Source organism: Selaginella moellendorffii, unplaced genomic scaffold (assembly GCF_000143415.4).
Source record: "Selaginella moellendorffii unplaced genomic scaffold, v1.0 SELMOscaffold_7, whole genome shotgun sequence".
Lineage (NCBI taxonomy): Eukaryota > Viridiplantae > Streptophyta > Lycopodiopsida > Selaginellales > Selaginellaceae > Selaginella > Selaginella moellendorffii.
The window spans coordinates 3,086,256-3,206,150 of NW_003314268.1; the positions used below are offsets into that span (position 1 = coordinate 3,086,256).

General features: G+C 44.3%; 21 protein-coding genes and 1 pseudogene across 26 annotated transcripts; 12 read left to right on the top strand and 10 right to left on the bottom strand.

Moving 5' to 3' along the window:
* Nucleotides 1-8,455: 8,455 nt before the first annotated feature.
* LOC9634079 lies at nucleotides 8,456-12,367 on the top strand. The gene is made up of 10 exons (XM_002966324.2): nucleotides 8,456-8,604; nucleotides 8,654-8,783; nucleotides 8,849-9,008; nucleotides 9,065-9,176; nucleotides 9,241-9,536; nucleotides 9,625-10,880; nucleotides 10,935-11,146; nucleotides 11,198-11,231; nucleotides 11,288-11,982; nucleotides 12,040-12,367. The coding sequence occupies exons 6-10, from the start codon at nucleotides 10,607-10,609 to the stop codon at nucleotides 12,319-12,321; spliced, it is 1,497 nt and encodes a 498-aa protein (XP_002966370.2). The 5' UTR covers nucleotides 8,456-8,604; nucleotides 8,654-8,783; nucleotides 8,849-9,008; nucleotides 9,065-9,176; nucleotides 9,241-9,536; nucleotides 9,625-10,606; the 3' UTR covers nucleotides 12,322-12,367.
* Nucleotides 12,368-19,934: 7,567 nt separating this feature from the next.
* Nucleotides 19,935-21,467, bottom strand: LOC112345219. The gene has a single exon (XM_024671551.1). The coding sequence runs from the start codon at nucleotides 21,465-21,467 to the stop codon at nucleotides 19,935-19,937; it is 1,533 nt and encodes a 510-aa protein (XP_024527319.1).
* An 8,560-nt stretch (nucleotides 21,468-30,027) lies between these two features.
* On the top strand, nucleotides 30,028-31,233 carry LOC112345220. The gene has a single exon (XM_024671552.1). The coding sequence runs from the start codon at nucleotides 30,028-30,030 to the stop codon at nucleotides 31,231-31,233; it is 1,206 nt and encodes a 401-aa protein (XP_024527320.1).
* A 2,340-nt stretch (nucleotides 31,234-33,573) lies between these two features.
* On the top strand, nucleotides 33,574-34,932 carry LOC9634081 (peptide deformylase 1B, chloroplastic/mitochondrial). Its single transcript, XM_024671553.1, has 6 exons — nucleotides 33,574-33,754; nucleotides 33,796-33,925; nucleotides 33,995-34,052; nucleotides 34,529-34,606; nucleotides 34,671-34,733; nucleotides 34,783-34,932. The coding sequence occupies exons 1-6, from the start codon at nucleotides 33,574-33,576 to the stop codon at nucleotides 34,930-34,932; spliced, it is 660 nt and encodes a 219-aa protein (XP_024527321.1).
* Nucleotides 34,933-35,991: 1,059 nt separating this feature from the next.
* On the top strand, nucleotides 35,992-37,836 carry LOC9652580. Of its 2 annotated transcripts, none has more exons than XM_024671447.1 (5): nucleotides 35,992-36,312; nucleotides 36,367-36,578; nucleotides 36,630-36,663; nucleotides 36,720-37,435; nucleotides 37,493-37,836. In XM_024671447.1, the coding sequence occupies exons 1-5, from the start codon at nucleotides 36,039-36,041 to the stop codon at nucleotides 37,772-37,774; spliced, it is 1,518 nt and encodes a 505-aa protein (XP_024527215.1). In that variant the 5' UTR covers nucleotides 35,992-36,038; the 3' UTR covers nucleotides 37,775-37,836. The 2 variants fall into 2 exon arrangements, with proteins under 2 accessions (XP_024527215.1, XP_024527216.1); XM_024671448.1 differs by having other exon boundaries at nucleotides 37,503-37,707.
* Nucleotides 37,837-52,104: 14,268 nt separating this feature from the next.
* On the top strand, nucleotides 52,105-53,360 carry LOC9652581. The gene is made up of 4 exons (XM_024671327.1): nucleotides 52,105-52,140; nucleotides 52,184-52,217; nucleotides 52,283-52,998; nucleotides 53,056-53,360. The coding sequence occupies exons 2-4, from the start codon at nucleotides 52,184-52,186 to the stop codon at nucleotides 53,341-53,343; spliced, it is 1,038 nt and encodes a 345-aa protein (XP_024527095.1). The 5' UTR covers nucleotides 52,105-52,140; the 3' UTR covers nucleotides 53,344-53,360.
* Nucleotides 53,361-55,053: 1,693 nt separating this feature from the next.
* LOC9652582 (zinc finger transcription factor YY1) lies at nucleotides 55,054-56,698 on the bottom strand. Its single transcript, XM_002966681.2, has 6 exons — nucleotides 56,561-56,698; nucleotides 56,420-56,478; nucleotides 56,144-56,328; nucleotides 55,988-56,071; nucleotides 55,785-55,928; nucleotides 55,054-55,731 (listed from the first exon to the last, which is right to left on the bottom strand). The coding sequence occupies exons 1-6, from the start codon at nucleotides 56,683-56,685 to the stop codon at nucleotides 55,156-55,158; spliced, it is 1,173 nt and encodes a 390-aa protein (XP_002966727.2). The 5' UTR covers nucleotides 56,686-56,698; the 3' UTR covers nucleotides 55,054-55,155.
* A 1-nt stretch (nucleotide 56,699) lies between these two features.
* Nucleotides 56,700-58,255, bottom strand: LOC9634082 (cyclin-dependent kinase B1-1). Its single transcript, XM_002966682.2, has 8 exons — nucleotides 57,887-58,255; nucleotides 57,681-57,825; nucleotides 57,566-57,627; nucleotides 57,404-57,515; nucleotides 57,252-57,345; nucleotides 57,124-57,193; nucleotides 56,933-57,071; nucleotides 56,700-56,869 (listed from the first exon to the last, which is right to left on the bottom strand). Exons 1-8 carry the CDS (start codon nucleotides 58,081-58,083, stop codon nucleotides 56,777-56,779), a joined length of 912 nt encoding a protein of 303 aa, XP_002966728.1. The 5' UTR covers nucleotides 58,084-58,255; the 3' UTR covers nucleotides 56,700-56,776.
* Nucleotides 58,256-58,364: 109 nt separating this feature from the next.
* LOC9634083 lies at nucleotides 58,365-59,455 on the top strand. The gene is made up of 6 exons (XM_002966328.2): nucleotides 58,365-58,585; nucleotides 58,641-58,751; nucleotides 58,810-58,905; nucleotides 58,968-59,140; nucleotides 59,188-59,293; nucleotides 59,341-59,455. Exons 1-6 carry the CDS (start codon nucleotides 58,415-58,417, stop codon nucleotides 59,368-59,370), a joined length of 687 nt encoding a protein of 228 aa, XP_002966374.2. The 5' UTR covers nucleotides 58,365-58,414; the 3' UTR covers nucleotides 59,371-59,455.
* Nucleotides 59,077-60,964, bottom strand: LOC9652583 (protein MOS2). Its single transcript, XM_024670951.1, has 2 exons — nucleotides 59,468-60,964; nucleotides 59,077-59,396 (listed from the first exon to the last, which is right to left on the bottom strand). Exon 1 carries the CDS (start codon nucleotides 60,918-60,920, stop codon nucleotides 59,484-59,486), a length of 1,437 nt encoding a protein of 478 aa, XP_024526719.1. The 5' UTR covers nucleotides 60,921-60,964; the 3' UTR covers nucleotides 59,077-59,396; nucleotides 59,468-59,483.
* On the bottom strand, nucleotides 60,947-62,049 carry LOC112345062. Of its 3 annotated transcripts, XM_024670956.1 has the most exons (7): nucleotides 61,912-62,049; nucleotides 61,764-61,845; nucleotides 61,655-61,714; nucleotides 61,438-61,602; nucleotides 61,251-61,379; nucleotides 61,112-61,200; nucleotides 60,947-61,043 (listed from the first exon to the last, which is right to left on the bottom strand). In XM_024670956.1, exons 3-7 carry the CDS (start codon nucleotides 61,709-61,711, stop codon nucleotides 60,974-60,976), a joined length of 510 nt encoding a protein of 169 aa, XP_024526724.1. In that variant the 5' UTR covers nucleotides 61,712-61,714; nucleotides 61,764-61,845; nucleotides 61,912-62,049; the 3' UTR covers nucleotides 60,947-60,973. The 3 variants fall into 3 exon arrangements, with proteins under 3 accessions (XP_024526724.1, XP_024526722.1, XP_024526723.1); XM_024670954.1 differs by having other exon boundaries at nucleotides 61,112-61,379; XM_024670955.1 differs by lacking the exons at nucleotides 61,764-61,845; nucleotides 61,912-62,049 and having other exon boundaries at nucleotides 61,112-61,379; nucleotides 61,655-61,760.
* Nucleotides 62,050-62,855: 806 nt separating this feature from the next.
* Nucleotides 62,856-64,349, top strand: LOC9634084. 2 transcript variants are annotated; one of them, XM_024670953.1, is made up of 5 exons: nucleotides 62,856-62,998; nucleotides 63,056-63,117; nucleotides 63,193-63,280; nucleotides 63,344-63,533; nucleotides 63,584-64,349. In XM_024670953.1, exons 1-5 carry the CDS (start codon nucleotides 62,901-62,903, stop codon nucleotides 64,304-64,306), a joined length of 1,161 nt encoding a protein of 386 aa, XP_024526721.1. In that variant the 5' UTR covers nucleotides 62,856-62,900; the 3' UTR covers nucleotides 64,307-64,349. The 2 variants fall into 2 exon arrangements, with proteins under 2 accessions (XP_024526721.1, XP_024526720.1); XM_024670952.1 differs by having other exon boundaries at nucleotides 62,856-62,994; nucleotides 63,040-63,117.
* A 974-nt stretch (nucleotides 64,350-65,323) lies between these two features.
* Nucleotides 65,324-67,009, top strand: LOC112345221 (pentatricopeptide repeat-containing protein At4g02750-like). Its single transcript, XM_024671554.1, has one exon. The coding sequence runs from the start codon at nucleotides 65,324-65,326 to the stop codon at nucleotides 67,007-67,009; it is 1,686 nt and encodes a 561-aa protein (XP_024527322.1).
* Nucleotides 67,010-67,035: 26 nt separating this feature from the next.
* LOC9652584 (putative tRNA 2'-phosphotransferase) lies at nucleotides 67,036-68,307 on the bottom strand. Its single transcript, XM_002966684.2, has one exon. The coding sequence runs from the start codon at nucleotides 68,305-68,307 to the stop codon at nucleotides 67,036-67,038; it is 1,272 nt and encodes a 423-aa protein (XP_002966730.2).
* A 13,373-nt stretch (nucleotides 68,308-81,680) lies between these two features.
* Nucleotides 81,681-82,848, bottom strand: LOC9634086. The gene is made up of 4 exons (XM_002966686.2): nucleotides 82,736-82,848; nucleotides 82,580-82,640; nucleotides 82,323-82,526; nucleotides 81,681-82,252 (listed from the first exon to the last, which is right to left on the bottom strand). The coding sequence occupies exons 2-4, from the start codon at nucleotides 82,592-82,594 to the stop codon at nucleotides 81,761-81,763; spliced, it is 711 nt and encodes a 236-aa protein (XP_002966732.1). The 5' UTR covers nucleotides 82,595-82,640; nucleotides 82,736-82,848; the 3' UTR covers nucleotides 81,681-81,760.
* A 6,013-nt stretch (nucleotides 82,849-88,861) lies between these two features.
* Nucleotides 88,862-90,867, top strand: LOC112345182 (annotated as a pseudogene).
* A 167-nt stretch (nucleotides 90,868-91,034) lies between these two features.
* On the top strand, nucleotides 91,035-91,941 carry LOC9634087 (chlorophyllase-1). Its single transcript, XM_024671471.1, has 2 exons — nucleotides 91,035-91,229; nucleotides 91,288-91,941. Exons 1-2 carry the CDS (start codon nucleotides 91,147-91,149, stop codon nucleotides 91,922-91,924), a joined length of 720 nt encoding a protein of 239 aa, XP_024527239.1. The 5' UTR covers nucleotides 91,035-91,146; the 3' UTR covers nucleotides 91,925-91,941.
* Nucleotides 91,942-97,170: 5,229 nt separating this feature from the next.
* Nucleotides 97,171-99,133, top strand: LOC9652585 (EH domain-containing protein 1). Of its 2 annotated transcripts, XM_024671436.1 has the most exons (11): nucleotides 97,171-97,206; nucleotides 97,256-97,369; nucleotides 97,414-97,516; nucleotides 97,682-97,731; nucleotides 97,788-97,916; nucleotides 97,971-98,210; nucleotides 98,260-98,339; nucleotides 98,393-98,507; nucleotides 98,562-98,705; nucleotides 98,751-98,968; nucleotides 99,033-99,133. In XM_024671436.1, the coding sequence occupies exons 1-10, from the start codon at nucleotides 97,171-97,173 to the stop codon at nucleotides 98,928-98,930; spliced, it is 1,191 nt and encodes a 396-aa protein (XP_024527204.1). In that variant the 3' UTR covers nucleotides 98,931-98,968; nucleotides 99,033-99,133. The 2 variants fall into 2 exon arrangements, with proteins under 2 accessions (XP_024527204.1, XP_002966377.2); XM_002966331.2 differs by lacking the exon at nucleotides 99,033-99,133 and having other exon boundaries at nucleotides 98,751-99,020.
* Nucleotides 99,129-100,259, top strand: LOC9652586 (chlorophyllase-1, chloroplastic). Its single transcript, XM_002966332.2, has 3 exons — nucleotides 99,129-99,200; nucleotides 99,257-99,517; nucleotides 99,565-100,259. Exons 1-3 carry the CDS (start codon nucleotides 99,162-99,164, stop codon nucleotides 100,213-100,215), a joined length of 951 nt encoding a protein of 316 aa, XP_002966378.2. The 5' UTR covers nucleotides 99,129-99,161; the 3' UTR covers nucleotides 100,216-100,259.
* Nucleotides 100,260-100,499: 240 nt separating this feature from the next.
* Nucleotides 100,500-100,988, bottom strand: LOC112345222 (pentatricopeptide repeat-containing protein At3g26782, mitochondrial-like). Its single transcript, XM_024671555.1, has one exon. It carries the CDS (start codon nucleotides 100,986-100,988, stop codon nucleotides 100,500-100,502), a length of 489 nt encoding a protein of 162 aa, XP_024527323.1.
* Nucleotides 100,989-101,020: 32 nt separating this feature from the next.
* On the bottom strand, nucleotides 101,021-102,175 carry LOC112345223 (pentatricopeptide repeat-containing protein At2g33680-like). The gene has a single exon (XM_024671556.1). The coding sequence runs from the start codon at nucleotides 102,173-102,175 to the stop codon at nucleotides 101,021-101,023; it is 1,155 nt and encodes a 384-aa protein (XP_024527324.1).
* A 42-nt stretch (nucleotides 102,176-102,217) lies between these two features.
* On the bottom strand, nucleotides 102,218-103,762 carry LOC9652587 (cytochrome P450 71A1). Its single transcript, XM_002966687.1, has 2 exons — nucleotides 102,899-103,762; nucleotides 102,218-102,841 (listed from the first exon to the last, which is right to left on the bottom strand). The coding sequence occupies exons 1-2, from the start codon at nucleotides 103,760-103,762 to the stop codon at nucleotides 102,218-102,220; spliced, it is 1,488 nt and encodes a 495-aa protein (XP_002966733.1).
* Between the last annotated feature and the right edge of the window lie 16,133 nt (nucleotides 103,763-119,895).

Here is a 119,895-nt window from a genome sequence, read left to right on the forward strand (position 1 = left end):
TTTGATTTGTGCTTGTTTATGAACTTTTATCTCGTACCTGGGGTATTATGTTCATGTTGGACAAGTATGTAACTCGATGACAAGCATTGGTGTTTGGGTCTTGTGTAAGCAAGTTGAGGAGTGATTGTTAGTTGCTTTGCGACTAGTGATTACTTGTAGACTTCATCAAGGACTGTTGACACTTTCTTTGCTCGATGATAATTTAGCAGTGATGGGCTTGCTTTACCAGGTGGTGTTGCGGAGGATCGTGTCGTTAGACATACATGAGTTTTCCATGTTGACATGTCAACTCTACCTCTGTCGATATCATTTGGTTACATTTAGTCTGTGGTGTTGGATTTTATTTAGTCTTGGATGTGGTGATTCACTCCTTGAGGAAGTGTTATCTGTACCTGAGTATTGCTGAAGAAATTGGTCTTGGATACTGAGTAAAGTATCTCCGACTTTGGTTAGCTTGGTTGCTAGAGAGTTTTGAGTGGTGATCACTCTTGCTTTCTGCTAGCTTTGTTCTGTTGTTGATGGCATTGAAGTGATGCCTTGTCGTTGACATTATTGAGGTTGAGATTCAAAGTGAAATGAGATGTCTCTCCTTAGGATTGATATTGAGTTTCATTAATCTTAATGAAGATAGTGTTGATGATTTGGTTATGGCTTTATGTTATTAGCATTCGTACATTTGCTAGTTAGCAACTATGTTGACGTTCAAATGAACTGAGTGGCAAGTTTGAGTTAGTTGTGTTCTAAACGAGATTATTTAGTAGGGGTTGAACTTTGAGCTTTTCCTTGAAAAGTGATTTAGTCATGGACTATGCTAACTCTACAAGTGGGAGAGTTAGTGATCGATGTTGGAATATTTTGAATCCTTATGGGATTTTAGTTGAAATATATCAATCATTGATGATTCTTCTTGTGCTTGCTATAAAGTGAGTTACGTTTTCTATAGATGGATTCATGGAGGATCGTTTGGTGATCACTTGTTGAGCATAACTTTGCTATGCTTAGCTTTTGGATTGATGCAGAAATGCTCTTCATTAGCTTTGCATTATAAAGTTTGGCTTATGGATATGTTGAGGAGGATATTGTGGGTTGCACCATGATTTCTTCTTTAACATTGAAGTTGGTTCATGCAAGACTTGTGATCATTGTTAGACAAGATATGGCTATAGGCTTCTTCGAGCTTTTGGTTCTTTGAGTTTTGTGCTCATTATTCCATTTGTTAGAAGTTGTTGGGGGAAGGCATTTTTGGCTTTTTAGCTTTGATGTACAAGTTAGTATTTGCATTTAGCAATCATTGGTGATGGTTGACTATCATCTAGGATAATTGATTATCCTTGTATGAGGTTTTTCTTGATTATCGTTGATCTAGATTGATTTGCTATTCTTCGGGATGGTGGATTCCTTCTAAGACGATAATTCTGCATATCTCTTATTGATGGGATGATTAATGATCTTTCATGATGGTTAGTTGTTCTCTTTGATAGCTTATGGCTTTTTGCAATACCACAAGTTGTTTGTGGTTTGCTCTGGATTGGTCTCTTGGGTTTGAGACATTAGTAGGATGTTGCTGACACTTGCTTAGGCAACTTGAGTTCTTCCTTAGTGTTGTTGGCTGGGATCTATTCGGATTGGCTAGTGCAATGGTTAATATGAACAAGCGTTTGTTTGCTTTCCAACATTCATTTTGTTCTGTTGATTATTGCTCGAGTTAGTTCTCATAGATTAGGATGTTATTTCCTTCGGGTGATACATTCGCGAGCATTGTACTTGTTAGTCAATGATACTTTGTGTTCTTTGAGTTGTGTTTTGTGAGTTGTTTGGCATGCTATCTACCATCTTCGGTAGTTAAGTTTCATCATTGAGTTTCTTTGGTGCTATACTTGCTATTGAATTTTGTTGGATGGTGAATCCTATGTTTTCCAACATTAGTGATCTTGGTGGTTCCTATAATCAACTATTGGTTTATCGGATGATAACTTACTTGGAATACTTTTGTGTTCTAATCTAAGATATATTCATTGATAATTAATCTCTAAGATATCATTGTTTATGACTTTGATATAGTCCCTATATATTGATCTTTGAGTTTGGGCCAGTATAGGCAGACTGGCTTCAACACTTCGTGTGCATGTTGAAATCTCTAGTCATGGGGTAGCTACTGTCGACTGGTCACTTAACCCGCCTCTCTGTCGATGTTCCTTATTCCGTTGAAAGGGCGTGACCGTGTAAACAACTCTAACTGCCTGTTTACAGTAATCTATCTAAACCTTACCGACGGGTTTGGTTTCTTTGCTCAGGAGGGTTGGGGCCTTTGGCTTCTCTCTCTATGTCTCTGCGGGCAGGGCATATCACACTTTTGTAGCTGGGTGACTCCCAGAGCAGCAAGGGTGGCTGACTCCGTTGGTCATTTCCTTGTCGGTGACGGCCGGAAGGTGTCTGAGCTGGTAGCGCATCCGCGTTAGACAAAGAGGTTGCTCCCTAACTCATTTAAGTTGGTGCATTTCTCACATAGTGTGAGTACCGTGAACTTTTTTGAGAGTTGTTTCCTTGGCGGTATTCTAGACTGGAGTATGCATCGACGAGGACGTCGATCTTCCCAAGGGGGGGAGAGTGTCGCGAATGTGACTTCAGGTATAGAAAGTTACCTGTCGGCCAGTCCTTACGGACACTCTTACCTTACTGCCACGATGGCAGGAGGTCGGTATTGCTGGACCCTTTATTAGTCCCTCTTGTTCAAGTGTTAGTAAACTGGACTTTGCATCTGTACTTGGCCGGATGAGCATAAGGAAGGAATTCCTAAGTGTCTATTTAGCTGAGCATACTCGGCCCGGCTTGTTAGTTCTCTTTTGCTCTGTCTTGCACTGGCTTGACAAGAACCCTCGCGTATTGAGATTGGTCCCTCAATATCGCTACATGATAGCTTACCGTGTCTGCCAAACACCCTCGCTATCATGCCCTTAGCGTTAGTCTCAATTCGGTCCCAAATGCTATTTATGGAAAGTGTCCAGATTTGCTCATTTGGCATATCTACGGAATGTAGAGATCATCCTGAACACAATGGTGTTCGTCCCATGTCCAAATTCGCAATCTAGAGACATTCCATATTTAGTAAGTTTCGAGTTTGTCCCAGAGACTAACTCCTGATACTAAGGGAGGCTTGGGGTGAAAGCCCAAAGCGTGTGTTCCTCAAGGGGGGGGGGGGCTATGGGGGGTTCCAAATGTATAGTAGGGATAATGGGTAGGTTGGGCATGGCCAACCAACCTGAGGCATAGTCTAGCTCCTGCTTGCGTGCCTGTCCTTGTTCTGCGTCCGGCTTGGGTCTAAGCCCAATTTCCATTCCATGCTAGCTGGTGGAGTACCCGTATCCTCACGTTAAGCCACCGGTATGCCGAAATAGCGCCAGACTCCGTTTGGCTCCGTTTTGCGTGTTGGTCCTGGCATTGGGATGCTGGTTGCTCCAGGACTGTTCCAAGTCACTCCGGGCTCCTGTCCCTTCGCTCCTTGGGCTATATGCTCGGGAGTTGCTCTGTGGTCCGGTTCCATCACTCCTTGGCGTCATGCTTGGGAGTTTGGCACTGTTCCTTCGTTCAGTGGCCCAAGGCCCTGAACCTCGGGTTCCTATGGACACGTGGCACGGACACGTGGTATGTGACACGTGGCATCTGTCACGTGGCACAAAGAGGGTTTAGGTTCCGCTTCGTGGTGTTATCCTATGGTAAATCACCATAGGATAAAGGGTCAAAACCACGTGCGCTACATACATTAAGACGATTTTAACTTTGCACGAAGTAAGATCCTAGCTGCAGGGATGACTTTTCTTTAGCTGTTTCTATAAGAGTTAGAGCTTCTCTTCAAAGGTGTAGAAGTCATATATAGTTTTCCAGGAGGTTTTGAGTTTTGCCAATTATGCTAAATCAAAGAGTTATTTATGTGATTTTTGAATTCAATGATTTTGCATAATGCAAGATTCTCAAGATGTCAAATAGTGATAAAATTAGATATAGGAGTTGCTATTAGGAGACAACTAATGTTAGTATTTTATTTAAATTCATAAAGCTACATAAAAGGATTGAAAGAATGGTGTTTGAAAATTAAAACTATAGAGCTTGATGGTTTACGAGTCCATCTAAGAGAAGTACAATAAAATAAAGGGATTCAAGGAAAGTCATTACTATTGAAACTAAAAACACATATTTATAACTAGATATTTTTCTTACTATTTTTGTAACTTGTTTTTGCAGGTATATATTTTTCAGGCTATATTTTAGAAGCATGCATCATGGAACCAATACATACTCTTGCAATTAACAACTACAAGAAAATCAATAAAGAGATTTTAAAGTCATGATTAAAATTAAAATAAAGGTAAGGATGATGACTATTCACTCACCATTTTAACAAGATGATATAATGTTAACCACCATAAAATCTTTTTCTTGGCTCATGCAAATGAATAAGGTTTTCTTTCAATGGTATACTTTATATGTGATAGCTATATTGGTTGGAGATGCCTTGATAGAATAGTTGAGGCTCATTAGATATTATGACCGTCTTCTATAAACCAGAGATTGACATTTGAGACCATATGGACAATTAAATCTATTGAATGGCAATTCATATATGTCTTATTTGGGACAAAATCTCACTGAAAACATATTTATTTATGAAGAGCATATAGTGCTAAAAGTGAGTTCCAGGTTTTGTATGAAATCCCCACTAATTAAAAATAACATGGTTGAAACATCATAAGAGGTGTGAACTAATTTTTGGTATGATTTTTACTTAACTTTTTTTTTTTTACAGATCATTCTTCAAAAGTATGAATTTGCTAAAGATCAAAGAAACTAATAGGCTACTACCACTAGAAAGACTGAAGAAGATCTTAGGATCTTACTTTGTTACACTATAAATAATATAAAAATTGTGCCCTTACAATTTATAGCCTTGTTGTGGAAAAAAAAGGGATCCTTAGCTTATGTTTACAAAAAACTAAAATCATTGTTAGCCATGTAATACCAATGAGTACAAAATGTAGAGTTATTTTTGGTTTGGAGGGGAACTCATAGAAAACAAAAATGGCCCCATCTTCGATGCCAACACAAATACAATTTGAATAATTTAAATATGTTAAAATTTATAGTTTTTATTATGGTTTTGATTTGCTTAGAGTAGTGTAGAATATACTTGGATATTCTAGGATATTCTACTATCTAATGATTGTTATTCACTTAGATTAATCTCGTATTGTAATTTTAATAGATATAATTATAATTTATAAGCTTTCCTAAATACTTCCTTGTATATTCTAGTTTATTTAATGGTTGATATGTAATAAGATTAGTCTTTATTAACTTCCAGTTAATCAATTATATTATTAAATAATAAGCAATACTATTAAGAAAACCAAATGCTGCTGCATGCAGTATGCAGAAAATTATTATAATTTTACTTATCAGAAAATTTTTATTATTGAGACTTATTTAATAGCAAAGTAGTATAAGAATTCTAATTACAATATTTAAGGCACTTTTTTCTTCTTTTTTTCTTAAATATCACATTTTTAGAGGTAGGCTAGAGGTAGATAAATACACTAGATGGCATATTTTAACTCTTGATTTTATGTGTTCCGATCATATATGGAGTTTGCTAAGGGAAGTTTATTCTCCCTCACTATAACACTTTTTGGTGGTGTTTTTATATAGTTTTAGATATGGTTTCACATCAATTTTCCGAAGTATTTTCCAATAACAGCAATATAAATTTTAATTGAGGACATAATAGAACTTTAAGGAAGGCTTGCCCATATTGTGGAGGTTACGTTAATGCAAACTATATAGATCAAATTGTTGGAGAGCATCAATAATGTTCCAAAAAATTCATATTTGAAAGATCCATCTTGGAATTCTTAGTGAATAATATTGAGTTTTTTGTTTACTTACATAGGCAAGTAAACACTTTCAAGGATGGATGAGTTAAAGACATTGCTGTTTGATATTGGATAATATAGGCTTATAATAAACTGGGTAGATTAGATGGTCGGCTGTGACATGAATAATTTGATCAAACTATAATCTATATGAATAATTATATAGCATATAAACTCTAGAAAACTATTTTGATAACAATGTTTCAGTGAAAAGTAATTTATTTGAAAAACTATACACTATCTAGGCTATAAGAAAATTATGTAAAAAATCCATATGAAAATGAAAATTTATACATAATACTAAAATTATATTAAAAAAACAATACCAAAAGGATAACCGCACACCAAATTTGCAGGTGTGTTTGATCGCTTCGTGGAGTCTGGACAGTGGCTCCAGTGACTTGGCTTGTGACATGCTCATGGTCAAGCTCTATTGCAGTGCAGGCCTGTGGAAGGGTCAATCCCTCGCTTTGCAGCCAAGTTTGGCATTTCCTGGATTGTCAATGGACAAGCAAACAGGTGGCATTGTAGTGGCTACACTCGGCAGTGCAGCGTGGGAGTAGAGAGAAGATCGAGGTATAGTTTCAAGAGGTCGCGAAAAGATCTTTACATATACTTCCAGCACAGCTATCAAAAATTGGAAAACCTGAAAACACCGACATTTCTCAAGTGTTTATCGTTGGCTGAGCGCCTAAGTGATCTCTAGGAGGCACTTGCGTGCGTTCCACGCATTGAGCGCATCCTGGGGACTCCAGTTGGTGACTTGACGACCAACAAGAGTCTTGAGCATGCCATCGTAGAACCTCTTTTGCCCCCTGGCAAGCTCCGCTTCACTGCCAAGGGTAGGCATCTTGTTATACCCTTGTACCGTCCTGCAAGTCTGTCAATACCAAAGCGTTTGGAAACGCAGCTCTTACCTGGTGAAGAAGCGGCCACCGGGTGAAGACCATTGGGGATTCTCATCTTGATCTTAGCGAAGTCCTTCTTCCAAGTTGTTCGAAGTTGTTCTGTAATTCGGTGCGGGTGAAGCTTGGAGTGAATTTCTTCGGATTCAGCTAGACGGGCAGCCGTTTTTGCAGTCATTTACCTTGCAAGCTGGCCTGATCAACCTGATGGTTCTCCACCCAAACGAAACCATCTATTTCCAGGATTCCGTAATACCAGTCATCTTTGTCACCGGCCTAGAAGACGATATGTCAGCGCTCATGATCCAAGTGACTAACTATTCTTACCATGATGGTAACTGGCGGTCTGTAGCTCTTCGGATGCGCTGCTGTCTCCAGGAGTTCCTGTATGGCGAACATAGCGGGCTGGTAAAGATTCTCGACTCCCGCGTTGCTTTTGAAATCCAACGTCACCTTGAGCCGCAGGCCACGAAGCGTGTAGCGTTTAGTGTACACGTACATCTTCCAATCCGAATGGTGCCTCGGAGAAGAATTGCTCGCAGACTGAGGTTTTATCAGCAGGTCATCTGTTGAAGAGTCCCAAGACTCTCAGAGTTGGGAAGGTTTTCCGCGTCAACCTGGGTCGCCTGTCTTCCTTGTCAGCCTCATACTGGAGCACAAAGTCCGCTTTTTTGTCAGATGGCGATGACGGGGGCTCCTTTTCAAGTTCGCGGGGCCTTGTAAAGCGGCCAAGGTTCCGTAGCATCCTGTCCAGTATCGGTGCGACCTGCATCTCTTCTTTGCAATCACCTTGGAACGCAGTCGAGTAGGCCACATCGTTGGCGATGAGCTTCTATGCAAGCATCAGATGCCCTCATACGATAGGTTTGCTGCCGTGGAGATGTCAGGCTCTTCATTGCGTCAACAAGAGAAGAAATGATTTTAACTTTTTTACCGTGATCTTTCATGAGTTTTGTTTCCTAATGGAGGGGAATATAAACGTGTTCGACAAGATGAAATTCCGGGGCTCTTTTGGACTGTGCTCAGTATATGTGGAGAGCAGAAGAGACAGGTAGTGCTAGAGGTCCTACCTGAATTGGAGAACCATATTGAAGTGGCCGATGCTCCAATGCTTGCTACTTGCTTGAGTAGCAGCTGGAGAATATGCTTCCGGACTTTCCAAGCTGGAAGTTCTGGAGAGAAGCATGGCTACACTCATTTAAGTTTTTATAAAGTGTCCAAATTATTAATTTTTTCCTTGGGGGGAGTGTATCACATAATTGTTTACCTGAAATCACATTCAAATACTTATCAATCAGTTCTTTCAAACATTCTCTTCTGCTAATGTCAAGATACAGTAATACTCTGTTGATATTGAAATCCAAGTAATTCACAAACCTATATCTTGAAATCGAAGTGTTCGGTTTTGAGATATAGATAAGCTCTATAACACATTTGTATAAGTCAGCTCAATTAGAATGCCTTTGAGCTGCTATCTTAGAGCTGAGAGAAGTTCCACTTTATTTTCAGTCTTGTCTTGGCAAATTTCACCATGGAGAAATCTCAAGCAGCCAATATGAAACCTTGCAAGAACCCTAATTTCTGGTGGTTATTTGGGCAATGGCGGCAACTGGCGGTGATGTGCCGTCGCGTGGCGGGAATCCGTGGCGCCATGGAATGCTCGGAATGGATTCCTGGAAGCTGAATGCGGGCACATTCCGGCAACAGCAGCAGCAGCGAGGATTTCAAGTGATAACGGCAGCTACACGACTGTTCACAGAGCGTGGAAGCCGATGGTGAAATTGCGTGGTATAGGGTTCTTGCCTCCTGATTTTCTTGTCGCAGCTGGCCCTGTGGAATTCAATTCCAATCTCAGCATTGTCTTGTATCCCGATCCCAAGCTCCGCGGGAGGAACATCCGCATCAATTCCTTCGATGATAATGTCAAGAAGCTTATGCTGGACGTGACGTACAGGTATGTTCCTTGCGAATTTCATCACTGTCCAACGTATGCCTTGTCTTTCTTTTCGTTTTTGCCAGGAGAGATGGAGTAGGCTTGTCCGCTCCACAAGTATGCGTCAATGCCAGGCTCATGGTGTACGTTTTCGTGAATCCAATGATTGCCAAGTTTGGGAAAGAGCGAGAAGCTGATACTTTAGAAGGATGCCTACCTTTTTACAGCACTCAAGCCGATGTTTAGGTACTATTCCTTTGTACATAGAGATTCTCTTTTATACCTTGCGTCTTTGTTTCCAGAGACTGATATCGATCCGAGTTGAAAGCTCAAGACATCAACGGGAAGAAATTTGGTACCGCCTTCAGGGGCTGGACTGCTCGAATTTTCCGACATGAGTATGATCACCTGGAGGTAATGTCTCGTTAGTTTTTTTTCTGTGCATACATCAAGGTGGCCGTGGTATTTGTTCGCACAGGGTGTCCTTTACATCGACCAGATGACTCCAAAATCACTGAACTCAATTGGACAAGAACTTTTGATAAGAGATTCCATAATTGTATGTGCCCTCATGTCGGCTTTGTTTGCAGAATCTGGAAAATTTGAGAAGAGGTCTGGGACGCCTCGTCCCGATGCGGTTAAAGACAAACTGTTAAGTTTGATTCCGCTCGTCTCGTGCGAAGATGCTCGGTTCGATTACGCGCTCCGTTTTCAACTTACCGGAAACTCCAGCTGGCGAAGAACAATAAGCCTAAAAGCGAATCCAACCGAGCGGTGAGTGCCTTGCTTTTATTTCCATCGTAGAAGATGGCTAGAAGCTGAACCTTTTCTCCTTTTCTTTTCTTGTGTGATATTTTTTCAGAGTTTCAGAGTTGACGATCCCGCGCCACACGAACTACCATCTGAAAGCGATATGGCCGACCTTCATATCATCCTGGTTAACGCTGAGAAGAGAATCAGAGCACTGACTGCCTCCAAAACTACATCGGTGAAAAAGGCCAGAAGAAGTGTGAAGAAGAAACATGGCCAGCTATGTGAAGCTCCATTGGGCGGGCCTTTTGTGTTGCCTCTCTCGAGGAGCCCAAGGAGGAGCTCTTGTTTTCCTGAAGTTCTTTCATACCCGACAACGGTTTATAGCAGCAAGGCTGACGCAATGCAGTTCCGAGGAAGAGTTGTGGCCATCACGGGTTGATAGATGGAGGTTTAGCAGTCCAGATGAAGACCTTTCTATTGGCTCGAGCACTTCAGCAGATTTCGGTCAGATTACCGGTCAGAATTCGGTCTTAAGGAGAGAGAGTTTGGAATCGGACCTTTGGGACGACTTCGTTATTCTCCAGTGCTTTAATTCAAGCAAGATACTCGAGCAACGTTGCGGCAGAAAGAAAGTGCAGCGCTCCGGGCGAGGAAGTGGTCTGAGTCTTCCGGACGGAGGCGCGAAAATGAGGATATGTCCGGGAAACCAGGTGTATCAACACAGGGAAGGCCGAGTCGCGACTCAGGAATTCAAACGCAACAACAGAGGTGGCAGCGAAAGTTCCGAAAGATCAGCGTCCGGAATCGGGAGAAGCAACTAGACGACGGCCAGGATGTTGAGATCGGCGTGGAAGGCTAGCAGGCAAAGTACACAGTGTGGGCGCTAACCTCGTGTTTTTGCAAACACTTGCAGGAGGATACGAGCGGGATTGAAGTTTCCGCGGTTGCCGAGTTGTTTCCAGAAGACTTAGCACTCTATAAAATCCTCTTTTTGATGAGGAGTTGTGGTAAGTCGGAATTTCATGTTTTAAAGCTATCCTCTTATTCTTCTCTTCGCTCTTGAACTTCGACATTGTGAGGCTTTTTCCAGTATGGGCACTCGTGTCGCAGATGATAGATGCTATCTCGTAGCACACTATACGAGCGTGTGGTCGTACCTGTGGCCTCACATCTCGCATTCTTTGGACGTCGGGAGTGTGAACTTGGATTGGAGGGCGAGATTTTCTCTGTTTATGCTCTGGAGCGTGAGGTCTGTCTCTCAACCGCTGAAGCACTTTGGAAGATGGGTGGAGAAGGCAATTAACCTTTGTGCATCCAATGGAGGAATTCTCAGGACCTTGTATACTCTTTCGATGGATCCACAAGGTAACTAGAATTGATTTCACGGTTTTGACTTTTGTTTGTGTGCTGTTCTTCCAGCGCTTGTTGATCCTTCCGAGGATTCGGAGAGCTACCTAACTTTCAACGGCCACATGGAACCAAGAATCAGCCTCCTCCAAGCCCCTTCGTCTCAGCGTCTGTGTCTTTCATGTCCAGACTCCAAAGCGGTAGCAGATGTTTGTGCTATGGCGTCTAAGGTTGCGTATGAGAACCCGAAGTTCATCGAATTTGTCGTGAATCAGAATTGGAAGGTAAGTCCAAGCCTTGCACAACCTCTGGCTCCATCAGCTTCTCCTTCGCAGATGCATCTACTAGGAACTTACAACTGTTGGAACGGTAAGAGGTCGCTATCCAGTTTCATCTGACGTTGCCCTCACCCTTTCATGCTACAGAGTTTCAGAAAAAAAACTCGACTCAAGCATTCATCTTCGCGGACCGGGAAACTGACGCCGGAGCCATCGTTCTTGCCTTCCGGGGAACGGAAGCCTTCAATGCATACGACTGGTGCACAGACTTGGATTTCTCCTGGTACGAGCTCCCGCAGCTCGGCCGTGTCCATCTCGGATTCCTCGAAGCACTGGGGCTGGGCGACAGGAACAGGATGCAAAGCTTCCAGAGGTTGAAGCAGAACATCTACGAGAACTCGAGGACTCCGTTGCCACAGAGTCCAACATCTGTATTACCCGACTTTGTCCTCAGCGATGAGACGAAGCTGCTCGCATACGACCACATCAGTGCGGAGCTCGTCACCATCCTCCGGAAACACAGCACCGGTCACAGCCGCGGCGCTCTGGCGACTCTCTTCACCGCCATGCTCTTCTACAACCGGGAAGAGAATCGAGTTTTTTACAACACCGAGGACGACGTTGCCAGGAGGCTCGCGGCGCTCTATACGTTTGGCCAGCCCCGCGTTGGGGACAAGAGCTTTGCGTCCGTCATGGACACCAGCTTAAACAAGCCAACCATGAGGTACTTTAGAGTTGTCTACAATAACGATATGGTAGCTCGAGTTCCCTTCGACAACTCTCTGTTTGGCTTCAAGCATTTCGGGAATTGCTGCTACTTCACTTACAACTACACCCTCCAGGTACTTTACTTCGAGACACTGCTCTCTCTGTAGGATCCATATTAACGTTCTGCACAGATCCTTCCAGACGAGCCATTTCGCAATTTCTTCTCCCCGGTTTACATGGTGCTGTCCCGGCTTTACGCGCTGTTCGAGCTCGTCCAGAGCTTCTTCATGAGCTATAGATATGGCGGGGAGTTTAGCGAGACGAGGTTGTCCACTGTGGCAAGGATTGCAGGCTTGCTCGTGCCTGGGATCGCCGGCCACAGCTTGGTGAATTACATCAACTGCGTCAGGCTGGGGCCCGACCATCTCGATCCGGCGTGCCTGCAAAACACGCAGTGGGATAAATCCCAGTAAGCATCGCAACTTCGTACATGTCAAATAAAACTTACACATGGTGTCACTCAGAAAATATATAAAATGAACACAATTACATTGCCTTCAAAACCGAATGCACAATGGAATTCTCTGTATGGAGACAGGGCTATTACTGGTGAAAGTGCAAGCATGGAATGAAACAATGCAATTTATCCTTACCACCCAGAAAGGAACCATAGACAAAGCACTGATGATCGAATCTATCCACCTCGACTATGAGTTCCACAAAAGATGGTGGCATGACTGTGTGGCTTGTTGCAATCAGATGTCCTCTATTTCTTAACTACAGCTCTAACTCTACAATATCTTTCTACTCCAAATTGCCACATGTGCATGGAGATCTTTCTAGATATATATGTATATGTATATATATGTACATCTATGTTTCTATCTATCTATATCTATATATACATATATATAGATAGATATGTATACATATATATATATATATATATATATATATATATATATATATATATATATATATATATATATATATATATATATATATATATATATATATATATATATATATATATATATATATATATATATATAAAAAGATAAACTAATCTCTCATAGAGCTAGTGATTAAAAAATTTAAATATTTTTTATTTTCTTCTATATACAAAAAATCTCTAAATTTTATTTAAAATTCATTTTAATGTCTATACTTTTAGTTCTTTTTATTTTAGTTATACATTGTAGAATTGTATTTGGTAAAATAGATATATATTGGGGTAAAAATAATTCACTTACTGAGGAAGATATTAATATAATTTTACACAATATAAAAAGACTTGCACTAAAATTACATGAATCTCATCTTTATCCAAAAAATTATATTGATAATGATTTAATAGATATTGATGGAAGAGGTGTTGTTATAAGAATTGAACATTTAACGAGAAGTACTCCATATTGTTCTACAACTGGAAAACCGGTTTTAAATGATTCTCTCCAAAAATTAATAAATGAAATAATTAGAAAAGTAATAAATGGTTTATTGCAAGCACTTTCTAGTGAATGTAGAATTGTGTCTAATAATTATCTTATTTGATATATATTAGTAACTCATTGGAAACCCTTAAATTATTTAGAAAATATAAATATTGTGTTCAAATATTTTTAAAATTGTGATATTACTTTGACTACTTTAAGTGCTGGTTTCTTTGATCATATTTTATATAAATTTTTATATAAAAATTTTTATTTTTATATAAATTTTTACAATCCCCAATTCGTATGAATATACTATATATCAAAATGAATTGTAAACTTGCATTTTTCTGGAAAAACTAATTTATGGGAATCTCAAAATAATGAATATTTTGGAGAGTGTTTTTTAGATCTGCAAAATGATGGAAATTTAGTGTTTTACACTTATAAATTAAATGTATTATGGTCTCCCAATATTGTTATGAGAAACCAAACTGTTTACTTTTAACTTATATTACAGTTGAAGATAATTGTAAACTGGTGAGTTACTTGACAACATATCCAAGCAGAGTGGACATTAGATTATTCTAAACATATTGGCTGCTTAAGCTAGAATTGTCTTACTGAATAGAAAATAATTTGCTCTTCAAAATGCAATAATATTTACAAGAATTGAAGAATCGTCCTCTTCATTCCTCTTTACCTTCAGAACTAGCAGCCAAGGGGGACATAACTAGAAATCATGTGGGCTTGCCTGCGCTGGTTTGAATCCAACCTTGATTTTCTTCATTTTCTTTTAATCACCTTACTTTGTTTATGCATTTTGTGCAAGTAAAACACACAAAAGTAAAGAGACCAAAGTAACTAGTCCACATCGTCCTTAATTTCTTCATCATCTTCAAACACTTTGTCATTCCCCCTGGCGTCGTCCATCAAATCATCCCGCGTCTCCTCGCTATCTTCCTGGATCTTGTGCTTGATTATCACTTTCCTCCCCACCAAGTTTGTCTCCACCACCGCCACCTCTTGTATCCTCATCATGCCACTCGATGTTCGTCCTCCTCCTCCTGCTGCCACTGTCTTCTTTCTCTTGGCTTGCAGCACTGCTGTGGATGCCGGCCTTGAATTTCCTCCTCCTCCTCCCAGCCTCATCTTTCCCTTCCTGGGCCCCTGGACCAAATGCTCTGGATCACTGCCATCGCTAAACTCATCACTGCCATTGTGCTCCACCATCTCCTTCTTGACATGCCCCCTCTTGAGATGGAGGTTGAGCTTGTAATTGTAGAAGTAGTGCTTGTCACAACCTTTGTAAGGGCACGTGAATGGTTGACTGCTGCCGGTTGCTGCTGCTGGTTAGAGAAAATCCAGGAAGGGACTTGATGTATGCTCATTCTCTTCTGAACAATGGATACAATCTAAGCAGCATCTGAAGAATTTCGGGATGTACAAATGGTGAGACACAAGTGATGGGACAACGACGATGATGGTGACAATGGCTTACCTTCTTCTCTAAAGGAAACAGAAGGGAGGAAAAAATCCACCAACATCAAGTCTTCGTTGTTTTTGCAAGTGCAGTGCAAGTTCTAGTGGCATTTTGCTCAACCAATGTGACGATCTAACTTGCTTAAGGTGCTTGATTCATATTCTCTTTAATGGGTTTAATGAAAACTAAACCAAATAAAGGGAGAGAACCACCATAAATGGTTTAAAATGTCTCTAAGTTGGAGAGACTATGCTCTTTAGAAGATGGACAAGGTATAGTGAGCCTTTAGTGTGAAACTATTGACAAATATTGGTTAGGTATTAAGAATGAAAAAAATTGGTAATCCATGATGAGTTTACTTTATAAAATGTTTTATCATTCAATAAGAACATCAAACTTTGTATATAGGTGGTGGAGTTGTGAGACACAAATCTCTAATCCCCAAAGTTAGACAGAAAGGGTGCCATATGGTAGTGGTTGAAGCAATATGTAAGCGACTAAATTTTCCATTCTACTTTAGTCACTTAACCACACCTTTGACCACTTGGGGGAGTCTCATTCACAACCTCCTTAAGTCCAATTCAGGACTTGGGACTTGCTAGTCCCGAGGATGGCATCTATGCCACTCATCCTTTGCACTTAGTCCAAGTGCTCCACGTGTCCAGTCCCAAGACTGACACCCAAAGGTACCACTGACATATCGGCCCGTTACGCTAAGGCCATACCCATTCATCTTTGCCGCACTAGTGGTCTAATACCACTTGCATCACAATCCTGTCTCTCCAAGAGTGGGCCATTCGTTCACAAGTGGTCAACCCAGATCCACTCCTTAGCATCTTTAGGATGCCCACCGACATGGGGAATAGCCTTCCCCAATATCCCTTTGTCAATTCCTACCAAGTCCCTTTTCTGTCCATGGCCATGTTCACCGACACTGCCACTAGATCAAGGCCCACAGGCCCGACCACTAGGTCCCATGGTCCTCTGGGACTTCCTCACCATGTGACTGTATCCTTAGTCACTACACTAGAGGACTGCTCTTCCTCCTTTCCCCCATTTGGGACTCCGGGGCAACGTTTCGGAACACCGTGGGCCTACGCGAGCCCCGTGGGTACTCTCCCCACCTTCCTCCTTTAGGTGCTCTAGCCATGGGCTTAGAGGAGGTTCCGTTGAGCCACGCCTGGTATCTAAGTAGGTAGTGCCACCCACACTTGGACTGGGAGCATCGGCCAGTCGATCTCCCGGGGGAACTAGAGCCAGCTCTTGAACACTTGACCAAGCTACCCCGCTTGTCGGTCTGTATTCACTCTAGTCTTGGACTTCCCAGTGGTCAGTTCATCACCCAACACTGAGTCCGGCCTTTCTGGGCCAAACTGGACTTTCTTGGCCAAACTGGCTCCACTACAGTCCTCCCCCTTACTATACTTTTGGAGCTCACCAAACCCCCCAGGGTCTGGGAGACGAACGCTTTGGGCTTTCACCCTCTCAGACTTGAACTCAGACTTGGACTTGAACTTGGACTCAGACTCGGACTCGGACTCGGACTCAAACTCGGACTTGGGCTCGGGCTGGGTCTCGGCCTCGGTCTCGGTCTTGGTCTCGGTCCCAGTCTCGGTTTCGGTCTCAGTCTCAATCCCGGTCTCGGTCTCGACCTTAGACTCCATCTCGGGTCCTTCTCGGACTCCATCTCAGATTCCATCTCGGGTCCATCTCGGACTCCATCTCAGTCCATCTCGGACTCCATCTCGGACTCCGTCTCGGTCCATCTCGGACTCCATCTTGGACTCTGTCTCGGTCCATCTCGGACTCCATCTCGGACTCCACCTCGGACTCCATCTCGGACTCCACCTCGGACTCCATCTCGGACTCCGTCTTGGTCCATCTCGGACTCCATCTCGGACTCCAACTCAGGTCCATCTCGGACACTTCCATGTGTCATGTGTTGGTCCTTTTGGGTCCCTTTTTGGAGCCTCGCTTATTGCTCGCTTCGTGCTTGTTCCTCGAGCACTTTGTTGGGAGTTCCACTCCCGCTCTCGACCTTTTAAGTCGGAGCTTTTAGTCCAAACGTGTCACGCTCGTTTGGCTTTCGCTTCGACCACTACCACGTGGCACCCTTCCGGCTCCACTTTAGGGCCTAGGGATTTTGTGTCTCACAACTCCACCACCCATAGACGAAGTTCGATGTCCTCATCGAATGGTAAACCCTTTTATAAAGTAACACCCGTAGGTATTACCATTTCCATCTTTGGCACCCAACCAATATTTGTCTATGGTTTGACCCCGAAGGCTCACCATGCCTTGTCCATCCTCTAAGGAGCATAGTCTCTCCAACCTAGAGACTCATTTGACCACCTAGGGTGGTTTGCTCCCTTTTATTGGTTCAGTTCTCACTAAACTTGTTAGAGACACCCTCTCTAACTCAATTCCACTACTCATTCTCGAGTAGTCTCAGATTCCATGAACATAACCTTGGCACTTGGAACTTTTAATTTTGACTTCTCAGAGTTAATTTCCTAGGTGTCTCCGACACCTTACGTTGCACATGGTGCAACTCCACTTCCTTATCCTAGGAAGTTCTTTACTTGAGGGTACCATCATCCTCTCTTCGATATCGTGCCACCTTTGGCACTAAGTTCCAGTTATCATAATTGGTGCTAGGGCTACCCACGGCCCTATTATTTGGCTACTTTACCGCTCCCCCCTTTGAAGCATCCACTTTTGCCAAATCGGAGCAATTGGGAATCCACCCTTGGGGAAACATTGCCTTTCCCACAATCCGTTAGCACCCAACACATTAGTGTTCTTGGCCTAACTTTGCCATTTGGATTCTTTCTCATGATTCCTATGGCTCTTTTCTTAGCCACTAGTCTTTTGCTAGGTCCAGAGTGTGTTCACCCCTAGTACGTCTCTTTAACATTTTCTACTGTAGGCTCTATCCACGGCCCAGCTTTTGAGACCCTCCCTTGGATCTCTTATAGAGACTACTATCCTCGGAGTTGCTATGCCATAGCATTGACATGGCTCATTTCCCTTAGGTGTTCTTCCCACTTGGTCCCTTTGACCAAGCCACACCATTACTAATAGTTCAAATCAACACTTTGAACTAGGAATCATATTCCTTAACCCAAACAAAGACCTTGTCCTTGTTTAGCCACAAGATCATCTAGTGATCTCATCTTGACCCCTTAATAGATCTACCAATAGGAACTAAGTCTTCCAGACCCTTCTAAGTTGTTGACTATGACCCCGGGGGCATCCCCCACACTTGGCGGTGCACCCAAGCCAGCCCTTCTGGCCAGGGATCCATAGCAACTAAGACTTGAGTGTCCCCATCTCATTCACCACGTCCTTGGTGCCCTTTGCACCAAAGTGTTCAAGTTAGATATGCCGGGCTTTCACTCTAAGCAATCTAACCATGCATCACGACTCCGAGGCATCCCTTGCTTGGCGGTATGCCCAAACCAGTCTCCTCACTGAGAGTCCATGACCACCGAAATATGAGTGTCCTCATATTCCAAACCATCACCACGCCCTAGTGATTTGGCCCAAGCATTAGAGGGTTGGGACTCGAACCCAACCTTTGTATATGCATCTACGGACGGCATCACCCTAGATGCCTGGTGTAACTCCCTATACCGGTGCACCAACTTATACTTAAAGCGCGTTATAGATCACAGATTAGGAATCTAGTTCCTCCACACTGTCAAGTCCTCTCACTTGACATGTCTGTGATCATGCATAGACTCCTCCATGCTTGGCCCCATGGCCCACCCTTTTGAAGTTATCACCTTCAACTAGGGTATTTGTTCCCCCGTCTTACCAATCTCGCTTGGCAAGTCCTCCGACCACCGTAACATAGTTCCTGCATAAACGTGAAAGTCTTTGACCATCGACTTTCGTTCAACCTTGGACAACCTGTCTTCGCAACCTTGGACATTTGGATAGGACCTTCTATCCATCATTCGCTAGGGACTTAGTCCCTTGGGCTTTATTTATTGCCCTCGCGACATCAAACACCACCTCCTGGTGTCCTAGAGTGTTTTCGTGTCCCAAATGATAGCCTGTTTGACAATGAGTATTCCCTTTTATGACATTGATTTACTATATCGCAACATAAGAAATTTATCCCTCGTAAGGGTATATCTAACTTCCTTATGCCATTAAAAAGTCTTGGGTAGCTACCTTTTACTAGTTTAACCAATTATCTTGCACCTTTTGCTTAGTTGCCTTATAATTGTCAAGTCCTACAACTCATTGTTGGTGCTTCCACACCTCCATCATTGTTTTGGTCACCACACTCTACCATATGCCTTCCAGCTTAGGCTATGCCATTCCCATTTCCGTTGGGATTCCCTTAGCAAAGGGTTTTTATAAACCCACCAACATAACCTCAAAGTATCACACCTTGGCACATTTGGTGTCTCCACACCATTGGCCCCATAAGCCTATCTTTATGACACTACTTATTAGTGTCTAGGTCTTTGCCAAGACCAATATAGTTTTGCCTCATGCTAACTATCCGTTAGCACCGCACCATAATGTTTGTCCCCAACTCTGGGCCAAAGTTGCTTTCTTCTGGGAATATCTTTCCCACAACTTTAGTATGGCACATTCTGCCATCAATGAGATATCTCCTGTTCTCATACTTGGATCTTATGATCCTCCCCATACCTCATGGGGCGCCATACACCTCAATTTAAATGCTTCAACCAATCCTTTAGGAGCGTTCCCTGACCCCACTTGAGTCATCCAGCATTTTTGGACTTCGCTAAACTAACGACCCATAAGGTCTTATTTTTGAGGTGCCAGCTCACTCGAATACAATTTCATGTATTCATGTCCTACTCATAAGGACCATCTTGCAAATGTTACTCCAACACTTCATTATTTCCCGTTCTCTATGGGTTGCCTTTTGCCCCTTAGGACTATCCGCATAGTTACGAACACGAACACGGAACACGAACACAAGCCTCAGATTTCAGGAACCCGAACATGGAACACGATCACGGCCCACGATGGCTCACGAATATTCTACTGAATATTCTAAGATTATGTTATTTAAAAATTATATTCTATTTCTTATTATATTATTATAGGAATATGCTATATTTTATTATATTATTCTTAATATTTTTATTTGCACATAAACTACTTCACACTTTTAAACTACTCAAATATCCTGCATCTCATCGTCATCTTCAACCTCATGATCTTCGACCTCACGATCTTCGACATCATCTCCATCTTCCTCTTCCTGTCCTGACTCAAGCTCGTCTTCAGGATGAGGAACTGTCTCCAGGACTTTGTAGCTTACAAACTTGTCGTAATCACGATCATTTTTGCAGGTTAACAACCTGGTGTTGCAAGCCACAAAAACCAGATCCGCTGTCCTGTCCATGGTAAGTCTGTTCCTCTTTTTTGAAGAAACATGCTCGAAAGTACTGAACAATCTCTCCACCGAGGACGACGAGCATGCCTGACTTAGAACTCGAATGGCCAACTTCTGAAGAGCTGGAGTTTCATAACCATAGTCCTCCCACCAACGTACAACTCCCCTCTTAGTGCGATCAGCCTTAGCATCATATGAGTTGAAAATGCCTCCTATCCTCCGGTAAGTTAAAAGCTCATCACGTATCACATCCCTCTCATTGGATGTAAACATGGCCAGCAGATAAGCATTCCAGTCCTTCATGACCTCTCTGTTAGCATGCTTTTCATACTCCTGAAACTCAGGGTCCAACATGTACGCCACCGAGTGCATGAGCAAGTGATACTCATGCCACCTATTAGACATGATCTGATGAAGTTCCCTGTACCTGCCATAATCCGACTGTCCTTCCTCTAAACTTGCATCCAACCTGTTCATGCACTCATATATCTTTCCAATCGCAGGTATATCACCGTCCACAACACGAAGAAGCAGCATAACATCCTTGGACACCTCTAGCATGTCCTTAACCTGTTGCCAGAAACTGTCATCAAAAACCGTTGCATAACTATCCCTTCCTGCTCTCGACTTCGACTCAGGCCTTGCTCTGTACGCAGGGCATATGAACATCTGTTGTAAAGCTTCTCGGAGCTCCACCAGCCTCTCCATCATAATGAAGTTGTAGCCGAACCTGGTATCACAATAACGCAGCAATCGCTTGTGAGTAAACTCCGCCAGCAGTGCCACTATATGAGAGTGGTTTCTAACGAAGATCACCAAAGACTTTCCATGCTCCAGAAGTGTTGCCATCCATGGAAGTACACCGAAGTCTTTCAAGGCATTGTTCAAGCAATGGGCAAAACATGCTGCCCATTGAATTTTCGGGTACCTCTGTTGCAAAAGTGCTGCTGCTGCTCTGTTTGCATTTTCCCCATCGGTCACAACCATGACAACGTTCTCTGCACCTACAATGTTAATGCCTTCTTCCCAGCAGCGCAGGGTATTTTCAGCTGTTTTTCCTGTTAAGGAAATGTCGATAGCCTTCAAAAAAGCTCCTCGTCCTTGACTATATGCCACAAGCCCCATGATATGCCGATTCGTCCTATCTGCCCACCCGTCTGCGCATATGGTTGCACCCCTCTGCTCCCACTGCTTCCTCAAGGATGCCATCTCAATGTCAATGAATCGTTTCTCTTTCACCAAAAGCTTATCCCGGAGATCATCATATTTTGGTGGTGCATAAGGCACACCATGCCTGGCAACTTCCTGTATCATGTTGAGGAAGTAAGGTGACCGAGCCTTGACAAATGGAATGTGTTCATTCCAGAAAAATCTTCCAATAGCCACATCAACTCAGTTCTTCCGCTCAGGATCCATCGAATCAACAATATGGACTTGACTCTGTTTGCTAAAAAACAGGGAACTGCAGCCACTTCCACTTGACTGGGATGATACCACCAGTGGAAATCCTTGGACATTGCCATCCATTCTCATAGAAGCACCACCAGATTCATTCGGCCGTTTCTTCCCCCTTGCCCCTTTCTCGGAATCAATAACCTTTTGCATATTGAGTAGATCCGCTTTCTTGTTACCTGGGATGAGAGGACAACTCACAATATCCTTGCTGCCTGGGCCTTCTCCTAACAGATGAGCTCACACACGATCAACACCACTCAGTTTGTTCACCATTGGGCAGTATTTGCATGACCATAATTTGTGGCCATGCCCCCTGCTCTCAAGAACACTTACCTCATCCCACCATCGCGAAGAAGGATGCTTTCGCAGTATGCTGGATTGCTGCACCATGCTTGTTTGCCTTGGATTGCTGCTGCTGTGCCCTAAAATGGTGTGCCCTAAAATGGTGTGCCCTGGCTGCCGTGCGCCCTAAAACCAGAATATTCCGCGCGAGAATATTTTGAACAGTGGTCCGTGTTACTAACACGGACCACTGTTCATGAACACGGCCGTGGGAACACGACCCATGGCCGTGTTTGTGAAACACGGTGAACACGGCCGGGATCCCGGCCGTGTTCGTAACACGGACTATCCGTCCCTATGATGAGAATGCCGACTCATCCTTTGAGCACACCCTCAACTCCTTGGGTTCGTTCCAGCATTTATAAAAGGTAGGCTGCCCCAGCTACCATTTCGAGGGCTCTTGCCCTCATCCGTACTTGACCTCTCATGGTTATTATTTCCGGTCTCAAATTCATGAGCACCAGCCTCAACTATGTGCGGATTATCTTGTGACTTCTTTATTATTTTGGAGTCTGCATTTTTCCCGTGATCCCAACTATAGTTGTTTACCACAACTACCTTAGCTAGTTTGCTGAGTCAAACGCTCATCCAGATCACATCCTCAACTCTTTGAGGGAAATCTTATACCGTTCCCAAGATCCCGAAGTCATTCCCTTACTAGCCCTTTTCTATCCACCATATCGCTCACAAGTTCACACATGAACTTGAGTGGAGAGCCATGTCCTCTCGACGTGCTACTCCTCGAGGATAGGTCCATATCTAGGACCTTCCAATTCCAATACAAGTGGTGATATACTTGGCCACCAATAAGAGTTGGACTAAGGAACAACTCCGATACCAAGTTGTAAGCGACTAAATTTTCCATTCTACTTTAGTCACTTAACCACACCTTTGACCACTTGGGGGAGTCTCATTCACAACCTCCTTAAGTCCAATTCAGGACTTGGGACTTGCTAGCCTCGAGGATGGCATCTATGCCACTCATCCCTTGCACTTAGTCCAAGTGCTCCACATGTCCAGTCCCAAGATCGACACCCAAAGGTACCACTGACATATCGGCCCGTTACGCTAAGGCCATACCCATTCATCTTTGCCGCACTAGTGGTCCAATACCACTTGCATCACAATCCCATCTCTCCAAGATTGGGCCATTCGTCCACAAGTGGTCAACCCAGATCCACTCCTTAGCATCTTAATAGCCTTCCCCAATATCCCTTTGTCAGTTCCTACCAAGTCCCTTTTCTGTCCATGGCCATGTTTGCCGACACTGCCACTAGATCAAGGCCCACAGGCTCGACCACTAGGTCCTATGGTCCTCTGGGACTTCCTCACCATGTGACTGTATCCTTAGTCACTACACTAGAGGACTGCTCCTCCTCCTTTCCCCCATTTGGGACTCTGGGGCAACGTTTCGGAACACCATGGGCCTACGCGAGCCCCGTGGGTACTCTCCCCACCTTCCGCCTTTAGGTGCTCTAGCCATGGGCTTAGAGCGAGGTTCCATTGAGCCACGCCTGGTATCCAAGTAGGTAGTGCCACCCACACTTGGACTGGGAGCATCGGCCAGTCGATCTCCCGGGGGAACTAGAGCCAGCTCTTGAACACTTGACCAAGCTACCCCACTTGTCGGTCTGTATTCACTCTAGTCTTGGACTTCCTAATGGTCAGTTCATCACCCAACACTGGGTCCGGCCTTTCTGGGCCAAACTGGACTTTCCTGGCCAAATTGGCTCCACTGCAGTCCTCCCCCTTACTATACTTTTGGAGCTCACCAAACCCCCCAGGGTCTGGGAGACGAACGATTTGGGCTTTCACCCTCTCAGACTCAAACTCGGACTCAGACTCGGACTTGGACTCGGACTCAGACTCGGACTTGGACTCGGACTCAGACTCAGACTTGGGCTCGGGCTGGGTCTCGGCCTCAGTCTCGTCTTGGTCTCAGTCCCGGTCTCGGTTTCGGTCTCGGTCCCGGTCTCGGTCTCGACCTTAGACTCCATCTCGGGTCCTTCTCGGACTCCATCTCAGATTCCATCTCGGGTCCATCTCGGACTCCATCTCGGTCCATCTCGGACTCCGTCTCGGTCCATCTCGGACTCCGTCTCGGTCCATCTCGGACTCCATCTCAAACTCCGTCTCGGTCCATCTCGGACTCCATCTCGGACTCCACCTCGGACTCCATCTCGGACTCCGTCTTGGTCCATCTTGGACTCCAACTCAAGTCCATCTCGGACACTTCCACGTGTCATGTGTTGGTCCTTTTGGGTCCCTTTTTGGAGCCTCGCTTATTGCTCGCTTCGTGCTTGTTCCTCGAGCACTTTGTTGGGAGTTCCACTCCCGCTCTCGACCTTTCAAGTCGGAGCTTTTAGTCCAAATGTGTTACGCTCGTTTGGCTTTTGTTTCGGCCATTACCACATGGCACCCTTCCAGCTCCACTTTGGGGCCAAGGGATTTTGTGTCTCACATAATAATCTAACAAGCATAACATGTATGGACTAAAGGTTCTGAATTAGAAAGTCAAAAGTGGGAGTGGAATTCCAAACGAAGTGCTCAAGGGATGAGTACAAAGTAATCGATGAATGAGTTTTTTAAAAGGGATATAAAAAAAGACTGATATATGGCAAGTGTTGTGATGCATGGAAGTGTCAGAAACGAGTCTAAAAAGGAGTTTGAGAAAGACCCGAGAAGGATTCTAAGATGGAGTCCAAGATAGACCCGAAATGGAATCTGAGATGGACCCGAGGTGAAGTCCGAGATGGACCCCAGATGGAGTCTGAGATGGACCCAAGATGGAGTTTAAAATGGACTTGAGATTGAATTCAAGATAGACCCTAGATTGAGTCATAGATTGTAGCGCATGTGATCATGAGATGAGATTTGAATATACTGTCACTGTGGATCCTTAAAACCTTGGGGGATACATAGGGATAAAATAAACACTAAGGGCTCTCTCATCAAGCAATTGCCCCTTTTCTAATTAACGTGTGGTATCGGAGCAAATGGGGGTGAGTGTAGCGCATGTGATCATAGGATGAGATTTAGATATACTGTCACTGTGAATCCTTGGAATCTTAGGGGATAAATAAGGAGAGAGATAAGGTGCACTACATAAATGGACCCGAGATGGAGTTTGAGGTCGAGTCTGAGATGGACTTGAGATGGAGTACAAGGTCAAGGCTAAGAAAGATATTGAGACCAAGTTTGAGTTCAAGTTTTAGTTCGAATCCAAGTCCGAGTCTGATAGTGAAAGCCCAAAGCATTTGTCTCCCAAACCCTAGGGGGTTTGATGAGCTGTGAAAGTATAGTAAGGGGGAGGACTCCAATGGAGCCAATTTGGCCAAGAAAGACCAATATGATCAAGGAAGGTTATACTTATGTGTTGGGTGATGATATAATCACTAAGGAGTCCAAGGCTAAAATAAATACAAATAGATAAGTAAGGTAACTTGATGAAGTGTTCAAGAGCCAGCATTAACTCCCCTAAGAGATTAAATGGTCGATGCTTCCAATTCAAATGTGGGTAGCACTACCTACTTGGATACTTGGCATGGCTCATTAGAACCTCGCTCTAACCACATGGCTAGAGCACTCAAAGGCGGAAGGTGTGGGAGAGTACCCACGAGACTCACATAGGACCACAGTGTTTTGAAATGTCATTCCAAAGTACTAGATTGTGGAAAGGAAAAGAAGTAGTCCAAGTGGAAGGTGGGGAGAGTACCCATAAGATTTACATATGACCATAGTGTTTCAAAATGTCATTCCAAAGTCCTAGATTATAAAAAGGAAAAGAAATAGTCCTTTTGTGCTACAGTCATATGGTGAGGAAGTCCTAAAGGTCGGTGGGACTTAATAGCTAGGCTTTTAAACCTTGACTCAATGGTAGTGTCGGCAAGTATGGTAATGGATAAAGACTTGGTGGGAACTGAAAAAGGGACATTGGGGAAGGGTGTTCCCTATGTCTTCTAGCATTTTAAAGATGCTAAAATGTGGTTATGGGATGATCACTCATAGATAAATGGCCTACTCTTTGAAAAATATAGATGGTCTTTGACCACCAATGTAATATAAATGAATGGGCATGGCTTTAGCATAATGGGTTGATATCAGTCAAGAATAGGACATATGGAGGTGGCAAGCGAAACTCCTCCAAGTGGTCAAAAGTATTGTTAAGTGACTAAAGTAGAATGGAAAATTTAATTGCTTACATGATAAAGTGTAAATCAATCAAATACCTTTGTCTAACAGACTTAAAATTCAAGCAAAAGTAAGAAACATATGCTAGAAAAACCTAAAAGTATTGAAACAATTGAGCTTTATAACAAAAAAAAATGATTCAAAAATCTCTAGAATTGTTCAAAAACTTTGGGAGTGATTTATATAATAATAGCATTAGAAGTTTGTTGATCCAAGCCAACACTTCAAATTGCCATTATAATGCCTAGTTATCTTTGAACTATCATATGTTAACCAAAACCAAATGAAAACATATATATGGATGAGTATGGTTTACACAATATAGTATAATTATGCATGATATTTCTTTTACATTAGGACAGTTTTAACGTTGCACGAAGTAAGATCCTAGCTGCAGGGACGACTTTTCTTCAATCATTTCTGTAAGAGTTAGAGCTTCTCATCAAAGAAGGTGTAGGAGTGATATATAGTTTTCCAGGAGGTTTTGAGTCAAATAGTGATAAAATTAGATGTAGGAGATGCCATTAGGAGATAACCAATGCTAGTATTTTATCTAAATTCATAAAGCTACATAAAAGGATTGAAAGAATGGTGTTTGAAAAACTAAAACTATAGAGTTGATGGTTTACAAGTCCATCTAAGAGAAGTACAATAAAATAAAGGGATTCAAGGAAAGTCATTACTATTGAAACTAAAAACACATATTTATAACTAGATATTTTTCTTACTATTTTTGTAACTTGTTTTTGCAGACTCTATATTTTAGAAGCATGCATCATGGAATCAATACATACTCTTGCAATTAACAACTGCAAGAAAATTAATAAAGAGATTTTTAGAGTCATGATTAAAATTAAAACAAAGGTAAGGATGATGACTATTCACTCACCATTTTAACAAAATGATATAATGTTAACCACCATAAAATCTTTTTCTTGGCTCATGCAAATGAATAAGGTTTTCTTTCAATGGTATACTTTATATGTGATAGCTATATTGGTTGGAGATGCCTTGATAGAATAGTTGAGGCTCATTAGATATTATGACCATATTCTATATGCCAGAGATTGACATTTGAGACCATATGGACAATTAAATCTATTGAATGGAAATTCATATATGTCTATATTAGAGTAATATTTGGGACAAAATCTCACTGAAAACATCTTTATTTATGAAGAGCATATAGTGCTAAAAGTGAGTTCCAGGTTTTGTATGAAATCCCCAAATTGAAAATAATATGGTTGAAACATCATAAGAATTGTGAACTAAGTTTTGGTATGATTTTTACTTAACTTTTTTTTTTCTACAGATCATTCTTCAAAAGTATGAATTTGCTAAAGGTCAAAGAAACTAATAGGCTACTACCACTAGAAAGTCTGAAGAAGATCTTAGGATCTTACTTTGTTACACTATAAATAACATAAAAATTGTGCCCTTACAATTTATAGCCTTGTTGTGGAAAAAAAACAGGGATCCTTAGCTTATGTTTACAAAAAACTAAAATCATTGTTAGCCATTTAATACCAATGATTACAAAATGTAGAGTTATGTTCAGTTTGGAGAAACTCATAGAAAACAAAAATGGCCCCATCTTTGATGCCAACACAAATGCAATTTGAATATCTAAGTATGTTAAACTATATAGTTTTTATTATGTTTTTGGTTTGCTTAGAGTAGTGTAGAATATACTTGGATATTCTAGGATATTCCACTATCTAATGATTGTTATTCACTTGAATTAATCTCGTATTTGTAATTTTATAGATATAATTATAATTTATAAACTTTCCCAAATATTTCCTTGTATATTCTAGTTTATTTAATGGTTGATATGTAATAAGATTAGTCTTTATAAACTTTCAGTTAATCAATTATATTATTAAATAATAATAAGAAATACTATTAAGCAAACCAAATGTTGCTGCATGCAACATGCAGCAAATTATTATTATTTTACTTATCAGAAAATTTATATTATTGAGACTTATTTCATAGCAAATTAGTATAAGAATTCTAATTACAATGTTTAAGGCACTTTGTTTCTGTTTTTTTTTCTTAAATAACACATTTTTAGGGTAGATAAATACACTTGATGGCATATTTTAACTCTTGATTTTATGCATTCTGATCATATATACAATCTTAATTTCCAAAAGTATTTTCCAACAACAGCAATATAAATTTTAGTTGAGGACATAGTAGAACTTTAAGGAAGGCTCGCCCATATTGTGGAGGTTACATTAATGCAAACTATATAAATCAAGTTGTTGGAGAGCATTGATAATGTTCCTAAAACTTTATACTTGAAAGATCCATCTTGTAATTCTTAGTGAATAATATTAATTTTTTTGTTTACTTACATAGGGAAGTAAACACTTTCAAGGATGGATGAGTTAAAGACATTGCCATTTGATATTGGATAATATAGGCTTATAATAAACTGGGTAGATTAGATGGTCGGCTATGACATGAATAATTTGATCAAACTATAATCTATATGAATAATTATATAGCATATAAACTCTAGAAAACTAATTGGATAACAATGTTTCAGAAAAACTATACACTATCTAGGCTATAAGAAAATTATGTGAAAAATCCATATGAAAATGAAAATTTATACATAATGCTAAAAATATATTTAAAAAACAATACCAAAAGGATAGCCGCACACCAAATTTGCAGGTGGGAAAAGCCGTGTTTGATCGCTTCGTGGAGTCTGGACAGTGGCTCCAGTCCGTGTTACGAACACGGCCGGGATCCCGGCCGTGTTCACCGTGTTTCACGAACACGGCCATGGGTCGTGTTCCCACAGCCGTGTTCGTGAACAGTGGTCCGTGTTACTAACACGGACTGTGATCCCGGCGACCACGGCCGGGATCACGGTCCGTGTTAGTAACACGGACCACTGTTCAGAATATTCTCGTGCAGAATATTCTGGTTTTAGGGCGCACGGCATCACACGACAATCCAGCCAGGGCGCACCATTTCAGGGCACAGCAGCAGCAATCCAAGGCAAACAAGCATGGCGTAGCAATCCAGCATATTGCGAAAGCATCCTTCTTCGCAATGGTGGGATGAGGTAAGTGTTCTTGAGAGCAGGGGGCATGGCCACAAATTATGGTCATGCAAATATTGCCCAATGGTGAACAAACTGAGTGGTGTTGATCGTGTGCAAGCTCATCTGTTAGGAGAAGGCCCAGGCAGCAAGGATATTGTGAGTTGTCCTCTCATCCCAGGTAACAAGAAAGCGGATTTGCTCAATATGCAAAAGGTTATTGATTCCGAGAAAGGGGCAAGGGGGAAGAAACGGCTGAATGAATCTGGTGGTGCTTCTATGAGAATGGATGGCAATGTCCAAGGATTTCCACCGGTGGTATCATCCCAGTCAAGTGGAAGTGGCTGCAGTTCCCTGTTTTTTAGCAAACAGAGTCAAGTCCATATTGTTGATTCGATGGATCCTGAGCGGAAGAACCGAGTTGATGTGGCTATCGGAAGATTTTTCTGGAATGAACACATTCCATTTGTCAAGGCTCGGTCACCTTACTTCCTCAACATGATACAGGAAGTTGCCAGGCATGGTGTGCCTTATGCACCACCAAAATATGATGATCTCCGGGATAAGCTTTTGGTGAAAGAGAAACGATTCATTGACATTGAGATGGTGTCCTTGAGGAAGAAGTGGGAGCAGAGGGGTGTAACCATATGCACAAATGGGTGGGCAGATAGGAGGAATCGGCATATCATGGGGCTTGTGGCATATAGTCAAGGATGAGGAGCTTTTTTGAAGGCTATCGACATTTCCTTAACAGGAAAAACAGCTGAAAATACTCTGCACTGCTGGGAAGAAGGCATTAACATTGTAGGTGCAGAGAACGTTGTTATGGTTGTGACCGATGGGGAAAATGCAAACAGAGCAGCAGCAGCACTTTTGCAACAGAGGTACCCGAAAATTCAATGGGCAGCATGTTTTGCCCATTGCTTGAACAATGCCTTGAAAGACTTTGGTGTACTTCGATGGATGGCAACACTTCTGGAGCGTGGAAAGTCTTTGGTGATCTTCGTTAGAAACCACTCTCATATAGTGGCACTGCTGGCGGAGTTTACTCACAAGCGATTGCTGTGTTATTGTGATACCAGGTTCGGCTACAACTTCATTATGATGGAGAGGCTGGTGGAGCTCCGAGAAGCTTTACAACAGATGTTCGTATGCCCTGCGTACAGAGCAAGGCTTGAGTTGAAGTCGAGAGCAGGAAGGGACAGTTATGCAACGGTTTTTGATGACAGTTTCTGGCAACAGGTTAAGGACATGCTAGAGGTGTCCAAGGATGTTATGCTGCTTCTTCGTGTTGTGGACGGTGATATATCTGCGATTGGAAAGATATATGAGTGCATGAACAGGTTGGATGCAAGTTTAGAGGAAGGACAGTCGGATTATGGCAGGTACAGGGAACTTCATCAGATCATGTCTAATAGGTGGCATGAGTATCACTCGCTCATGCACTCGGTGGCGTACATGTTGGACCCCAAGTTTCAGGAGTATGAAAAGCATGCTAACAGAGAGGTCATGAAGGACTGGAATGCTTATCTGCTGGCCATGTTTACATCCAGTGAGAGGGATGTGATACGTGATGAGCTTTTAACTTACCGGAGGATAGGAGGCATTTTCAACTCATATGATGCTAAGGCTGATCGCACTAAGAGGGGAGCTGTACGTTGGTGGGAGGACTATGGTTATGAAACTCCAGCTCTTCAGAAGTTGGCCATTCGAGTTCTAAGTCAGGCATGCTCGTCATCCTCGGTGGAGAGATTGTTCAGTACTTTCGAGCATGTTTCTTCAAAAAAGAGGAACAGACTTACCATGGACAGAACAGCGGATCTGGTTTTTGTGGCTTGCAACACCAGGTTGTTAACCTGCAAAAATGATTGTGATTACGACAAGTTTGTAAGCTACAAAGTCCTGGAGACAGTTCCTCATCCTGAAGACGAGCTTGAGTCAGGACAGGAAGAGGAAGATGGAGATGATGTCGAAGATCGTGAGATCGAAGATCATGAGGTTGAAGATGACGATGAGATGCAGGATATTTGAGTAGTTTAAAAGTGTGAAGTAGTTTATGTGCAAATAAAAATATTAAGAATAATATAATAAAATATAGCATATTCCTATAATAATATAATAAGAAATAGAATATAATTTTTAAATAACATATTCTTAGAATATTCAGTAGAATATTCGTGAGCCACCGTGTGCCGTGATCGTGTTCCATGTTCGGGTTCCTGAAATCTGAGGCTCGTGTTCGTGTTCCGTGTTCGTGTTCGTAACCATGGCTCCAGTGACTTGGCTTGTGACATGCTCATGGTCAAGCTCTATTGCCTGTGGAAGGAGCAATCGCTCATTTTGCAAACCATGGCAGCCAAGTTTGGCATTTCCTGGATTGTCAATGGACAAGCAAACAGGTGGCATTGTAGTGGCTACACTCGGCAGTGCAGCGTGGGAGTAGAGAGAAGATCGAGGTATATTTTCATATCAAAAATTGGAAAACCTGAAAACACCGACATTTCTCAAGTGTTTATTGTTGGCTGAGCGCCTAAGTGATCTCTAGGAGGCACTTGCGTGCGTTCCACGCATTGAGCGCATCCTGAGGACTCCAGTTGGTGACTTGACGACCAACAAGAGTCTTGAGCATGCTATCGTAGAACCTCTTTTGCCCCCTGGCAAGCTCCGCTTCACCGCCAAGGGTAGGCATCTTGTTATACTCTTGTACCGTCCTGCAAGTCTGTCAATACCAAAGCGCTTGGAAACGCGGCTCTTACCTGATGAAGAAGCGGCGAACCGGGTGAAGACCATTGTGGATTCTCATCTTGATCTTAGCGAAGTCCTTCCACGTTTCGAAGTTGTTCTGTAATTCGGTGCGGGTGAAGCTTGGAGTGAATTTCTTCGGATTCGCCTCCATCTTTTCTTCCGGGAACTCTGCGCACACGACCACAAATAGCTAGACGGGCAGCCGTTTTTGCAGTCATTTACCTTGCAAGCTGGCCTGATCAACCTGATTGTTCTCCACCCAAACGAAACCATCTATTTCCAGGATTCCGTAATACCAGTCATCCCAGTTATCCTTGTCACCGGCCTAGAAGACGATATGCTCATGATCCAAGTGACTAACTATTCTTACCATGGTGGTAACTGGCGGTCTGTAGCTCTTCGGATGCGCTGCTGTCTCCAGAAGTTCCTGTATGGCGTACATAGCTGGCCGGTAGAGATTCTCGACGCCCGCGTTGCGTTTGAAATCCAACGTCACCTTGAGCCGCAGGCCACGAAGCGTGTAGCGTTTAGTGTACACGTACATCTTCCAATCCGAATGGTGCCTCGGAGAAGAATTGCTCGCAGACTGAGGTTTATCAGCAGGTCATCTGTTGAAGAGTCCAAAGACTCTCAGAGTTGGGAAGGTTTTGCGCGTCAACCTGGGTCGCCTGTCTTCCTTGTCAACCTCATACTGGAGCACAAAGTCCGCAGATGGCGATGACGGGGGCTCCTTTCCAAGTTCGCGGGGCCTTGTAAAGCGGCCAAGGTTCCGTAGCATCCTGTCCAGTATCGGTGCGACCTGCATCTCTTCTTTGCAATCACCTTGGAACGAAGTCGAGTAGGCCACATCGTTGGCGATGAGCTTGTTGACGCAATGAAGAGCCTGACATCTCCACGGCAGCAAACCTATCGTATGAGGGCGCTTGCATAGAGAAGAAATGATTTTAACTTTTTTACCGTGATCTTTCATGACTAGCAAGTAGCATGCATTGGAGCATCGGCCACTTCAATATGGTTCTCCAATTCAGGTAGGACCTCTAGCACTACCTGTCTTTTCTGCTCTCCACATATCCTGACCACAGTCCAAAAGAGCCCCGGAATTTCATCTTGTCGAACACTTTTATATTCCCCTCCATTTGAGTAGCAGCTGGAGAATAGGCTTCCGGACTTTCCAAGCTGGAAGTTCTGGAGAGAAGCATGGCTATCCACCCACTCTTATAAAGTGTGCAAATTTTTAATTTTTTCCTTGTCAGTTTACTAGGGGGGAGTGTATCACATAATTGTTTACCTGAAATCACATTCAAATACTTATCAATCAGTTCTTTCAAACATTCTCTTCTGCTAATGTCAAGATACAGTAATATTCTGTTGATATTGAAATCCAAGTAATTCACAAACCTATATCTTGAAATCGAAGTGTTCGGTTTTGAAATATAGATAAGTTCTATAGCTCAACTCAATTAAAATGCCTTTGAGCTGCTATCTTAGAGCCGAGAGAAGTTCCACTTTATTTTCAGTCTTGTCTTGGCAAATTTTACCATAGAGAAATCTCAAGCAGCCAATATAAAACCTTGCAAGAACCCTAATTTCTGGTGGTTATTTGGGCAATGGCCGCAACTGGCGGTGATGTGCCGTCGCGTGGCGGAAATCCGTGGCGCCATCGAATGCTCGGAATGGATTCCTGGAAGCACGATCGAGATTGAATGCGGGCACATTCCGGCAACAGCAGCAGCAGCGAGGATTTCAAGTGATAACGGCAGCTACACGACTGTTCACAGAGAGTGGAAGCCGATGGTGAAATTGCGTGGTATAGGGTTCTTGCCTCCTGATTTTCTTGTTTCCTCGCAGCTGGTCCTGTGGATATCAATTCCAATCTTAGCTTTGTCTTGTATCCCGATCCCAAGCTCCGCGCGAGGAACATCCGCATCAATTCCTTCGATGATAATGTCAAGAAGCTTATGCTGGACGTGACGTACAGGTATGTTCCTCGCGAATTTCATTACGTTGGCATGCCTTGTTTTCTTGTCTTTCTTTTCATTTTTGCCAGGAGAGATGGAGTAGGCTTGTCGACTCCACGATTAGGCAAAGGCAAAGGGTATGTTTTCGTGAATCCAATGATTGTCAAGTTTGGGAAAGAGCGAGAAGCTGATACTCTAGAAGGATGCCTACCTTTTTACGGCGCTCAAGCCGATGCCTAGGTACTATTCCTTTTGTACATAGAGATTCTCTTTTATAACTTGCGTCTTTGTTTCCAGAGACCGATATCGATCTGAGTTGAAAGCTCAAGATATCAATGATGCTTTATTTCGTTAAAGTGGGATTTTTCATTATCCCACTTATAGTGTGTGGCCACATGCCATTTTTATAACAACAATAAAAAATTGAAGTTTTAACTTTATAATTTATAAATTAAAAACTTTTCATATGATTTTGTGTTATAATATTGTGAAATATAAAAAAATAAATTAAAAAACTGATAGAAATATTAATAAATATTAATTAAGTACTAGGAAATGGCATGTGGACACATGCTAATTAATGTCCCACTTTACTGAATAAGTCCCACTTTAATGAAATAAAGCTTAACGGGAAGAAATTTGGTACCACCTTCAGGGGCTGGACTGCTCGAATTTTCCGACATGAGTATGATCACCTGGAGGTAATGTCTCGTTTGTTTTTTTTCTGTGCAAACATCAAGGTGGCCGTGGTATTTGTTCGCACAGGGTGTCCTTTACATCGACCAGATGACTCCAAAAGCACTGAACTCAATTGGACAAGAACTTTTGGTAAGAGATTCCATAGTTGTATGTGCCCTCATGTCGGCTTTGTTTGCAGAATCTGGAAGAGGAGTTTGAGAAGAGGTCTGGGACGCCTCGTCCCGATGTGGTTAAAGACAAACTGTTAAGTTTGATCCCGGTCGTCTCCTGTGAAGATGCTCGGTTCGATTACGCGCTCCGTTTTCAACTAACCGGAAACTTCAGCTGACGAAGAACAATAAGCCTAAAAGCGAATCCAACCGGGCGGTGAGTGCCCTGCTTTTATTTCCATTGTGAAGATGGCTAGAAGCTGAACCTTTTCTCCTTTTCTTTTCTTGTGTGATATTGTTTCAGAGTTTCAGAGTTGAGGATCCCGTGCCACACGAACTACCATCTGAAAGCGATATGGCCGACCTTCATATCATCCTGGTTAACGCTGAGAAGAGAATCAGAGCACTGACTGCCTCCAAAACTACATCGGTGAAAAAGGCCAGAAGAAGTGTGAAGAAGAAACATGGCCAGCTATGTGAGGCTCCATTGGGCGGGCCTTTTGTGTTGCCTCTCTCGAGGAGCCCAAGGAGGAGCTCTTGTTTTCCTGAAGTTCTTTCATACCCGACAATGGTTTATAGCAGCAAGGCTGACGCAATGCAGTTCTGAGGAAGAGTTGTGGCCATCACGGGTTGATAAATGGAGGTTTAGCAGTCCAGATGAAGACCTTTCTATTGGCTCGAGCACTTCAGCAGATTTCGGTCAGATTACCGGTCAGAATTCGGTCTTAAGGAGAGAGAGTTTGGAAGTCCCATCTCTCGGACCTTTGGGACGACTTCGTTATTCTCCAGGTGCTTTAATTCAAGCAAGATACTCGAGCAACGTTGCGGCAGAAAGAAAGTGCAGCGCTCCGGGCGAGGAAGTGGTCCGAGTCTTCCGGACGGAGGCGCGAAAATGAGGATATGTCCGGGAAAGCAGGTGTATCAACACAGGGAAGGCCGAGTTGCGACTCAGGAATTCAAACGCAACAACAGAGGTGGCAGCGAAAGCTCCGAAAGACCAGCGTCCGGAATCGGGAGAAGCAACTAGACGACGGCCAGGATGTTGAGATCGGCGTGGAAGGCTAGCAGGCAAAGTAAACAGTGTGGGCGCTAACCTCGTGTTTTTGCAAAAACTTGCAGGAGGATACGTGCGGGATTGAAGTTTCCGCGGTTGCCAAGTTGTTTCCAGAAGGCTTAGCACTCTATAAAATCCTCTTTTTGATAAGGAGTTGTGGTCATGTTTTCAAGCTATCCTCTTATTCTTCTCTTCGCTCTTGATCTTCGACATTGTGAGGCTTTTTCCAGTATGGGCACTCGTGTCGCAGATGATAGATGCTATCTCGTAGCACACTATACGAGCGTGTGGTCGTACCTGTGGCCTCACATCTCGCATTCTTTGGACGTCGAGAGTGTGAACTTGGATTGGAGGGCGAGATTTTCTCTGTTTATGCTCCGGAGCGTGAGGTCTGTCTCTCAACCGCTGAAGCACTTTGGAAGATGGGTGGAGAAGGCAATTAACCTTTGTGCATCCAATGGAGGAATTCTCAGGACCTTGTATACTCTTTCGATGGATCCACAAGGTAACTAGAATTGATTTCACGGTGTTGACTTTTAATTGTGTGCTGTTCTTCCAGCGCTTGTTGATCCTTCCGAGGATTCGGAGAGCTACCTAACTTTCAACGGCCACATGGAACCAAGAATCAGCCTCCTCCAAGCCCCTTCGTCTCAGCGTCTGTGTCTTTCATGTCCAGACTCCAAAGCGGTAGCAGATGTTTGTGCTATGGCGTCTAAGGTTGCGTATGAGAACCCGAAGTTCATCGAATTTGTCGTGAATCAGAATTGGAAGGTAAGTCCAAGCCTTGCACAACCTCTGACTCCATCAGCTTCTCCTTCGCAGATGCATCTACTAGGAACTTACAACTGTTGGAACGGTAAGAGGTCGCTATCCAGTTTCATCTGACGTTGCCCTCACCCTTTCATGCTACAGAGTTTCAGAAAAAAAACTCGACTCAAGCATTCATCTTCGCGGACCGGGAAACTGATGCCGGAGCCATCGTTCTTGCCTTCCGGGGAACGGAAGCCTTCAATGCATACGACTGGTGCACAGACTTGGATTTCTCCTGGTACGAGCTCCCGCAGCTCGGCCGTGTCCATCTCGGATTCCTCGAAGCACTGGGCTTGGGCGACAGGAACAGGATGCAAAGCTTCCAGAGGTTGAAGCAGAACATCTACGAGAACTCGAGGACTCCGTTGTCACAGACTCCAACATCTGGATTACCCGACTTTGTCCTCAGCGATGAGACGAAGCTGCTCGCATACGACCACATCAGTGCGGAGCTCGTCACCATCCTCCGGAAACACAGAAACGCAAAGCTCTACATCACCGGTCACAGCCTCGGCGGTGCTCTGGCGACGCTCTTCACCGCCATGCTCTTCTACAACCGGGAAGAGAATCGAGTCTTTTACAACACTGAGGACGACGTTGCCAGGAGGCTCGCGGCGCTCTATACGTTTGGCCAGCCCCGCGTTGGGGACAAGAGCTTTGCGTCCGTCATGGACACCAGCTTAAACAAGCCAACCATGAGGTACTTTAGAGTTGTCTACAATAACGACATGGTAGCTCGAGTTCCCTTCGACAACTCTCTGTTTGGCTTCAAGCATTTCGGGAATTGCTGCTACTTCACTTACAACTACTCCCTCCAGGTACTTTACTTCGAGACACTGCTCTCTGTGTAGGATCCATATTAACGTTCTGCACAGATCCTTCCAGACGAGCCATTTCGCAATTTCTTCTCCCCGGTTTACATGGTGCTGTCCCGGCTTTACGCGCTGTTCGAGCTCGTCCAGAGCTTCTTCATGAGCTATAGATATGGCGGGGAGTTTAGCGAGACGAGGTTGTCCACTGTGGCAAGGATTGCAGGCTTGCTCGTGCCTGGGATCGCCGGCCACAGCTTGGTGAATTACATCAACTGCGTCAGGCTGGGGCCCGACCATCTCGATCCGGCGTGCCTGCAAAACACGGAGTGGGATAAATCCCAGTAAGCATCGCAACTTCGTACATGTCAAATAAAACTTACACATGGTGTCACTCAGAAAATATATAAAATGAACACAATTACATTGCCTTCAAAACCGAATGCACAATGGAATTCTCTGTATGGAGACAGGGCTATTACTGGTGGAAGTGCAAGCATGGAATGAAACCATGCAATTTATCCTTACCACCCAGAAAGGAACCATAGACAAAGCGTTGATGATCGACTCTATCCACCTCGACTATGAGTTCCACAAAAGATGGTGGCATGACTGTGTGGCTTGGACTGCTTGTTGCAACCAGATGTCCTCTATTTCTTAACTACAGCTCTAACTCTACAATATCTTTCCACTCCAAGATTGCCACTTGTGCAAAGAGTGCTTCCAAGTTGAAAAGGTTGTTGATGACTGTCGAACAACATTGATTCAAACATTCAATCCCATGGTTTTCAGAGAAATGGATTAAATGGAAAAGAGGTCATCACACAGTGCCATCTGCTTGTCTTCTTCTACCAATGTGATCGGGCATGCCGGCTGTGACCTGCCTGTGGCATTTGGAGAGCAAGATGACTCAATGAACTATGACAAACAAGCTGATTCTTTGGAGGTTAGAAGGTCCATGAAGGAGTTGCCTCTAAACCCAAGCAATACATTGGTAATACATTGGTAACATAAAAAAACTTGCACTAAAATTATTTGAATCTCATCTTTATCTACAAAATTATATTGATACTGATTTAATAGATATTGATGGAAGAAGTGTTGTTATAAGAATTCAACATTTAGCTGGAAGTACTCCATATTGTTCTACAGGAATTTCAACTGGAAAACTAATTTTAGGTGGTTCTCTCCAAAACTCAATAAATGAAATAATTAGAAAGGTAATAAATAAAGCTCTTTCTAGTGAATGTTGAATTATGTCTAATAATTATGTCATTTGATATATATTAGTAACTCGTTAAAAACCCTTAAATTATTTAGAAAATATAAATATTGTTTTCAAATATTTTGAAAATTGTGATATTACTGTGACTACTTTAAGTGCTGGTTTCTCTGATCATATTTTATATAAAGGTAAATTTTTACAATCCATTGTATGAATGTACTATATATCAAAATGAATTGTAAACTTGCATTTGTTTCTGGAAAAAATAATTTATTGGAATCTCCAAATAGTGAATATTTTGGAGAGTGTTTTTTAGATTTGTAAAATGATGGAAATTTAGTGTTATATACTTCTAAACAAAATGTATTATGATCTCCCAATATGTATTGTTATGACAAACCAAATTGTTTACTTTTAACTTATATTACAGTTGAAGATAATTGTAAACTGGTGAGTTACTTGACAACATATCCAAGCAGAGATTGGTGGACATTAGATTATTCTAAACATATTGGCTGCTTAAGCTAGAATTGTCTTACTGAATAGAAAATAATTTGCTCTTCAAAATGCAATAATATTTACAAGAATTGAAGAATCCATCCTCTTCATTCCTCTTGACCTTCAGAACTAGCAGCCAAGGGGGACATGACTAGAAATCATGTAGGCTTGCCCGCGCAGGTTCGAATCTGACCATGATTTTCTTCATTTTCTTTTAATCACCTCCACCACTGCCGCCTCTTGTATCCTTGTCATGCCGCTCAACGTTCCTCCTCCTCCTCCTCCCGCTGCCACTGTCTTCTTTCTCTTGGCTCACAGTGCCACTGTGGATGCCGGCCTTGAATTTCCTCCTCCTCCTCCCAGCCTCATCTTTCCCTTCCCGGGCCCCCGGACCAAATGCTCTAGATCACTGCCATCACTAAACTCATCGCTGCCATTGTGCTCCACCATCTCCTTGACATGCCCCCTCTTGAGATGGAGGTTGAGCTTGTACTCATAGAACTTGTCACAACCTTTGTAAGGGCATGCGAATGGTCGACCAGTGCCGGTTGCTGCTGCTGCTGCTGCTGGTTAGAGAAAAGCCGGGAAGGGACTCGACAAATGCTCATTCTCTTCTGAACAACGAACACGGTCCAAGCAGCATCCGAAGAATTCTGGGATGTACAAACCGCGAGACACAAGTGATGAGACAACAATAATGATGGCGACGATGGCTTATCTTCTTCTCTGAAGGAAACAGAAGGGAGGAAAAAATCTCCCAGCATCAAGTCTTTGTTGTTTTTGCAAGTGCAGTTCAAGTTCTAGTGGCATTTCCCTCAACCAGTGTGACATCTAACTTGCTTAAGGTGGTCGATCCAATCAATCTCCTCTATGTATTTATATTATCTCTAATGGGTTTAGTGAGAACTAAACCAAATAAAAGGAGAGAACTACCATAAGTAATTTAATAAGTCTCTAAGTTGGAGAGACTATGCTCTTTAGAGGATGGGCAAGGTATAGTGAGCCTTTGGTATTAAACTATTGACAAATATTGGCTAGGTGTCAAGGATGAAAAATGGTAATCAATGATGAGTTTATTTTATAAAATGGTTTATCATTCAATGAGAATATCAAACTTTGTATATGTGTGGTGGAGTTGGGAGACATAAATCCCTAAGCCCCAAAGTCAAGTAGAAAGGGTGCCACATGGTAATGGTTGAAGTGGAAGTCCAACAAGCATAACATATATGGACCAAAGGCTTTGACTTGGAAAGTCGAAAGTGAGAGTGGAACTCCAAATGAAATGCTCGAGGATGAGTACGAAACAATTGATGAATGAGTCTCTAAAAAGGGACACAAAAAGGATTGACATATGGCAAGTGTCATAATACACGGAAGTGTCAGAAATGAGTTTGAAAAGGAGTCCAAGAAGGACTCGAGATGGAGTCCAAGGACCTGAGATGGAGTTTAAGAAGGACTTGAGATGGAGTTCGAGATGGACCTGAAAAGGAGTCCGAGATGGAGTCCAAGATGGACCTGAGATGGAGTTTAAGATGGACCCAAGATGGAGTCCGAAATGAATCCAAGATGGAGTTTGAGATGGACCTGAGATGGAGTCCGAGATGGATCCAAGATGGAGTCTGAGATGGACTTGACATCGAGTTCGAGATGGACCCGAGGTTGAGTCCGAGATGGACCTGAGATGGAGTCTAAGGTCGAGTCTAAGATGGAGTCTGAGGTCGAGTCTGAGATGGACCTGAGATGGAGTACAAGGTCAAGGTCGAGAAAGAGATTGAGACCGAGACCGAGACTAAGTCCAAGACCAAGACTAAGTCCGAGACCAAGTCCGATCAAGTCTAATTTTGAGTCCAATAGTGAAAGCCTAAAGTGTTTATCTCCCAAACCCTAGGGGGTTTGGTTTGGTGAGTTCCAAAAGTATAGTAAAGGGGAGGACTCTAGTGGAGTCAATTTGGCCAAGAAAAACCAATGTAACTAAGGAAGGTTATACCCATATGTTGGGTGATGATATAACCACTAAAGAGTCCAATGCTAAAGTAAATATAAATAAATAAGTAGAGTAGCTTGGTGAAGTGTTCAAGAGCTAGCACTAGCTCCCTTAAGAAAGTAAATGGTCAATGCTCCCAATCCAAATATGGGTGGCACTACATACGTGGATACCTAGTGTGGCTTATTGAAACCTCGCTCTAGCCATATAGCTAGAGCACCTAAAGGTGGAAGGTGGGGGAGAGTACCCACGAGGCTCGTGTATGACCATGTGTAAGTGACTAAATTTTCCATTCTACTTTAGTCATTTAACCATACCTTCAAACACTTAAAGGAGTGTCATTCACAACCTTCATAAGTCCAATTCAAGACTTAAGGACTTGCTAGCCCCAAAAATGGCATTCATGCCACTCAACCATTGCACTTGGTCCAAGTGCTCCACGTGTCCGATCCCATGACCAACACCCCAAGGTACCACCGACATACTAGCCCATTACGCTAAGGCCATGCCCATTCACCTTGGTCACACTAGTGGTCCAACACCACTTCTCAAAGATTGGGCCATCCGTCCATGAGTGACCATCCTAGGTCCATTCCTTAGCATCCTTAAGATGCCCATAGACATGGGGAACAGCCTTCCCCAATATCCCTTTAACAATCCCCACCAAGATCCTTTTTTGTCCATGGTTGTGTTCACCAACACTACCACTGGATCAAGGCCCACAAGCCTGACCACTAAGTCCCACTGTCCTCAGGGACTTCCTCACCACATGACCATATCATTAGTCACTACACCAGCGAATCACTACTCTTCCTTTCTATAGTCTAGGACTTTGGGGAGAACATTTCGGAACACCATGGCCCTACGCGAGCCTCATAGGTACTCTCCCCACCTTTTGCCTTTTGGTGCTCTAATCGTGGGCTTAGAGCAAGGTTCCATTGAGCCATGCCAAGTATCCAAGTAGGTAGTGCCACCCACACTTGGATTGGGAGCATTGACCATTTGATCTCCCAGAGGAACTAGAGTTGGCTCTTGAACACTTCACAAAGCTACCCCACTTGTTAGTTTGTATTCACTCTAGCCTTGGACTTCCCAGTGGTTATCCCATCACCTAACACCTGAGTATAGTCTTCCTGGGCCAAACTGGCATTTCCTGGCCAAATTGGCTCCAGTGGAGTCCTCCCCCTACTATACTTTTGGAGCTCACCAAACCCCCTAGGGTCTGGGAGACGAACGCTTTGGGCTTTCACCCTCTCAGACTCAAACTCGGCCTTGGACTCGGACTCGGACTCGGGATTGGGCTCGGTCTTGGCCTCGGTCTCGGTCTTGATCTCGGTCTCAATCTCGGTTTCGGTTTTAGTCACGGTCTCGGTCTCGGTCTCGACTTCGGACTCTGTCTTGGACTCCATCTCGGGTCCATCTTGGACTCCATCTCAGACTCCATCTCAGGTCCATCTCGTGTTATATGTTGGTCCTGTTGTGTCCCTTTTCTAAAGACTCTTTTATTGCTCACTTCATGCTCATTCCTTGAGCACTCTGCTGGGAGTTCCACTCCCGCTCTCGACATTTCAAGTTAGAGCCTTTTAGTCCAAACGTGTTATGCTCGTTTGGCTTTCGCTCCAGCCATTACCACATGGCACTCTTTTGGCTCTACTTTAGGGCTTAGGGATTTGTGTCTCACAACTCCACTACCCATAGACGAAGTTCGATGTTCTCATCGAACGATAAACCATTTTATAAAGTAACACTAGCATGTATTACCTTTTCCATCCTTGGCACCTAGCCAATATTCATCAACATTTGACACCGAAGGCTCACCATGCCTTGTCCAACCTCTAAGGAGCATAGTGTTTCCAACATAAAGACTCATTTGACCACTTCAAGTGGTTCTCTCCCTTTTATTGGTTTAGCTCTGGCTAAACCCATTAGAAACACCTTTTCTAGCTCAATCCCACTACTCATTCTTGAGTAGTCTCAACTTTTATTGACATAACCAATTCACTTTGGAACTTTTAATTTTGACCTCTTGAAGTCAATTTCCTTGGTGTTTCCAACACCTTTCATTGCACATATTATGCAACTTCACTTCCCCATCCTAGGAAGTTCTCCATTTGAGGGCACCATCATCCTCCTTTCTATTTTGTGCCACCTTTGGCACTAAGTTCCAGCTATCGTAAGTTGTGCTAGAGCTATTCACGGCCCTATCATTTGGCTACTTTGCTACTCCCTTCTTTGGAGCTTTCACCTTTGCCAACTTGGAGCAATTGGGAATCCATTTTTGGAAGCACACTTCCTTTCTCACAATCCGTTAGCATCCAACACATTAATGTCCCATGCCTAACTTTGCCATTTGGATTCCTTCCAATGAACTCCATGGCCCACACTTGGCCACTAGTTTTTTTTGCTTTTATCCATTGATTGTTGCACTGAGCAACATAAGATCACTACCTCCATTCTCGAGGTATCCTTTTGGTTTCATGGCAAAAGCTCTACTTGGCTAAGTCCAGAGGGTGCTCACCCCTAGTAGGTCTCTTTAACATTTTCTGCTACGGGCTTTGTTTATGGCCCAACTTTGCAACCCTCCCATAGGTCTTTCCTAGAGACTACTTTTTTGGATTTACTATACCATCATATTGGCACAACTGATTTCCCTTTATGTCCTTCCCACTTGGTCACCTTGACCAAGCCACACCATTATCAATAGTTCAAATCAACACTTTGAACTAGAAATCATATTCCTTAACCTAAATAAGGACTTTGTCCTTGTTTAGCCACAAGATCACCTAGTGATCTCATCTTGACCCCTTAACAAATCTACCAATAGAAACTAAGTCCTCTAGACCCTTTTAAATTGTTGACTATGACCCCAGGGGCATCCCCCACACTTGGCGGTGTGCCCAAGCTAGCCCTTTCGACTAAGGATCCATAGCAACTAAGACTGGGTGTCCCCATTTCATTCACCACGTCTTTGGTGCCTTTTGTACCAAAGTATTCAAGTTAGATATGCCGAGCTTTCACTCTAAGCAATCTAATTGTGCATCACGACTCTGAGGCATCCCTTGCTTGGCGGTATGCCCAAGCCAATCTCCTCATTGAAAGTCCATGACCACCAAAATATGAGTGTCTTCATATTCCAAACCATCACCACGCTCTAGTGATTTGGGACTCAAACCCAAGCACTAGAGGGTCGGGACTCGAACCCAACCTCCATATATGCATCTACGAACAACATCACACATGATGCCTAGCGTGACTCCCCACACCGGTGCACCAATTTATATCCAAAGCACGCTACGGATCATAGCTTAGGAACCTAGTCCCTCCAAATTGCCAAGTCCTCTCATTTGACAAGTCTATGATCATGCATAGACTCCTCCATGTTTGGCCCCATGGGCCACCCCTTTTGAAGTTAACACCTTTAACTAGGGGATTTGTTCCCCTGCATTCTCGCTTAGCAAGTCATCTGACCAATGTAACATAGTTTCATGCATAAGCGTGAAAGTCCTTGACCATCGACTTTCATTCAAAATCATCCTTTTGAACACTCGGGAACTACTTCCCAAACCTTAATAACATTGCCTTATAGCAAACTTCAAGACCATGCTTTTGCTGTGCCACTCTAATTTCGCGCATTCTATAAACCATTTACATTTGGCTTTCTAGATACTATGCCACCTAAAATTGTCTTTGGGAACTTTGAAGGAATTCTATCCCTTAGCTTGTTAAGGCCTCTCCTTTCGCAAGCTTTCTAATTGCTATATGGTCTAGTGTGGACAATTTTATGCTTTAGACTCTTCATGGCACCACGGTTGCTAGTAATAACATGCTCGAGCGCCCACTTGATTCTTCACTCTCAACTGACATAACCACCTTTAGTTATGCTCTTCAATTCCTATGGTTTGGTTCAATCCTCTTACTACTTGCTTTTAGCCTCACACATTTCCTTCGGTTATTTGCCTCCAAACTAGGAGGATAGATTTGCACTTTCTACCATGCCTTAGCAAGTATTCTTAAGAATGAACCTACCCAATAGCCTAGGGAATGGTTTCTCAATCCGGGTATGTTCACCTTATAATCCCACACACCAAGATTAATGTTGCTATATATGGGCTTTTATATGCCCATCACTAACCTTTGCCAAAATTCCATTTTTGGCTTTGTTTAATTCGAGTAGATGGACTTCTTCCGTCATTGCAACATTTGACATTTGGATAGCATCTTTTATTCATCATTCACTAAGGACTTAGTCCCTTGGGCCTTATTTATTGCCCTCGTGACATCAAACAACACCTCCTGGTGTTCTAGAGTGTTTGGGTGTCCTAATGATGGCATCTTTGCCAATGAGCATTCCCTTTTACGACATTGACTTACTATATTGGCACATAAGTAATTTATCCCCCTATAAGAGTATATCTAACTTTCTTATGCCATTAAAAAGTCTTGGGTAGTTACCTACTACCAGTTTAACCAAATATTTTACACCTTTTGTTTAGTTGCCTCATAGTTATTAAGTCCTACAACTCATTGTTAGTGCTTCCACACCTCCATCATTATCTGGGTCACCACACTCAAACTATATACCTTCCAGCTTAGGCTATGCCATTTCCATTTCCATTAGGATTCCTTTGGGAAAGGGTTCTCATAAACCCGCCAACTCACATTAAAGCATCAAACCTTGACACATTCAGTGTCTTCACACCATCGGCTCCATGAGCTTACCTTTATAACACTTCTTACTTGTGTCTATATCCTTGCCAAGACCAATACAGTTCTTTCTCATGCCAACTATCTGTTAGTACTGAACCATAGAGTTTACTCACAACTTTGTGTCAAAGTTGTTTTCTTCTAGGAACACGTTCCCTACAACTTTAGTATAGCACATTCCACCATCGATGAGATACTCACTGTTCTCATACTTGGATCCTATGATCCTTCCCAACCTTCATGGGGCACAACACATCTTAGTCCAAATGCTTTTAGCAATCCTTAATCATTCGACTCTACTTGAGTCATCTAGCATTTTTGTACTTTAAAATCCAATGACCCATAAAGTCCTATTTGAGGTGCCAGCTCGTTGGAATACAATTTCTTGTATTCATGTCCTACTCACAAAGACCATCTTTGCAAGTGTCACTCCAACACTTAATGTTGTTCCTTGGGGCACCTTGCCCCTTTGGACTACTTGTTCATGTGATGAGAATACCAACTCATCCTCTAAGTACACCCCTAACTCCTTGGGTTGTTCCAGCATTTATCAACCAAATGGTGTACGAAAAGCAGTCTTAAGAATATCTTCTTCGGCCATCGGTACTTGCCAATACCCAGAAGCAAGATCTAGCTTGGTGAACCAACGACTTCGCCCCAGACGATTCAAGAGAGATCAGCAGTGTGAGGAAGAGGATACACATCTGGGATCATCACTTCGTTTAACGGACGATAGTCGATGCAGAAACGAATACTCCCATCAGACTTTGTCACAAGATGAGGTTCACATGCCCAAGGACTCCGCGACTTCCGAATAACACCCTTCTCTAGCATTTCCTTGACGTTTGCTCGTAAAATCTTGATCTCCTTGGGTGACCGACGATGAACAGGAACCTTGATTGGACGAGCATCCCCGGTTGGAATCGGATGACGTGTGGCAATCTTGGCCCCAGACGATAAGTCAAATTCAAAGAGATCAGAATACTCCTTCATGAGCCGGTCAACTACTGCAACACAAAGATCGTCGGAGGGATCGGAAAAGGGAAAAACAAAACAAGATGGAAACACAAAAGGAAAGAGTGGGGGAACAAAAGTAATGGAAGCAGAGGTAGAAGTAGAGGGACGAAGAGGTATGGAAGTGAGAGGAATGGATGAAACATAAAAAAGTATGAGACAAGGGGGAGAAGCCTCAAAGTCACACTTGGCATGATTGCGCTGCAACCAATCCATACCAAGAATGAGGTCAAAAGCTTGACTCGGCACCACCCGCAACGGCTGCAACTCAAGCTCGAGATCGCCCACACGCACAACCAGGTCCACCTCATCCTGTGCATATGCATGTGTACGGCCATTGCCATAAAGAATGAAAACTGGTTCTGCCGCACGACGCAAGTGTAAACGACAACGTGTGGCAACAAGTTAAGCAATAGAAGATAAACTCGAACCTGTATCAACCAACACGGAGAGAATAATAGGAGACCTCTTGTTATAAAAACGAGCTTGGAAAGTAAACACTGGATGAACCGGTGCTGAGTGAACCCCTTGATGATACTCCCGAAAGAAAGATGAAGGGGTCACTAACTTATTTGCGCAAGGTCCCTCCGTTACTCACGCGACTCCTCGTTTCCCGGATGCATCTCGGTGTCCAGACCTTCCACTGCAGCAGCACCCACGGGACGTTGCTGACGCCAAGGTCTCCACCCAGGAAATGGAGGTCGCCAATCCGGAAAACGACGACAACACCGATAAGTATGACCAACTTCATCACACGCCCAGCAGCGAACATCACGGCCACGACCACGTCCTCGCACTTGTCCTTGGACTCGAGCAGCAGCAGCATCAACCTCCATTGGAACAGGACCATCACCCATAGGAAGTGGAGCGGAAGGATGTGCAGCGAGAAGTGGAAGAGGCGACGTCTCATAACGTTGTGCCAAGAAAAGAGCATCGTCAAGGGTGGCAGGAGCAAGTGTATGCACAAATCCGACAAGATCTTGACGAAGTGCTGGCCACAACATTCCTAGCTTGATCCACTCCGACATATTTGGCTCCACACGAAGCAAAAGACTTCGGAAACGAACACCAAATTGCATCACTGACTCAGATGGCCCTTGGCAAAGACGATGCAATTGTTGGAAAGCATCATCACAATCATCGGCATGTCCGAAGGTGCGTTTGAAGACATCCGGGAGAACACTCCAATCCCCACGAGTGGCTGTGCTCAAACCATTGTACCACTACAATGCCGTCCCTTGGAGACACGTGGGAAACTCAGCAACCGTCGAGCACCATCCCAAGAATGATATGTGGCAATCACCGTGAAGTGATCAAACCATGGTATATATCATCCCCAGGATTCCTACGAAAGAACTCCGGCCGAACGCGAGGATTGGCACCAAGAGCAAGAGGAGTTGGACCACGTGCTGTGAATGTCGCCATCAATTGAGTTTGGTTGTTCAATTGCAAGTGCATAGCATCAAGCAATTGGACCAACTACTACTCGAGAGTCAAAGGAGGAGATTGCTGATTTGCCATGGAGACGAATGAAAAAGAAAAAGAAGAGAAATGACAAAAAACTAAAAGGAAATGGTAGATCTAGACAATGCAAAAGCTAAATCTAAACCAAAATCCTGAAAGGAAAGAACAAAAAGAAGGAAATGGAAAAAGCTAGATCTAGACAATGCAAAAGCTAGATCTAAACCAAAATCCCAAATCCAAGCACTCCTCAAGGACAATCAAAGGTGCCCCTCACCTCCACCAATGTGAGTGCTTGGAATATGGAAAGAGAATACAGAAATGTGCATATCAATTAGCCCAAAAACCCTAGCTTATATACAGGAGCGAGTGGTCCAGATTGAAACTAATCCGACAGCTACCAAAATCCCACTACGCTAATATTAGTATATGGCATCGTAACCGTACACTTGGCCCTCACAGTTTTGATTTGCTTAGAGTAGTGTAGAATATACTTGGATATTCTAGGATATTCTACTATCTAATGATTGTTATTCACTTAGATTAATCTTGTATTTGTAATTTTAATAGATATAATTATAATTTATAAGCTTTCCTAAATACTTCCTTGTATATTCTAGTTTATTTAATGGTTGATATGTAATAAGATTAGTCTTTATTAACTTCCAGTTAATCAATTATATTATTAAATAATAAGCAATACTATTAAGCAAACCAAATGTTGCTGCATGCAGCATGCAGAAAATTATTATAATTTTAATTATCGGAAAATTTATATTATTTAGACTTATTTAATAGCAAAGTAGTATAAGAATTATAATTACAATGTTTAAGGCACTTTTTTCTGTTTTTTTTTCTTAAATATCACATTTTTAGAGGTAGGCTAGAGGTAGATAAACACACTAGATGGCATATTTTAACTCTTGATTTTATGTGTTCCGATCATATATACAATTTTCCTATTGGGAGTTTGCTGAGGGAAGTTTATTCTCCCTCACTATAACACTTTTTTGTGGTGTTTTTATATAGTTTTAGATATGGTTTCACATCAATTTCCCAAAGTATTTTCCAATAACAGCAATATAAATTTTAATTGAGGACATAATAGAACTTTAAGGAAGGCTTGCCCATATTGTGGAGGTTACATTAATGCAAACTATATAGATCAAATTGTTGGAGAGCATCGATAATATTCCAAAAATTTCATATTTGAAAGATCCATCTTGCAATTCTTAGTGAATAATATTGAGTTTTTTGTTTACCTACATAGGCAAGTAAACACTTTCAAGGATGGATGAGTTAAAGACATTGCTGTTTGATATTGGATAATATAGGCTTATAATAAACTGGGTAGATTAGATGGTCGGCTGTGACATGAATAATTTGATCAAACTATAATCTATATGAATAATTATATAGCATATAAACTCTAGAAAACTATTTGGATAACAATGTTTCTGTGAAAAATAATTTATATACTATATACCATATGAAAATGAAAATTAATACATAATGCAAAAATTATATTAAAAAAACAATACCAAAAGGATAACCGCACACCAAATTTGCAGGTGTGTTTGATCGCTTCGTGGAGTCTGGACAGTGGCTCCAGTGACTTGGCTTGTGACATGCTCATGGTCAAGCTCTATTGCAGTGCAGGCCTGTGGAAGGAGCAATCGCTCGTTTTGTGGCAGCCAAGTTTGGCATTTCCTGGATTGTCAATGGACAAGCAAACAGGTGGCATTGTAGTGGCTACACTCGGCAGTGCAGCGTGGGAGTAGAGACAAGATCGAGGTATAGTTTCAAGAGATCGCGAAAAGATCTTTACATATACTTCCAGCACAGCTATAAAAAATTGGAAAACCTGAATTTCTCAAGTGTTTATCGTTGGCTGAGCGTGTTCGACAAGATGAAATTCCGGGGCTCTTTTGGACTGTGCTCACCTGGAGGTAATGTCTCGTTTGTTTTTTTTCTGTGCAAACATCAAGGTGGCCGTGGTATTTGTTCGCACAGGGTGTCCTTTACATCGACCAGATGACTCCAAAATCACTGAACTCAATTGGACAAGAACTTTTGATAAGAGATTCCATAATTGTTCGTCCCGATGCGGTTAAAGACAAACTGTTAAGTTTGATTCCGCTCGTCTCCTGCGAAGATGCTCGGTTCGATTACGCGCTCCGTTTTCAACTTACTGGAAACTCCAGCTGGCGAAGAACAATAAGCCTAAAAGCGAATCCAACCGAGCGGTGAGTGCCTTGCTTTTATTTCCATCGTAGAAGATGGCTAGAAGCTGAACCTTTTCTCCTTTTCTTTTCTTGTGTGATATGTTTTCAGAGTTTCAGAGTTGACGATCCCGCGCCACACGAACTACCATCTAAAAGCGATATGGCCGACCTTCATATCATCCTGGTTAACGCTGAGAAGAGAATCAGAGCACTGACTGCCTCCAAAACTACATCGGTGAAAAAGGCCAGAAGAAGTGTGAAGAAGAAACATGGCCAGCTATGTGAAGCTCCATTGGGCGGGCCTTTTGTGTTGCCTCTCTCGAGGAGCCCAAGGAGGAGCTCTTGTTTTCCTGAAGTTCTTTCATACCCGACAACGGTTTATAGCAGCAAGGCTGACGCAATGCAGTTCCGAGGAAGAGTTGTGGCCATCACGGGTTGATAGATGGAGGTTTAGCAGTCCAGATGAAGACCTTTCTATTGGCTCGAGCACTCAGCAGATTTCGGTCAGATTACCGGTCAGAATTCGGTCTTAAGGAGAGAGAGTTTGGAAGTCCCATCTCTCGGACCTTTGGGACGACTTCGTTATTCTCCAGGTGCTTTCATTCAAGCAAGATACTCGAGCAACGTTGCGGCAGAAAGAAAGTGCAGCGCTCCGGGCGAGGAAGTGGTCCGAGTCTTCCGGACGGAGGCGCTAAAATGAGGATATGTCCGGGAAAGCAGGTGTATCAACACAGGGAAGGCCGAGTCGCGACTCAGGAATTCAAACGCAACAACAGAGGTGGCAGCGAAAGTTCCGAAAGATCAGCGACGACGGCCAGGATGTTGAGATCGGCGTGGAAGGCTAGCAGGCAAAGTACACAGTGTGGGCGCTAACCTCGTGTTTTTGCAAAAACTTGCAGGAGGATACGTGCGGGATTGAAGTTTCCGCGGTTGCCGAGTTGTTTCCAGAAGACTTAGCACTCTATAAAATCCTCTTTTTGATAAGGAGTTGTGGTCATGTTTTCAAGCTATCCTCTTATTCTTCTCTTCGCTCTTGATCTTCGACATTGTGAGGCTTTTTCCAGTATGGGCACCCGTGTCGCAGATGATAGATGCTATCTCGTAGCACACTATACGAGCGTGTGGTCGTATCTGTGGCCTCACATCTCGCATTCTTTGGAAGTCGGGAGTGTGAACTTGGATTGGAGAGCGTGATTTTCTCTGTTTATGCTCCGGAGCGTGAGGTCTGTCTCTCAACCACTGAAGCACTTTGGAAGATGGGTGGAGAAGGCAATTAACCTTCGTGCATCCAATGGAGGAATTCTCAGGACCTTGTATACTCTTCCGATGGATCCACAAGGTAACTAGAATTGATTTCACGGTGTTGACTTTTAATTGTGTGCTGTTCTTCCAGCGCTTGTTGATCCTTCCGAGGATTCGGAGAGCTACCTAACTTTCAACGGCCACATGGAACCAAGAACCAGCCTCCTCCAAGCCCCTTCGTCTCAGCGTCTGTGTCTTTCATGTCCAGACTCCAAAGCGGTAGCAGATGTTTGTGCTATGGCGTCTAAAGTTGCGTATGAGCCCGAAGTTCATCGAATTTGTCGTGAATCAGAATTGGAAGGTAAGTCCGAGCCTTGCACAACCTCCGACTCTCTCCTTTGCAGATGCATCTACTAGGAACTTACAACTGTTGGAACGGTAAGAGGTTATTTTTCTCGCTATCCAGTTTCATCTGACGTTGCCGTCTCTCTTTCATGCTACAGAGTTTCAGAAAAAACGCTCGACTCAAGCTTTCATTTTCGCCGACCGGGAAACTGATGCAGAAGCCATCGTTCTTGCCTTCCGGGGAACGGAAGCCTTCAATGCATACGACTGGTGCACAGACTTGGATTTCTCCTGGTACGAGCTCCCGCAGCTCGGCCGTGTCCATCTCGGATTCCTCGAAGCACTGGGGCTGGGCGACAGGAACAGGATGCAAAGCTTCCAGAGGTTGAAGCAGAACATCTACGAGAACTCGAGGACTCCGTTGCCACAGACTCCAACATCTGGATTACCCGACTTTGTCCTCAGCGATGAGAGGAAGCTGCTCGCGTACGACCACATCAGTGCGGAGCTCGTCACCATCCTCCGGAACCACAGAAACGCAAAGCTCTACATCACCGGTCACAGCCTCGGCGGCGCTCTGGCGACTCTCTTCACCGCCATGCTCTTCTACAACCGGGAAGAGAATCGAGTCTTTTACAACACCGAGGACGACGTTGCCAGGAGGCTCGCGGCGCTCTATACGTTTGGCCAGCCCCACGTTGGAGACAAGAGCTTTGCGTCCTTCATGGACACCAGCTTAAACAAGCCAACCATGAGGTACTTTAGAGTTGTCTACAATAACGACATGGTAGCTCGAGTTCCCTTCGACAACTCTCTGTTTGGCTTCAAGCATTTCGGGAATTGCTGCTACTTCACTTACAACTACACCCTCCAGGTACTTTACTTCGAGACACTGCTCTCTGTGTAGGATCCATATTAACGTTCTGCACAGATCCTTCCGGACGAGCCATTTCCCAATTTCCTCTCCCCGGTTTACATGGTGCTGTCCCGGCTTTACGCGCTGTTCGAGCTCGTCCAGAGCTTCTTCATGAGCTATAGATATGGCGGGGAGTTTAGCGAGACGAGGTTGTCCACTGTGGCAAGGATTGCAGGCTTGCTCGTGCCTGGGATCGCCGGCCACAGCTTGGTGAATTACATCAACTGCGTCAGGCTGGGGCCCGACCATCTCGATCCGGCGTGCCTGCAAAACACGGAGTGGGATAAATCCCAGTATGCATAGCAACTTCGTACATGTCAAATAAAACTTACACATGGTGTCATTCGAAAATATAAAAAAATGAACACAATTACATTGCCTTCAGAACTGAATGCACAATGGAATTCTCTGTATGGAGCCAGAGCTTTTACTGGTGAAAGTGCAAGCATGGAATGAAACAATGCAATTTATCCTTACCACCCAGAAAGGAACCATAGACAAAGCACTGATGATTAACTCTATCCACCTCAACTATGAGTTCCACAAAGGATGGTGGCATGTCTGTGTGGCTTAGACTGCTTGTTGCATCAACTTGGGAGCACTCCTTGCACAAGTGGCAATTTTGGAGTGGAAAAATAGTGTAGAGTTAGAGCTATAGTCAAAGAAATAGAGAACATCTAATAAATGTTTCTGATGACTGTCAAACAACATTTGGTTTTCAGAGAAATGGATTGAATAGTGAACATTAGCCATGCCATCTAAACCCAAGCTTACAAGATATATTTTAATAAAAATAAAAAATAAAAAATAATATTACTCAAGTCTAGGCTATATCATATTAATATATATAAAAATAAACGAATCTCTCATATAGCTAGTGGCTTCTAAGTTGTGACAATCACAAAGTTATAAATTAACATATATCATAATTCAAAAATTTAATTTTTGTTTTATTTTCTTTATATATAAAAATAACTCTAAATTTTATTTGAAATTCATTTTTAATGTTTATAATTTTATTTCTATTTAGTTTAATTATAGATTATGGAATTGTATTTGGTAAAATAGATATAGAATAATTCACTTACTGAGGAAGATATTAATACAATTTTAGGTCACATTAAAAGACTTGCACTAAAATTACATGAATCTCATCTTTATCGACAAAATTATATTGATACTGATTTAATAGATATTGATGGAGGAGGTGTTGTTATAAGAATTCAACATTTAGCTGGAAGTACTCTATATTGTTCTACAGGAATTTCAACTGGAAAACTAGTTTTAGGTGGTTCTCTCCAAAAATCAATAAATGAAATCATTAAAAAGGTAATAAATGATTTATTACTAGCACTTTCTAGTGAATGTAGAATTGTGTCTAATAATTATCTTATTCGATATATATTAGTAACTCATTGGAAACCATTAAATTATTTAGAAAATATAAATAGAGTTTTCAGATATTTTGAAAATTGTGATATTACTTTGACTACTTTAAATGCTGGTTTCTCTGATCATATTTTATATAAAGGTAAATTTTTACAATCCCCAAATCGTATGAATATACTATATATCAAAATGAATTGTAAACTTACATTTTTTTCTGGAAAAACTAATTTATGGGAATCTCCAAATAATGAATATTTTGGAGAGTGTTTTTTAGATATGCAAATTGATGGAAATTTAGTGTTATATACTTCTAAACGAAATGTATTATGGTCTCCCAATATGTATTGTTATGACAAACCAAACTGTTTACTTTTAACTTATATTACAGTTGAAGATAATTGTAAACTGGTAAGCTACTTGACAACATATCCAAGCAGAGCTTGGTGGACATTAGATTATTCTAAACATATTGGCTGCTTAAGCTAGAATTGTCTTATTGAATAGAAAATAATTTGCTTTCCAAAATGCAATAATATTTACAAGAATTGAAGAATCCGTCCTCTTCATTCTTCTTGACCTTCAGAACTAGCAGCCAAGGTGGACATGACTAGAAATCATGTGGGCTTGCCCGCGCAACCTTGATTTTCTTCATTTTCTTTTAATCACCTTAATTTGTTTACGCATTTTGTACAAGTAAAACACGCAAAAGTAAAGAGACCAAAGTAACTAGTCCACATCGTCCTCAGTTTCTTCATCATCTTCAAACACTTCATCGTTCACCCCGGCATCGTCCATCAGATCATCCCGCCCCTCGTCTTCGGTCTCCTCGCTATCTTCCTGGATCTCGTGCTTGATTATCACTTTCCTCCCCACCAAGTTCGTCTCCACCACCGCCGCCTCTTGTATCCTCGTCATGCCGCTCGACGTTCCTCCTCCTCCTCCCGCTGCCACCGTCTTCTTTCTCTTGGCTCGCGGCGCCGCTGTGGATGCCGGCCTTGAATTTCCTCCTCCTCCTCCCAGCCTCATCTTTCCCTTCCCGGGCCCCCGGACCGAATGCTCCGGATCGCTGCCATCGCTAAACTCGTCGCTGCCGTTGTGCTCCACCATCTCCTCCTTGACATGCCCCCTCTTGAGATGGAGGTTGAGCTTGTACTCGTAGAAGTAGCGCTTGTCACAACCTTTGTAAGGGCATGCGAATGGTCGACCGCCGCCGGTTGCTGCTGCTGCTGCTGTTGCTGCCGGAGAAGTCTTTGAAGTGTCCGACTCTAGCGTGAGTGGCACTTGTTTCCCATCCGGCAAGAGCTGCGAGAAAGAAAAAGAGAGCGCGTTAAGTCCATAGAGATGAAAAACTCTACCTTGTCATGGTGAGTCTTCAAGTGACCACGGAGTTTGTACTCGTGTGCGTAGCGCTTGCCGCAGTCTTCGTATGGACACGTATGGTAGTTCTCGCCGGTGTGCGTACGCATGTGTGATCGCAGGTTGAAGTCGAGAGAGAATGCCTGGAAGAAGCGTCGAGGGGAGAAGAAACACTAGAATCAGTTTGCAAGCGAGCTTTTACCTTGCCACAAAACTTGCAGAGAAAATGCTTCTCACCGGTGTGTATAAGGAAGTGTCTCTTCAGCTTGGAGCTGTCCACGAATCTCTGTGGACACGCAGGACGAAGAAAAAAGAAGGATTTTCTAGAAGAGCATTAGATTGTTGAGCGAGAACGTACCTTGCCACAACCATCGTAGTGACAGATGAATTGCTTCTCTCCATGAACATGAGCGTGCTTCCGCAGTGCCGGAGCCTCGGTAAAAACTTTGCCGCAGTTCTCGAATGTGCAAACGTAGACGATCTCGTAGTCCAAGTCGGCGTCCTGGTCCAGATGCTTCGTTTTCATGAGATTCATCGTATCATCTGGAAAGAAAACCAACCATCAATCGTCACAACACGAAACAAAGACGAGCAAGGAGGAGTTACGAGGAGAATCTGGAGAGAATTCGCTCACCATTGATCCATTTGAGCAGCCGGCACTTCCCAGTGCTCAGCACAGTGTCTTGCGGGACCCTGGAGCACCAAGAAGACGAGATTGGGAGCTCACAAACGCTGGAGAATTGGAGAGACAAGGATCAACAGCAAGAATGCGTACCACTCCTTGAACCACTTCTTAGCTGGCTTGCGCTTGGGATGATCGTCGCCGCCGTCCAGCGCCGGCGGCGGCTGGATCATCTGCGGCATGCTCGTCCCGGGCACGATCAACAGCTCCCCGTCCATCAAACCCTAGAAAGTTTTGGAAAACCCCCTTTTAACCTTTATTTCCTTTCTATCCATCCATAAACATTAGAGTGGTTTTCCCTCCTAGCGATCAAAACTGGGATTCATCAACGTCGTCGAAATACGAGTGTTGTAGCGCAGCCTTGGCAGAAATTCTCTTTGCTGGATCATAGATGAGCATTTGCTGTGACGAAAGAAAAGAATTAACACTTGGAACCATGGATCCACAATCTCACATCATACTTACCTGGAGTAAGTCGAGGCCTTGCTGATCAAGGCCTGGAATGACGAGCTCCAGCTTTTGAGGGCTCCACTTGGGATACTCGTGCCAGTCCCGGAGTTTTGTGACTCCCGGCCACACCTCTTCGCTTGGAGTTCCCAGCAATCTTTTTTGCAGAGGCGGGTGAGCAAGTAATCACAGTTTCGGGAAAGTTTTACCGGAATATGTGGAGCAATTGTTGTAGCTCCGAGTCGCCTGGGAAAAGAGGGGATCGCTTTGCTAGCTCGCCTGGACAAAAGTCAAAGTAAGTTCTAGCTATCAGAAAATTCCACGAGCCTCGACTCACCAAATATACACCCGACGGACCACATGTCCACGGGGACGGAGTAGTGTGAAGCTCCGAGAAGTATCTCCGGAGCTCTGTACCAGAGCGTAACAATCTAAATAAGAGAGTGTAAGCAGGGAAAAAAAAGAAGAGATAACTATGCGTGAGCAAACCTCGTGTGTGTAGCTCTTGAGTGGAACGGTGAAAGCTCGTCCAAGCCCAAGATCTGCGATCTTGAGAAGACCTTTATCTTGGTCCACGAGCAAATTCTGCGGCTTAAGGTCCCTGGAAAATGCAAGGATCAACAACGAGATAGACAGAAACTTTACGCTAACCTGTGCATGACACCATGGCTGTGACAATGCGAGACGCCCTTGCACAACTGGTACATCAAATGCTGGAAATAAAACTCGATCAATCGAGAGATAAAAACCAAGAGAAAAAATCTACCTTGATTGTTCTGAAGTGGTCCATGCCGAAAGGCTTGCGGCGATTGGTAAAGTCCATGTACTTCTTAAGATCCGTGTCCAGGTACTCAAACACGAGATATAGCAAAGGCTTGCCGCCTTTGTCTATGTGTTCTACACTCAAGAGCCTGGTAGCAAGAAAAAAAAGGAAGAACACAAATTTGCAAGCTTCCAGCGAAAAAATCATACCTCACAACGTAGAGGCTCTGAGAGAGCATATGGAGAAGCGCCACTTCGCGCAATGCGGTGGAAGGGACGCCCTCGTCTTGCATATCCAGGCGGGTCTTCTTGAGCGCCACCAATCGCCCGGTGTTCTTGTCGCGAGCCTTGTAGACCTTGCCGTAGGTGCCCTCGCCGACCTTCTCCAGCTTCACATAGTTGTCCATCGAAATCGCCCAGACGGATCAAAATCCCATCAAGAAGCGCCCAAGCAGCTGTGGAATCGAGAATCGATAGCTAGACGGGCGCCAAAATCGAGAGAAGAGGAGCGCTACAAATCAATCCAGAGATCGAGAGAGAGAGAGAGAAGGGCGAGCGCTACTAGGGCACTTTCGAAGAGCTGAGATTGTGCTGCTAAAGCTAGCGCCCGCCAACATTTTGGCGCCATGTACGAATGGGCCAGTGGCCACCCTAGCTGCGTACGGATAAACATGGACACCAATTTAAAATGGACTTCGAGGTGGGGAATGGTAGAGAAATTCTTGCTGAGGAGAAGATATGCAAATCGCCGCTCTTCAATGCTGCGGCCGCCTCCAATTCGCGAGCGCCGCGCGATGGTCGATGCTCCAGGAGAATTGCCCTAGGCGGAAGATCCCCGCCGCGTTCCTCGTCAACAGCCGGCTCTTCTCGACGCTCCGCCAGCACGACTTGCGAGGCTTGATCGTCTCGGTACGAAGATTTTCTCCACTAATCTCATCCATGTTTCGTGATTGCTTCTCGGCAGCGGTCGCAAAGATCCTACGACGATGAATTTCGCTCCACGGCAAGCATTGCGTTGGGACTCCACCAGCGCTACAAGAAAGTCGTGCAAGGAGGATTCAGCAACAATCTCCAGGTAAGAACGAGAAGATCAAAGACACGATCAATCAATCGATCAGGAATCCTATGCGCAGGATTTCATAACTGCTGTAGTGACTGCTTACGCGATCGGCTGCACGGAAGAAGGCCTGAGAAAAGAGCTCTTGAATTCCAATATCACTTCCAAAGAGGTAGAACAAGTTCTCGCCATTGTTCTTCACATATTTCTTGTGTTCTTCAAATCTTTTTCCAGGTAGAAGAATGTATACTTTGGGTGATCATCGTCTTTACATCGATCATGTCAAGCCCGCCACCAACAGTGATACGATGGTCTACAACTGCGGCAGTTACAGCCGAGTCTCTTTTAGAATGGAAAGGATTTTGTTCCATTATCGCCAACGCGTACTACAACAGGGGAATGGCCTGGTAAATAAACTCCATAACTTCAATCTCTCATCTCTTCTCTTCTCTAGGCTACCAGTGAAAACACTGCAGCTGGAACAAATGGCGGTGTTAGGACGAGCCGAGGAAGCATCGCTAGTGGCCGATCGGATGCGATTAGCTTTCACAACCTTAGAGGTATGATAGCTCACCACTGGCAATCAAACCGGCTCGATTTTGCGCAGATAGTGTGCCCCCAGTGGCCAAAGAAATGATGGTTTCTAGTCCAAGAGCGAAACATCTGATCAAGCACAACGCAGTTAGTAAGCGTATGAAGTATTTCTCTTTCTCTTTGCTGCTTTTCTTTCTTACCAGTTCTCAGTCGAGATCAAGCGCCATCGCCAGTAAACTCCGCAAGGTGGTCCAAGTCGAGAGTGGCCATCTCAAAGCTCTCCTCCATCTGGACCACCGCAACCTGTTTCTTACTGTCCCGCTCCAGCAGCTTCCCAATGGATCCCCTCAGCTTCCCTCCAACGACGATCACACGCCCGCCCGGCTTTGGAATCGCGGTCTCCAAGTACTCCTGCTTCACCTCCTCCACAAGATCACCGCTCTCGTCCAAGACAATATGGCACACCGTCGGAGCCACCACGTCGATCACGCGCCCCTTCTTGAGGTAGAGCCTCCCGCCTTGAAACCGCTTGCTAACGACCCTCACTCGTATTTGGCTCCTCAGCCAGGGCCTCGCTCTCTCGTCGTCACCACCACCATCGCCCCTCTGGATCCTCAGCTCCTTGAGCCTCTTCATCGCGTTCTCCTCCTCGACGGAGCCAACATCCGCCAAGTTCTTGGCATCCACCTCCACCGTCTCGCCGCTACCAGCCAGCTTCACCCCCACCACCTCTCCCGGATTCGCCACCTTGTCCTTGCGACCCAGAACCTCGCCCCTCAGCCCAGCGTGCCTCCCCGAGACGATGGTCATGACTTTGCCACCGTAAACTCCCCTCTTGGCCCTCTCGACGAGCTTCTCGCCAATCTCCACCCTGTGACGAACCTTCCCATCCGGCCCAACCGGAGCTACTAGATCTGGCTTGGCCTCCCTGCTCTCGCCCGGCTTGATGACTTTCTTCTTCTTCTCCTCCTTTGGAGCTGGCACTGCCCCGAGACCCAGCCGCTCGGGCCTCCTCACAAACTCGGTGGCCTTGACGTCCTCGGTGGCTCTCCGCCCAATCCCTCGCCCATCTCTCCAGCCCATCCCCAGCAGCAGCGCCTGCCCAAATTTCTCCACCGGCATCGCATCATAGGCCGCCAGAGACGCCGACTCGGGGAGGAATTCCAGGTGATCCACCAGCGCTTCCTTGTCCAGCTTCGCGCGGAGCTCGCGAGCTTCCATAATATCCGTCTTGACGCTCCCTCCTCCTGCTTTGGACGATCTTACCGACAATCCATACTGGACGCCATCCACGGGGCCGGCGGGAAGAACTTCCCCCACGAATTCCTGGACGCTGTCCTCCGGCGCGCTCATGAGATTCTTCATCCGCTTCTCCGGCTTCCACGAGTTCTCCAGGCGCGGGATCACCATGGCCGCGCCGCTGGAGCTCGGCTCGCCGACAACCTGGATCCCAATCTCGTCCACCGACCGCACGAATTCCACGGCCTCGTGCTCGCGATCGGACGAGTTGCTGGTGCCGATCACTCGCTGCCGCTTGCGACTGGAGATTGAGAATCTTACAGTGCCATTCGCCGTCGTCGCCGTGCCATTCGCCGTCGCCAAGGATTCGTGCGAGGCAGCTGCGAATCCACTCTCCGCGACTTCCATGCCCATCTACAAACCCTAGCTAACCCTAAAATCTTAACCCTTTGTATGAACTCTAGCATTTAACTGCGCAATCGATTTACTGTGAGATCTGACAGTAGTTCTTTCTCAAGCGAGCACTCCATTTTATATCTGAAGAACGCGGAAAGATCAAAACCTTTCTATGCTAGAAAATTCCAGGTTGTTTAGATCTATCTCACCTTTCATCGGATTCCCAGTAGCACAAACTTGTGGGAGTTGGATCCCTCGACGCCGATGAAAATCTTGGAACTTTGTTCGATTGAGCAGCCTGAGAAGAACACATGTATGAGAGATTGTTGAAAAGATGGAACTTTTTACCCGGAGTTCACAGTAGAGCTGGTAAATTCTATGCCTCATGTCCGAATGAACTAAAGCGTTCTCGGTTTCCTTCATAAGATCTGCTGTCGACCAAACTTTCTCCATGTCGTAAAACTCTTTCTTTAGAGACTGCCAAGGCCGCAGAGAAGATTTTAGAGCTTCAAAGCTTTTTCAAATCAATGGTTACCTTGCGATGCCTTAGCCGGTTTCCTTCAGCGATCCGTAAAGTGTTCCGAAGAGATCTAAAGATGATGGGATCTTGCATTATATGCTGGATGACGCGCTGCTCGAGATCCTCCCTCGTGTCGTGATCTTCCAAAGTTTTCACAATCCACGCATTGTCTTCGTCTATCTTCGAGAACCTCCATCTCAATCAACAAAAAGTGACACTTTTATCGTCTTACCTTTTTCTCCTCCGCAACTTCCTCCTCGCTTGGAGGCTCAGGCTCTGCCTCCTCCATTTCCTGAAAAGGAACAATGAAAAACTTGACATAGAAACATCAATTGGCGTACATCTCTCTTCCGACGAAAAGCATCGGAGTTGTCAAGGAAAGTTCCTGTGATCGACTGGCGAAATCCTGTGTCGTTCAAGAATCTAAGCGAGAAAACCACAAAACATAATCCATCGCCTCCCAGAACTAAAAGAACTTTAGATGCTTACCTGCGAACTGATGCCCGTTGCGCTGCAAATGACTTAAACCTGTCCTTCTTCTTATAATTTTCCAACTTCTCTTTCTCCAGTATTTTCTCAGCTCTCTTCTGCTTCACTTTCAGCTCATATTCCTTCTCTGTTCAAAGCATTTCCTTTAGAATTCGATTTTCAAATCAGATCGCTCACTACTACCTTTCATTGGCCTGAAACGCGTCGGGAAGCATGTCTAGTAAACAAACTCACTCGTTAGTCCTCTCCAGTGACACGACCTTGATGAAACTCACGAATTCCATCAGAGGTGTTTGCAGATAGTGAATGTCCAATCCAACGAAATCTAGACATCATAGAATCAGGCACACACTATCTGCAAACCCTCTGGATGAAAACTTTGTTGCCTAGATAGCTTTGGAACTTTTGACAAGAACTCCTGTTCGTGGCAATGGAGTGACACCCTTTCTAGCCGAGACCAAATTTACAGTAGCACAGCCTGAACATAGAAAATAAAAACCAGCAAAGAAGGAAAAGTAAAGTTTCACGAACCTTGACGATGATGTGAGTCTTTCGCTTCTGGAGGCTCCTGGAGAAATCCCGGACATTCTTGGCCCCATCCGATGCCTCAGCGGTGGCGGGCCGCCCGAAGCTCCACATCCGGAGGCTGGCGACGCTGGGGACATCGCTGAGACTGAATTTGAGGCTCCGCCGCCCATAGAATCGCGACTTTTTCGACCCGGCCGAGGACGCCGATCGCAGCGACGCCGTCCGAGATGCGATACGAACACTGCGGCTGCTCGCCGTCCTGTCGCTGCTGGAATCGGCCATTGCTTCTTCTTCTTCTCGCGCGAATCGATCAAATTCTAGGGCTCCAAGAGACAGAGCGCTTTTAAACGGACGGCCAGGATTTAATTCAGTCCTAACGGCTAGGATCGCTTCGGGCGCTCTTTGCCCTAATCGATTCTTCTTTCGTCTTCGTGGCGAGTCCGGGAGCGCGAGGAGCAGCGATGGCGACGCCGCGGCCGGCCGTTGCGCAGATCCAAAATTTCAAGCAGGAGAGGAAGCTGACCAAGTGTGTGACCTGCGGCAACACGGCAATGGGCAAGTATGCGAAAATTTCTCTAGCTCAGTGTGGTGATTTCTCAGGGATTCTCTCTTCTAGATGTGATTTCCGAGCTTGCGGGACGTGCTGTGTGAGGGCTAAGAACCCCTGCCAAGCTCACGGTAAGTTGAAAATTCTCTTGGTGGGAACTTGGGAAGTATGTTTTAAATTTTTTTTTCTTCTTCTCTTCCTCTCAGGATTTAAGCAAGCTACAGGGCCAATGACTCCTTCTACGCCGGAGGTTTCACAGCCTCGTCCAGCGCAGTTTCAGTGGGCTCCTGGAATGTAAGTTTCATTTCTTGTCGGCTGAAACCAAAGAACTAGAAGGACTCAAGGTGGTTTGCTCAGGGGAATGTCACCATACATGAGGCCTCCAAATGGACAAGTTTCATCTCCTTACATGAACCAGATGATGCGATACCGTGTCCCTTACACGTCTCCGATCGTCCGGATGCCGGCGCCTCCTCCAGTGGAAACCGAAGATCAGAAAGAGGCGCGGCTGGAGAAAGCTCGAAAGAATTTCATCTACGCACAGAAGGTAAGCTTGTATCACCTTGACCACCGAGTTTTTACGTTGTTTTCTTCTAGGAAGCGCTCATGATAAACTCGTGGAGAATGATCAAGATGAGAGCGTACGCAGACGCAGATCTTTCCTTTGAAGACGAGGCCTTCGATCGTTACATGCGAGCTTCTACGTTGTTGGAAGGCGTGGTAGGACTCGACGAGAGGAACGATACAGTAACGGAGGGCATAGCGGATACAAGACAGGAAGATTCACTACAGGCCGCAGTCTTGGCCAGGCATGACTCGAGGAACAGCGAACTCCAGAGACAAAAGCTCCAAAAGGCCATCGCCAAGAGCTTTTCAAAGCTCCGGAAGAAGGAGTCGGAGTCGGAGAGCATGCTAGAGATTCGCGAGTTCAACCAGCAGGCAGGGATCGGCCGCAGGGACACGAAACGAATGAAGGTCCAGACTCCGGATGGAAAGGAGTGCTTGCGTCGGATCAACGCGTGGGAGGATCTCTTCGAGGGAATCGGGTCGTTCTCCAGCTCCGGAGAGATGAGGAACTACCTGGAGCAGTTCTCGACGAGAGAAGCGAGCAAAGGCGAGCAAGTAAATCCCGCTGCGAGCGGTGCCATGGAGGAGAAGAGCTCGAAGATCCCGCCAGTGCGAAGATTGGTCACCATTCTCATGAAGCAAAAGCAGCAAGCGCCAGTGATCCCAGAGACGCAAAAGGAGATGGAACTTTCGGACGAGAGCTTGAGCAAGGTGTACGATAATCTCGAGAGCTACACGCTGGAAGCGCTGTAACATCCATTGCTAGAGCTAAAAACTATCATTGCGAGAAACACTAGAATATGTCTCGAGATAGAAAGAAAGAACGCCATAGTCAAAGAGGGTGCCACGTTAGTGCCACGTTAGTGCCACGATTCATGTTTGTGGGAGTTCTTATAAGAACTGGGCTCGTTTGATCTTATCTCGCCGCACCACAGGAAAGGATCGATCGCGATCCATGGCAAGTTTTGGGAGGGTAGCGCTTGTTTTGTTGTTTGCTTTGCTCGCGAGTGAGATCGCCTATTGCGCTTACACTCGCCCCCCTCGCTGCAAGGATCTTCCATTCGCGTGCCGAAAGGACGCGACAGGGAATTACAATGGGATTTGCGAGTGCGCGTGCTGCAATGGTGGGCTTCCAGGCGGAAATTCGCTCTACTGCGACAAGAAAGCGGTGAGAGAGATCACGACTCGATGCGCCACGACCAAGTGTGCTTGTGGGTCTTGAAATTTCATGTAAATGGACGGCTTCGATCCGTTAAGCTTTCGAATTATACGGTCCAGATTTGCTAGTAATTCATGAATGGGCAGCACAGCGGAGATTCGAGCGCGGTTTCGCGAATTCGATCGTGCCGGACGCTGTCACAGGCCAAAGATCTCCACGCCGAGCTGCTTAAATCATCACCCGGGATCACAAACACTTTCCTCTCGAATCTTCTGCTCCAAATGTACTCGCGATGCGGGAGCGTCGACCTCGCGAGGCAAGTCTTCGATTCCATTCCGTCCAGGAACGATTACAGCTGGGCGCTGATGCTCACGGCTTATGCCCAGAACGGGAATCTCCACGATGCCAGAAATCTCTTCGACCGGATGCCCGAGAGGGATGTGGTCACCTTCAATGTCATGCTTAGCGCGTATGCCCAGCAAGGGCATCTGGAAGATGCCAGAAATATCTTTGACGCGATGCCGGAGAGGACGCTTATCTCGTGGACAGCCATGCTTTCGGCATATGCCCAAAGAGGGCATCTGAAAGAATCTGTGAATCTCTTCACCAGGATGCCTGAGCTTGACACGGTATCTTCCACAATGATGCTCTCCGCGCTGTCGAAGCGGGGAAAGCTCGCACAGGCAAAACGAATCTTTGACGAGATGCTCGAGAGGGATGTGTTCTCGTGGAACGCGCTGCTGGCAGGATATTCCCAAAACGGCCAACTGGATGCCGCGTGGAGCCTCTTCAAATCCATGCCGGCCAGGAATCGAAACCAGATCACCTGGGATACTTGCCTGACGGCTCTACTCGAGGGAGGGCGTTTCGAGGAAGGTAGCGCCGTCTTCCGGCAAATGCCCGCCCGGAGCATCGTGTCGTGGACGGCGATGCTGGGCGCGCTTGCGGAGGCGGGCAGAACCGACCAGGCAAAAGAGATATTCGACAGCATCCCGGAGAGGGATCTTGTGTGCTGGACGTGCATGCTGACGGCATATGCCCATTTCGGGGATATTGTGGCAGCTCGCCGCATGTTTGATTCCATGCCCGAGCAGGACATGATCGCCAAGAACGCCATGCTGGCGGCATATGCCGGCAGTTCTCAGCTAGATCAGGCCAAGGGGGTGTTTGACGGTATGTCCGAAAGGAATCTAATCTCTTGGAACTCCCTGCTCATGGCATATGCCGAGAACAAGGAGTTTGCCTTGGCAAAGAGCCTCTTTGACAAAATGCCCGAGAGAGATGTGCTGTCGTGGAACTCCATGCAAGCAGCGTGCTTGCAAACCAAGCGCCAGGATGATGCCACGCGTCTCTTTTCGTCCATGCCGGAGACGAACTTAGCGACGTGGACTGCCATCCTGGCTGCAAATGCCGGATCCGGGCATCTTGACAAGGCAAAACATTTGTTTCAGAATATTCCCGAGAGGAGCGCCGCGAGCGCCACCTTTATGATCGACGCCTATTCCGAGCGAGGCAACCTGGAAGAGGCCAAGAAAATATTCGATGAGATGCCCGAGAAAGATGCCATCGCATGGACCTCCATGCTGGTGGCATATGCCCGGAGCGGGCATATTGACGAGGTAAAGAGCGCGTTCAATGGAATGCCCGAGCAAGACACGGTCGCCTCGACGGCGATGCTCTTCGCGTATGCCCGGAACGGGTATCTCCAGCAGGCCGAGGAATTCTTCGCCGCCATGCCCGAGAAGGACATCGTCTCCTGGAACTCGATGCTCGTTGCCTACAGCCACAGCCAAAGCCTCTCCAGAGCAAAGGCCTTCCTGCTCGCAATGCCAGACCGCGACACCATCTCCTGGAACTCCATCCTTGCGGCGAATTCTCACAAGGTTGGCGAAGGTAGCTTCGAGCAAACGATGGAGCTGTTTTGCAGCATGTCCATGGATGCCGTCCCAGCCGACGACGCCACTTTCATCTGTGTTCTTCTCGGCTCCAGCCATGGAGGCCGCCTCTACGACGCGCGCCAGTGCTTCGTGTCCATGGGCTTCGACTTTGGAGTGCCAGCCACCAAGCAGCACTACTGCTGCATGGTGGATCTCGTGGGTCGGGCCGGATACTTGAGAGACGCGGAGGAGCTCGTCGAGACGATGCCGTTTGTTCCAGATCTCGTGGAGTGGACGTGCTTTCTGGGAGCTTGCAAGACCCAAAAGCATCGAGGGAGCGGTGCTACGAGAAAGCTCGACCTGCACAAGCCGCAAACTTATGTTATGGCTTCCAACCTTTGTAGTCAAGAAATCGTTTAGTTTTCTTTAGCAACCGAGAACTTGCTCTACTCGGTGATCTCTTCGCGATCGTGGAGGAGGACATTGCTCGGCCACTCCACAATCTTGTCGAAGTACTTGGCAGGGACACACTGCTCAAAGCCTTCCGTGAGCACCACCCCGTTTTTCGAGACGTAGAACTTCATCCCGTCCGCCATAGCTCGAGCAGCGTTTACAAAGACGAGAGCATCGCAGCTGCCTCGCATTCCGCTCACGACTTCCCCGGCTCCGGGCAGGCCAGCCGCAAAGTGGACGTGCTTCCTTCCCATCGTCTTGAGGCCATCCCGCAAGATGCCCGGCAACGCGTGCTTGAAAGTTCCATGGACACACACCGCCAGCATGTTATCGTCTATGGAGATCTCTTCCAGCAGATCGTCGCTACAAACGGCATCGAGCAGCGTGTGCCCCTGGTTTGCTCGAATCAGAAGCTCGCCACTCTCGTCCACCATCGTCGCGAGCCTCTCCTTGGAGTTCTGCTCCACGGCCTGGAGCACCTCCTCCACAGTGTGCGCGCTCAGTGGAACCTTGGACCGCGTTGTGAAATCCAGCCGGAGGAGGTCCGCCACCTTGCAGAAGCCATCGCTGCGCATCTCCAGGTTGAGCTCCGCAGCTCGGTGCCTCAAGATCTTGGTCAGTGCCCGACCCAGAGCGTTGATCCGGCCACTTCCCTCCACCTGGTGGCCTTTCATCTTGGTTTCGCCGGTCTGATGATCGCTATCTCGCTCTTGCTGCTTGAGCACATTCATCACCTTCTTCCCAAACCTTGCATGGATCACTGGTCGCACGTCCTCTACTTCTTCCTTGGAGAGCTCCTCGAGGACTGGAATTAGATCCAAAAGCCCGCGATCAGTACTGAGATTGTGCCTCTTGAATCGCGAGACGAGGACCAAGTTGTCCGGATTCAGCACGCACTTGGAGCTCGTGTCGTCGACGATGATCACTCGATTTAGGGGCCGCTCGAGCACCGCCAAGTCCTTCACTTTGCCCCCCTTCTTGCACGAATCCAGGTAGAGCCTGCGGCTGAAGAACTCCTTCGCGGGATCTAGCACGTCCAGAATCGTCTCTGCGCGGCGCTGCGCGCGCGACGTGAAGGCCACCACATCGAAAAGCTTTGCCATTCTCTCGAGAAACTTGCTAAGATGCGGTCGCTTGAGGATCATCGATCGCCCGAGCTCGTCGCCTTGGAGACGGATCGCGGATCCCACCAGCTCGGGACTTACACGGGCATTGATCTCACACATGAGCGTGCCGCACACGTCTAGCACCAGCGTCTTCGCCATTAAGAACCCTAAGGCTTAGGGTTACATGTAAAACCTTAATAATTATCGATTGTGAGAAATTAATGTCAATGAGATTTATTTATTTTCTAGAAGATAAATACCATATATTTATACATAATTTTAAAATATAATTACAAAATCTACAATAATAAAGAGGAATTGGCTGCCGAATCCATCCAATCAAAGCCATCAAATGGGGGGTAATTTGGTAAATATCAGTTTTTAATTGTGTGTCCTGAAATATTTTTGCAAAGTTTGGGCTGGCCAATGGGCACATGGCATGGCCTGGGCTGGGGAAAAGGTGTGAGCTACACCTGTTTGTTTGTGCACTACAAGAGGGATAAAACTCTCCTTTTACTGCAACTCCTCAGCCATGAAGTTTCCAAGGGAAGCAAGATAGGAGGTGGCCACTGACTAGCATTGCTGAGGCCCAAAAGCTTGCATTGCTCCAGAAACCCAAAGATTGGCACTTCTATTGTTGTGCCCAATGCCATGAGGATTATGCTGGGCATTACAATGAAAAATTGCTTGGCATGTTGTTTGTCAGCCACTGGCACTAGAGGAGGGGCATTCATGGCTTACCTGCTCCTTATTGTGGCAAATCCGCATGGTCATCAGGATGATAAGTTTTTTACTTTCTTTACTAGATGAATTCATGGGTGTAGAGATTAGGACACTGCATGTTGGGTGCTAGCTCGACTTTGATAGTAAGTTCTATTTCTTGCTAATTGTGATGCCCATGGGAAGTGTGGTCTTGTGGCAATGCACAGTGCTCTTGCTAATCCAAGTTGTACTAGACTATGTATGTCTTTGGTGGCATCACCAGATTAAAATCCAAAATTGGTATAGATCTGCATTTTGTTTAATGGTTTCCCAAGAGAGTGAATTTATTTTTAATTCCTTATGAATAAAATACACGGAAGCTTATAATATTTGAATATTTTAGGTTAAAATTAACTTTTATAATTTAATATAACAGTATTTATAAATATAATAAGAAAATTATATTTTAAACAAGATGGCCTATTTAGATATCACTAAAACATATGGAATCTAACACCAAGTGATTGATATACAAAATGTGGGTTGGTTTATTTTTATCAGAGTGTAAGACGATCAAAGTTCTAATTGTTAATACAAACAAAATAAACAACTTTAAGAATAAAAGTATTTATTATATTTTTATATGTAGCCTTAGATATTTCCTAACTGCAAACATAGTTTATTTGAACATAATACTATGGAATAAAATATTTGAATTTACAGTTTCTATAACATATATACTTATAAAATATATTATTAATAATTGTTTTCTTGGATGGATCTGGGTAGTAATATATTAATGTTCCTACACATTTGTTGTTTTATATTCTAAGAAAAATGCATAATTAAGTAATGTCTTGCTAATAAATAAACTAGTAATAATTATTCTTAGTAATTAATCTCTTTTTAATAAAATTCTAAGGCAAGTTTATCCTAATTTCCATATAACATATTATTAATAATAAAAATTTTATTTTTCACATTTTTTTGAGTTGGGTATTTTTCTAAATATATTTTAATTTCCAAAAGAAATTGTATCTAACATTTTTTATTAATGAATATTTATTCTTACTTATGCCTAGATATTATCAAGTTTATAAGAGCAAAATTGTTGCCTTTTGGCTGTCGTTGTGGAGCACACTCATCATTCTCTTGCTGGAGTTGGATTTGGAGCTGCTTCACGCACTCATACTCCTACAACAGCAAGACTTCCTCATCACACAACTGCATCCTTGATCTCTACACAAAAAGACTCTTCCTCTTCCTTTTCACGTTAAAACCTTGGGACAACATTTTGAAATACTGTGGCTCTATGTGAGCTTCGTGGGTACTCTCCCCACCTTCTGTTTTTGGGTGCCCTAGCCATTTGGCTAAAGCAAAATTCTAATAAGCCACACTAAGTATCCAAGTAAGTAGTGCTAGATAACTTGGTGAGGTGTTCAAGAGCCAACTTTAACTCCCTTAAAAGATCGAATGGTCGATACTCCTAATCTAAGTGTGAGTTGTTTGTCTATCTGTATTCACTTTAGCCTTAGACTCTTAGTGGTTATATCATCACCCCTCACATAGATATAGCCTTCCTTGGTCACACTGGCTTTTCTTGGCCAAATTAGTTTTCGAGTCCAAAGGTGAAAGCCTAAAGTGATCATCAAGCAGTTTAGTGAGCTCCAAAAGAATGGTAGGGAAGATTCCAATGGCTTGGAGTACTAGTCTCAGTCTTAGTCTCGGTCTTGGTCCTAATCTTGGTCCTCATCTCGGACTCCTTCTCATACTCCATCTTGGACTTTTTTTCGGACTCAGTCCCGAAACTTCCATGTGTCACAACACTTGCCATGTGTTAGTGTGAGACACAAATCCCTAAGCCCCAAAGTGGAGCCGAAAGAGTGCCACATGGTAGTGGCCGAAGCAAAAACCAAACGAGCATAACACGTTTGGACTAAAAGGCTCCAACTTAAAAGGTTGAGAGCGGGAGTGGAACTCCCAACGGAGTGCTCAAGGAACGAGCATGAAGTGAGCAATAAGCGAGGCTCCAAAAAGGGACCCAAAAGGACTAACACATGACACGTGGGAGTGTCCGAGATGGAGTCCGAGTTGGAGTCTGAGATGGAGTCCGAGATGGACCCGAGTTGGAGTCCGAGATGGAGTCTGAGATGGACCCGAGATGGAGTCCGAGATGGACCGCAACGAAGTCCAGATGGAGTCCGAGATGGAGTCCGAGTTGGAGTCCAAGATGGAGTCTGAGATGGACCAAGACGGAGTTCGAGATGGAGTCCGAGATGGACCTGAGATGGAATCTGAGATGGAGTCCGAGATGGACCCGAGATTGAATCCGAGATGGAGTCCGAGATGGACCGAGATGGAGTTCGAGATGGAGTCCGAGATGGAGTCCGAGATGGACCTGAGATGGAATCTGAGATGGAGTCCGAGATGGACCCGAGATTGAATCCGAGATGGAGTCCGAGAAGGACCCGAGATGGAGTCCGAGGTCAAGACCGAGACCGGGACTGAGACTGAGACCAGGACCAAGACCGAGACCAGGACCGGGACCGAGACCGAGACTGAGGCCGAGGCCGAGTCCGAGTCCGAGTCCAAGTTCAAGTCTGAGAGGGTGAAAGCCCAAAGCGTTCGTCTCCCAGACCCTGGGGGGTTTGGTGAGCTCCAAAAGTATAGTAAGGGGGAGGACTGTAGTAGAGCCAGTTTGGCCAGGAAAGGCCAGTTTGGCCCAAGAAGGCTGTACCCAGTGTTGGGTGATGAGCTGCCCACTGGGAAGTCCAAAACTAGAGTGAACACGGATCGACAAGCGGGGTAGCTTGTGAAGTGTTCAAGAGCCGACTCTAGTTCCCCCAGGAGATCAACTGGCCGATGCTCCCAGTCCAAGTGTGGGTGGCACTACCTACTTGGATACCAGGCGTGGCTCAACGGAACCTCGCTCTAAGCCCATGGCTAGAGCACCTAAAGGCGGAAGGTGGGGAGAGTACCCACGGGGCTCGTGTAGGGCCACAGTGTTCCGAAATGTTGTGCCAAAGTCCCAAACAAGGGAAAGGAGGAGGAGTAGTCCTCTAGTGCAGTGACTAAGGATACGGTCACATGGTGAGGAAGTCCTAGAGGACCATGGGACTTAGTGGTCGGGCCTATGAGCCTTGATCTAGTGGTAGTGTTGGTGAACACGGCCATGGACAGAAAAGGATCTTGGTGGGGACTGTTAAAGGGGATATTGGGGAAGGCTATTCCCCATGTCTGCGGGCATCTCAAGGATGCTAAGGAGTGGATCTAGGATGGTCACTCATGGACGGTTGGCCCAGTCTTTGAGAGATGGGACCACAATGCAGATGGTGTTGGACCACTGGTGTGACCAAGGTGAAGGGGCATGGCCTTAGCTTAACGGGCCAGTATGTTGGTGGTACCTTGGGGTGTCGAGGACACGTGGAGCACTTGGACCAAGTGCAAAGGTTGAGTGGTGGGGATGCCATTCTCGGGGTTAGCAAGCCCATGTCCAAAATAGGACTTATGGGGGTTGTAAGTGAGACTCCCCCAAGTAGTCAGAGGTGTGGTTAAGTGAGTAAAGTAGAATGGAAAAATTAGTCACTTACAATTAGTTCTTTTTGTGTCTAATTTTAAAGACTCATTCACCAATTGCTTCATGCTCATTCCTCGAGCAATTTGTTTAGAGTTCCACTCCCACTCTTGACTTTCTAAATCGAAGTTTTTGGTTTAAACATGTTATGCTCATTGGACTTCTGTTTCAACCATTATCATGTTGTACACTTCTCATTCCACTTTGGGGCATAAGGATTTATGTCTCACACATTTATAAAACTTTTAGATGAGGATTCCATATCATCAATGATTACTGTATTTGATATTCAATGTCCCCAATGTGCAAAACAAGATTTCCCTTTTCTTGACAAGGTGTAAGCAACTAATTTTTCCATCCTACTTTAGTCACTTAACCACACCTCTGACCACTTGGAGGAGTCTCATTCACAACCTCCTTAAGTCCAATTTAGGACTTGGGACTTGCTAGCCCCAAAAATGGCATCCATACCACTCATCTTTTGCATTTGGTCCAAGTGCTTCATGTGTCCAGTCCCAAGACTGACACCCCAAGGTACCACTGACATACCAGCCCATTACGCTAAGGCCATGCCCATTCACTTTAGTACCACTGGTGGTCCAACACCACCTACATCACAGTCCCGTCTCTCAATGACTGGGGCATCTATCTAGGAGTGACCCTCCAAGATCCACTCCTTAGCATCCTTAAGATGCCCGTAAATAGAGGGAACTGCCTTCCCCAATATCCCTTTTACAATCCCCACCAAGTCCCTTTTCTGTCCATGGCCGAGTTTGCCTACTCTGCCACTAGGACAAGGCCCATAGGCTCGACCACTAAGTCCCACTGTCCTTTAGGACTTTCTCACCACATGACCGTATCCTTGGTCACCACACTAGAGGACTGCTCCTCTTTCATTCTACAATCTGGGACTTTGGGACAACATTTCGGAACACCGTGGCCTTATGCAAGCCTTGTGAGTACTCTCCCCATTTTCCACCTTTGGGTGCTCTAGCTATGGGCTTAGAGCGAGGTTCTGTTGAGCCACGCCAGGTATCCAAGTAGGTAGTGCCACCCACACTTGGACTGGGAGCATCGACCATACGATCTCCCGGGGGAACTAGAGCCAACTCTTAAACACTTCACCAAGCTACCCCGCTTGACAATCTGTATTCATTCTAGCCTTGGACTTCCCAGTGGTTATCCCATCACCCAAAACTTGGGTACAACCTTCCTGGGCCAGACTAGCCTTTCCTAGCCAAACTGGCTCCACTGGAGTCTTCCCCCTACTATACTTTTGGAGCTCACCAAACTCCCTAGGGTCTGAGAGATGAACACTTTGGGCTTTCACCCTCTTAGACTCGAACTCAGACTCGGACTCGAACTCAGACTTGGACTCGGACTCAGGTTGGGGCTTGGTCTCGGCCTCGGCCTCGGTCTCGGTCTCAGTCTTGGTCTCGGTCCCGGTCTCGGTCCTGGCCTCGGTCTCGGTCTCGACTTCGGACTCCATCTCGGGTCCTTATTGGACTCCATCTTGGATTCCATCTCGGGTCCATCTTGAACTCCATCTCAGGTCCATCTCGGACTCTATCTCAGACTCCATTTCGGGTCCATCTTGGGTCCATCTCAGACTCCATCTCGGGTCCATCTTGGGTCCATCTCAGACTCCATCTCGGGTCCATCTTGGGTCCATCTCAGACTCCATCTCAGGTCCATCTTAAGTCCACCTCGTACTCCATCTCGGGTCCATCTTAGGTCCATCTCAGACTTCATCTCAGGTCCATCTCGTGTCATGTGTTGGTCCTCTTGTGTCCCTTTTTCTAGAGACTCTTTTATTGCTCACTTCATGCTCGTTTCTTGAGCACTCCACTGGGAGTTCCACTCCTGCTCTCAACCTTTTAAATCAGAGCCTTTTAGTCCAAACGTGTTACACTCATTTAGCTTTCACTTCAGCCACTACCATATGGCACCCTTTTGGCTCCACTTTGGGGCTTAGGGATTTGTGTCTCACACAAGGTTCTTGAGGCTTAAAAGATTGAGTTGTGAATTCAAAAGTTTCACGATAGGTTTGAGAATTTTGTATTACTTATATCATGATGACTTGCTATTTCAACATTTACATTTTTAATATTGCCTTAAAGATGGTCTTCTTTATTTTGTGGAGGTGGATTTTGATGATCATTTATGGCTAATGATGCCTTCAATCTTTATTCCATGCTTTCTCCACATTTACCATGATTCTCATGTTTTAGATGTGTATATGAGACATCGCCGTATGACTAAAAAGTTGCATAGGTCTTTCTATTAGCCGGAATTGCAATATAATGTTATCTGGTATGTATGTAGCTACATTTGGTGCCAAGCTCATAATACTCCCCCTCATGCTGCAAAATGATGGTTGGAGTTAATTGTAGTTTCCCGTTCGTTTAAGTTGGTGGCATTTGATTTAATGGGGTCTTTTCCACGATCGACTGTTAGTAATGAGTATATTATTATTGTTTTTGACTACTTGACTTGTTAGGTGAAAGTTGATACTTTTGTTAATGCATCTATAACCACTGTTGAATACTTCCTCCTCAATCGAGTGATGTTTCAGCATTCTTATTCGGAGTGGATTCTTATAATGGTCCCACATTTATACCGGAGCTATTTCATATTTTGACGTTTTAGTTGGGGATATGCCACACTTTCATCGAGTGTTTGTCATCCATAATTAGATGGTTTGGTAAAATAACTCATTTGAACCTTTAAAAGGATGATTGCGAAGTACGTGAACTTTTAGTATTTAGATTGGGATGGTTATTTGCCGTCTCTTCATGTACAAATGGGATAACAATAGCATTACAACTTCCATCATCGTCCACTTGCGGAATACAAAGTAGAGGACTTGGTGTTAGTCCATTTTCTCAATCTTACAGTATGTGGTTTATCTAAGGGAGTGGAAAGGACCATATTAAGTGTTACAGCAAGTTTGACTACAACTTTATGAGGTTCAACATGACATCTAACAGGTTGATCCTTCAAAAATTATGCATGTGTAGTGGCTAAAATGCTTCGTACAAAGGGATCAAGAATAACTAACACCATCTATAGATCTACCAATGCCTCTTCTTAATGTTCCTTTAAATTTTGGCCCATCCATGAAAGAATCCTAATGGTCTTACATCATTCCAAAAGGAGGGGATGATATGAAGTCCAAGTGTATAGCTATAATGCTATATACTAATATTAGTATAATGGGATTTTAGTAGTGATTGGATTATTTTCAATTCGAACCACTTGCTTTTATATATAAAGTACTGTGAGGGCCAAGTGTACGGCTATGATGCCATATACTAATATTAGCGTGGGATTTTAGTAGCCGTCAGATTGGTTTCAATTTGAACCACTCGCTCCTATATATAAGCTAGGGTTTTTAGGCTAATTAATATGCACATTTTTTGTATTCCCTTTTTATATTCCAAGCACTCACATTGGTGGAGATGAGGGGCACCTTTGGTTGTCTTTGAGGAATGTTTGGATTTGGGATTTTGGTTTAGATCTAGCTTTTGCATTGTCTAGATCTAACTTTTTCCATTTCCTTTCTTCTGTTCTTTCCTTTCAGGATTTTGGTTTAGATCTAGCTTTTTGCATTGTCTAAATCTAACATTTCCTTCTAGCTTGTCGTTTCTCTTCTTTTGCTCTTTCTTCGTCTATCTTCATGGTAGATCAGCAATCTCCTCCTTTGACTCTGGAGCAGTAGTTGGTACAATTGCTTGATGCTATGCGCTTGCAATTAAACAACCAAACTCAGTTGATGGTAGTGTTCATGGCACATAGTACAACTCCTCCTACTCTTGGTGCCAATCCTCGCGTTCGGCCGGAGTTCTTTCACGGGAATCCTAGGGATGATGTGTACCATTGGTTTGATCACTTCACAATGATTGCTACATATCATTCTTGGGATGATGCTCGACATTTACGTGAGTTTCTCATATGTCTCCAAGGGATGGCGTTACAGTGGTACAACGGCTTGGGTGCAGCCACTCGCAGAGTATAGGGCTTATGAAGGTTGTAAGTGAGACACTTCTAAGTGGTTGAAGGTATGGTCAAGTAATTAAAGTAGAATGGAAAATTTAGTCACTCACAATTTCATTATTAAAGTAAAAATACTTAATTATATTGGCCCCTAAAGCTTTAGATATATGGTTGTTCATCACGCAAGAAGTTTTATGGTTAATATTAATGCCCTTTTATAAGTTCCTCTCCCTTCTTTAATCTATTCTCTTATTCCTAATGAGTTTATTGTTCTAATATCTATGGATTTTTTTGAGGAGGATTCTATACCATCAACAATTGTTATTCAGTATTTACAAGGTACAGAGCAAACTTTGCCTTCTCTGATGAGGTTTGTGAAGCTCAAAAGGTTGAGCCATGGATTTAAAGGCTTTGTGATGGGTTTGAAAATTCTGCATTACTTGCTGATGATTTACCATTTTGGCATTTACATTCTCAATATCACATTGAAGATGATTTCTTTTATTTTGTAAAGATGAATCCTAATGATCATTTATGGTTGGGTGGTGCTCTCAATCTTTATTTTATGCTTTCTCTATATCTACTATGATTCTCTTATTTTATATGGGTATATAAAACATCATTGTGTGATTGAGAAGTTGCATAAGTCTTTTTATTAGCCAAAGATACGACATGATATTATCTAGTATATATGTAGTTGTATTTGGTGTAAAGCTTGTAATACTCTCCCTTATATTGTGGAAGGATAGTTCAAGTCAATTGCAATTTTTTGTTTGTTTGAGATAACCATTTGGATTAGGATGGTTATTTGTTATTTCTTCTGTATGTATATGTGATAGGGGTACAGAATTCTATTGGTGCTTTACCATATAAAATTTTATATGGTTATAATCTGATACTGCCAATAAAGTTGAGTTTACCTTCATAATTGTCGTAAATTGCTAATGCTAGATCTTGGGATCAATATTTGATAAGCATTATTCCACTTATCTAAGTAGAGCTTCTTGAACACTTGGGCCACATACAAGTGGAACAATAACAATGCTACAACTCCCATCATTGTCCACCCGTTGTAATGCACGTGGTTTTTACCCTTTATCCTAGGGTGATTTACTATAGGATAACCACGAAGCGAAACCTAAACCCTCCATATGCCACATGTCCAAAGGATAGTGGTGTGGAACCCAAGTTTCAAGGCCTTGGGCCATTGAATGAAAGAACAGTGCCAAACTCCCAAGCATAGAGCCAAAGAGCAATGACATTGGAGCATGGAACAACTCTCGAGCATATAGCCCAAGGAGTGAAGGAACAAGAGCACGGAGCTACTTGGAATAGTCCTAGAGTATCTAGTATCCCAATACCAGGACTAGCACGCAAAACAGAGCCAAATAAAGTTTAGCGCTATTTCAGCATATCGATGGCTTAACGTGAGGACATGGGTACTCCACCAGCTAGCATGGTGTGGAGCTTGCGCAGAACAAGGACAGGCACACAAGCAAGAGTTAGACTCTACCTTAGGTTGGTCAGCCATGCCCGACCTACCCGCTATCTCTACTATACATTTGGAACCCTCTACATGCCCCTCCCCCCCCCTTTGAAGAACACACGCTTTGGGCTCACCCCAAGCCTCCCTTAGTATCAAGAGTTAGTTTCTGGGACAAACTCGAAATTTACTAAATATGGAATATCCTTATATTGCAAATTTAGACACGGAACGAACACCATTGTGTTTAGGACAATCTCTACATTCCGTAGATATGCTAAATGAGCAAATCTTGACACTTTCTATAAATAGCATTTATGACCGTAATGAGACCAACATAAAGGGTATGATAGCGAGAGTGTTTAGCAGACACAGTAAGCTATCATCTAGCGAATATTGAGGGACCAATCTCAATATTGTGGGGGTTCCTAACACTAGCAAGTGCAAGTCAATGAATGAGTTTTTCTAACGAGGTCAAGTATACTTGACTAATAGCACTTAGGAATTCCGTCCTTATGCTCATTTGGTCAAGTGCACACGTGAAGACCAATTTCTCAACTAGTTTAGGTAGAGACTAAAAAAGGGACTAGCAATACCGACCTCTTGCCATCGTGGCAATAAGGAAAGAATATTTTAAAGGACTAGCCGACAAGTAATTTTCGATACCCGAAGTCACATTCACGACACCTACAAAATATAAAGTGGATGATTTAATGCTAGTCTATTTTCCCAATCTTACAATATATAGTTTATCTAAGGGGATCATTGTTCAGTAAAAGGGAGTATATTGAGTGTTGCGACAAGTTGGAGATGGTACATGGTTTGTTTAAAGGGCTTTTTGTTCAATATAAGAGACTGTATCATGTATTGCGACAAGTTAAATCACAAGTTTATGAGGTTTAGCATAACATTCAATAGATTGATCCTTTAAAAATTGTGCATGTGTAGCAACTTAAACACTTAATACAAAGGGATTAAAAATAACTAGCACCATCTATAAATCTATCTGTGCCTCTTCTTGATATTCCTCTAGATCCCAGCTTGTCAACTAGAGAATCCTAACTGCCTTCTATCCTTCCAAGAGGAAGGGATGATATGAGCTCTAAGTGTATAGTTAAGATGCTGTATACTAATATTAACATAATGAATTTTGATAGTCATTAGATTGGTTTCAATCTAGATGATTTACTAGGTGACTGCTGACTTCATTGATGATGTCTTGATCCACTTGGAGGGGACATGGGAGGAGCACGTTCATGATGTTTGTAAAGTGTTGGATCGGCTACGTGACATTGGTTTAAAGTTGAAGCAGTCGAAGTGTGTGTTTGGGTCCAAGGATACAACTTATCTTGGGTACCGTATTTCTCATGAGGGTTTGGAAGTTGATCCTGACAAACTTGTGGCTGTTCTAAAGTTCCCTACTCTAAAGTGTGTGAATGATGTGCAGCACTTCTTACACCGTTGTGAGTATTGCTGAAGTCATCAACATCATCTTTTATTTGGTCTCTGGATTGTGAGCGGGCATTCGGGGATCTCAAAGAGCTGTTGACGACTCCTCTAGTTTTGGCATATCCTGACTACACTTGACCTTTTATTTTGCGCGTGGATGCTTCTGACATTAGTCTTGGAAGTGTGTTGATGCAAGAGAGCTCGAGTGTGCCTGGTCAGCGCCATCCCATTGCATATATAAGCCGTACATTACAACCAGCGGAAATGAACTACTCTATGACAGAGAAGGAGTGTTTAGTAGCAGTTTGGGGTTTTGAGAAACTTCATGCATATCTACATGGTTCTCAGACGTTACTTGAAGGTGATCATGCTGCTGTTACTTCATTATTGAAGCGGAAGAACCTGATTAGTTATACTGCTCAATGGGCTTTAAAGCTTCAGATATATGATTTTGATGTTCATTGCCCAAAGAGTTCTATAGCTGAAGCTAATGCCCTTTCTCGAGCTCCTCTTCCTTCTCCATTCTCTTCTCATGTTTCTGATAAGCCTGTTGTTCCAGCCTCTGTGGATTTTTTAGACGAGGATTCTATGCCGTCGGCTGTTGCTGTCTTGACGTTCAGTGTCCACAAGGCACTGAGCAAGATCTACCTTCTCTTGATGAGGTTCGTGAGGCTCAAAAGATTGAGCCGTGGATTCAAAGGCTTCGAGATGGGTTTGAGAATCTTGTCTCACTTGCTGATGACTTGCCTTTCCGGCATTTACATTCTCAATATCGCCTTGAAGACAGCCTTCTTTATTTTGTGAGGACGGATCCTAATGATCATTTACGGCTGGTGGTGCCTTCTATCTTTATTCCGCGGTTTCTCCATGCCTACCATGATTCTCCTGTTCTAGGTGGGCATATGGGACATTGTCGTGTAACCGAGAAGCTACGTAAGTCTTTCTATTGGCCAAAGATGCGACGTGATATTATTCAGTATATGCGTAGCTGCGTTTGGTGCCAAGCTCGTAATACTCCCCCTCGGGCTGTGGAAGGATGGTTGGAGTTAATTGCAGTTTCCCGTCCATTTGAGTTGGTGGCGTTTGATCTTATGGGACCTTTTCCACGGTCCACTGCTGGCAATGAGTATGTTATTATTGCTTTTGACTACTTGACTCGTTAGGTGGAAGTTGGTGCTCTTGCTAGCGCCTTTGCAACTGCTGTTGGATACTTCCTCCTCAATCGAGTGGTGTTCTAGCATTCTTATCCAGAGCGGATTCTTTCGGATAATGGTCCCGCATTTATGGCTGAGGCATTTCATGTTTTGATGTCTCGGTTGGGGATATGCTACACTTTCACGAGTGCTTATCATCCACAATCAGATGGTCTGGTGGAACGGCTCGTTCGGACATTCAAAGGGATTGCGAAGTATGTGAACTTTCAGCATTTGGATTGGGATGGTTATTTCTGCATATGTCATAGGGATGCAGAGTTTTGTTGGTGATTCACCATATAAACTCCTATATAGTCATGATCCAATATTACCAACGGAGCTGGGTTTACCTTCGTGATTGCCACGAGCTACAGATGCTAGGTTATGGGATCAGTATTTAACGAGCATTCTTCCACTTGTCCGAGCGGAGTCTACCAAATACTTAGGCCGCGTACAAGTAGGACAACAACGGCAGTATAACTCCCATCACCGTCCACTTGCAGAGTACAAAATTGATGATTTGGTGTTAGTCCGTTTTCCCCATTTTACGGTACGTGGTTTATCTAAGGGGCTCTTTGCACAATGGAAAGGACTGTATCAGGTGTTGCGACAAGTTGGACCACAAGTTTATGAGGTTCGGCATGACGTCCAGCAGGCTGATCCTCTAGAGATTGTGCATATGCAACGATTAAAACGCTTCATACAAAGGGATCAGGAATAATTAATACCACCTATAGATCCACTAATGCCTCCTCTTGATGTTCCTTTAGATCCTGGCCCATCTACAAAAGAACCCTGATGGTCTTCCATTATTCTCAGAGGAGGGGATGATGTGAGGGCCAAGTGTACAGTTATGATGCCGTATACTAGCGTAGTGGGATTTTAGTAGTTGTCGGATTGGTTTCAATTTAGACCACTCGCTCCTATATATAAGCTAGGGTTTTTGGGTTAATTGATATACACATTTTCTGTATTCCCTTTCTATATTCTAAGCACTCACAGTACATAATTAATTACTTAATTAATTAATATGCACATTTCTATATTCCATTTCCCTATTCCATGAACACATATTATATTAATAATAAATAAAATTTTATTTCAAATAAAAAAGCTTAAAAGGAATATTTTAAACTATATCTCAATATTCTAAATATATTCCTTAAAAGTTTGTACTATGCACAAAAGGTGAGCTAGAAAATATAACTTTACCTACTAGACACCTCCTAGTCCCCAGCCAGCATCTAGCAACTTTGTAAGTTCATCGTCTTCTTCCTCCTTGTCTTCTTCCTCCTTGTCGTGGCCATGATCTTCGACAATCTTGTCCGCCACAAACTCTTGATCCACAACCTTTGCTTCCACAAACGCGTGGTTTTCTTCTTCTTCTTCTACTTCTTCTTCTGATTCTTCTTTGAGCTTCCCTCCCTGGAGATCATGGTTTCTCACCTCGCTGTGCTCCACCAGCCACTTGGAGATCCGGTCAAGTGCCAGGGCCTCGCCCAGTCCATGGAAAACAGGTGAGACCAAGCCCGAGCCCGGGAGCTTGTGGACAATGTTCGTCACGGGATCCTTGTATTCCACCCAGATGTCGGCGGCAGAGCCAACGATCCCTCGTTTCTGAAACTCACCCGCGATTTTCCTGGGGTAGTTGATCACATCGATCGCGCTGTGGAGGCATGTCTCGATGGCCTCGCCAACGACATAGATCTGAAAAGAAAAAAAAAAAAGTGGAAGACAATGAATCGAACTTCCATACGAAAAAGACAAAAGAAATTACTCGATCATCCAGGAATTTGAGAAGATCGAGCCCTTGGGTCCCCGCAGCATGGAAGATCGGCTCTAGGAAATTTTCGGCCAAGGCGATGGACGGACCCAGAGGCCTGGGAAGCTCGACAGCTTTGGTGGCGGCATATCGCGCCAGGACAAACGCTCTCTTCCCCAAATTCTGGAGCAGTTTTGGCTGCTGCTCCTTGACGAAAATCTGCCCGAGAAACCCCCATCAATCAATCCAGAATCTAGAGCAGCAAAATTTACCTCCTCGTCTTGCATTGCAAGCGTCCGACTGGGGCAATCGCGAGCATGCAAGTGTCACGACCTGGAAAAAAATCTCCCGATAAGCGCATGAAATTATGTGGAGAGAAACGAGTCGATTTCGGACCCTAGAACCCAGAATCGCATGGATCCACTCACCGATTTCCTGCCGACCGATCGATCGCTGAGCTTCCCTCCCAGGGCTGAGCGGGCGCGCGCCGACCCCAAAACGGTCACTCTGCAAATTATAAACACACAAAATGCTGGCTCGCTCTAAAACGAAGAACGCGACACTGAATTAAAAACTAAAAGGAAGAGGATATTTAAAGGACACGTGTTCGGTTTGTACTACGTTTCTTTTCTTATTACTAAAGCTTAGGATCTTGGAACAATTTCCGGCGCTGTCCACGATTTTTATCATCTCTGAAGCCATTGGAAGTTGAACATGATGGACATGTTTCGCAGCTACTGAATGACGTCAACGCCTGGAGTTCTGTCAGACACGCAACACAGCTACCACTTTCTTCGGATATGATGTTTTTGCTTTTAGTGATGAACTAATCCTTAGAGGGAACGATGACAAGATTTGAGTTCTTCTCAACCAAGTGGACGCTCAACGTCTGTCCTATCGTACATCCTGACCCGTTACTTCAGCAGTCCATTAGAGTACATGGAGCTCTTATGTGGTCCAGTGATTTCTGAATATCAGCCACTGTTGGTGATTTTTGTGTTGTGGTGACAAGATCATTCTAAGCAAAGGACTGTTTGACCTGGAAAAGGAGTGATTTCTTCTTAGTTTTTCATTATCATACTTCTTCTTTATGATCGCAGCAAAAGTATATGCAAAACAGCTTACTATAATCCGTCGGTCTCGGGTGCCACAAGACCCTGTAAATAGCTGATGGATGAATGAATGAATATTTCATCTGGCATTTAAAGCAACAAACAGGAAGCTTGGTAGTGAATTGGGTATAGAGGTGTTTGTATTTCGCGTGTGCAAATTATATCCTTCTCTTACAAGTGCCAAAAGGGGACTTGCACACATTGATGCATTTCTGTGCACAATATTGACAGCTTTCATTGTCTAAGGCAATTCCAGTATGTAGTATGACATGCTCACTTAATGCTAATCATGATTCTAACTCCTGGAGACAATATTTGCTATAATCTGAGTTGTCATATCATTGCTACAATCTGACTCCTGGGGCTTTGTTTTCTAGGTTATGTCAAGCTCATAGAACAACATTAGTTTGACTTGGTTGCAAATCAAAAGTTTTAACTCAAAATCAATTCATTGTTAGATAAAGTTATAATTTAGAAATTCTTATTTTCACTAGTTTTTAATGAAAAAATAAGAATTTTTAATTATTTACTATTTGACTCTAAGGTGTTTGCTGCCTATCTATATTGCTTTACAACTTGTGGCCTATAAAATGAAAAAATGTAGAGAGTTCATTGAAATCTTTTGTACTAAATAGCCAAAGCTTAACTCTCTTAGAAATTCATAAACTTCAACTTCTATAACAATGTCAGTATTAATCTGAAACTAATTCACATCCAACATAAAAGGCATTTCTTGTAACTCTAGTGGAAAAGGTAAGTTCCAATGTTTGACATTTAAACTGTGCTCTTTGAATATCTTGCTTAATCAGTTCCTCTCTACAAGTAAAATGAAGTCTCCTCTTCATTGTTAATGATAAACAAAGTTATAATTTTACACTTGTAAATTGAGTAGTTTATCCTTTCCTACAGGTTGAAGTATAGGTTCATCATCATAGATGTAACTTTGAACCTTTGTTATCAATATTTTGGCTGAAATGGTTATTTGTGTAGTCTACTGAACTAAATCTTTAATCATTTTAAAGTAACATTCCATAAAGAACATCAACCATGAATAACATGGTCCTACTAACTCAACCTCCTCTAAAATTGTATATCTTATAATTTAATGTGAATTGCTCTAGAATTGTAGATATACTTGCTTATTCATTTGGTTGAATAGGTTGAGCTAATAAAACCATGATACTCATGATCGAAATTCCTCATATGTCACATTCTCAACAATATAAATAACTAAGTGTACTTGTTATGGATATTGTTGGAAGTTTAGTTTCTAGCAAATAAATTCTTATCCTAAAAGTAGTGTTAGCAAACATTACGATGATCAAAGAGGGACTTAATAAGGTCAAAGAAAGGATCTTAAAGCATTCTAAGGGTATTATAGAATAGTTATAAGATTGGATGTTTTAATTTTGATAAGATAATGAGAATGGATATAACTTAAGGCATAAGAAGCTAGTGTGTCACTGGTACATTTGAAGTGGGATTCAAACACATAAAGCACTTGAACTAAGTGTGTGGCTTAATGCCACTTTTAGGTCTAAGTTAGAATGAAGACCTATAAAAGTTATAAATAAAACTCATTCAAGTGGTCAATAATGTAAATAAGTGATTAAAGTAGAATAGAAAATTAAGTCACTTATACTAACTTAACTCAAAGGGTAAATTGTCAAAAAAGTGGGGCTTTCCTTACTCTCAGAAGAAATTAATTTTCAAATTTTGTATAAATTTAATAAATTTTAAGCAACAAAAAAAATAACTTTCCATTAAAGTTTAATTATAAGGGTTTATTTATTTCCTTCTTAAATTGGTTAAAGATTTTAGGATATAAAAAGTTTAAATCTAAAAACTTACACCCATAAAGCACAAATTTTCCCTCTCTTGATCCATGTATAAACCAGCTGCAAGATAGGCACAAATTTCAAGAGAGAGAGATATTCATTAGCCACTACAAAATTGAAAGCCTAGATAATTAATATTATATCAAAGACATATTTTTTGATAAGCCATTATAAAATTAAAATTTTGAATAATCAATACTAGACCAAGACACATAACTCAAAATCAAGCATGTGATCCAAAAAATCCCATAAAATGCCAATACAGCATATTGCTAACTATAATTTATGTTTGCTAGCATATTTTATAGTCCAAAGGATTATTTATGATAGGTGAGTGCAGTTCTTACTAGCATCTGAGGAAGCTGTTATAGCTAAGAAACCTCTATCCTAATTACTCTTCAATAATGTGTATATATTTTAGGTGGGTTGAAAGGAGGAAGTATTCATTCTTGTTCATAAGTTGGAGTGTTGAACTTATAGAATAGCTAGAAAAATATATTTAAACTAAAAGTGATTATTTCATATATTTGTATTTGTTGTTGCACTTATCAACTATAGAAGTGATTGTTGCATCAGGGCTGCACTAGGAAACTATATATTTGTGGTATTATTATCATTGTACCAGGACTCTTGATCACAAACATCATTATTTAGTTGATTGTCCTTACTATTTGATGCTATTCTTCTTATGAAGCCTAGATATGGTTGGAATGAGCATGTGGTTTTAGCAAATATGCCTCCTCAATAACACATCTTCTATGACTGTGTGAGAAAGAAAAAGAAAAAGTAGGAGACAATGTGTACCCTTAAAATAGGGTAATGGTTTATTTGCTCATGCTCATAAACCCTGCCCAACTTATCACTTGCAATTGTCACTTTTAAATCTAAACTCAACCCAAGTGTATTTGTGAACATATCATAGATGCACTAAAAAACTGTGGTGTGGTTGTCATTGCATTAAGACTTTTGGTCATAAGCATCATTGTTTGGCTGATTGTTATTATTTCGACATTCTTTAAGGCTGTTTTTGCTCTTTGAATCACTACTGCCTTGTACTATTGTGAGCATTGGAGTCTTGGAAGGTGTAGTGCCTCCATTGAATGGCTAATCTTTGTTCCAACCATATCTAAACCTTATAAGCATTCTAAAACCCTTTCCGCCTATTTCCTTTACCAAGCAACGAAGGTTGCACTAGTAGACATGCATGCCATAACAACTCTAAGAATTGGGGTCATGCAAGAGATGGGAAGCCTTTATGGTCTCCCCACACTAAGCCAAGATTCTATTTGATGGCATGTTATATGATTCTAGTATGTGAAAGAAGGTGGGTTGAAACACTGCCAAGATTGGTGAGAAATGGACCTGTGTATGCCTTTAGAGTTCTTGGCGAGGAGGCATGGGGACGAGACAGAGATCGGAAGAGTGTGTCTTTTGGGCTTTTCTTTGTGTTTAAGAATGGACCGAATAAATACGGGTGCAACCTAAAGTATGGAGCACGGTATTTCTGACACAGAGTTCGACCAAGCTTACGATCTGTGCCAGAAGCGCGGGCTGCTGCTTCGAGATTGGTGTTTGGGGTTCCGCGATGATCCTTCGTACCTATGGAACACTGGCAACGCAACCCAGCTCTGCCGGCCTGCGCTCACCCCGCTCTCTGAAGAGGACCCGTTCCTCTTTATCCCACGTTCAATCGCTAAGGGGCTTCTTGAGCGTATCCAGGCGTTGCGTCCTGGCAGTGAACTTGTCATTATGGGTGCCAAAGGTTCTGGAAAGACGGTAGTGGTTGGCGCAGTTTGCAACCAACTCCAGCAGTCGGGGTGGAAGCGAGTAGTTTTCTTGGATCCGGAAGAGCTCACCCGCAAGTTTGTGCTCGCCTTGTGGAAGGGCTTGCTCGTGTCATTTTATGGCCTGCAGAAGGAAACAGAGGAGATTTCTCGAAGAAGGCAGGCTGCCCAGTTGGAGGAGTGGTGTTATGCTCACGTTTCAGAGCTCATCTTTGTGGTAGACGATTTCGAGTCCTTCGAGCCAAGAGAGGAGGATACGGAACAACAGAAAACTGCCAGGGCTGCTGCCAAAGATCATCTTCTCGGCTTCATGCAGCTGTACGCTCTCGTTCGGGTTTCTTCTGTAAACAGCAGAGAACGGCTGATTGCAGAAAGGAGCGACAAGAAGAAACTCAAGCTCCTGAAATCAAAGTTCCTCGTCGACGGGCCTTACCTGCCAGCGGAGATAGAGACATGGAGAGGTGTAGCACCATTAACTGAGGATGTGAAGAAGAGTCTGACTGTGGCGTATCTTACTGGGGGAATGCCGCAGTTGCTGACATACTTCGAACAGGCGCAGGGGGACGAGGATATATACAGGGATCTTATTGCCGAGCCGTTTACTTACAAGCTCTGGACTGATTTCATCGGGCTGCTGGAAAACAAGGCCGAGTTAGAGGCAGCAGACAGGCTTATTATGCGTGGAGAGATCAATCATATGCTCGCCAGGAAAGTGAAGCTTACTTGCTTCTACGAGGGGACGGACAGAAAGTACCGTCTGCTTTCTGCCTATCTAGAAACGCAAGCTAGGAACTATCTGAGGGACCGGTATCGACAAGTGGATGATGGTTTGAGCATGATTGACATTCGGGGGTGGGCTTCGATGGTGTACAGGGACCTCAGGATACAGCATCTCCCTCTCAACTCTGCTCGTGTTGGCTGGAATGTAGAGCGTTTCGTTATCGACATAATGCGACACTCTAAGCGGGTTTTCCATGATGATGAACGGAGCAGCTTCAACCGTGTAGTGGAGTATGCCCACGGCAAGAAAGCAGAGACATATTCGGAACTTGGCGATGTTGAGCTGCTAGAAGGCGTGCTTCTGGTCCCAATGGCGTTCAATGAAAGAGCCGTGGATGTGGTTCTTATTAAGATCGTGGACGGCGTTCTGTATATCTGGGCAATGCAGTTCACTATTGCGAAATGGAAGACAAAGTCCCGGAAAATGTCGCATAGAGTGTGGAAGACAGAAGTGGCATCCCATTTCCAGTTCGGGATTGGTGTGCATGATGATGCCAATAGGGAGCAGAAGGTGCAATCTGTGAAGACTGAGTATTACTGCATCATGCCAGAAAATGTAACTGAGCAAGACATACTGGCTGATGAAGAAATGGAGCAAGATGACGAAGTTGACAAAGGTCAAGCTGAGGTTTTTGCCAAAATTCCGATAGAGTCGACTGGCCCAGCTTTTAAGAAATTCGGTGCTGTGCACAGGATTCTAGAGCCCCTGGACAGGATGCTGAACCTTGCGCGGCCTGCTGCTGTGTCGGTGCCAAAAATGTTCAAGTGCAAGCAAGAGGGATGCGAGAGCCGTGGTTCAAAGGAAAATTATTGCTGCAAACGCCACCTCCCTTACCGTGAGTCCACAAACGCTGATGGAGTAACACTTGGAAACTTTGAAAATATTGTTGTTCATAATCAGTTCTGACAATGTAAGAATGAAATCGGAAAATGAATATGAGAATGAACACACCAATGTACGACAGTCCATATGGTTGAACAGTGTAAATGACTGGATGACATCTGTTTAATCTATTACTAAAATGTAGGGTTCGTGGAAAGCAGCGCCCCCGGGGCGTGAGTTCTCTGTCCACGATCGAGCGATTTTTCTCATCACTCTATGATAATTCAGGTCTCCTCTGAGAATGTGGCCTCCGTGATCGGATTGAAGGATTTGTACGCGCGCAAGCTCAAGCCCTTGGAGCGCCTCTACAAGTTCAACATTTTCTCCAGTCCTGCTATGGTATGGGATTCGTGCACAGCTCGATTCGATGCAGGCTAATGTTTCTGCTTAGACTGATAGCTATTTCGAGGCGAAACCGATGGTGACACTGCTAGGACAATATTCGACTGGAAAGACGACGTTCATTAGCCACATTCTCGGAAGAAGCTATCCTGGTATGTTTCTGGATTTGAGTTTTTCTTGTTCTCTGGTCTTCCCTTCTTTCTTTCATGAGTGCTATTGTGATTTAAACCTGCGAATAAGAGTTTCCTTCTTGCCGATTGCAATGCTTCCTTTTTTTCATCTAACGCGAAGCGTGACCTTACACAGTCTTTACTTCGTCCAGGAGCTCACATTGGACCAGAGCCGACGACCGATCGTTTCGTTGCCGTGATGGTATGTTTGTGTTTCGCTGGTATGTCGATCCTCTTTTTCTGGTTTTCTCTTTGCAGGGAGGAAGCGTCGACAAAACTGTTCCTGGCAACACGGTGTCCGATACGCCTTTCGGTGGTCTCAAAAGGTTTGGGACAGCGTTTCTGTCGAAATTCGAGTGTGCTCAAATGTCACATCCAGTGAGTTCTTCTAGTTTCTTGCTCTGTTAAAACAATGGTGGGCTTGTTTGGCAGCTACTGAATGACGTGACTTTCATCGATACGCCTGGAGTTTTGTCAGACACAGAACGCAGCTACGATTTTCTTGGCGTAACAGAGTGGTTTGCAGCGAAGTCGGATATGATATTTTTGCTTTTCGATCCTCACAAACTGGACATTAGTGACGAACTAAAACGGGTTATTGAATCCCTTAGAGGGAACGATGACAAGATTCGAGTTCTTCTCAACAAAGTCGATGGTATTGACGCTCAACAGGTGAATATTGTCTTTTCCTCTCGTATATCCTGACCCGTTACTTCAACAGCTGATGAGAGTATATGGAGCTCTTATGTGGTCCCTTGGTAAAGGTTGTGAACACGCCAGAAGTAATGCGAGTATACATCGGGTATGCTTTCTGAATATCAATCACTGTGATTGTTGGCGATTTTTGTGTTGCAGTTCATTTTATGACAACCCGCAGAAGATCATTCTAAGCAAAGATCTCTTTGACCTGGAGAAGAAAGATCTCTTGAGAGAACTATCAGAGCTGCCAAAGAGATCTTGTGATCGAAGGGTGATATCTCTTTAAATTTTCATTATCATATCCTCTTCCTTATTTTGTTTACAGATAAGTGAATTCGTAAAGCGAGCTCATGCAGCGAAAGTACATGCATATCTCATCGGGCATTTGAAGCAACAGATGCCCATCCTGTGGGGAAAAGCCGACGCTCAGGAAATCTTGGTTGTGAACTTGGAAGATGAATTTGTGAAGGTATGGAGATGTTTGTAGTTCACACGTGAAATCCTTCTCTTACAGGTGCAAAGTCTCTATCACTTGCCAAAGGGGGGACCTGCCAGACATTGATGCGTTTAGAATGTGCACAATATTGACAGCTTCCATCGTCTAAGGCCATCAATGATCCAGTCTGTGGACGATATGCTCACTCATGACATCCCAAAGTTGCTCAGCAACTTTGCTGTCGCTTAAGCTACTTCCCTTGGTGGTTTTGCAAACCAGACTTTCGTTTTGATAGTGTAAGTTTGAACCTATTTAATTTTATGCAGTTCATGGTCCATCAGCTTTAAATTGTTGTGTACCAGGTGAACCACGGAGGAAGAACTACAACCACAAACTCTGAAGACCTTATCCATCAGCCTTTAAACTGTTGTTGCGAGCTCGGTGAAGGATACACAAACCACCACATACGAGTCTTAGCAGCAGCCAGCTTCTACATATCCAGCACTATCGCCTTGCATCATGGAGAAAGTTTCTCGCGTTTGTGCACTCTTGGTATCGTTTTATATATAGATTTCTAGCACAATCTAATCACTCTCGTTCTTGGGCAGGTTTTGGGATGTGTTTCCTGCATAGTTTGCAGCGAGGAACTGATAAGGCAGCATGTCTATGACGGTTCCATCTATGACACCGGCAGCTTCAATGTTTCAGTGTTCACCATCAATCAAAGACGCCTACTGCCACTCCGGGTCTTCACTCCTTCGAGCAACGGGACGTTTCCCCTTATAGTTTTCCACCATGGAGCATTCCTCGAGACTCGAATCTACACAGACATACTCACGCATATCTCCAGCCACGGCTACGTCATCGTTGCGCCACAGGTGAGCTACGTGACTCAAAAACTCTCACTCCACTCACACTGATACAGAGAAGTGACAGGTTTTGGGACACAAATGCCACACGAGACATCAAAGATGCAGCGAGAGTTATTGAATGGCTCGTCGGAAATTTTGCAGCCTTTCTCCCAGCTGGTGTGAGCGTCAATATTGGCAAGCTCGTCAACATGGGCCACAGCAAAGGAGGCAAGATCGCCTTCGCGCTGGCACTCAACATCAAGGCCAACGTCAGCGTACCATTTGCCACGCTCGTTGGTCTGGACCCCATGGATGGAACAAAGATCGGCCAAACGCAACCGCGGGTTCTATACGACGCACCGATTGTTTTCCAGTACCCAAGTTTGATCATCGGCACTGGACTTGGTGGTGCCTGCTCTCCGGCAAAGTATAACCATGCCAGTTTCTTCAACCAGACAAGCAGCATGGTGGTCGACTTGATACCCGCAAAGTATGGGCATATGGATTTTGTGGACGATTTGGGGGCATTCGACGGTCAGAGAGTGTTCCTTCTCGCTTGCAAACGAAAGAGCCCCCGGAAGCCCATGAGAGATTTCACGGCTGGAGCAGTGGTGGCGTTCCTCAGAGCTGCCCTTTACGATGATACTGATGCATTTGCCAACATTGTCAAAAACCCGTCTTCAGCTCCTGTCCTGCTCCAGAAACCTCTTGTCCATAATTGATATATATAAAAATAATATTAATGAATATCTATAATAATAAGGAGTTGCCAAATTTGGACCATACGATCCAGCCAATTAGCGGCAACACACGTGGAAGGCAATCTGATGTGGCAATAAATCTGATAGAGGATCGGGCAGCGCATCAGGAGGGCATTCTTGGGGCGGGAGCTAGGGCTAGGGGAGGATCTGGGAACAGGATCGAGTGCGTGATGAGCAGATCCAAGCATTGTGAGAGCTTTGACCTAACGTGGATTCCAGTAAACCTCATTGGGCTTATGCCCATTTTATGGTGGAGATAGGAAGTATTTGGGCCAGGGAGTCTATATGAATCTTTATTATCATTTTTATTTTTGGTTTGCTTAAGTAAACTTGTATGGTAGTGGATATATTTAAAATATGTTTTAGGATTAGTATTTTAGGATATTCTACCATTTAACGATTGTTATTCATTTAAATTAATTTTGTATTTATAATTTATAAAAAAATTTAAACCCTTTCTAGTATATTTTTTTAATTCTATCATCTAATGGTTGATATGCAATTACATAAATCTTGTGTTTATAAATTACAAACATGCTTATAATTTTATACTGATTTAATCAATTGGATTAATAAGTAAAAATAACACTACTATTAAACAAACCAAGCTTTAGTACATGCAACACATAGCAATTTATTGACATAACTAACTTGCTTCTCTTTCTCACTTGGTTGAGTATGAGGGCTTGTGCAAGGGGACACACATTGCCCAGTAATGTGCTTATGTGAAGGACATGCATGGCTGAAGGAATTTTCCTGGCCAGGACAGCAAGTATAACCAAAGAGGTTTGGTCATGAGGTATGGCAGCCATGGACTTTTTTTTTCTTGATAGCTTTGGAAGCATGGCATCACTGCTATCACGAGGATGGGCATCTGGGCAATGAACCACTACAGCTGTAGTGAGCCTGTAATAAGTGAGAGGCAAATATCTTAAAGTAAGAAAACTATACCTAAAATATCAAAGTTTGCATGTAAAAAAGTGATTTTGTATGTACCTTTGAGTAGCCACTGGGCATGTCCTGGAAGGGGCGTCTTTGTCACCGATTGGAAGAGGGCAATGCCAAGTGAGCAAGTGCATTTACGGAGACGTCCACAATTCCATTCACATGCTAGCCCATAGAACAAAATGAGGTGGCACACATGGATGATGACATGAACATGGCAGTTTGTTAGACAGGATCAGGTGGCACATCAGGAGGGCGTTCTTGGGATGTAGTAGTGGGCAATAAAAGGCATGGCGTGAGCTAGGGCTAGGGGAGAATCTGCTTAAGAATATGTGACACTTAGAAACAGGATCAAGGGCCGAGCAAATCTGAGCACAGTGAGAGCTTTGGTCTAGCACAGTAAACCTTGCTTGGGCTTACACCCATTTTAAATTCCTACAACATCTTAGCTAGTGTAGATATTTGCTCTTAGCAAATGAGATGCCAATTGGTTGGAGTCAGAGGTGTTGTGATGTGTGGTAGATGCATGTGTTGACTTGCATTGACAGTCAAACCTTTGGACTGTTGGATCCAATCAATACCAAATTTCTAATTTGCTCTCACTTGGGCAAGACTGGATTCTAGGCATTCTCTATGGGCATGCAACAGCATCATCGGTGAAAGAGTGCCAAAATGAAATCTATGCTTAAGAAAATTAATGATATCAAGTTGATCAAGTTGGTGTCTCCCACTCAAGCTCATTGAGGGGCCGCTTCAAAAGACTTGCTTTCAAGCTTGAGGTTGGCATGAGGAGTGGATCATTGACTGTTCTCAGCCTCAAGATCACTGGAGTGTGATGGCATCCACAACATTTTTGTGATGGATTCTTGGTGGAATCTATAGGTCATTGAGGCTTAAAGTTTACATTTCAGAAATGGTTAGATATTTTAATGCAATCCTAAGCTCTAAACATGAATGAATAATATCTATTTTAGGTTTGCAAGCCTCTTGGCAATATTAGAATCCATTTCCTTTGGCTTTTAAACCTTTGGCCACATCCAGACATTCATAAGCACACTTCCAGCCAAGGTATTGTAGAAAGTAATTGATATTTTGTTTATATGTTTGTAATGGGATATAGACTCTGGCTTCTAGGATTTGATTTTCCTCTAGTTTCCTCTAGTTTGTAACAGGTGCATTGGTGGCACAACATAAAATTCTTGAATATTTTCCAACCTATAATTTTTTTTTAAGCCCTAATCCCATAATGGATCAATAAGTTGTACTAATTGGCATAACTGTTATGGACAACATTTTCTTTATTCAAACCACTCATCTATGTTTAATATATGCTCCCATTGTTATGGTGTTAGCATATTTGTTTCCATGGCTGTGGCTGCTACCAAGCTGCAGAAAATTCATTGCTAATAAGCTACAAAAAAACTCATTCTATAAACAAGGACTCAAATGGGCATTGCCAACTTAAACATTCCATAGCAACTCTAGGAATGGGGTCATGCAGTGGATGCAAGAGATGGAAAGCCTTTATGGTCTTGCCATGTAACAAGCTTGCCACTAGGCCAATATCCTATTATATAGCATGTTATATGGTTCTAGTATGTGAAAGAAGGTGAGTTGAAACTTTGCCAAGGTTGGCAAGAAATAAACCTGTGTATGCCTTTATATTGGCATGTTGGTGAGGAGGCATGGAGACGAGAGACGGAGGTTGAAGATGGAAGGCAGCATGAGTTGGTGGAGTGTGTTTTTTGGGCTTTCCTTTTGTGTTTAAATGGAAAACTTGGCCATGGGGCACCGTCTTATTACAGAGTTCGACCAAGCTTACTGCTTCGAGATTGGTGTTTGGGGTTCCGCGATGATCCTTTGTACCTATGGAACACTGGCAACGCAACCCAGCTCTGCCGGCCTGCGCTCACCCCGCTCTCTGAAGAGGACCCGTTCCTCTTCATCCCACGTTCAATCGCTAAGGGGCTTCTTGAGCGTATCCAGGCGTTGCGTCCTGGCAGTGAACTTGTCATTATGGGTGCCAAAGGTTCTGGAAAGACGGTAGTGCAGTTTGCAACCAACTCCAGCAGTAGGGGCGGAAGCGGGTAGTTTTCTTGGATCCGGAAGAGCTCACCCGCAAGTTTGTGCTCGCCTTGTGGAAGGGCTTGCTCGTGGCATTTTGTGGCCTGCAGAAGGAAACGGAGGGGATTTCTCGAAGAAGGCAGGCTGTCCAGTTGGAGGAGTGGTGTTATGCTCACGTTTCAGAGCTGAGCTTTGTGGTAGACGATTGCGAGTCCTTCGAGGACCAGGGCTGCTGCCAAACATCATCTTCTCGGCTTCATGCAGCTGTACGCTCTCGTTCGGGTTTCTTCTGTAAACAGCAGAGAACGCTTGATTGTTGAAAGGAGCAACAAGAAGAAACTCAAGCTCCTGAAGTTCCTCGTCGACGGGCCAGTGGAGAAAGGGACATGGAGAGGTGTAACACCATTAACTGAGGATGTGAAGAAGAGTCTGACTGTGGCATATCTTACTGGGGGAATGCCACAGTTGCTGACATACTTCGAACAGGCGCAGGGGGACGAGGATACATACAGGGATCTTATTGCCGAGCCGTTTACTTACAAGCTCTGGACTGATTTCATCGGGCTGCTGGAAAACAAGGCCGAGTTAGGCTTATTATGCGTGGAGAGATCAATCATATGCTCGCCAGGAAAGTGAAGCTTACTTGCTTCTACGAGGGGACGGACAGAAAGTACCGTCTGCTTTCTGCCTATCTAGAAACGCAAGCTAGGAACTATCTGAGGGACCGGTATCGACAAGTGGATGATGGTTTGAGCATGATTGACATTCGGGGGTGGGCTTCGATGGTGTACAGGGACCTCAGGGTACAGCATCTCCTTCTCAACTCTGCTCGTGTTGACTGGAATATAGAGCGTTTCGTTATCGACATAATACGACACTCTAAGCGGGTTTTCCATGATGCTGAACGGAGCAGCTTCAACCGTGTAGTGGAATATGCCCACGGCAAGAAAGTAGAGACATATTCGGAACTTGGCGATGTTGAGCTGCTAGAAGGCGTGCTTCTGGTCCCAATGGTGTTCAATGAAAGAGCCGTGGATGTCTGGGCAATGCAGTTCATTATTGCGAAATGGAAGACAAAGTCCTGGAAAATGTCGCATAGTGTGTGGAAGACAGAAGTGGCATCCCATTTCCAGTTGGGGATTGGTGTGCATGATGGTGCCAATAGGGAGCAGAAGGTGCAATCTGTGAAGACTGAGTATTACTGCATCATGCCAGAAAATATAACTGAGCAGGACATACTGGCTGTTGAAAAAGAGGAAGAAGAGGAGCAAGATGACGAAGTTGACGAAGGTCAAGCTGAGCTTTTTGCCAAAACTCCGATAGAGTTGACTGGCCCAGCTTTTAAGAAATTCGGTGCTGTGCACGGGATTCTAGAGCCCTTGGACAGGATGCTGAACCTTGCCCGGCCTGCTGCTGCTTCGGTGCCAAAAATGTTCAAGTGCAAGCAAGAGGGATGCGAGAGCCGTGGTTCAAAGGAAAATTATTGCTGCAAACGCCACCTCCCTGACGGAGTAATACCTTGTGGGAACATGGCTGTTGCTGACAGACGCTGCCAGATACATTCTGCGTAAGTCTCAGATTCACATTTGTTATGCTGCAGGAATTCCAGGCCAAGAACTATTTTTCAAGGCGCTTAGAAGCGCTCACGGGGGACAACAGCCGCTGAGGCAGGCTTTTCTCATTTTCTGGTCTGTCCTGAAACAAGCTGTAGAGGGAGGGGTGGCAGTGAACCCAACTTCACACCTGAAATGTGGGATTGTTAAGGATCAAAATCTTCCTTTTCGCTCTTTTTTGGTGCCACTTCTTCAAACATCGGGCGAAGCCTGATGTCTTTGCCTTCGCAGTACAAGCATGGGGGTACAAGCCTTGTGAGAGAGAAGGAGCATCTGTGAAGGTTAGCAGAAAATCAGGTTTTGACAACGTCCAGGCTTGTGGGGATCGCTTCTCAATGACCTTAGAGCGTCTCTAAGCCATTAGAAGTGTTAAGTGTGGTACCTGGTTGAACTTCGCTACTTTTTACTTCATGTTTTTTAGAAACTTTGAAAATAGGTACATTGTTGTTCATAATCAGTTTCCAATTCAGCTGACAATGTAAGGATGAATCGCAAAATGAAAATGAACATGAGAGTGAACACGAACAGCATATATACCATTGTAATAGATCGGTTTAGTTTACTAAGTTTAGGGTTCTTGGAACAATGGCGCAAGCAGCGCTGGAGAGTCTCCCCCGGCGCGTGAGTTCTCCGTCCACGATCGAGAGATTTTTCTCATCTCTGATCACAGGTCTCCTCTGAGAATGTGGCCGCCGTGATCGCCGGATTGAAGGATTTGTACGCGCGCAAGCTCAAGCCCTTGGAGCGCCTCTACAAGTTCAATGTTTTCTCCAGCCCTGCTATGGTATGGAATTCGTCGACTCGATGCAGGCTAATTTTTCTGCTTAGACTGATAGCGATTTCGAGGCGAAACCGATGGTGACACTGCTAGGACAATATTCGACTGGAAAGACGACGTTCATTAGCCACATTCTCGGAAGAAGCTATCCTGGTATGTTTCTGGATTTGATTTTTTTTCTTGTCTCCCCTTCTTTCTTTCGTGAGTGCTATTGTGATTTAAACTTGCGAATAAGAGTTGCCTTCTTGTCGATTTCAACGCTTCCTTTTTTTACATCTAACGAGAAGCGTCACCTTACACAGTCTTTACTTCGTCCAGGAGCTCACATTGGACCAGAACCGACGACTGATCGTTTCGTTGCCGTGATGGTATGTTTGTGTTTCGCTGGTATGTCGATCCTCGTTTTCTTGTTTTCTCTTTGCAGGGAGGAAGCGTCGACAAAACTGTTCCTGGCAACACGGTGTCCGTTCACGCCAATACGCCTTTCGGTGGTCTCAAAAGGTTTGGGACAGCGTTTCTGTCGAAATTCGAGTGTGCTCAAATGTCACATCCAGTGAGTTCTTCCAGTTTCTTGCTCTGTTAAAAAAAGAGTGGGCTTGTTTGGCAGCTACTGAATGACGTGACTTTCATCGATACGCCTGGAGTGTTGTCAGACACAGAACGCAGCTACGATTTTCTTGGCGTAACAGAGTGGTTTGCAGCGAAGTCGGATATGATATTTTTGCTTTTCGATCCTCACAAACTGGACATTAGTGACGAACTAAAACGGGTTATTGAATCCCTTAGAGGGAACGATGACAAGATTCGAGTTCTTCTCAACAAAGTCGATGGTATTGACGCTCAACAGGTGAACATTGTCTTTTCCTCTCGTATATCCTGACCCGTTACTTCAACAGCTGATGAGAGTATATGGAGCTCTTATGTGGTCCCTTGGTAAAGTTGTGAACACGCCAGAAGTAATGCGAGTATACATCGGGTATGCTTTCTGAATATCAATCACTGTGATTTTTGGCGATTTTTGTGTTGCAGTTCATTTTATGACAACCCGCAGAAGATCATTCTAAGCAAAGATCTCTTTGACCTGGAGAAGAAAGATCTCTTGAGAGAACTATCAGAGCTGCCAAAGAGATCTTGTGATCGAAGGGTGATATCTCTTTAAATTTTCATTATCATATCCTCTTCCTTATTTTGTTTACAGATAAGTGAATTCGTAAAGCGAGCTCATGCAGCTAAAGTACATGCATATCTCATCGGGCATTTGAAGCAACAGATGCCCATCCTGTGGGGAAAAGCCGACGCTCAGGAAAGCTTGGTAGTGAACTTGGAAGATGAATTTGTGAAGGTATGGAGATGTTTGTAGTTCACACGTGAAATCCTTCTCTTACAGGTGCAAAGTCTTTATCACTTGCCAAAGGGGGACCTGCCAAACATTGACACGTTTAGAAGAGTGTTGGCCGTGCACAATATTGACAGCTTCCATCGTCTAAGGCCATCAATGATCCAGTCTGTAGACGATATGCTCACTCACGACATCCCAAAGTTGCTCAGCAACTATGCTGTTTCTTAAGCTACTTCCCTTGCAAACCAGACTTTCGTTTTGATAGTGTAAGTTTGGACCTATTTAATTTTATGCAGTTCATGGACCATCAGCTTTAAATTGTTGTGCCAGGTAAACCATTGTGGTCCATACTCTGAAGACCTTAAATTGTTGTTGCGAGCTCGGTGGAGGATACACAAACCCACATCCGAGTCTTAGCAGCAGCCAGCTTCTACATATCCGGCACTATCGCATTGCATCATGGACATAGAGAAAGTTGCTCGCGTTTGTGCACTCTTGGTATCGTTTTATATATAGATTTCTAGCACAATCTAATCCATCTCGTTCTTGGGCAGGTTTTGGGATGCATAGTTTGCAGCGAGGAAGTTATAAGGCAGCATGTCTATGACGGTTCCATCTATGACACCGGCAGCTTCAATGTTTCAATGTTCACCATCAATCAAAGACGCCTACTGCCACTCCGGGTCTTCACTCCTTCGAGTAACGGGACGTTTCCCCTCATTGTCTTCCACCATGGAACATTCCTCAAGACTCGAATCTACACAGGCATACTCACGCATATCGCCAGCTACGGCTATGTCGTCGTTGCGCCACAGGTGAGCTACGTGAAGCAAAAACTCACTCCACTCACACTGTGATACAGAGAAGTGATAGTTTTTGGGACACAAATGCCACACGAGACATCGAAGATGCAGCGAGAGTTATTGAATGGCTCCTCGGAAACTTCGCAGCCTTTCTCCCAGCTGGTGTGAGCGTCAATGTTGGCAAGCTCGTCAACATGGGCCACAGCAAAGGAGGCAAGATCGCCTTCGCGCTGGCACTCAACATCAAGGCCAACATCAGCGTACCATTTGCCACGCTCGTTGGTCTGGACCCCATGGATGGAACAAAGCTCGGCCAAACGCAACCGCGGGTTCTATACGACGCACCGATTGTTTTCCAGTACCCAAGTTTGATCATCGGCACTGGACTTAGTGGTGCCTGCTCTCCGGCAAGGTATAACCATGGCGGTTTCTTCAACCAGACAAGGAGCATGGTGGTCGACTTGATACCCTCAGAGTACGGGCATATGGATTTTGTGGACGATTTGGGGACATTCGACGGTCAGAGAGTGTTCCTTCTCGCTTGCAAACGAAAGAGCCCCCGGAAGCCCATGAGAGATTTCACGGCTGGAGCGGTGGTGGCATTCCTCCGAGCTGTCCTTTACAATGTCACCGATGCGTTTGTCAACATTGTCAGAAACCCGTCTTCGGCTCCTGTCCTACTCCAGGAACCTCTTGTCCATATTGCTTGAAATTCATATCTGCGTATTTAAAATAAATATTAGCTAATAACGGATGCAAATGATTTTTCATCATGCAAATTTGGATAATGTAGTAAATGTTTAACATGAGAATTAGCAGTTACTTTTCCGTTTTTAGTGTTTTCGATGATGAAGCCTTCGTTAGTTCTGAAGGTCAAGAATGAAGTGGACGAATTCTTGTTATCACTCATAACAAGAAGAGACTTGCCATCAAATCGTAGGCTGCTGTTGGTGCTCCTGAAGATGTTCTCTCGCAATCCAGCCTCGTCAATTTCTCAAACGCCACCTTTCCCACCGCAACGTTCACCCCACTTTCGGCAGGCATCCAGTAGCATCGTCCATGCCACAGAGTTCCCCTCCCAGGACCGAGGCATCGCTTCCACCATAGCTTCCACTCCACCACCACGTCCCAACAAGTCTGCCATGCAACTGTAATGTTGAATCCCTGGCTCAATACCACCCCTTGCTACAGCTGCCTCCAAACACTGCTTCCCTTCGTCAACCAGGCCCGAGCGACTACACGCAGCTAGATCGTAGAGGAGAGCCACCGCATTTGGTCGACAAGAATCGTCCTGCATGGCCTGGAGAAACTCAAACACGAGGCGAGCGTCGCCGTGTAGGCTGTAGCCAGCGAGCAGTGATATCCAAGTCACCGAATCTCTTGTTAGAACCGCATCAAAGACGAGCTGAGCATCGACTGTGCTGCCGCATTTGCCATAAACGTCGACCAGGCAGTTTCCCAGAAGCAAATCTCTCTCAAGCATTCCGGATCTTAAGATCCCAGCGTGGAGTCTCTTCACCGCTTCCAGGCAGCCACAGCCTGCTTTGAGCGCAGCAACGTAAGTTCGGCAGTTGGAGTAAGTCCGTGGTCGACCATCTGATAGAAAAGCTCCAGAGCTACGCCTGCTTCGCCATTCTCTACGAGTCCCATCTCAAGTGAAGTCCAAGGCACCACTAGATCGATGGCAGAGCTTCTGCCCCCGCCGCGGCCGCAAACTATCTCATTGAAAACTCGCCGAGCGTCTTCCATGCTTCCACACTTGGCATACATGTCCACCATCGTGCCTGCCAGCAGAGCTTCCGAAGAGCAGCCGGACAAGCAAGCTTGCGAGTGGAAGGCCATGCCTTTCTCTAAAGCCTTCACTTTGACAAGCTTACCGTTGTCTTGGAGCTGACCATCTTCTCTCTCGGCCAAGCCAATGCAAGCCTTGAAAACAGCCACGAAACTGAGATGGTTGAAACTTCCAAAACCTTGGCCGTCTTCAATCCATCGGGTGACCGCCTCTAGAGCCTGCTCGAGCTCTCCATTCTCTACGTGCCCGAGAACCAAGGCGTTCCAGGACACCACGTCGCGCTCCTTCATGCTGTCGAAAACTCTGGCCGCATCCACCATGCTCCCACACCTGGCATAAAAGTTGACGAGCGAGTTTGCTACGAAAGTGTTGCTCAGCTCATCACCCAGCACTCTAGAGTGAATCGCCATTCCTTTCTCCAAAGAATCCGCCTTCACGATTTTTTCCCCGACGTGGACACCTCGTTCTTTCGCTGCCAGGCTCGAGCAGGCCTTGAGAAGAGCTACCAAAGTCCATGAATTCCGCGAGAAGCCATCGCGGATCATCTTGGAGAAGAGATCCAAGGCAAGAAACCCCTCCCCATTCTCAGCATAGCAAAGAATCATGGCTGTCCAGACCACTACATCCCTGTTCCTGTCCTGGATTCGATCAAAAACCCGTCGAGCCTCCATCGCGCTGCCGCATTTTCCATACATGTTGATCAAGCTACTCGCCACACGAGGATTGGAATCATACCCTGTGTGGATCGCATCGGCGTGGATCCTCCTCCCTCTCTCCAAATCCCTGGCGCCGGTGAAAGATTTCAATGCCGCGATACTTGCCTTGATCGAGAATAGCTGCCGAGCGATGGCGCCATCGCCAAATCTCCTCGCTTCCATCGCTCAGCTCTAGAGCCCTAGAAATATTTTCTCTGTTATATTTCAAACAGAATAGGAGCGCGCATCCAAGCGCGGCACTGCCAGGAGCTCGAGAGGGATCGCGCGAGGAATCGTGAGGCCACTCTCCTCGCTCATATCCAGCCGCGATAGCCCTGGCGGTAAGCTCCAGTGGAATCCGTGCAGCAAGTTCGCGAGGACGAGCATCACCATCGTGAATCCCAGCTGAATCCCGGGGCATCCACGCCGGCCGGATCCAAACGGGAGCACCTCAAAGTCGCGGCCGCGGACATCGATCGCGCCGCTGCCCAGGAATCTCTCGGGTTTGAAAGCCAGGGGATCGCTCCACGACGCCTCGCTCCTGGCGATCCCATAGATGTTGATGAAGACGCGAGTTTTTGGAGGAATGGTGTAGCGCTCGAGTTGGCACTCGTGCGTCGTCTCGTAGATGAGGATGGGCGCCGTTGGATGCAAGCGCAGTGTTTCCTTGACCACCGCGGTTAGAAACTCGAGCTCCTCCAGTCGATCTTCCTCCACGAGCGAATTTTTGCCGAAAGTTTGGAGGAGCTCGTCTTGTGCTCGCTCCAGCGATCGAGGATTGTTGATGAGCTCCGCCATCGCCCACTCCACCGTCAAAGCGCTGGTGTCAGTGCTGCCTCCTATGACATCCTGGTTCAAGTGGACGATCGATCGAAATTAACATAAAAGAAATCAAGAGATTCTTACAGTGATGAGTCCCTTGCGATCGCGATCCGTGCGGCAAATCTCGTTGTTTCGAAGGGTGGCAGTGATGAAATCGTCGCTGCCACTTCTCTTGCCGCAGTGTTCGTCGATCTCTTTCTGGATGATATCGTCTATCTCACCGTGAACTCTTTTCATGCGCGCCACCTTTGCAAGATCCAGCCACCAGAGCCAAGGTACGTAGTCCCCGACGTGAACTTCCCCGCCAGCAACGAAGGATTCTTTCATCACTCGCTTGTAAACCCCGGCCGAGGATCGGGAGCTCTCCGACGATCCCATGACCCACACTCGCATGATATCGAAAGTGAGATCCTCGAGCAAGCTCGTCAAGTTCACGCAAATCCCCGCCTTGGAAATCTCCTTTGCTCTCGCCATCGCTGCCGCAACCTCGGCCGCTCGCACCGGCCGCGATTCCTCGATTCGTCTCGAGGTCAGGAGCTCCAGCGAGCAAAGCTTGCGCAAGTTTCTCCACTCCTGGCCGTAGGGAGCCCATAGAATCCCCGCCGCGTTGTCTGCCAGGATCCTGGAGGCCGCCAAGCTGGGCCGCGATGAGAAGACGATGTCGTTCACCTTGAGAGCCTCTCGAGCAAACTCGGGCGACGAGATAAGCAGGCTTGGATATGATCCAAGCTTGAGCATTAGACACGGGCCATAGCGCTTGGCCAGTTCGATGAAGGAGACGTGTGGCAAATTGCCAAGTAAGTGAAGGTGGCCGATTATCGGGAGAGCAAATCCTGGCGAGGGAGGCAAATTACCTCGGTAGATCCTTGTTCTTGGTGCGAAGAACAAACTCCAGGCAATCCATGATAGAAAAATTGCTGCCGTCCCGATTTGAAACAAGCCCTCCATAGCCAAGTAAAAAACAGTTCTTGGAAATGGTCGTCCAGAAGTTTATTGTCACGTCGTGTCCACGTCCGCACGTTTTTCTTCACATTCAAGCCACGCCACATCTATAGTACATTTTTTTCGTTTTCGAATAAATGTGAGTGAGTGGCACCACCAAATTTGCGAGCTCCCTTTCGTTGTTCCACCAACTTTCTTGCGGGGAGATGCTAGATCTGGACAATTCTTCCACAGCTTTTGGGGGAATTGAATGGCACGATATGGAAACATTGTCGCTCATGGGCGTGATTTAATTGTGAGCACACCAAGCCATTGGTTGGAGCAAGATTGAATGCGTTATACTTTAACTATATGCTGTGTAATTAGCAAAATACTGTTTTGATTTTTTAATATTTTAAAAACTAAATTAGAATAGTATCAAAACAACAAATATTATATTCCACTTTGATTGAGAGAATTATGCCTAGAAAATGCTAGATGAATACAAAAATAAATTCTTGTAAACTTGATAATATAGCTATTTAGAACAAAATATATTCCTAGGCATAAGTAAGATAAAATATTCATTCATAAAAATATTATATACAGATTATTATTTGGAAATATGAATATATTTAGAAAACAATTGACAAAGAAAAAAGTAAAAAGAAATAAAAGAGAATAATTACTGCAAAACATTAATTAATTATAAGTTTTACTCAAAATATAAAACAATAAGTTTTTAGGAACATTAATATATTACTACCCAAATCCAATCAAGAAAATAATTATTTGTAAATATATATAATAAATTCAAATTGTGAGGGCCCAAGTATACAGCTACGATGCCGTATACTAATATTATTATAGTGGGATTTTGGTAGCTATCGGATTAGTTTCAATTTAGACCACTCGCTCCTGTATATAAATTAGGGGTTTTGGGCTAATTGATATGCATATTTTCTATATTCCCTTTCCATATTCCAAGCACTCACATTGGTGGAGGTGAGGGGCACCTTTGATGGTCTCTGAGGAGTGCTTGAATTTGGGATTTTGGTTTAAATTTAACTTTTGCATTATCTAAATCTAGTTTTTTCCATTTCCTTCCTTTTGTTCTTTCCTTTCAGGATTTTGGTTTAGATCTAACTTTTTACATTGTCTAGATCTACCATTTCCTTCTAGCTTTTTGTCATTTTTCTTCTTTTGCTCTTTCTTTTTCATTCCTCTCCATGGCAAATCAGCAATCTCCTCCTTTGACTTTAGAGCAGCAATTGATACAATTGCTTGATGCTATGCACTTGTAATTGAACAACCAGACTTAGTTAATAGCGGTGTTCACAGCACAGAGTACAACTCCTCCTACTCTTAGTGCCAATCTTCGCGTTCGGCTGGAGTTCTTACGCGAGAATCCTGAGGATGATGTGTACCATTGGTTCAATCACTTCACGCTGATTGCCACATATCATGTTTGGGATGATGCTCGACATTTGCATGAGTTTCCCACGTGTCTCCAAGGGACGGTGTTGCAATGGTACAACGGTTTGAGTGCAGCCACTCGTGGGGATTGAAGTGTTCTTCTGGACGTCTTCAAACACACCTTCGGACATGCCGATGACTATGATGATGCTTTCCAACAATTGCATCGTCTTTGCCAAGGGCCATTTGAGTCAGTGATGCAATTTGGCATTCGTTTCCGAAGTCTTTTGCTTCGTGCGGAGCCAAATATGTTGAAGCGGATCAAGCTAGGAATGTTGTGGCTAGCACTTCATCAAGATCTTGTCGGACTTGTGCATGCACTTGCTCCCGCCACCCTTGACGATGCTCTTCGGTCATACTTATTGGCGTTGTTGGTGTTTTCCGGATTGGCGACCTCCATTTCCTGGGTGGAGACCTTGGCGTCAGCCATGTCCTATTAGTGCTGCTGCAGTGGAAGGTTTAGACACCGAGATGCATCTGGGAAAAGAGGAGTCACACGAGTAACAGAGGGACCTTGTGCGAATAAGTCAATGATCCCTCCATCTTTCTTTCGGGAGTATTATCAAGGGGTTCACTCGGCATCAGTTCATCCAGTGTTTACTTTGCAAGCTCATTTTTATAACAAGAGGTCTCCTATTATTCTCTCCGTGTTGGTTGATATAAGTTCGAGTTTATCTTCTATTGCTTGACCTGTTGCCACACATTGCCGTCTACACTTGCGTCGTGTGGCGGAACCAGTTTTCATTCTTTATAGCAATGGCCATACACATGCATGTGCACGGGATGAGGTAGACCTAGTTGTGTGTGTGGGCAATCTTGAGCTTGAGTTGCAGTCATTGCAGGTGGTGCCGAGTCAAGCTTTTGACCTCATTCTTGGTATGGATTGATTGCAACGCAATCATGCCAAGTGTGACTTTGAGGTTTTTCCCCCTTATCTCATACTTCCTTATGTTTCATCCATTCCTCTCACTTTCGTCCCTTTTTGTCCCTCTACTTTTACCTCTACTTCCATTACTTTTGTTCTTCCACTATTTCTTTCTATGTTTCTGTTTTGTTCTGCTCTTCCCTTTTCCGATCCCTCCAACAATTTTTGTGTTGTAGCCGTTGACCGGCTCATGAAGGAATATTTTGATCTCTTTGAATTTGACCTATCATCTGGGGCCAAGATTGCCACACGTCATCCAATTCCAACCAGGGATGCTTGTCTAATCAAGGTTCCTGTTCATCGTCGGTCACCCAAAGAGATCAAGATTTTGCATACGAACATATAGGAGATGTTAGAGAAGGGTGTTATTTGAAAGTTGCGGAGTCCTTGGGCATGTGAATCTCATTTTGTGATGAAGCCTGATGGGAGTATTCATTTCTGCATTGATTATCGTCTGTTAAACGGAGTGACGATCCCAGATGTGTACCCTCTTCCTCACACTGCTAATCTCTTGGATCGTCTGGGGTGAAGTTGTTAGTTCACCAAGCTGGATCTTGCTTCTAGGTACTGGCAAGTACCGATGGCCAAAGAAGATATTCCTAAGACTGCTTTTTGTACACCATTTGGTTTGTACGAGTTCTTGGTGATGCCGTTTGGTTGTTGGGGGGTTGTGGGGGGTTCCAAATGTATAGTAGGTGTCAAGACCCCTGACAAGATCAAGATTGGAAAATGCAAAAAGACAAAGAGAAAAGCTAGTAACTGTCAAGACCCCTGACAAGATCAAGATTGGAAAATGCAAAAAGACAAAGAGAAAAGCTAGTGGAAACAAAGAAAAGGCCTTAGACTGGCGTTGATTCAGATTGTGGAGAAATGGAACAAGGCTAACCTATATATACTATAGGTTGATGAAGCTCCACCACTCTTGGATCGAGGACGGCCTAAATATAGCTGAGGTCGAGGAGGCGCCACATCATCATCAGGAATGTGGCTCGAGACTCAGGAATCGGGAAGTGTCTCGAGAGTCAGGAATAGGAAAGTGTCTCGAGAGTCAGGAATAGGGAAGTGTCTCGAGAGTCAGGAATGTGGTCTGCAGGTCAGGAATCCGGCGAGAGTCAGGAATGTGGCAAGAATTGGGGGATTCCTGACAGCACCCCCTCCTCAAGAACGAGTGGAACGAGGATGTGAACGAGAACGAAGAGGAGGATGAGATGAGTGGCGAGGGATGGGAGATGGAGAAAAAGAATGAGGACTGGGACGAGAAGGATAGCGGCGGTGGAAGTCCTGAACAAGGTCAGGAGAATGAAGTAGGTTGTTTGCAGGTTCCCAAGTGCGTTCCTCAGGTCCGTAACCCTTCCAGTCCACCAGATAGTAGAGTTTAGACTGTGAAATCTTGGAATCAAGGATGTCCTGAACCTCATACTCAGACCCATCCTCGAGCTACACTGGTGGAGGTGGAGGAATGACCCGATTTGGAATAGGACTGGGAATATAAGGCTCAAGGAGAGAGGAGTGAAAAACGGGGTGAATTTGATATGAGGAGGGAAGTGCAAGGCAATAAGTGACAGGATTAATGATGGCAGTGATAGGGAAAGGACCAAGGCGTTTGAAATCGAGTTTTGGACAGGGCCTGGTGGTGGAGATATTTCGCCTGAGGAGCCAGACTTTATCCCCGATATTGTAAGGGGGACAATCCTGACGATGGACATTGGCAAATGTTTTGTGAGATTCCTGAGCACGATGGAGGTGGAAGGAGATGGAGTTGTGGATTTCCTGGAGGTTGGAGATAAATGCCTCAGAGCGGGGATTTGAACGAGAGGATTCAGATGGAGAAGGAAGTGAGAGATTGAATCGGGGATTTCGGCCAGAGTTCGCAAAGAAGGGGGAAACTCGAAGAGAGGAGTGAACAGAGTTGTTATAGGAGAACTCAACAAGGGGAAGGATATCGAACCAGTTATCCTGATGATAGTTGATGAAGCACCTCAAGAATTGTTCCAACGTCTGAATCGTTCGCTCGGACTGCCCATCAGTTTGAGGATGATATGCCGAAGAGAGGTTGGCCTTCACTCCAAGCAGCTGCAAAAACTGTTGCCAGAAATGAGAGATGAACTGAGGCCCCCGATCCGAAACCACATCTGTAGGAATCCCATGAAGTCGGAAAATTTCCCTGAATACCAGTTTTGCCATGTCCTCGCCCGAAAACTCCTTGGTACATGGCAAGAAGTGCGCCATCTTTGTGAAGCGATCCACCACGACTAAAATGCTGTTGAAGCCTCCAGAACTCGGAAGATCACTCAAGAAATCCATGAAGATGGATTCCCAAGGACCTGAAGGGACCGGAAGGGAACGAAGCAAACCTGAAGGAAGGTGGTGAGGTACCTTATTCCGGGCACAAGTGTCACAGGAGATAACAAAAGCTTTGATGTAGTCGTCCATGTGAGGCCACCAAAAGTCCCGTGCAACTAGCTCATAGGTTTTCGCAATGCCAAAGTGACCAGCAGTCAGGCTATCGTGGCACGCCATCAGGAGCAACCTTCGAGCATCACCTTCAGGAACGTAAAGCTGCTCCCCACGGTACAATAAGCCATCTAAGAACTCGAACTCGTCAAATCGCCGGTAGTCGGGAGTCACTGGGTGTCCAGCCTGAAGATGGGGGAAAATGTCGCTAGCGAGATCATCGGATTGAAGATCGTTTCTGATTGCATCCATCAAGGAGGAGTCCTGAGGGGCCAGGGAAATTGCCATAACTTGAAGCCGATCAGGACCGAGGATAACTTGATCCTGTTGATCGAAGGCAGGATTACCAGGCCTGAGACTGAGATAGGAGCGCCTTGAAAGAGCATCAGGAAGGCCTTGAAACTTTCCAGGTCTGTACTTGATAACAAAGTCAAACCGACTCAGGAATTGTGCCCACCTTGCTTGACGACGGCTTAAAACTCGGGAAGTGGCAAAGTACTCGAGATTTTTGTGATCCGTCCAGATTGTTGTTTGATGGCTCGCCCCCTCCAAGAAACGGCACCACTCTCCAAAGGAATCCACGATGGCAAGGAGCTCCTTGTCGTGGATTTCGTAATTGATCTCCGCAGGCTGGAATTTCCGAGAATGGAAAGCGACCGGATGAAGTTCGTGATCCACTCCGAGTTGAGACAGCACAGCACCAATGGCAAAATCGGAGGCGTCAGCCTCGATGAAGAAAGGTTGTGAGGAATCAGCATGGATCAAGACAGGAGCAGAACTGAAGGCCGCCTTGAGTGTGTCGAAGGCCTGCTGAGCAGCAGCAGACCAAGAGAAGGGGACATCCTTGCGAGTGAGATGTGTGAGAGGAAGGACAATGTCAGAGTAGTGATCAATGAATTTGCGGTAGAAGTTGGCGAAGCCAAGGAAAACCTGAACGTCCGACATTGATTGTGGAGGCTCCCATTCGAGAATAGTCTTGACTTTGGCAGGATCCATCGTGATACCCTCAAGAGTGACAATGTACCCAAAGAACTCCACAGACTGCTGATCAAAGGAACATTTCTCAAGCTTTGCGTATAGGCCGTGTTCTCGCAGCTTCGCTAGCACCTTGCAAACATGTTCGTCATGCTCCTTCTGAGTTTTTGAGTAGATGAGGATGTCATCGAGATAGACGATCACCATCTGATCAAGAAACTCCCGAAAGACGTCGTTCGCCATGTGTTGGAAAACTGCTGGAGCATTTGTCAAGCCAAATGGCATGACAGTGTACTCGAAGTGGCCATAGCGGGTTCGGAACGCAGTCTTCCATTCATCACCAAGCCGGATCCGGATCAGGTTGTATGCTCCACGGAGGTCGATCTTGGTGAAGAAGCGGGCACCGCCGAGGCGTTCCAACAGGTCCGAGATCAGGGGTAGCGGATAACGGTTCCGAACAGTCACCTTGTTCAAACCTCGATAGTCGATGACTAGCCGCAAGCTCCCATCCTTCTTCTTGACAAAGAAGACAGGCGCTCCAGCCGGGGACTGCAAATGCTGAATGTAGCCCGAGGCAAGGTTCTCATCCACGTACTCTTTGAGGGCCTTAAGCTCGGACAGGGATAACCCATAGATAGGCCCCCACGGAGGTGACGCTCCTTCCTGTAAATCAATGGGACAATCATAAGGCCGATGAATAGGCAGTACACTAGCTTTTTTCTTGTCAAACACATCCCCAAAATCATGATACTTCTCAGGAAGACTGACAGGAGAAACATGCAAAGCAAAAAGAAAAAGAGGTTCTTCATGAAGGAGTTCTTTCATAGTGATTGTGGAGATAGGAGGAGGCGTACGACTAAATGGAATGATGAGACGAGGATACGGTCCAGTGTAAGATGGAAGAGAGGAAAAAGAAGAGGATGAAAACTTTATAGAGTCAGGAACAGAACCCCGATTTGAGTTTCGGGAACTTTTCCTGATTCGGACTCGATGAACAGCAGGGGAAGCCGTGGGAGAGATGAGCTGTAATTCCTTCCAACAGATTTGAGGCTGATGTAGTTGGAACCAAGGAAGACCGAGCACCACAGAGGAGGACTTGCTGTTGATGATGTTGAAGGCGATATCGGTGACGGTGGACCCGATGTGTTCTCGAACGGGCAACGTTTCCCTAAGTCTAGAAGATGGAGACACAAAATGCCCGCCGATGCCTTCAACCCTCAAATCCCATAAGGTAGGAGAAAGAGGAACGTGATGTCGGGCAGCAAAGTCCGTGTCCATGAAGCAGGAAGTTGCACCCGAGTCCAGTAATGCCAGAGCCTTGAGTCCTGATTGTCCGGTGAAAGAAAGGAGACATGGGATGCGGAAGTTGCGGGAATTGGTGGTGGCTTTGATGAAAGGTGGTGAGGAGCTTGATAAAGAAGAAAATTGATTTTTATTCGGGGAGTCCAAACAGACAGCTCCTACTCTGTTTGGACAGGGTCGTTTCCCGACTGCAATAGAGGTGGACTTTGAGGCAGAGTGAACTTGAGCAATTGAGGAGGCTTCTTGGGACATACAGCTGCTTTGTGATTAGGATCAGCACAATAGAGGCAAAGATTATGAGATATTCGACGTTGCTCTCAGTAGGACTCAACTTCCCTCTAATGAGTCGGGGAGTACCAGAAATATCCATCGGAACCGGAGCAGTAGGTTCAGGAGTATGCCCCGAAGACTCAAGCTGGGATTCCTGAGTCTGGGACGGAAAAACAGCGGCGTGGCGACTTTCCTGACGACGTTCAAAGAGACGATTGTCACATCGAACAGCTTTGTTGATGGCATCTGACAGGTCCTTGGGATCCTCCATGGTGAGCAGCAAATCCTTGACACCGTTGTTGAGGCCGAAACGAAATTGGTCAATCAGGGCCCGCTCATCCCACTGAGTGTCCAAAGCAAGGAGTTGGAACTCTGCAGCGTAGATAGAGGCAGGACGAGACCCCTGAGAGAGACGTCTCATCTTTGTGGTAGCAGCCCGAACCCGATCCGTCTCGCCAAAACATGCTTCGAGCTTCTCTTTGAACAATTAAAGATCCATCAGCTCTGGAACCACGACCCCTTTCATGCTCTTCTCCAGAAGAGGAGAAAACCATGACAAAGCTGCACCTTCAAGCAACGTCCCAATCGCGCCGATTTGAGACTCGGGAGTAGGGTACCACCGATGTTGAAGTGCGAAGATCAACTCCATCTGGTTCAGGAATTCGCGAAGCTCCGAATGCTTGCCTGAAAATTTCGCTGGGAAGCTCACCTTCGGTTCAGGAACTTTGCTGGATCCTTGAGCCGAAAGTGAAGCAAGCTCCTGCTGCATGCGAAGAAGGGTCGCCTTCAGCTCGGTATTCTCAGACTGGATTTTTGCAAGGACTTCAGCAAAGAAATCAGGATGGCTTGGAGACTCCATTGGCAAGAAGAAAGGAAAAAGGGGGAAAAAAAGGCAAAGGTAATCAAACAATCAAAACGAGCTAAATCAAAAAACGAAAAAACACAATCTGAATCAAACTGTCAAGACCCCTGACAAGATCAAGATTGGAAAATGCAAAAAGACAAAGAGAAAAGCTAGTAACTGTCAAGACCCCTGACAAGATCAAGATTGGAAAATGCAAAAAGACAAAGAGAAAAGCTAGTAACTGTCAAGACCCCTGACAAGATCAAGATTGGAAAATGCAAAAAGACAAAGAGAAAAGCTAGTGGAAACAAAGAAAAGGCCTTAAACTGGCGTTGATTCAGATTGTGGAGAAATGGAACAAGGCTAACCTATATATACTATAGGTTGATGAAGCTCCACCACTCTTGGATCGAGGACGGCCTAAATATAGCTGAGGTCGAGGAGGCGCCACATCATCATCAGGAATGTGGCTCGAGACTCAGGAATCGGGAAGTGTCTCGAGAGTCAGGAATAGGAAAGTGTCTCGAGAGTCAGGAATAGGGAAGTGTCTCGAGAGTCAGGAATGTGGTCTGCAGGTCAGGAATCCGGCGAGAGTCAGGAATGTGGCAAGAATTGGGGGATTCCTGACAGTAGGGATAGTGGGTAGGTCAGGTATGGCCGACCAACCTGAGGCATAGTTTAGCTCTCGCTTGTGTGCCTGTCTTTGTTCTACGTCCGGCTTGGGTCTAAGCCTAAGTTCCATTCCATGCTAGCTGGTGAAGTACCCATGTCCTCGTGTTAGGCCACCGATATGCTGAAATAGCGCCAAACTCCGTTTGGCTCCATTTTGTGTGTTGGTCCTGGCATTAGGATGCTGGTTGCTCCAGGACTGCTCCAAGTCGCTTTGGGCTCCTCTCCTTTTGCTCCTTGGGCTGTATGTTCGGGAGTTGCTTCATGATTCGGTTCCGTCACTCCTTGGCTCCAAGCTTGGGAGTTTGGCACTGTTCCTTCGTTCAGTGGCCTAAGGCCCTGAACCTCGGGTTTCACACCACGTTCCTTTGGACACGTGGCATGTGATACATGGCATCTGTCACGTGGCATAAAGAGGGTTTAGGTTCCGCTTCGTGGTGTTATCCTATGGTAAATCACCATAGGATAAAGGGTAAAAACCATGTGCGCTACATTTGGTATCAGAGGATGAGTCTCGGCGAGTACTATCCAATGAGATTGGGCAACTAGTCTCGTTGCATACGCAGAGATGAAAACGATGATCCGAGTGGGTACATGTTTGGGTGTAAAAGACTTCGCAATTGTTCCTTGGTTATGGATTTGGTTACCTTTTTGTACCTTATTATATGAGCTTGCTCTTGGGCTCAAAAGATGGATTTGAGTTGTTCCAGTAGCATGAGTTTACGCTTGGGCTCGTGAGTGAGGCACATTAGCAACTCAAGGTTGCACTTTGAGTTGGCAGAATTAATGATAGCCTATTGGTGGTTCCATAAGTTGTTCCTTGTACCATGGGTGAAAGTAAACTTTCCCTGGGTTTGCTATGAGTGGTAAATAGGCTGGTCCGTAGCTGTTTAGCACGGCACTAGTGGATCCTTCCTAGGCATGTTACAAGTGGATCAATCAAGACTATAGGGATTAGTCTATTGGTTCAAGTAGTCATGGTTGTGCTCTCTCATAAACTTTTCTTCAATTGGACTGAAGGCAATGCAAAAGCAAGCTTGAGGTTTGGTCAAAGATGAGACCGAAAAGAGAGTTATTAGGGACGAAGGATCAAACACGTAAATCATTTTCTTTTCTTGAAGAGATGATTTGCAATGAGGTGTGACTCATTGCTCGTATTCACATTATGCAATCAAGAGTCCCTACCTTGATGCATATTGGTTATGATGGTCTTACAAGTGGTGAGTTATGGGATGGATAGCGGTGAAGCGCTAAACCATTTTGTCTAAGCTTGCTATTGAAGACTTGGGTTGCAATGCTCAATTCTTTTCTGAGGAACTTTGTTATTACTCCTTGAGTAGCTTGGTGTTGGATTAGTGTTGAGTTTGGTCGGAAAGAGAGTGACATAAGCTCGTCCATGTTGTGAACAAAAGTTAGTGGTGTTAAGTGTTGTAACTCTCTATTGGTGGAATGTGGCATTTATGTTGCATTTTATCAAATCGAGTTGGCATTTGATATTCACATAAACATTTGAAGTAATGACATGGCCATTGTTCATAGTGTTGCTCAATGGAAGATCAAGTCATTGTGATACTTATATCATATCCATGTGATAATATGCTTTATTTCGTTAAAGTGGAACTTTTCATTATCCCACTTATGGTGTGTGGCCACATGCCATTTTTATAACAATAATAAAAAATTGAAGTTTTAGCTTTATAATTTATAAATTAAAAACTTTTCATATGATTTTGTGTTATAATATTGTGAAATATAAAAAAATAAATTAAAAAACTGATAGAAATATTAATAAATATTAATTAAGTACTAGGAAATGGCATGTGGACACATGCTAATTAATGTCCCACTTTACTGAATAAGTCCCACTTTAACGAAATAAAGCATTAATGAGTAATGTGTTTACGAAGTTGCTTAGTTAAATGATGATCAACCCCAAAGTGGTTGATGGTGTAGCATTGTAGTAGCTTTGACTGGATTCTTGATGGTGGTCCATTATGCTAAGTTTAAGTTGGTACCTTGTTTCCTTGAGTTTGCCCATAAAGTGTTGGAAAAGGGTCGTAGCATTCATTTGCTATAGCTTATCGGTTGATCCGTTAACACTTGGAGTAGACTGTTGGATGGAGAAGATGTGTAGTTAGGGCATTGACATCAGTAGCATTGTTATTTCAAGTGATGAGGAATTTTCCTTGGACCTTGATTTTCCATGTCATTTTTCTTGTTAGTGTTTTGGCTTCACATTGGATCTTGAAGGTGATTAAAAAAGAGTGTTAGTGCAATATGGATATCTGAAGATGTGGTCTTCGTGATCAAGCCTTGGATGTTCATTTTGTACTTTGCGGATGTCGGTGTTGGATATCAATTAGATGGGCAAAGATGTTCGATGCTTAAGCATATTGATGGATCATGAGAATTTGTGTTGAGGTGAATCTATATGAAGTAGTAGGTAGGAGGAAGTTGGTTGAGTTTTGAAAGTTTACATTCCTGGACTGAGAATCATTCTTTCTCTAGGATGGAAAATTTTCCACAAATTTTCTTAGACTTTTCCAATGGCTGATCTATTGATCATTTTGTCCGAAAACCAATCCGTTTTCGTAAGCCAATACAAACTAGTGAAGGGGTTAGAATTGACTTTGGTTGGCTTAGATCTTAGTAAATAGTTTGTATGATGCAGCCCAAAAGGGATGCTAACTTTTTGGGGCTAAGGCAATTAAGTTAGATAGAGTCTAGAGTTGGTATAGAAAAGTGGGCGTTATGCTTTTCTAAGAAGGGTGACCCTTGTGCCTTTCTTTTGTAGCATTATGCTTGGTGGCAGGTTGCACCTTGCATTTTGTTAAGACTCTATAAGATGGGGAAACTAGTCTACTTGCACGAAGTAGCATTGTAGTAGCTTTGACTGGATTCTCAATGGTGGTCCATTATGCTAAGCTTATGTTGGTACCTTGTTTCCTTGAGGGTTTGCCCATAAGGTGTTGGGAATGGGTTGTAGCATTCATTTGCTATAGCTCATCTGTTGATCCGTTAGCACTTGGAGTAAATTATTGGATGGAGAAGGTGTGAGGTTGATGCATTGACATCGCTAGCACTTGTGTTAGTGGAAGTGGCATTGTTGATTCGAGTGATGAGGAATTTTCCTTAGAGCTTGATTTTCCATGTCATTTTTCTTATTAGTGTTTTGGCTTCATATTGGATCTTGAAGGTGGTTGAAGAAGAGTGTTAGTGCAATATGGATGTCCGAAGATGTGGTCTTTGTGATCAAACCTTGGATGTTCATTTTGCATTTTTGCGGATATCGGTGTTGGATGTCGGAAAAATGGGCAAAGATGTTCAATGCTTAGCATACTATGGGTCTTGAGAATTTGGGTTGAGGTGAACCTATGTGAAGTTGTTGGTAGGAGGAAGTTGGTTGAGTCTTGAAAGTTTACATTTCTTGACTGAGAGTCATTCTTTCTCTAGGATGGAAAATGTTTCCACAAATTTTCTTAGACTTCTCCAATGGCTGATCTGTTGATCACTTTGCCCGAAAACCATTCCGTTTTCGTAAGCCAATACAAACTAGTGAAGAGGTTGGAGTTGACTTCGGTTGGCTTAGATCTTAGTAGGTAGTTTGTATGATGCGGCCCGAAAGGGATGCTGACTTTTGGGGCTAAGGCAATTAAGTTGGATGGAGTCTAGAGTTGGTATAGAAAAGTGGCCGTTGCGCTTTTCTAGAAAGGTGATCCTTGTGCCTTTCTTCTGTAACGTTTTGTTTGGTGGCAGGTTGCATCTTGCATTTCGCTAAGACTCTATGAGAGTAGTGAGCTCTCACTGATCTTGACTTGGTCTTGGTGGCCCTGCGCCTTGGCTAAGGATGGTGATGTCCAACTTAGTTGTTTGAGGTTGAGATACTAGTACCCATACTATAGCTTTGTCAATGAGGAGGTTGTGTACTGACATGAGTCCATCTCATGGTCTTCACTTTAGTTTCGACTGAGTGTTAATCATGCATAGCTAGCCTCTTCAAGGCATACTCAGAGCTATTGACTAGATGTGATGGTGAGCTTATCGTGGTTGAGTTGGATTCGAGTGGTCATCTAGTTCGTGCTTGTCCATGAACCTTTATCTTGTATTTGAGATATTACGTTCATATTAGATGAGTATATAACTTGATGACAAGAGTTGGTGTTTGGGTCTTGTGAAGGCAAGTTGAGGAGTGATTGTTAGATGCTTTGCGACTAGTGATTACTTATAGACTTCATCAAGGACTGTTAACACTTGCTTTGCTCGATGATGATTTAGCAGTGATGGGTTTGCTTTACCGGATGGTGTTGCGGAGGATCGTGTCGTTAGACTTACATGGGTTTTCTATGTTGGCATGTCGATTCTACCTCTGTTGATATCATTTGGTTGCATTTAGTCTAGGTGTTGGATTTCATTGAGTCTTGGATGTGGTGATTCACTCCTTGAGGAAGTGTTATCTGTAACTGAGTTTTGCTGAAGGATTGGTCTCGGATGCTGAGTAAAGTATCTTCGACTTTGGTTAGCTTAGTTGCTAGAGAGTTTTGAGTGGTGATTCACTCGTGCTTTCTTTTAGCTTTGTTATGGTGTTGATGACATTGAAGTGATGCTTTGCCATTAACAATATTGATGTTGAGATTCAAGTGAAATGAGATATCTCTCTCTCGATTGATATTGAGTTTTATTAGTCTCGATAGAGATAGTGTTGATGATTTGGTTGTAGCTTTATGTTGTTGGCATTCATACATTTGCTAGTTAGCAACTGTGTTGACGTTCAAACGAACTAAATGGCAAGTTTGAGTTAGTTGTGTTCTAGACAAGATTATTTAGTACGGGTTAAGCGTTGGCTTTTCCTTGAAAAGTGATTCAGTCGTGGACTATGTTAACTCTACAAGTGGAAGAGTTAGTGATCGATATTGAAATGTTTGAATCCTTATTGGATTTGAGTTAGAATATATTGATCATTGATAATTCCTCTTGTGCTTGTTATGAGGTGAGTTACGTCTTGTTGTCGATGGATTCATGGAGGATCGTAGTGATCACTTGTTGAGCATAGCTTCGTTATGCTTGGCTTTTGGATTGATGCAGATATGCTCTTCCTTAGCTTTAGCATTATGAAATTTAGCTTCTAGATGTGTTGAGGAGGATGTTGTGGGTTATACCATGATTTCTTCTTTAGCTTCTATGAGACTCGTGATCATTATTAGGCAAGACTTAGCTATAGGCTTCTTCGAGCTTTTGGTTCTTTGAGTTTCATGCTCATTGTTTCATTTGTTCGGAGTTGTTGGGGAAAGCATTTTGGATCCTAGCTTTAATGTTGAAGTTAGTATTTGCATCTAGCATTCATTGGTAATGATTGACTATCATCTAGGATGATTGATTATCATTGTCAAAGGTTTTGCTTGATTATCGTTGATCTAGAATGATTTGTTATTCTTCGGGATGGTGGATTCCTTCTTAGACGATGATTCTGCATATCTCTTTTTGATAGGATGATTGATGATCTTTCATGATGGTTAATTGTTCTCCTTGATGGCTTATGGCTTTTCGCAATACCACATGTTCTTTGTGGTTTGCTCTGGTTTGGTCTCTTGGGTTTGAGACATCAGTAGGATATTGCTAACACTTGCTTAGGCAACTTGAGTTCCTTGGTGTTGTTGGCTGGGATCTATTCAGATTGGCTAGTGTGATAGTTGGCATGAATGGGTGTTTGTTGGTCTTACCGCATTCATTCTGTTTTGTTGATTATTGCTCGAGTTAGTTCTGATCAGTTGGGATGTTATTTCCTTTGGATGATACATTCGCGAGCATTGTGCTTGTTAGTCAATGATACTTTGTGTTCTTTGAGTTCTCTCTAGTAAGTTGTTGGCTTACTGTCCACTATCTTCGGTAGTTAAGTTTCATCATTGAGTTTCCTTGATGATATACTAGCTATTGAATGTTGTTGGATGGTGATTCCTATGTTTACCAATTATAGTGATCTTTGTGGTTCCTATACTGTAATACTAGTTTATCAGATGATGACTTATTTGGAATACTTTTGTGTTCTAATCTAAACTATATTCACTGGTAATTAAGCTTCTCACATATCATTGTCTTTGACTTTGATATTGTCCATCTATTGATCTTTGAGTTTGGGCCAGTATCGGCAAACTGGCTTCGGCACTTCGTGTGCATGGTGAAATCTCTAGTCATGGGGTAGCTACTGTCGACTGGTCACATAACCTGCCTCTTTGTCGATGTTCCTTATTCCGTTGAAAGGGCATGACTGTGTAAACAACTCTAACTGCCTGTTTACAGTAGTCTATCTAAACCTTACCGACGGGTTTGGTTTCTTTGCTCAGGAGGGTTGGGGCCTCTGGCTTCTCTCTCTATGTCCCTGCGGGCAGGGCATATCACACTTTTGTAGCTGGGTGACACCCAGAGCAGCAAGGGTGGCTAACTCCGTTGGTCATTTCCTTGTCGGCGACGGCCGGAAGGTGTCTGAGCTGGTAGCGCATCTGCATTAGACAAAGAGGTTGCTCCCTAACTCATTTAAGTTGGTGCATTTCTCACATAATGTGAGTACCGTGAACTTTTCTGGAGTTGTTTCCTTGGCGGTATTCTAGACTCGAGTATGCATCGACGAGGACGTCGATCTTCCCTAGGGGGGGAGAGTGTCGCGAATGTGACTTCGGGTATCGAAAGTTACCTGTCGGCTAGTCCTTACGGACACTCTTACCTTACTGCCACGATGGCAGGAGGTCAGTATTGCTGGACCCTTTATTAGTCCCTCTTGTTCAAGTGTTAGTAAACTGGGCTTAGCACTTGTACTTAGCCAGATGGACATAAGGTAGGAACTCCTATGTGTTTCTAGCTGAGCATACTCGGCCTGGCTTTTAGTTCTCTTTTGCTCTGTCTTGCACTGGCTTGACAAGAACCCTCGCGTATTGAGATTGGTCCCTCAATATCGCTGGATGATAGCTTACCGTGTCTACCAAACACCCTCGCTATCATGCCCTTTGTGTTAGTCTCATTTCGGTCCCAAATGCTATTTATGGAAAGTGTCCAGATTTCCTCATTTGGCATATCTACGGAATGTAGAGATTGGCCTGAACACAATGGTGTTTGTCCCGTGTCCAAATTCGCAATCTAAGGACATTCCATATTTAGTAAGTTTCGAGCTTGTCCCAGAGACTAACTCTTGATACTAAGGGAGGCTTGGGGTGAAAGCCCAAAGCGTGTGTTCCTCAAGGGGGGGGGGCTATGGGG

Coding starts and splice junctions, on each gene's coding strand:
- LOC9634086 (XM_002966686.2), bottom strand. Junction 82,253..82,322: donor TCAAATTCCTGGATGATCGA/GTAATTTCTTTT, acceptor TTTTCTTTTCAG/ATCTATGTCGTTGGCGAGGC.
- LOC112345220 (XM_024671552.1), top strand. CDS start 30,028: ATGGTTGTGACCGATGGGGAAAATGCAAACAGAGCAGCAGCAGCACTT.
- LOC112345221 (XM_024671554.1), top strand. CDS start 65,324: ATGCCTGAGCTTGACACGGTATCTTCCACAATGATGCTCTCCGCGCTG.
- LOC9652585 (XM_024671436.1), top strand. CDS start 97,171: ATGGCGCAAGCAGCGCTGGAGAGTCTCCCCCGGCGC. Junction 97,370..97,413: donor TTTTCTCCAGCCCTGCTATG/GTATGGAATTCG, acceptor TTTTCTGCTTAG/ACTGATAGCGATTTCGAGGC. Junction 98,211..98,259: donor ATGGTATTGACGCTCAACAG/GTGAACATTGTC, acceptor TTACTTCAACAG/CTGATGAGAGTATATGGAGC.
- LOC9634084 (XM_024670952.1), top strand. CDS start 62,901: ATGGCGACGCCGCGGCCGGCCGTTGCGCAGATCCAAAATTTCAAGCAG. Junction 62,995..63,039: donor CTGCGGCAACACGGCAATGG/GCAAGTATGCGA, acceptor GTGATTTCTCAG/GGATTCTCTCTTCTAGATGT. Junction 63,118..63,192: donor GAACCCCTGCCAAGCTCACG/GTAAGTTGAAAA, acceptor TCTTCCTCTCAG/GATTTAAGCAAGCTACAGGG.
- LOC9652586 (XM_002966332.2), top strand. CDS start 99,162: ATGGACATAGAGAAAGTTGCTCGCGTTTGTGCACTCTTG. Junction 99,201..99,256: donor CTCGCGTTTGTGCACTCTTG/GTATCGTTTTAT, acceptor GTTCTTGGGCAG/GTTTTGGGATGCATAGTTTG. Junction 99,518..99,564: donor ATGTCGTCGTTGCGCCACAG/GTGAGCTACGTG, acceptor ACTGTGATACAG/AGAAGTGATAGTTTTTGGGA.
- LOC9652581 (XM_024671327.1), top strand. CDS start 52,184: ATGCATCTACTAGGAACTTACAACTGTTGGAACG. Junction 52,218..52,282: donor AACTTACAACTGTTGGAACG/GTAAGAGGTTAT, acceptor TTCATGCTACAG/AGTTTCAGAAAAAACGCTCG. Junction 52,999..53,055: donor CTTACAACTACACCCTCCAG/GTACTTTACTTC, acceptor CGTTCTGCACAG/ATCCTTCCGGACGAGCCATT.
- LOC9634083 (XM_002966328.2), top strand. CDS start 58,415: ATGCAAATCGCCGCTCTTCAATGCTGCGGCCGCCTCCAATTCGCGAGC. Junction 58,752..58,809: donor GATTCAGCAACAATCTCCAG/GTAAGAACGAGA, acceptor TCCTATGCGCAG/GATTTCATAACTGCTGTAGT. Junction 59,294..59,340: donor TAGCTTTCACAACCTTAGAG/GTATGATAGCTC, acceptor GATTTTGCGCAG/ATAGTGTGCCCCCAGTGGCC.
- LOC9634081 (XM_024671553.1), top strand. CDS start 33,574: ATGTGCCGTCGCGTGGCGGAAATCCGTGGCGCCATCGAATGCTCGGAA. Junction 33,926..33,994: donor ATGCTGGACGTGACGTACAG/GTATGTTCCTCG, acceptor CATTTTTGCCAG/GAGAGATGGAGTAGGCTTGT. Junction 34,053..34,528: donor AAGGCAAAGGGTATGTTTTC/GTGAATCCAATG, acceptor AATGAAATAAAG/CTTAACGGGAAGAAATTTGG.
- LOC9652587 (XM_002966687.1), bottom strand. CDS start 103,762: ATGGAGGGCTTGTTTCAAATCGGGACGGCAGCAATTTTTCTATCATGG. Junction 102,842..102,898: donor ATCGCAAGGGACTCATCACT/GTAAGAATCTCT, acceptor CACTTGAACCAG/GATGTCATAGGAGGCAGCAC.
- LOC112345219 (XM_024671551.1), bottom strand. CDS start 21,467: ATGATACAGGAAGTTGCCAGGCATGGTGTGCCTTATGCACCACCAAAA.
- LOC112345222 (XM_024671555.1), bottom strand. CDS start 100,988: ATGCTTGAGAGAGATTTGCTTCTGGGAAACTGCCTGGTCGACGTTTAT.
- LOC9652584 (XM_002966684.2), bottom strand. CDS start 68,307: ATGGCGAAGACGCTGGTGCTAGACGTGTGCGGCACGCTCATGTGTGAG.
- LOC9634079 (XM_002966324.2), top strand. CDS start 10,607: ATGGGCACTCGTGTCGCAGATGATAGATGCTATCTCGTAGCACACTAT. Junction 11,147..11,197: donor TCGTGAATCAGAATTGGAAG/GTAAGTCCAAGC, acceptor TCTCCTTCGCAG/ATGCATCTACTAGGAACTTA. Junction 11,983..12,039: donor CTTACAACTACACCCTCCAG/GTACTTTACTTC, acceptor CGTTCTGCACAG/ATCCTTCCAGACGAGCCATT.
- LOC9652582 (XM_002966681.2), bottom strand. CDS start 56,685: ATGGACGGGGAGCTGTTGATCGTGCCCGGGACGAGCATGCCGCAGATG. Junction 56,329..56,419: donor GCTGCTCAAATGGATCAATG/GTGAGCGAATTC, acceptor TTTTCTTTCCAG/ATGATACGATGAATCTCATG. Junction 56,072..56,143: donor ACTACGATGGTTGTGGCAAG/GTACGTTCTCGC, acceptor GCGTGTCCACAG/AGATTCGTGGACAGCTCCAA.
- LOC9652580 (XM_024671447.1), top strand. CDS start 36,039: ATGGGCACTCGTGTCGCAGATGATAGATGCTATCTCGTAGCACACTAT. Junction 36,664..36,719: donor AACTTACAACTGTTGGAACG/GTAAGAGGTCGC, acceptor TTCATGCTACAG/AGTTTCAGAAAAAAAACTCG. Junction 37,436..37,492: donor CTTACAACTACTCCCTCCAG/GTACTTTACTTC, acceptor CGTTCTGCACAG/ATCCTTCCAGACGAGCCATT.
- LOC9634082 (XM_002966682.2), bottom strand. CDS start 58,083: ATGGACAACTATGTGAAGCTGGAGAAGGTCGGCGAGGGCACCTACGGC. Junction 57,628..57,680: donor ACCACTTCAGAACAATCAAG/GTAGATTTTTTC, acceptor TTTTATTTCCAG/CATTTGATGTACCAGTTGTG. Junction 57,516..57,565: donor AGCCATGGTGTCATGCACAG/GTTAGCGTAAAG, acceptor TGCATTTTCCAG/GGACCTTAAGCCGCAGAATT.
- LOC9652583 (XM_024670951.1), bottom strand. CDS start 60,920: ATGGGCATGGAAGTCGCGGAGAGTGGATTCGCAGCTGCCTCGCACGAA.
- LOC112345062 (XM_024670954.1), bottom strand. CDS start 61,711: ATGGAGGAGGCAGAGCCTGAGCCTCCAAGCGAGGAGGAAGTTGCGGAG. Junction 61,380..61,437: donor ACCGGCTAAGGCATCGCAAG/GTAACCATTGAT, acceptor CGGCCTTGGCAG/TCTCTAAAGAAAGAGTTTTA. Junction 61,044..61,111: donor TACTGGGAATCCGATGAAAG/GTGAGATAGATC, acceptor CGCGTTCTTCAG/ATATAAAATGGAGTGCTCGC.
- LOC112345223 (XM_024671556.1), bottom strand. CDS start 102,175: ATGGAAGCGAGGAGATTTGGCGATGGCGCCATCGCTCGGCAGCTATTC.
- LOC9634087 (XM_024671471.1), top strand. CDS start 91,147: ATGGAGCATTCCTCGAGACTCGAATCTACACAGACATACTCACGCATA. Junction 91,230..91,287: donor ACGTCATCGTTGCGCCACAG/GTGAGCTACGTG, acceptor GAGAAGTGACAG/GTTTTGGGACACAAATGCCA.